Source organism: Ranitomeya variabilis, chromosome 1, assembly GCF_051348905.1.
Source record: "Ranitomeya variabilis isolate aRanVar5 chromosome 1, aRanVar5.hap1, whole genome shotgun sequence".
NCBI classification, from domain to species: domain Eukaryota; kingdom Metazoa; phylum Chordata; class Amphibia; order Anura; family Dendrobatidae; genus Ranitomeya; species Ranitomeya variabilis.
Window position 1 is genome coordinate 52,271,857 of NC_135232.1, and position 144,179 is coordinate 52,416,035.

At 46.7% G+C, this 144,179-nt stretch overlaps 1 protein-coding gene and 1 non-coding gene across 2 annotated transcripts; both read left to right on the plus strand.

The window, feature by feature from the left end:
- Nucleotides 1–21,964: 21,964 nt before the first annotated feature.
- On the plus strand, nt 21,965–22,075 carry LOC143797441 (U6 spliceosomal RNA). Its single transcript, XR_013220471.1, has one exon. It is a non-coding gene; the product is annotated as a U6 spliceosomal RNA (small nuclear RNA).
- Nucleotides 22,076–22,437: 362 nt separating this feature from the next.
- Nucleotides 22,438–119,534, plus strand: EPG5 (ectopic P-granules 5 autophagy tethering factor). Its single transcript, XM_077283722.1, has 44 exons — nt 22,438–22,621; nt 32,624–33,484; nt 35,670–35,913; nt 36,256–36,392; nt 38,203–38,310; nt 38,422–38,495; nt 38,716–38,821; nt 39,205–39,319; nt 40,098–40,248; nt 40,922–41,077; nt 41,332–41,489; nt 42,421–42,575; nt 43,857–43,997; nt 47,113–47,277; nt 49,550–49,669; nt 50,304–50,542; nt 50,619–50,759; nt 56,819–56,963; nt 57,528–57,725; nt 59,736–59,846; nt 62,212–62,334; nt 62,418–62,584; nt 63,071–63,298; nt 86,538–86,661; nt 86,963–87,107; nt 93,643–93,817; nt 95,509–95,671; nt 95,759–95,901; nt 97,278–97,434; nt 97,773–97,967; nt 99,181–99,394; nt 99,615–99,775; nt 100,365–100,572; nt 101,455–101,530; nt 102,590–102,693; nt 103,599–103,774; nt 104,508–104,693; nt 104,772–104,981; nt 109,777–109,921; nt 111,716–111,958; nt 112,866–113,085; nt 114,088–114,303; nt 114,763–114,877; nt 118,352–119,534. Exons 1-44 carry the CDS (start codon nt 22,568–22,570, stop codon nt 118,532–118,534), a joined length of 7,656 nt encoding a protein of 2,551 aa, XP_077139837.1. The 5' UTR covers nt 22,438–22,567; the 3' UTR covers nt 118,535–119,534.
- The last annotated feature ends 24,645 nt before the right edge of the window (nt 119,535–144,179 follow it).

Here is a 144,179-nt window from a genome sequence, read left to right on the forward strand (position 1 = left end):
AAGGTAGTAATTTTTGCAAATTTACTATAAAAGAAAAACTGAAATATCACATGGTCATAAATATTCAGACACTCATATTGAAATCACATGCTGTCCATTTCCTTGTGATTAGTGATGAGCGAGTATACTCGTTGCTCGTGTGATCTCCGAGTATTTGTGACTGCTCCGAGATTTAGTTTTTGTTGCCACAGCTACATGATTTGCGGCTACTAGACAGCTTGATTACATGTGGGAATTCTCTAGCAACCAGGCAACCCCCACATGTAATCAGGCTGGGTAGTAGCTGTAAATCATGCAGCTGCGTCAACAAAAACTAAATCTACGCGCAGTCAGAAATAATGGGAGACCACCCGAGCGTGCTCGGGAAAATCCGAGCAACGAGTATATTCACTCATCACTACTTGTGATCCTGCTTGCCATGGTTCTACTCCTTCATTGGAGTCCAGCTGTGTTTAATTAAACTGATAGGACTTGATTTGGAAAGGCACACACCAGTCTATATAAGACTTCACAGCTCACAGTGCATGTCAGACCAAATGAGAGTCATGAGGTCAAAGGAACTGGCCAAGGAGCTCAGAGACAGAATTGTGGCAAGGCACAGATCTGGCCAAGGCTACAACAGAATTTCTGCAGTACTCAAGGTTCCTAAGAGCACAGTGGCCTCCATAATCCTTAAAGGGAAGAAGTTTGGGACCACCAGAAGTCTTCCTAGACCTGGCTGTCCAGCCAAACTGAGCAATCGTGGGAGAAGAGCCTTGGTGAGAGGTAAAGAAGATCCCCAAGATCACTGTGGCTGAGCTCCAGAGATGCAATAGGGAGATGGGAGAAAGTTCCACAAAGTCAACTATCACTGCAGCCCTCCACCAGTCGGGCCTTTACGGCAGAGTGGCCCGACGGAAGCCTCTCCTCAGTGCACGACACATGAAAGCCAGCATAGAGTTTGCTAAAAAACACATGAATGACTCCCAGACTATAAGAAATAAGATTCTCTGGTCTGATGAGATGGAGATAGACCTTTTGGTGATAATTCTAAGCGGTATGTGGGGAGAAAACCAGGCACTGCTCATCACCTGCCCAATACAATGCCAACAGTGAAACATGGTGGTGGCAGCATCATGCTATGGGGGTGTTTTTCAGCTGCAGGGACAGAACGACTGGTTGCCATTGAAGGAAACATGAATGCGGCTAAGTACAGAGATATCCTGGATGAAAACCTCTTCCAGAGTGCTCTGGACCTCAGACTTGGCCGAAGGTTCACCTTCCAACAAGACAATGACCCTAAGCACACAGCTAAAATAACAAAGGACTGGCTTCAGAACAACTCTGTGACCATTCATGACTGGCCCAGCCAGAGCCCTGACCTAAACCCAATTGAGCATCTCTGGAGAGACCTGAAAATGGCTGTCCACCAACGTTCACCATCCAACCTGACGGAACTGGAGAGGATCTGCAAGGAAGAATGGCAGAGGATCCCCAAATCCAGGTGTGAAAAACTTGTTGCATCGTTCCCAAAAAGTCTCATGGCTTTACTAGCTCACAAGGTGCTTCTACTCAATACTGAGCAAAGGGTCTGAAGACTTATGACCAGGTGATATTTCAGTTTTTTATTTTTTAATAAATTTGCAAAAATTACAATTTTTTTTTCCAGTCAAGATGGGGTGCAGAGTGTACATTAATGAGAAAAAAAAGAACGTTTTTTAATTTACCAAATGGCTGCAATGAAACAGAGTGAAAAATTTAAAGGGGTCTGAATACTTTTCGTACCCACTATACATTCTTGTATTCCCAATAGCAGTATTATAGTAGTTATATTCTTGTACATAGGGGCAGTATTATCTACTATATAATTGTCTAAGGGTCACTTCCGTCTTTCTGTCCTTCTGTCACGGATATTCATTGGTGGCGGCCTCTGTCTGTCATGGAATCCAAGTCACTGATTGGTCTCGCCAGCTGCCTGTCATGGCTGCCACGACCAATAAGCGACGGTCACAGTCTGATTAGTCCCTCCCTACTCCCCTGCAGTCAGTGCCTGGCGTCCGCTCCATACTCCCCGCAGTCACCGCTCACACAGGGTTAATGCCAGCGGTAACGGACCGCGTTGTGCCGCGGGCAACTCACTCCGTTAACGCCGCTATTAACCCTGTGTGACCAAGTTTTTACTACTGATGCTGCCTATGCAGCGTCAATAGTAAAAACATCTAATGTTAAAAATGATAAAAAAAAAATAAAAATCATTAAATACACTCACCTTCCGCCGCCTTTCCCGATTCTCGCGACGCTCCGGTGACCGCTCCATGCAAGTGGCAGGTTCCGGTGGCAAGGATGTAATGCTGTAGCTAAGCCCCTGATGTATCCTGAAAGATAAGGAAAAGAGGTTAGATTATACTCACACAGGGGCGGTCCGATCTGATGGGCGTTGCGGTCCGGGGTCTCCCATCTTCATAGGATGACGTCCTCTTCTTGTCTTCACGCTACGGCTACGGCTCAAGCGCACTGATTTACCCTTTTGAGGGCAGAGCAAAGAACTGCAGTGCGCAGGCGCCGGGCCTCTCTGACCTTTCCCGCTGCCTGTGCACTGCAGTACTTTGCTCTGCCCTCAACAGTGCAAAGTACGCCTGCGCCGGAGCCTGAAGACAAGAAGAGGACGTCATCGTAAGAAGATGGGAGGCCCCGAACCGCGACGCCCATCGGACCAGAACAGAACCAGGACCGCCCCTGGGTGAGTATAATCTAACCTCTATCCTCCCACCTGGCTTGATTGACATCTATCATTGCACCTAGCCTGTTTGGTAGCTCCTCAGTGTTCTGTCTTCGTACTGCAAAATCTCCACCCGCCTAGTCCTATTAAAGGGAACCTGTCACCCCTAAAATCGAAGTTGAGCTAAGCCCACCAGCATCAGGGGCTTATCTACAGCATTCTGTAATGCTGTAGATAAGCCCCTGATGTATCCTGAAAGAGGAGAAAAAGAGGTTAGATTATACTCACCCAGGGGCGGTCCCGGTCCGGTCCGATGGGCGTCGTGGTCTGGTCCGGCGCCTCCTATCTTCTTACGATGACGTCCTCTTCTTGTAGTCACGCTACGGCTCCAGCGCAGGCGTACTTTGTCTTCCCTGTTGAGGGCAGAGCAAAGTACTGCAGTGCGCAGGCACCGGGACAGTTCAGAGAGGCCCGGCGCCTGCGCACTGCAGTACTTTGCTCTGCCCTCAACAGGGCAGTCAAAGTACGCCTGCGCCGCAGCCTGAAGACAAGAAGAGGACGTCATCCTATGAAGAAAGGAGGCCCCGGACCGCGACGCCCATCGGATCCGGACCGCAGCGGGCCCAGACCGCCCCTGGGTGAGTATAATCTAACCTCTTTTTCTCATCTTTCAGGATACATCGGGGGCTTATCTACAGCATTCCGGAATGCTGTAGATAAGCCCCTGATGCCGGTGGGCTTAGCTCACCTTCGATTTTGGGGGTGACAGGTTCCCTTTAAGATTATTCTTTCCTGACAATATTTTGACAATGCCTTCAGATATTTGCATGCTTCCTCATTCTTGAAATTCAGGATAGACTAGATTTTCTTTCTGCCCAAACTGCATTTCATTCAAGTCAGGTGTCAAAGTTCCCTTACCTGTCCAAGATCATATCCTCGCCCATGTGTATAAGTATTATACTAGATATATCCATGCGTACAGGAGACAGTATAAATGTCTCTTTTAGGCTATGCGCACACGTCAGGATTTCTTGCAGAAATTTCCTGAACAAAACCGGACATTTTCTGCAAGAAATCCGCATGCGGTTTTTTTTTTTATACGTTTTTCTTGCGTTTTTTCCCTGGAGATTTCCCAATGCAATAATATAGTGGGAAATCTGCAAAAAATCAGCAAAATTAATGATCATGCTGTGTTTTTTCCTGCACAAAAATTGCAGAATGCATTATAAATTATAGGGTGCATATGTATGCATTTTTAAAGCGTTTTTATAGCGGGGAAAAAACGCGAAAAATCCTGAACGTGTGCACACAGCCTAACAAGTAAAGAAAAATCAACAAACAAAAAACACACCTACATAGGTGCAGTGCTACAATAGCTCTGTTCTTGTACAATGCAGGCAGCATTATAGTAGTTGTATTCTTGTACACAGCAGGAAATATTGGTCGATTATTTTAATGAACCGCATAGTGAGACATGACAAGGAATCAACAAACCGCATTCTACAGCGAGATCACAGACGAGTCATTCAGAAATGTCTAAACCTTCATAAGTGTAATTTATAAAAACAAGGAAGAAGAAAAAGGCTGGAGAGTGAGAGAACGACACAAACAGAAAAATGGGGAAAAAAATGAAGTGGTAAAAGAAGAGTGTTCGTCCGTCCGGAATGAATTTTTTTTTTTGGTATTTAGCCTAGACAGGAATTCATTAGATTTCTTAAAGCGTGATTTTTATTTTTGCCATGAATAATTATATAATACATTTTTTATACAAAATTAAAACTAGTTTAATAGTATTATTATTTTTTCTTTTCAGCCACTGGGGGCTGCAATTTTCATTTGCTAGTGCGTAAGTGTCTGAGCACAACACGACACCTCAAACACGGCAGCCCCTGTACATAGGAGACTGTGGTCAGAGCATTGTGGCGGCCTCCAGCTGTGGCCTGGGTACCCACCCTGTGCTGTGCAGGTCACAGCTGTGGGAGAAAATGGGAGTTTTTTTTTAAATTTGCAGCTACAGTGACATGTAAAATTTTGCAGCACTTTAACCCCCTAAATGCTGCAATCGAACTCTATTGCAGCATTCCGGGAGCAGGCAGAGGGAAGACAGCCCCTCTTTCCTTGGATTGGAAACCCAGTGGTGTCATCGCAGGGTCCTGATCGTTGCCAAGGTGACCCAATGTTGTCATGATGACATCCAGGTCACCAGAGCTAGAAAAGTTGCTAGATCATGCTCAGAGCATGATCAGCAACGTTATCTGTCAGTGCAGAGCTGACAGTTTGCATAGGATAAGGATGTCCCATGTGAGACTATTACTGTAGGGGCTAATTAAGGGATATTACTGCTGTGATGCATTTTCTTTTTGAGGATACCGTTTTCAGTAAGGGGGGGGGGGGAGGGGGTCCTGTTACTGTGCAGGGCGGCACTGTCACTTTTTTTCCTTCATCTGGCGTAGTGTAGAATTTGGGTAAAAATTGGGGAATGTGCTCTAGATAACTTAGTTTCTGCTGAGATGAGTCCTGGCTGAATAAAGTGATGATGGTCTGTGCTGGATGAAGAAGAAAAGGGAATATGAAGGAGTTCAACTAGAGACATCACTGGTGAGTCAATGTGTTACCTGTACATTGACGCTATACACTATGTACAGAGCTATAATGTCACTGGTGATCACTTATCTGAACACTATACAGAGCTCCTGTGTATGTAACCGGTGATCACCGTATTACCTGTACACTGACACTGTATACAGAGCTCCTGTGTATAATGTCACTTACAGTAATATTAGTATTTTTTTAAATTAAGGATTGGTATTGTAGTAGTCACTCACTATGTGGTAGTGATATGTGGTCTGGTCATGGTGTGGCAGCATTTCTTCTTTGTACATGGTATTATTTCAGTCACTATGTGGTGGTCATATATGGTCTGGTCATGGTGTGGCAGTATTTTTCCCCTGTATGTGGTATTATTTGGTCACTATGTGGAGGTAATATGTGGTCCGGCCATGGTGTGACGTATTTGTCCCTTGTTTATGATCTTATTGTTCATTTTAAAAAAATGTATGCGACTCATTCTCTTAAAGAAAAATATACCTAAAAAGAATATGGGATATTTTAAGAAATGTTTAATAGAATAGAGCCCTGCCAAAAGAGTCTACTATACCGTGATGGCAGGTTAAACATTTTTTTTTTTCCTTTGGGGGGGGGGGGGGGGCAAAACAAAAGCTGATGGCTATGTATGTGATGTGGTGTTTGATGGGAACTGTTAATGTGTGATTGGTGAGGACATGCAGAAGTGGAGTTTTTCCACAGAGGGGCGGTGGAACTGTGGAAGATTTGGGGAGGGGGAGGCTGCGGTCACTGCTGCAGCCTCTGTCTGGAAGAACCACCACTAGCGATGTCCTTTCCAGGGGCTGGGCCAGTCCCTGCTCTGAGAATGCATTGGTTGTCAATTCCAACATACGCTCAGCATGAGCTTCCTTATGACTGTGCAATATCCTTTTCAATGCATAGTGGCAGTGCGCTCCCTTTCCAAATCTGATGAGAAGTGACAAGCTGGCAAGGGAGTGCACTGTCACAGGACATTGAAAAGGATATTGCATAATCACAAGAAAGCTCATACTAAGCATACTTCGGAACGGACAACAGATGCATGCTCAGTAGAGCAGAGATTAGCCTATCCCCTAAAACGAATGTCACTGATGACTTGTTGATCCTGTCTTGGTCTAGGGTGATAAGTGTCTCCATCTTAGGTCTGTCAGAGAAGATGTAAAATAAACCCCTCAGAATGGCATCGGATAAGTAAGCAAGCTGCTTGTATGAAGTAAAACGATAAAAGCGCACACAAAGCAAAATACCAGTTTTGTAGTTGATCAAAAGAATATAAAATCAGTTATAACTGCAATAAATGCACAAAAAAGGCAATGGGTATGGTTAGAAGAAACCCCAACCTTTTGCTTGTAAATCAATATATAAAAAATAAGAAATAATCTAGAGAGTAAATACAAGCAAGTACTGCACAGCATCTGAAGCCAGAAAAAATAATCACACTGAAAAGGCTTCTCAGAGAAAGGCACACATAAAAATTCTACTCAAAATAGGGGATAAATGATTAATAAAAAAGGTCCAGTGCCAACACTAAAGGAAAGAAAGGACCACAACCACATATGGAGGGCCAGACTGTTCGATAGCCAGTGGATTGCCACAATAGTTCAGAGTGGATAAAGAAAACCCCAGAATAGGTGGACAATAAATGAACCAACTAAAAGTAGGCGGAAAAAAAAGAAAGAATATGGACTACGTAAAACTGAGCAGCAAGAGTAATAAATAGCCCCATGCGTATCACCAACAGATGGCTCCATCAGGTGCAGAATGGCCATGTAATGTAATTATATATTACAATACATCTAGTCACACTCCTCAAAAAATAAAAGGGAACACTTAAACAACACGATGTAACTCCAAGTCAGTCACACTTCTGTGAAATCAACCTGTCCAGTTATGAAGCAACACAGATTGCAAATTTCTCCTGTTGTGCAAATGTAACAGACAATAGGTAGAAGTGATAGGCAATTAGCAAGAGAACCTCTATATAAAAAGAAGTGGTTCTGCAAGGAGTGACCACAGACCATTTCCCTGGTCTCATACTTTTTGGCTGTTTTGGTCATTTTTGCATTTTGCTTTCCCCTCTAGGAGGTACAGCAGCATGAGGCGGTGTCTACAACCCACAGAAGTTGCTCAGGTAGTGCAGCTCATCCAGGATGGCACAACAATGCGAGCTGTGGCAAGAAGGGTTGTGTCAGCATAGTGACCAGAGTATGGGGCAGATATCAGGAGACAGACCAGTATACCAGGAGACATGGAGGTGGCCGTAGGAGGGCAACAACTCAGAAGCAGGGTCGCTACCTCCTTCTTTGACCAAGGAGGAACAGGACGAGCACTGCCAGAGCCCTGCAAAATGACCTCCTCCAGCAGGCCACAAATGTGCATGTGTCTGCACAAATGGTTAGAAACTGACTCCATGAGGTTGCTATGAGAGCACGTCATCCAGACGTGGGGGTTGTGCTTATAGCCCAACACCGTGCAGGGTGATTGGCATTTCCTAGAGAACTCCAAGATTGGCAGATCCAACATTGATGCCTTGTATTCTTCATGGATGAGAGCAGGTTCACACTGAGCACATGTAACAGAATCTGGGGATGCTGTGGAGAAGGTTATGCTGCCTGCAACATCCTCCAGCAGTAGGTCAAAAATGGTGTGGGGAGGAATTTCTTTGGAGGACCGCACAACCCTCCATGTGCTCGCCAGACATACCCTGATCGCCATTAGGTACCGGGATGAGACCAATTGTGAGACCATATGCAGGTGCTGTAGGCACTGGGTTCCTTCTGATGTGTGACAATGCTAGGCCTCATGCGGCTGTAGTGTCAGCAGTTCCTGCATGGTGTAGGCATAGATGCTATGAACTGGCCAGCCCGTTCCCCAGACCTGAATCCAAATGAGCACATCCGTGACATCAGGTCTCATTCCATCCACCAATGCCAAGCTGCATCACAGACTGTCCAGGAGTTGACTGCTGCTTTAATCCTGGTCTGGTCTCATCAGGAGCATGCCCAGGCATTGTAGGAAGGTCATACAGGCACATGGAGGCCACACACACTACTGAGCATCATTTCCTTGTCTTGAGGAATTTCCACTGAAGTTGGATCAGCCTGTAATTTGATTTTCCACTTTGATTCCAAATACAGACCTCCATGGGATATTAATTTTGATTTACATTGAATCAGTATCTCAATTCGCAGACACGGTGTTTCGGGCTGTTGGCCCTCGTCAGTGCGAAGCATGAGAACTGATTTGGCTAGGTGAGAGGCTCTGGACATGGGGTCTAAGGGGTATCGTTTCTCCTTATGGAGAGTGACATACCATCTCTGGCTTGTCAAGGTAAGGAGGCTTATTTGCCGTACAATGCTCCTCTGGGAATTTAAATATGCAAATTGCCTCTTCTGAGAAAAAGAGGACTTAAACTCTACAGCGCCACCTATTGACAAGCCAGAGATGGTATGTCACTCTCCATAAGGAGAAACGATACCCCTTAGACCCCATGTCCAGAGCCTCTCACCTAGCCAAATCAGTTCTCATGCTTCGCACTGACGAGGGCCAACAGCCCGAAACACCGTGTCTGCGAATTGAGATACTGATTTGGCTTTTATCCTAAGTCATATTGTACGACTCGTTAAAGGGTTGATTGTGACTTGTAGGATCGCTACTTCCAATAGGTGGCGCTGTAGAGTTTAAGTCCTCTTTTTCTCAGAAGAGGCAATTTGCATATTTAAATTCCCAGAGGAGCATTGTACGGCAAATAAGCCTCCTTACCTTGACAAGCCAGAGATGGTATGTCACTCTCCATAAGGAGAAACGATACCCCTTAGACCCCATGTCCAGAGCCTCTCACCTAGCCAAATCAGTTCTCATGCTTCGCACTGACGAGGGCCAACAGCCCGAAACACCGTGTCTGCGAATTGAGATACTGATTTGGCTTTTATCCTAAGTCATATTGTACGACTCGTTAAAGGGTTGATTGTGACTTGTAGGATCGCTACTTCCAATAGGTGGCGCTGTAGAGTTTAAGTCCTCTTTTTCTCAGAAGAGGCAATTTGCAGATTTACATTGATCATTTTTATGTTTTATTGTTCTTAAGATTCCACTATGTAATGAATAAAGATTTGCAACTGGAATATTTCAGTGATATCCAAGCTGTGGCATTTTACTGCCTTTTATTTTTAGAGCAAAAATACAAAAAGAAAAATTTAATAAAAACACACACAAACAGAATTGAAAAGTATCCATAGGCTGTGAACTTTTCCACATTCGTTTCACGTAATACCCACAAACTTACATGTACTTTATTGGGATTTTATGTGATACCAACACAAAGTACCAAGTGTTTATGAAGCATAAAGTAAATGCTACACAGTTTTCTATATATTTTAAAAATTTAAGTCTGAAAATTGTGAGATGCATGCATGTCAGAGAAAAATTTCAAAAATTTATAAAACATTTCACCCTCACATTGAACATATGAGATAAATTATAACTGGGGAAGTCAGAAAGAGCTGACACCTCAACCTCCATTGAAGTAGGGCCTTCAGCCATGAACAGGTAATTACAACAGATTTGCTGAGAACCCGCTACCAAGTCTAGGATTCGTACAGGGGATTCCTCTGTTCAAAAGGAATCATCTCAGGCAATCTGGTGCCAGTGGCTAGTGATGAATATTGGGGTTTGCATCGATCCAATATTTATGTGAGATATATTTTTAATGTTGCAGCAAAGGGACGACATAACGCATTAACTACTGAAATGTATGTTCAGTAAATGCACTCAATACTTGGTTGGGGCTCTTTTGGCATCAATTACTGCATCAACGCTGCGTGGCATGGAGGCGATCAGCCTGTGGTGCTGCTGAGGTGTTATAGAGCTACTCCGTGCTGGTCCCAAAATACTGTGAGCATGACTTTGCCTGCCGAGGGTTGGGCACGTGCCTTCTTTGGAGGCAGTGAGTCATGATGCTTCCATTGCATCGACTGGACTTTAGTCTAAGGACAATAGTGATGGACCCGGCTTTCATCCTGTGTGATCGATCTGTAGAAAAAGTCCTCCTGGTTTCCATAGCACATAGTCAATAGAGCCTGACAACATTTGACTCGTTCCTGCTTCTGGAAAGCAGCCGGGGAACCAGGGATTGGACACCTTATCCATGTGAAGATGGTTTTGGATGATTTTTTCCATGGACCCCACACTAATCTTGACATTTTGGGCTAGGTGGCTAATGGCTATGTGGTGATTTTCCAAAATGGCAACCTCCCCATCCTGGATGGTGTGTTCATCAATAGCAGAGTGTGGTCGCCCTGGAATTGGAGCTGTTTGCACAGAAGCCCGACCACATTTGAATTGACGATGCCAGTTCATGACTACATCATATGATGGGGAATCATCACCATAAACCGCTTTCATCTCATTGAACGTCTCCTTTGGTGTGCGGCCTTTCAAGTGAAGAAACTTGATGACTGCTCTGTATTCCACTGGGTCCATTATCAAACCGCACAGCTCGTCCGCACCTGTAACATCAAGAAAGTTATCAGTTCCCAGTTGCAAATTGGCATGAAACCTATAGAGACTTATATCATTACACATGTGCAGTGTCAGCGTCCTGTGCTAAATAGAAGAGGGTCAGGGGAAGTCTTTAATGAACGCCGCTCATAAAACATCATGTTTTACATGCTGTTAGAGAGGAAAGTAAGCAAAATAAGTAATGGAGTATTTTAGAAAGATTCATAACTTTACAACAGCAGATTATTAGCTTTAGTTATTCTAAGTTTTTAATTTACTTACGTCATAACATGCCTGATGATAAAATCAATAGACAATGGTATGAGCAAGAGTATGAAGGCAGAATGGCACTAGGTGGCAGCTTTATAACGATCAGTCTAACGTTGAGGCGTTGAAATCCAGACTTTCTTAACGAAGGAACCGAGGGATATAGGATTCTGTGAAAGACCTCTTTGGCACGCAGTATTTATCAGCATACGGGTGGTGCTCAACAATAGTGGAGATATAGATCCAAACAAGAGAAGAAAAAAGAAGTGGCACTCACCCTGGTCTTGCTGTGCAATGATGTCCTTTATTCAAAATACAAAGGCACAAACATAATGTGGAGAGGCGGCTGGTGAGAGAGAGGGTACAAGAGGAGACGAAAGGACGACGGCCGTTTCGCGCCGGTGCGCTTCCACGGGTCCAGGTGCATTAATTAAAAACGTCATGTCCTATATAGGAAACTAGACAGCTTTGTGAACAGGTGAAACAATTAAAAACATATTCGAATATGAACACCAAATCATGCTGATAAGTACAATAGATCAATGTCTTTACTTTATACATGTTCTTAATCTGGCTTATTATAAGAAAATAGACATATCGAGTTTGTCATTTAGTCCGGTGGCTCCCTGCGCTTTAGTTTCCATAATCCACCTCGCTTCGCGTTGTAAAAGTATCTTACCCCGATCTCCTCCATTCTGGGGATTTTTTTACAACCTCTATTCCTGCAAAGCGCAATACATTCGGATTTGCGTTATGTACGTCCTGCATATGTTTTATAAAGCGAGGACATCCTTTGCCAGTGGAGATGGAATTACAATGCTCCCTAAACCTGTGGAACATTGGGCGAATGGTCTTACCAATATAATAGTACTGGCATGGACATACTATTAAATAGACTACATACTGAGTTTTGCATGTGATCAACTGTCGGACTGTGTGACAAACGGGACCAATATGAATGGGATTATCCAAAAGCCTAAGATGGCAAAAACTACAATTTCCACACTTGTGGTTACCTGTCGGTTGTAGTTTTTTGAGCCAATTAGTACCTTCATTCGTTACTAAACGATTTTTTACAAGGATATCACCTAAATTTTTTGACCGTTTGTAAGCAAAGATTGGATGGCTTATTGTTAAAGATGATAATTCTCTATCAGTTTGCAGTAAGTGCCAATTTTTGTTAATAGCTGCATAAATTGCTTTATCCATCGGGCTATGTGTAAAAGTAAACACAAATTTCTTATTGGCTTTGTCGTTAGGGGCATATGCAGACTTCTTGCGATTCTTTAATAGATCAGTCTGTGTTAGTTGCCTTACTCTATTTTCAGCTGATGACAAGATTTTTTGAGGGTAATCCCTACTCAGGAAATTAGCTTTAAGTTCAGAAATCTGTCTATTAAATGTTATTTCGTTATTGTTAATTTTTCTATACCTAATCATCTGGCTGTAAGGAATGCTATTTTTTGTGTGAAATGGATGAGCGCTCTTAAAGTGTAATAGGCTATTTGTTGCAGTGGATTTTTTGTGTACAGACGTATTAATTCTATTCTCTACTATTTCAATTTTAACGTCCAAAAACTCGAGTGACATACCGCCAAAACATGCAGTAAATTGCATATTGTCGTCATTAACATTATTGAGATAAGAAACAAATTTGTTAAATTCATTTTCAGAATTATCCCACACGATAAAGACATCATCAGCAAATCTATGATAGGAACGTATGAACCGCAAAAACGGATTAGTAATAGAGGTGATGTACTTTTCCTCAAATACTGCCAAAAATAAATTAGCAAAAACGCATGCGACGGGTGTCCCCATCGCAGTTCCAGTGCGTTGAAGGAACCATTTATTGATAAATTTAAATGCGTTATGCGATAAAATAAAGTCCAAGCTATCAGTGATGAAATCAATGAAGTCTTGGTCCTTATTGCAGTTTTGCAAAATAATGCGAATAGCTTCGATGCCTTTATCTTGGGGGATACGTGTATACAAGTTTACAATATCTATTGAGACCAAAGAAAAAGTGGGTTGCCAATCTAATGCCCGTAGGACTGATAAAAAGTCACCAGAGTCCTTCACGAAGGATGGAATTTTTTTAAGAAGTGGTTTGAGTAACCAATCCAGGAAATTGGACAAGGGTTCCTTTAAAGAGCCAATGCCGGATATTATAGGCCGTCCAGGTGGTTTCGTGGCATGTTTGTGAATTTTAGGAAGACTATACCAATTGGGAATGGTAGGGTGTTCAGGAAGAAGTTTCTCTGCTCTGTATAGTCTTCCTAAAATTCACAAACATGCCACGAAACAATTTCCTGGATTGGTTACTCAAACCACTTCTTAAAAAAATTCCATCCTTCGTGAAGGACTCTGGTGACTTTTTATCAGTCCTACGGGCATTAGATTGGCAACCCACTTTTTCTTTGGTCTCAATAGATATTGTAAACTTGTATACACGTATCCCCCAAGATAAAGGCATCGAAGCTATTCGCATTATTTTGCAAAACTGCAATAAGGACCAAGACTTCATTGATTTCATCACTGATAGCTTGGACTTTATTTTATCGCATAACGCATTTAAATTTATCAATAAATGGTTCCTTCAACGCACTGGAACTGCGATGGGGACACCCGTCGCATGCGTTTTTGCTAATTTATTTTTGGCAGTATTTGAGGAAAAGTACATCACCTCTATTACTAATCCGTTTTTGCGGTTCATACGTTCCTATCATAGATTTGCTGATGATGTCTTTATCGTGTGGGATAATTCTGAAAATGAATTTAACAAATTTGTTTCTTATCTCAATAATGTTAATGACGACAATATGCAATTTACTGCATGTTTTGGCGGTATGTCACTCGAGTTTTTGGACGTTAAAATTGAAATAGTAGAGAATAGAATTAATACGTCTGTACACAAAAAATCCACTGCAACAAATAGCCTATTACACTTTAAGAGCGCTCATCCATTTCACACAAAAAATAGCATTCCTTACAGCCAGATGATTAGGTATAGAAAAATTAACAATAACGAAATAACATTTAATAGACAGATTTCTGAACTTAAAGCTAATTTCCTGAGTAGGGATTACCCTCAAAAAATCTTGTCATCAGCTGAAAATAGAGTAAGGCAACTAACACAGACTGATCTATTAAAGAATCGCAAGAAGTCTGCATATGCCCCTAACGACAAAGCCAATAAGAAATTTGTGTTTACTTTTACACATAGCCCGATGGATAAAGCAATTTATGCAGCTATTAACAAAAATTGGCACTTACTGCAAACTGATAGAGAATTATCATCTTTAACAATAAGCCATCCAATCTTTGCTTACAAACGGTCAAAAAATTTAGGTGATATCCTTGTAAAAAATCGTTTAGTAACGAATGAAGGTACTAATTGGCTCAAAAAACTACAACCGACAGGTAACCACAAGTGTGGAAATTGTAGTTTTTGCCATCTTAGGCTTTTGGATAATCCCATTCATATTGGTCCCGTTTGTCACACAGTCCGACAGTTGATCACATGCAAAACTCAGTATGTAGTCTATTTAATAGTATGTCCATGCCAGTACTATTATATTGGTAAGACCATTCGCCCAATGTTCCACAGGTTTAGGGAGCATTGTAATTCCATCTCCACTGGCAAAGGATGTCCTCGCTTTATAAAACATATGCAGGACGTACATAACGCAAATCCGAATGTATTGCGCTTTGCAGGAATAGAGGTTGTAAAAAATCCCCAGAATGGAGGAGATCGGGGTAAGATACTTTTACAACGCGAAGCGAGGTGGATTATGGAAACTAAAGCGCAGGGAGCCACCGGACTAAATGACAAACTCGATATGTCTATTTTCTTATAATAAGCCAGATTAAGAACATGTATAAAGTAAAGACATTGATCTATTGTACTTATCAGCATGATTTGGTGTTCATATTCGAATATGTTTTTAATTGTTTCACCTGTTCACAAAGCTGTCTAGTTTCCTATATAGGACATGACGTTTTTAATTAATGCACCTGGACCCGTGGAAGCGCACCGGCGCGAAACGGCCGTCGTCCTTTCGTCTCCTCTTGTACCCTCTCTCTCACCAGCCGCCTCTCCACATTATGTTTGTGCCTTTGTATTTTGAATAAAGGACATCATTGCACAGCAAGACCAGGGTGAGTGCCACTTCTTTTTTCTTCTCTTGTTTGGATCAAAATCAATAGACAGTTTAGGGGTATTCCCAGAGAAAGGCAAGCCAAACTGGACTTTAGTCACCCTCCCCAGGTCCAGTGCAGAGTCTGCCACTGCAGCGCTGACATGTTAACAGACCATAAAGCCAATAAATGAACTCCGAGCGGATCACACCAACGACATTGGCAGATGTGCTGAACTCACCTACTGTTTGCAGCTCTTAACATAATGGTAATGCTGTAGACAGACATTGATTGGGAGCAGTGGCTGAGAGTATTTTTTTTTTTAACTTTTAAAAAAGGACAACCCCTTTAAAGGGCACCTGTCACTTCGTTTTTTCAGTATGAGATAAAAATACTGTTAAATAGGGCCTGAGCTGTGCATTACAACAGTGTAGTTTGTGGACCCCGATTCCCCACCTATGCTGCCAAAATACGTTACCAAAGTAGCCGTTTTCGCCTGTCAATCAGGCTGGTCTGGTCAAAAGGGCGTGGTGTCTTCCCCCAGATCTTGCTTAGTTTTCCGTTGGTGGCGTAGTGGTTTGCGCATGTCCAAGGTCCCGAATCCACTGCACAGGGGAGTTAAAAGAGCGCGATGTGCACCATTTCATTGGTGTTCGGTGGGGGCGGCCATCTTCCTTTGGCCGCGCGTGCGCAGAAGCGGCGCTCTGCTGGCCGCGGCTTCAGGAAAATGGCCGCGGGATGCCGCGCGTGCGCAGATGGAGATCGTGGTGGCCATTTTCCTGAAGCAGAGTTCGCATCTCGGCTTCAGGAAAATGGCCGCCGCGATCTCCATCTGCGCACGCGCAGCATCCCGCGGCCATTTTCCTGAAGCTGCGGCCAGCAGAGCGCCGCTTCTGCGCACGCGCGGCCAAAGGAAGATGGCCGCCCCCACCGATCACCAATGAAATAGCGCACATCGTGCTGTTTTCACTCCCCTGTGCAGTGGATTCGGGACCTTGGGCATGCGCAAACCACTACGCCACCAACGGAAAACTAAGCAAGATCTGGGGGAAGACACCACGCCCTTTTGACCAGACCAGCCTGATTGACAGGCGAAAACGGCTACTTTGGTAACGTATTTTGGCAGCATAGGTGGGGAATCGGGGTCCACAAACTACACTGTTGTAATGCACAGCTCAGGCCCTATTTAACAGTATTTTTATCTCATACTGAAAAAACGAGGTGACAGGTGCCCTTTAAGAGATGGGTAACAAACGTTTTTCCAAACTGATATGATCTTAAGATCTAAAACCATTTAAAGATTGTACTCTTATTAAATCAGCACCAGGGGGCAGCATAATACTGCGGACAATGTAGGCATGTACACAATTCAGGTTTTTCAATCAGTCCCATTACCTCTGGTCTGTAACAGTCGGCATCTTGCCCCCGATATATCGCCTCTAGCCTCATTTCCCCAGGTATATAACTCCTGGACCCACCACCATGCAGTCTGCCATTACTATATGTGACACAATGAATGGCTACCCGGTGGTGCAGATTTGGCTGATACCAGTGCAGTCCTACAATTGGAGCCACCGGGGTAACAAGTCAGTTCCTGACATTTCTCCTCCTAAGGACGGAGTCACACTTGGGTGCGCAATGCGAAAGACTCGCGCTAGTCTCTCGCCTCAATACTCGGCACTGCTGCCGGAACTCCGGACCGGAGCGTTCAACTGCATAGAAATACATGTAGCCGCACGCTGCGGTCCCGAGTGCCGGCAACAGAGCCAGTTATTGAGGCGAGAGACTAGCGAGAGTTTATCACATTGCACTCACAAGTGTGACCCCAGCCTTAATCTTCTCCCATCACCTGTGAGTGATATTACTGAGAAGTGGAAGGAACTGCAGCAACTCAGTCACAAAGTGGAGACCCCTTAACATTACAGAATGGGGGCCCGAGGGCTGAGACAGAGCAGAAAAGTCACCACTGCTCTACTGACCCCACAACTGCAGAGTCCAGACCTCCTCTGGTATAACACCAGCAAAAACACTGCGCCCTGCCGGGGGCTTCATGGCCAAGCAGCCGTACATCACCAAGCACAATGCTGAGTGTCGATGGAGTGGTGTAAAGCTGCCACCATCACTGGAGTCTGGAGGAGATGTGTTCTGTGCAGTGATGGATCACACTTCTCTGTCTGGCGTCTGATGGAGGGGTCTGGGTTTGGCGATTCCAGGAGAACGTTACCCCGACTGCATTGTGCACGCTGTACAGATGGTGGAGGAGGATGATACTATGGGCCGTTATAAGGGGGCGGCCGAGGCCTCTTAGCTCCAGTGAAGGGGAATCTTAATTCTTCAGCACAAGACATTGTGGACAACCGTAGCTTCCACCTTCCCCATGACTATGCCCAGTGCACAAGCTCCATAGACATGGAGGGGGAAGAACATGAGCAATCGCACAGAGCCCGGACCTCAGCTCCATCCAACACCTATAATGGAGATTGTGAGCCTGTACCTCTCCTTCTACACCAGTGCCATTACCTCTTCGTCAGAGGCCTGGTTCGCTTCTTCCAATATGTGGCATTAGATTTTTAGTCCTCTTACTCCTTGAAGAGGCAGCTGCATAGTTTATTTCCCAGAGAATCATTGCGTGGCCTATAAGCCTCCTTACACTGGCATGTTACTCTCCATAAGGAGAGGCGTTAGGTCTTTGACCATGCAAAAACATTGTGTGAACACACATCGCCTGGGCAGGGGAGGAAACAAAACATTACAGCCGGGGATCACAACGGATTCTCTCTATTCGGTATAATGTAAAACAAGCAGCTAAAGCTTTACCCATCCGTATAGTCTTTAGCTTCCTCCCCTGCCCAGGAGCTGTGGTACGATCAGACCATGTTCCTGCACGGTCAGACACAGCCATTACACAGCAGGAGCACAGTTAAAGATCTCACCAAAATGTGGAACCTATTAATCTGGGATCTATTAATTAAAATGTATTTTGTTTGTGCCAAAAACTCTTGAAATCCGAACATAGGAAATCTACAGGTGCGACCAAACTTCTTGTTCCTCTTGTGTATTTTACAAAGGGATTTCCAGCTGAAAACCAAGGCAGACGCTGGCAAGCGACACAGGGATTGGCGTCATTGACACAGCTTTTTTGGACGGCATACAGTCATAAATCCATATAATAAAAAAAAAAAGTATTACTAAAAAAAGTGAAAAATTATACATAATTATTGAAAAACAATTAACACTAACACAGAACATCATAACATGCAATAGAATGTATTATGTATGGCCACAATGAGTCACTAACTGGCCTTGGGATTATTGTTGGAGTAAACTTTATATTTACTGTAGTCACTTATATGGCGCCATTAATTCCACAGCACTTTACAGACATTATCATCACTGCGCACATTGGGGCTCACAATCTAGATTCCCGATCTCTGTGTCTTTGGAGTGTGGGAGGAAACTGGAGAACCCAGAGGAAACCCACGCAAACTCGGGGAGAACATACTAACTCCTTCCAGATGTTGTCCTTGGTGGGATTTGAACCCAGAGCTGTAAGGTTGCAGTGCTAACCACTGAGCCACCATACAGTGCTAACCACTGAGCCACCATATATAATGCTCACCACTGGGCCACCATACAGTGCTAACCACTGAGCCACCGCGCTGCCCCATATACGGCAGATTTATTATTTGGTTCTGGTTGCTCATTTATTGATTTGGGTTTCATTTTTGGTAAACTGGTTCTGGAATATAAATCATGTGGCGAATTCCATGTAGATTTTTGTCCACCGCTTTCTTAGGATATAACCCAGTCGGCCTGTGTGTCCTCTATACGGACAGGTAAGAATTCTGGGCTGCGGTGATTGCAGCACACACAGGTAAGGTGTCATTTACACACTGGATTAGTAGACACGTCATTAACATACATAGGAGACCGGTCAGCATCAAGACGGAGTCACTCATCTGTATAAAATCACTGGAGGAGGAAATAGACGTCATTACTAATCCATAACTAAAGGAGCAATAATCCAGAGTGACTCGTTGGGTAGCACAGATCCCCTTCCCACCATTTCTTTAATACAACCAGATCAGTAAAAATACACAGAGGTGCCCACACTGTAGTACTATGGACACCCCGGTCACACACCAGTAGAACCAGAAACACATGGGCTACTTGCACATTGAACAAGTCTGTAGGAACATGTTCACACCACCAAGAAACTTGAAGACACAAAAGAGCAGTGAGGTCAAAAATACTCTGTTAAAAAAAAAAAAAAAAAAAAAAAAAAAAAAAAAAAATCACAGTAGTAAGCAAGTGCTAGTCAAAAAGATGGAAAAAACAAACAAAAAAAAACAGGGTATTTAGTTGATATGTTTTTTTGCAAAAAAAAATGTATACTAAGCTGCTCCACCAATCATCAAGATATACCCATAATAGAGCAGTCCTAACTAATGTATATAATCCCTATCTGATGTATTTAAAAACCTGATCATCTGTATAGTACCTGTATATAGGGTTGAGCGACCTTGACTTTTTTAGGGTCGAGTCATGTTTCGCGAAACCCGACTGTTGGAAAAGTCGAGGATCGGCCGGAACACGAAACCCTATGCACGTCAATGGGGGGTCCTCCTCCTCCTATTCCTCCTCCATAAAATGATGATAGGCGTGCACGCCCTAACCCCTATGTCATCACTCTGCCCACGCTCCTTCATTGGCTGAAAAAATGGCGCTAAACGCGTCATACGAAACGCGACTTTAGCGCCAAGATCGCGTACCGCATGGCCGACCCCACACAGGGATCGGGTCGGGTTTCATGAGACGCCGACTTTACCAAAAGTCGACGGCTTATGAAAATGGACGATCCGTTTCGCTCAACCCTACCTGTATAAGCAGGGTTCAGAGAGGGAATATCCATGTGGACCTGCTAGATGGAACAGCTTTAGTGCAAAGGATTTGTGTAGGATTAGAAAATCAAGACAGTCATCGCTCTAAAACAGCGCCACCCCATCTACAGGTCACATGTGGTACTGCAGCTCAGGTCCACTTGCTGTAATGCAATATTAGATAGAACCTGTATCAGCTGAATAATGCCACCTCTCCTGTTTTACTAAATGACTATATACCTCACAAAATAAGTTTTCATGGAGCATCTTTCTTAGCTCTGTGTGTCAATCCTCTGCTATACTTTTTTGGAAGTGTATGAATAAATCGACAAATGGGTGTTACAATTTGACAAATACCGTTACACAATTGGGCACTCTCAACACTGGACAGTGCAATATTATGTAGGTACAAACCCCTTTGACAGGGGGAATGGGAACACCCAATTGTCAATTATAAATATTTTGTAGGAATCATCAGAAGAGCGGCACAATACAAAGGCCTGTGTGGGATTGTTTGTTTTTTTTTTTAAATAAATTGATGAACAAGGAACAGCATCTTGTTTTTATTCCGCTTTATGTTTTTCAGGTTTCCATGTCTGGACTACATCGAACCCGCGCAAGATTTGTTTTTTTTTTATAAATTGGTGAACCAGGAATAATAAAGTCTTTTTTGTGTAGGATTTAATTTTGATTCCTGGGTTCTGATAACCTCAGGGCTTGTTGGCAGCTATGTTTTTGGACACTACACAGCTGACATCAACCCCAACTGCCATTACCCTGATTGCAAACGCATCGAGGCAAATCAGGAAGAGCGAAGGCGAAATGGCACATCTAATGTAATGCTCCAATTCTGGGGCGGCTGTGAGCTGGCATTATAGGCTGGGAAGGGCCCAATAACCATGGACCTTCCCAGCCTGATAATATCAGCTCTCAGCTGTCTGCTTTACCTTTGCTGGTTATCAAAACTAGAGGGGAGCCCACGTCATTATTTATCAGCTTAATACGTGTACAGTGAACCACACACACAAAGCACTAAAATAGACATCTCACGGATATTGATTAACCCCATATCTGACTATTCTCTCTCTTTGCACATCTTTTATACCACAAGTATGATAACACCGGTACTATGAGAATGTGTGAATGAGGCCTAACCTGCATGGTCGAGCACAAACTGAAAAAGCAACTGAGCAGGGAAGAGCGGCACCTGCGAGTCGCGGCAAGTAACTGTATTGCAGTCACCGGTCTGTTGTTCAGGAATGGCATCTACCACCAGTGGTGGATTGGGATGCCAAGGGCCCACCAGAAACCAACTTCAGGGCCCCACTTTGAACTTCATGTAAAACTCCTCAATCACAAATGTATAGAACAATGAGCTGGGGAGATTGATAAATGAATAAGATGCCGCCGCTGTCTGTACATAGTGATGCCAGTATATACTGCTCATGTATATATGAGCGGGCGTCGTATATGGACGCCCACCGGAGGATTCTCCTCTTCTATGGGGCAGTCCAAGCCCATCTACCACTATATGGTCACAGCATGGCGGCACTATCGGTCTCTATATAGTACCAGTATATAGTGCTCATATAAGAGGGTGGCCACCCACCAGAGGATTCCCCTGTTCTCCTATGGGCCAGTCCAAGCCAGTCTACCACTATATGGTCACAGCATGGCAGCACTATCGGTCTCTATACAGTACCAGTATTAGGTGCTCACTAGGGTTGGTGTGAAGCGATATGCAGGACCCGCTCCTGTGGCGGCATCAGTGGTCTGTGGGCGCTGGACTTTTCCGGCCCCCGCCAGACCTGGCTGTTCTTCTGATTAGCCGACGTGAGGGGACATATGTGCCATCGATCAAAAAGAAGAGCCAAGTGTGCTTGCTTCGGCAGCACATATACTAAAATTGGAACGATACAGACAGAGAAGATTAGCATGGCCCCTGCGCAAGGATGACACGCAAATTCGTGAAGCGTTCCATATTTTTTTTTTTAAAAAAAAAGAAGAGCCAAGTATGACAGGAGGGAGGAGGCAGCGCTCAGGACTCCAGCCCAGCGACCAAAGGGTCCAGCTAATCAACTCTAGTGCCCCCCTATCATTGTGCAATACCCATTTAATTATAAAAATAAAAAAAATTATTTAAAAGAAACCCCAAGACACTATAATAAACAGAAGTCCCTGCCCCTAGGAGCTGATACTGTGTGATCGGCCCATCCTTCTCCCCACCGTGCACACAACACCCGGGAGCCGATCCTCCCCCTGACGGCCAACAAGCAGCGCGGATCAAGGACACTTGTCCCTCGCCGCGGCCCGTACTCACAGAAGACGTCATCCCGCAGCGTGTGATTGGTCCTCGTTCTGGATCACGTGATCACCTCCTTCCCCCAGCGCACAAGATTATGTCCGTGTTTACGGGCTCTCCCACAGATAACGTCCTCAGCCCCGGCGCTCGTAACCAAGCTGAGCGGCCACCACCGGAATGGCTGAGGCGGTGAGACCCCGTAAGCCCAAGAGCAAGACGAAACATGACAAGGTATGGTGTCCGAGAAGTGACCGCAGACTGTCAGGACCCCCTCCTGTCACCTGACCGCACCTAAGAGACCGCTACCTGCATAGGGGCGGGGTTTTACTACTGACCAATCAGCTCTCTTATCTCCCCCCTCTCAAGCGTACCTACTAATTAACCAATCACCTTGGGGGTATTTAACCTAGTGGTTACCCATAGCAACCAATCATATGCTTGGTATCATTTCTATAATGCTCATTGGAAAATGAAAGCAGTGATCTGATTGGTTGCTATGGGAGATGGGGCCATTTTGTATTTGGGCTGATTTTGGCGGATTCTGAGAATTTCTTCGGCGTCATTGTGCAGTAGAAATCACCAGGTTACCTGATTCTCCAGGTCAGAGAGATTACGGCAATGCTGAACTTGTATACGGTTTCTTTTTACATTATTTTGGTGCCAAAATGGCCGACCTTTGTACAGTTAATTGGTTTGTGTCCCTATTTTCAGAAAACCATAATCTGTTTTTTTACCTTTCTGTCCATAGAGCCATGTGAGTGTGAGGGCTTATTTTTTGTGTGTAGTGAGCTCACGTTTCTATTGGTATCCTTTTGGGTGTGACTTTTTTTATTGTATTTTTTATGGAGGTTGCTGCAACCCAAAAGAAGAAGAAAAAAGCCTCCATTATAATGAATGATGCAGTAGTGCGCCTGACTGACCTCTCATCCGTCCGGCAGGGAGTTCCCGGGATGGCTGAAGGCCATGGCGGTCAGAAAGTGGCGTATAAGTGGTTAAACAGCAGTGATCGAGGCCGACGCCTGACCCGTATAGAGCAGGCATAGCTTGTACGCTGCTCCATACACACGATAGATGCCGCCGAGCAGGAAGGGGTTAACTAACTCCAACGCTAACAGAAAGATCTGATGGAGTGAAAGGATAAGCGTCTGTCAGATCCAGATGGCACCGCTTATCCCAGGCAGAGAGACTTCTTCCTGTTGAATAGTCCTAGCGATGGTTATTCTCCATAGAAGTAAATAAAACAGTGGTCGCCGGTGCTCTACCACTTCAGTTACATGGGTCTTTGGCTCCCTTTTTCTTGAGATACGTGAGATGGACTTTCCCCACCCAACTTGCATTTATCAAGACTATCCTTGAAGGGCATTGTCCGCTACTCGGACAAATCACATCCAGTTGGATTAACTGAGAGCTGTTGCTCCTCCCTCTGCTGCTGCTCCTCCTGCTCCTCCTTCTGCTGCTCCTCCTGCTCCTGCTTCCCTTTCCGCTTCCTCTGGATGTACATGATCCGACTGAGGCTACTCTCACACTAGCGTCGTATGACGCACGACGAATTGCGTCGTTGCAATGTACCGACGCAAGCAGTGAAAGCGCCGCGCTGTTTTTCAACGCATCCGCTGCCCCATTGTGAGGTGCGGGGAGGAGGGGGCGAAAAGACGGTCTCGACGCACCAAAAAATGTTACATGCAACGTTTTTTGGTGGCGACGGACCGACGCAACACGACGCAACCGTCGCACAACGTGTTTCAATGCGTCGCACTGCGTCGCTAATGCAAGTCTATGGAGAAAAAACGCATCCTGCAAGCACTTTTTCAGGATGGGTTTTTTTCTACAAAACGACGCATAGCGACGTGCAGTGCACGACGCTAGTGTGAAAGTAGCTTAAAGCCGGCGTCACACTCAGCGTATGAAAATACGGTCCGTTTTTTACAGCCGTAATACGCAGAAATGTTCCCAAAATAGTGATCCGTAGGCAGGGTGTGGCAGCGTATTTTTCTTTCTCCTTCACAAACCCGACAGGATATGAGACATGGTTTACATACAGTAAACCATCTCATATCCCTTTTTTTTTTTGCATATTCCACACTACTAATGTTAGTAGTGTGTATGTGCAAAATTTGGGCACTGTAGCTTGTAAAATAAAGGGTTAAATCGCGGAAAAAATTGGCGTGGGCTCCCGCGCAATTTTCTCCGCCAGAGTGGTAAAGCCAGTGACTGAGGGCAGATATTAATAGCCTAGAGAGGGACCATGGTTATTGCCCCCCCCAGCTAAAAACATCTGCCCCCAGCAACCACAGAAAAGGCACATGTGTAAGATGCGCCTATTCTGGCACTTGGCCACTCTCTTCCCACTCCTGTGTAGCGGTGGGATATGGGGTAATAAAGGGTTAATGTCACCTTGCTATTGTAAGGTGACATTAAGCCAGATTAATAATGGAGAGGCATCAATTATGACACCTATCCATTATTAATCCAATAGTACAAAATGGTTAATAAAACACACACACATTATTACAAAGTATTTTAATGAAATAAACACACAGGGTGTTTTAATATTTTATTAGACTCTTAATCCACCTGAAGACCCTCGTTCTGTAAAAAAGTAAAAATAAAAAAAACAACAATATCCCATACCTTCCGTCGTTCTGGTCACGTCCCACGATGTAAATCCATCTGAAGGGGTTAAAGCATTTTACACCCAGGAGCTCTGCTAAAGCAGTTGTGCTCGTGGATGTAAAACCCCGGGGAATGAATGGAAAGCAGGGGAATGTCCTGTAGTTACCTAGAGTCGCAGTGATGCGCCCTCTGCTGGATGTCCTCATATGAACTCGAGCGTGGGAACTTTTCCCAGGCTAGAGTTTATATGAGGACATCCAGCAGAGGGCGCATCACCGCGACTCAAGGTAACTACAGGACATTCCTCTGCTTTCCATTCATTCCCCGTCTTTTTACAACCACGAGCACTGCTTTAGCAGAGCTAAAGATGGATTTACATCGTGGGACGTGACCAGAACGACGGAAGGTATGGGATATTGTTGATTTTTTATGTTACCTTTTTTACAGAACGAGGGTCTTCAGGTGGATTATCAGTATATAATAATAATAAAATATTACAACTGTGTCTTTATTTCATTAAAGTACTTTGTAATAATGTGTGTGTTTTATTAACCATTTCGTACTATTGGATTAATAATGGATAGGTGTCTTATTGACGCCTCTCCATTATTAATCTGGCTTAATGTCACCTTACAATAGCAAGGTGACATTAACCCTTCATTACCCCATATCCCACCGCTACACGGGAGTGGGAAGAGAGTGGCCAAGTGCCAGAATAGGCGCATCTTCCAGATGTGCCTTTTCTGGGGTGGCTGGGGGCAGATGTTTGTAGCCAGGGGGGGGCCAATAACCATGGACCCTCTCTAGGCTATTAATATCTGCCCTCAGTCACTGGCTTTACCACTCTGGCGGAGAAAATTGCGCGGGAGCCCACGCCAATTTTTTCCCGCGATTTAACCCTTTGTTTTACAAGCTACAGCGCCCAAATTTTGCACATATACACTACTAACATTAGTAGTGTGGAATATGCAAAAAAAAAAAGGGATATGAGATGGTTTACTGTATGTAAACCATGTCTCATGTCGGGTTTGGGAAGGAGAGAGGAAAAGCCGGCAATTGAATTACCGGCTTTTCTATAGAACACGCTGCGTATTTCTCGCAAGTCACACTGCTGGTCCGTGTGTAATCCATATTTTTCTCGCCCCCATAGACTTTCATTGGCGATTTTTTTTTTGCGCAATACGGTGACAAACGCAGCATGCTGCGATTTTCTACGGCCGTACAAGACCGTATAATACGGATCAGTAAAATACGGCAGATAGGAGCTGGGCCATAGAGAATCATTGTACCGTATGCAATCCGTATTTTCTGCACCTCTCATACGTCCGTAAAACTCGCTAGTGTGACGCCGGCCTAAATGCGTGAGAGTCAAGCAGCCGCTGATTGGCCACATGGATCGCCGGGAGAGCCAGTGCCAACACTGCTGGGGCGGCGCCGACACTGGAGATTAGTATAAGTGTTATTATTTTCCAAGGGGGGAAACATGAGGATTGTGAAGGGATTATCGACAAACTTTTTTAAATGGTTGATAAATGTTATTTGTGGGAATGCACCTTCAGATTGTTTTTTGTGTTTTTTTTTTTTTCAACGTCTTTTCCTGGTGGGAGAACGCACCGGGTCTTTCAAAATGAAGGCGGTCCTGGAAAACCCAGTGTTTTTTTTTTCCCTCTGTTTTATTAATGTTTTTATTTGTTGGTCATTTCCTGATCTTCTAATTTTCTGCTGTTTTTCGTTAGGTTTTTTCATTTTTGTCATTTACCTGGGCTTTCATCCCCTACGCATAGGCTTTACATATGGTTATTAGGCCCCCCATCCCCTATGGCATTGTATTTATATATTTCCAGTAGGAATAACAGGATCAGCACAGTGCAGGAGTCGAATAAGAAATACAAACTTCCTGCAGCATGCAATATGGGAGCCGGACATGTCTGGGGGGATATTGTCTGTGGGGGTCTCATGGTCTGGTCCCTTTGTTGGGGTGACTATGCCCCGGTGGAGCAGTGACTACTCAGTGACCTCATGTTCCCGGCACACAGACACCTGTGTCATCGCCCATTAACGGGAGAGACTCGCCCCAAACATCCCAGTGATTGTGGATGATTCACCCGCACGCTGCACGCTCACGATGATAAACACAGGCTGCACTCTCGTTCTCATGTCATTGGCATTTATCGGGCACGTTTTCCAATATGGCCAATGCTATCACAAGGCTACAAGACCAGGAGATCAACGGTCATATAGCCAGGCACATCGGCCACATCCGGCTGACAACCACTTGGAATAAAGTCTTAAAGGGTTATACCTAGCATTAAAAGTTCTCTCTCCAATGGATAGGTGATCACTTGCAAATCAGCGGCTGATCTGAAGAATGCGGCTCTAAAATGCCCCCGTTGTAATAAAGTGGTGGTCATTCTCCGCCAGCTCCATAGACGACGTCCTCATTCTGATGACGCATGTCAGACCTACATTCCTGGGATGGTTAAACCCTCCACTAATTCACAAATTATCCTTTAGATCGGTGAAAGCTTTTAAATAACAGGAATAACCCTTAAAGGGAACCTGTCAGCAGTATTGTTCACAGTAACCTACACACAGTGTCAGGTCGGTCCCGTTATACTGATTACAGTGATACCGGGTGATGAAATCTGTCTTGTGGTTCTTGTTTAATCATTATTTTCAGTTTTGAGTTAATGATATGCTTGTGCTCCAGGGCAGCCTGTGGGGGTCTTCATGTGGTGCTCTGATTAGGTATTCATGTGTATGGCTTCTGATAGGTCACTGATCCCTCACTAACCTGCCCCCTACTTTACATAATGAATATTATATATACATACTTTTTTTTTTTTTTAGTATGTACAGATATTCATTATGTAAACTAGGGGGCAGATCAGAGAGGGATTAGTGACCTATCAGAAGCCCATTCACATGAATACCTAATCAGAGCACCACATGAAGACCCCCCACAGGCCGCCCTGGAGCACGAGCCTATCACTAACTGAAAACTGAAAATAAAGATTAAACAACAACCACAAGACGGATTTCATCACCAGGTATCATTGTAATCAGCATAACGGTGCCGACCTGACACTGTCTGTAGGTTACTGTGCGCAGTCCTGCTGACAGGGGCACTTTAAGGCCGTGTTCTCACCATTAGTTTTTGATGCTCCATATTTTCCCTGCATGAATAACACCATGTAATGCTGTTCTGGCAAAGCAGATGGGAATTATAGAAATCTCACAGCCACTGTGCTTTTTCTTACTGAGTGTAAACTGACGTGCGCTGCGCGTTTCAGATCCACAACATGTCGATTGCTCTTGTGGGTACGCTGAGTTTTCTGTGCAGACTTTCCCCCATAGGATTGCATTAGATGGGAAAAATCAGCAAGTAAAAAAAAATGAAATGCATGTAATCCGCACATGACCGTATCAATAAAGTTATGTCAAAGCTAAATACCAGGATGTATAAAAAAAACTATTCAAAATTTCAAACATGAAATCCCCAAAAAAGACAAAAAGCAAAAGAAAACACAATGAAAAATAAAATGCATGTGCAGAAAATCTGCAACATCAAAAACTCATGGTGGGAACGGAGCCTTAAAGGGAAGCTGTCACCCCCAAAAATCGTATATGAGCTAAGCCCTCCGGTATCAGGGGCTTATCTACAGCATTCTGGAATACTGTAGATAAGCCCTCGATGTATCCTGAAAGATGAGAAAAAGAGATTAGATTATACTCACCCAGGGGCGGTCCCGCTGCGGTCCGGGTCCGGTGGGTGTCTCCAGTCCGGTTCGGGGCCTCCTATCTTCATAGGATGACGTTCTCTTCTGGTCTTCGGCGTACTTTGTCTGCCCTGTTGAGGGCTGAGCAAAGTACTGCAGTGCGCAGGTGCCGGGAAAGGTCAGATGTCAACGATCACATGACTGTCACTTTCTTCTGGGGAACTGCAATTCCCAGAAGTACCCTGTTTCTGTCGTAGGCTCCACGCACCACCCACCACTCTACAGGAAGAGGAGATGGGAACATCGGGACTTTTTATTTATAGGCAGGAAGGGACACTAACAAGAGCACGTTTACATGAGGGATGATGGGAAAACTGCAATTCCCATAATCCTCTGGGCTCCATTCATTTCAGCTCAGAAGCTTGCAGAATTGTGAATGCAGCTCTGAAGTATAGCACATGCGATAGTAGAAGGTACCAACTGACCCATCTTTACACTTGGGACAGCTTGTATACATAAAGCTGCTGTCCACTGCCTGACATTAAAAGTAAATGCTATAGGAAGGGGGGACGGTCTTTGTCGCTTCACATGAAGATTGTGGGAGGGGGTTCTCCCTCTGCTCCTGGTTTCCTGTCTGCCAAATTGCACGCAGACATAACTTTCAGGAGCAGTGAGGAGTAGGAAGTTCTCGCACCTATAGTGCTGGCAGAATGCCGATGAAGACGAATCTCCTACTGAAAAAGAGTGGATGGCAAGTTACAGAGCAGCAGAATGAAGATATTTACTCTACATATTAGATTCATTTTATCTTGTGGGGCATGAAGACAGGTAGAGGTCTGCTCCCAAGAAATATCAGACATCTACAGTAGACAGCGCTGAGACTTCTAGTTCCCCAGCACACACGAGATGTGTCTGCTGTGTGTTTCCTGTGCCTGGAGGCTGCAGGTCACGAGTCGGCGCTGGCCGGGATCTGATCATCTGCAGGGTCACACGCTCCTCATCCAGGATACAGAACCTCTGCATGGTACAGTATGTGTATCCTGCGGAACATGGCAACTGATAACCTTCCTGGGCATGCTGGGAGTTATAGTTAGTATTGGAGCAGAATATTAGTGCTGCGTACAGCATTACAGAGGTTACACTATTCCACATACTTTTAGTTTACTGGTACATGGAATGCTGGGTGATTTCAGCTCTGAAACCCGCAGATAAGTGATGTCCTGTGGCTCAGCCTTAATTTGGTTAATTACGTTCAAAGGTGAAGCTGCGCTCTGCTGTCGCTGTGTCCGCACTCCTTAGTGCTGTTTCTCTCTGGCGATGCTGCGCATGTGCTCTCCAGTGACGATCTGCACTTTATCTCAACACTATGTCCGCGCTATGTACCTGCACTCTGCCCATGCTCCCCATCGATGCTGTGTCTACTCTAGTGCTCCGCAGTGGTGTGTTATCTGCTTTCTGCGCTCCGCAGTGGATCTTTGACCACCCTCCTCAGTGGCGCTCCGTCCGTCCTCCGCAGTAGCCCTCTGTCCACCCTCCGCAGTGGATCTCTGTCCACCCTCCGCAGTGGATCTCTGTCCACACTCCGTAGTAGCCCTCTGTCCTCACCCCTCAGTGGATCTCTGTCCTCCCTCCTCAGTGGCCTTCTGTCCGTCCTCCGCACAAGCCCTCTGTACGCCCTCCGCAGTGGCGCTCTGTACGCCCTCCGCAGTGGCGCTCTGTCCGTCCTCCGCAGTAGCCCTCTGTACGCCCTCCGCAGTGGCGCTCTGTCCGTCCTCCGCAGTGGCCCTCTGTACGCCCTCCGCAGTGGCGCTCTGTCCGTCCTCTGCAGTGGCGCTCTGTCCGTCCTCTGCAGTGGCGCTCTGTCCGTCCTCCGCAGTGGCGCTCTATCCGTCCTCCGCAGTGGCGCTCTGTCCGTCCTCCGCAGTGGCGCTCTGTCCGTCCTCCGCAGTGGCGCTCTGTCCGTCCTCCGCAGTGGCGCTCTGTCCGTCCTCCGCAGTGGCGCTCTGTCCGTCCTCCGCAGTGGCGCTCTGTCCGTCCTCCGCAGTGGCGCTCTGTCCGTCCTCCGCAGTGGCGCTCTGTCCGTCCTCCGCAGTGGCGCCCTGTCTGCACTTCCTATAGCCGCTCTCTCCGCTCTCCCTAGAGCTCCCCAGCTGCATTCTGTCCATTCTCCCGCGTCTCCCGACCCCGGCGGGCTGTAATTACCGCACTCTCAGCGTTACTATGGGAACTTCTTATAGAAAAGCCTGAACGCTGTGCTCCCATGATGCTTCAGTGCGGAGCCTGCTGTGCGCTGATCAACACTTTATCTGCAGCGCAATTAATGTGCAGATGCTTTATATACACAGAGTCCATCACCCGGACCCCCGGTATAAGCATTGCAGTATCCTGGGGTCCTTGTCACGTGTGCACCCCCCATACCGCAGTGCACAGATAGGCAGCACACATCCATCAGGTCTCAACTCACCAGAGCTTTCTCTCCAGTCACTGCCAGAGCTGCATTCAGAATCTCCCTCGCTTGGCTGCACATGAGATCAAAGCCAAAAGAGCAGAATCTGGATTGCAGCTCCAGATGGGACTGTAGCACGCGACATGCAGAGTTATAAACGCAGCTATCAGACGTGATTAGAGGATATTGTGTGAAAGGAGAAAGAAACCAGCAGATTTCTGGAGAATGTGATGTGAGAGCAGTAGAATTAGGAATGCAGCTCTGGAGTGTAGGATCTGCAAAGCCAGCAGAATTATCACTGCATTTTTGGTTGTGACTGTGGAGTATATGATGTGATATGTGAATCCTGCAGAATTATTACTGCAGCTCTGGATGTGACTGTAGTGTATGATGCAATATGCTACACCAGCAGAATAATAATTGCAGCTCTGGAAGTGACTGGAGTGTATGATACAATATGCTTTGCCAACAGAATAATAAATGCAGCTCTGGATGTGACTGGAGTAAAAGGTATGATATTCGATAAGAGTAGAACTATAAATGAAGCTCTGGAAGTGACTGGAGTATATGATACAATATGCTTTGCCAGCAGAATAATAATTGCAGCTTTGGATGTGAATGGAGTATAAGATATGATATTTGATAGCAGCAGAATAATAAATGCAGCTCTGGATGTGACTGGAGTATAGGATATGATATTTGATACCAGCAGAATAATAAATGCAGCTTTGAATGTGACTGGAGTATAGGATATGATATTTGATAGCAGCAGAATATTAAATGCAGCTCTTGATGTGACTGGAGTATAGGATATGATATTTGAGCATGTGATCTATGAAACCAGGAGAATTCTAAATGCAGCTTTGAATATGGCAGGAGTATAGGATATGATATTTGATACCTGCAGAATAATAAATGCAGCTCTGGATGTGATTGGAGTATAGGGTATGATATTCGATACCTGCGGAATAATAAATGCAGTTCTGGATGTGACTGGAGTATAGGATATGATATTCGATACCTGCGGAATAATAAATGCAGTTCTGGATGTGACTGGAGTATAGGGTATGATATTCGATACCTGCGGAATAATAAATGCAGCTCTGGATGTGACTGGAGTATAGGATATTATATCCGATACCTGCGGAATAATAAATACAGCTCTGGATGTGACTGGAGTATAGGGTATGATATTTGATACCTGCAGGATAATAAATGCAGCATTGGATGTGACTGGAGTATAGGATATGATATTTGATAGCAGCAGAATTATAAAGGCAGCTTTGGATGTGACTGGAGTATAGGATATGATATTTGATAGCAGCAGAATTCTAAATGCAGCTTTGGATGTGACTGGAGTATAGGATATGATATTTGATAGCAGCAGAATAGTAAATGCAGCTTTGGATGTGACTGGAGTACTTTCTCTCACATTGTGTTATTCCCTGTTTTCAGGCCAAGAAGAAGCAGCAGAGTCTTGTGGAGGTGCGAGCGGAGAAGCCTCTGGTGCTGGAGGAGGAGAGCGATGCCCCTCAGGTGCCGGACGCCGGCCCCTCGCCTCAGAAGCAGACGGCGGACAGGGAGCTCCCGGACAACTTTATAGAAATCCAGCTGAACGATGAGGCCTGCGGAGCGACCAGTAAACGCCTCAGCAGCTTGTCCGTGGCCGACGTGGCCATTGTAAGTCCAGACACCTTGGAGGACAAGAAGGAGCCGGAGTCCGGGGCAGCGGAGGCCGACACGAGCGTTCCCCCCGCTTCTCCAAGTTGTGTCTCGCTGTCCAATAAGACTACAGGTAGTGAAGTAGCGAGCCCTTCCGTGGACGGCCCGCACCCTGCGGAGGCTCCTCACCTCCATCCTGCTGTCCTGACTCTGAAGGAAATAGATGTCGGGAACACTCAGCATTTCGTGGAAGCCAAAGAGATCCTGCATCTGTCCACGGTGAAATCCATCTACCCGGAGCTGCCGGTGGAGGTCGTCGACCACACCAGGGATGTGGCCACCATCAAGCCTCTGGTTCCTACCGAGAAGCTGTATCCCGAGCTCCCGCAACAGCACAGGCTCACCCCCTTCACTAGGGAGCAACTTAAGATATTTGAGCCATGTTCCTGGATAGAGAACGTGGACTCCTTCACCGAAGAGTTCGAGAGGATCGCCCACCAGGACCGGCACGAGTTCCACGAGCTCCTCATGAACTACGGACGGTGCAGGAAGCAGCTCCTTCTGGCCGAGGCCAAGCTGCAGATCATGGTCTCTGACTGGAAGAATATCAAGAGCAAAGTCTGGGACTTTAAGGAGGAGCACATGACTGTACAGGTGATTAACCGGCCATTATGATAAACCTCTTCCACACCGCACAGGAGGTTTCGGTCTTGTAGAAATCTAGCAGAGATCTTCATTTTCTGATTCTCCCCTGCTTTTGGCTGAGAGGTTTGACTTAGCCTTGGTGGTGGGACTTAACAATAGCGTAGGGAGAGGCTCCTGCGCAGCCAGTTAGCTACTGCTGTGCTGGGAACTGTACCAACTTCATTCACTTGGCAGAGAACGCCCCTGATTCTCAGCACTGGTGGAGGTCCCGGAGGTCTGAAGCTCAGCGGTCCTTAGAAGGGTGGCTGAGCTCCATACTTCTAGTCTGACATGTCCAGTCCTGGAGGTCTGAAGCTCAGCGGTCCTTAGAGGGGTCGCTGAACTTCATACTTCTAGTCTGACATGTCCAGTCCCGGAGGTCTGAAGCTCAGCGGTCCTTAGTGGGGTCGCTGAACTTCATACTTCTAGTTTGACATGTCCAGTCCTGGAGGTCTGAAGCGCAGCGGTCCTTAGAGGGGTCGCTGAACTTCATACTTCTAGTCTGATATGGCCAGTCCCGGAGGTCTGAAGCTCAGCGGTCCTTTGAGGGGGTCGCTGAAATTCTTACTTCTAGCCTGACATGTCCAGTCCCGGAGGTCTGAAGCTCAGCGGTCCTTAGAGGGGTCGCTGAGCTTCATACTTCTAGTCTGAGATGTCCAATCCCAGAGGTCTGAAGCTCAGCGGTCCTTAGAAGGGTGGCTGAGCTTCATACTTCTAGTCTGACATGTCCAGTCCCGGAGATCTGAAGCTCAGTCGTCCTTAGATGGGTCGCTGAACTTCATACTTCTAGTCTGACATGTCCAGTCCCGGAGATCTGAAGCTCAGTCGTCCTTAGAGGGGTCGCTGAGCTTCATACTTCTAGTCTGAGATGTCCAGTCCTGGAGGTCTGAAGCTTAGTGGTCCTTAGAAGGGTGGCTGAACTTCATTCTTCTAGTCTGACATGTCCAGTCCCGGAGATCTGAAGCTCAGTCGTCCTTAGAGGGATGGCTGAACTTCATACTTCTAGTCTGACATGTCCAGTCCCGGAGGTCTGAAGCTCAGTCTTCCTTAGAGGGGTCGCTGACCTTCTGACTTCTAGCCTGACATGTCCATCTGTCTGACTATCAGACGTCTTTGAGGCTTTGTGTTCGGATGCGTCCTCTGCGTGCGCAGCACATTCCTCCACGTCATGCTTTCTGGGCATTGATCATGGCTGGCATCGAATCCATCCCATTGAATAACATCTGATAGAGGCGATGCCAGGGCACCGATCCAAGGCTGTTATACCCGACTGTGAGAAAGGAAAAGCTGCCCGTGATTTATCCGACCGAGCGTAACACCCAATACTAGTGTAAATACACACGCTCGCAGTGCCATCCTTCACATGCCAAATATCGGAACGCCAGGCTTCATCCTTCTATGGTTAACCTAATCAACGGGCCGTAAAAGTAAAAACAGCCATTTTTAAGGGATCAAACACTGATCCTGAGCCATACGCACCGGTAAGTGCTGTGGTCGGCGCTAGCTGGGTTCACAGTGGTTACCCGCCTAGGTGGGTGACATCTAAGTGGTTACATGTCAACCTCCTTTGAACCCCCTCAATCGCTCCAAATCGGTCGTTCGCTTTGGGTCCCTGGATTTTATGTATGTTTTAAAGGTGGACTTGGATTTTACTATCTGGTCCCCCACTGATCGGCTGCACGGCTCAGGGCTTCTTCTTCAGTTCTGTCTTCTTTATAGATAGTAATGTTGACTTGCGGCATTGGGGTGCGGGGTTCGAATCCCCTGAGGGCCAAGAACTACATGGACTTTGCCTTTTTTCTGTTTACTTGAGGCCTGACACTTTCAGATTTATAGTTCATGCTCTCCCTCTGCCCACTGACTCCTAAGAGGTTAATCTGGTTCTGCTAATGGGTTAACAAGGTTGTTTTCTCTGGATTTTTCTCATTGTAATGAAGCGGCCTGGCTCGATCATCAGCTGATCACTGGTGGTCAGAAGCTCCGACTGGTCCTATGTTTCCCTGCAGTGGCCTCTGCTGGTAAAGTGTAGTATTACATGGTCTGACAAAACGAGAGGCAGTGTGCATCCCTCCCCTCTAATGAATAGATAAATGGGGGTCTTAGAGAGGGGAAAAAATAACTACTAAGGCAAGGTAATATTTTTTTTCTGCTACAGGGACTGTGCGAAGATCAGGCCAAAGTAGTGGGATACCACCACTACCAGACTGCTGAAGTCAACGCCTCGGCCTTAGGAGACCTGAAGAGGCTCTTCGAGCTGAAGTCGGACCACTTGCACCAGACGTTCGCTCTGCACTCGTACACGTCGGTCCTGTCCCGCCTGCAGGTCGAGTCTTATATCTATGGGCTGGTAAACAACTCCCCTTTCCTGAAATCGGTAGCCGTGTACCATCCGGACCACGGTGAGTCCAAACGTGAAGCAAACGTACCCACGTACGATGAAACATTTCCATCAATCTTTACTTTTCAATTTTTTTTTTCACCATTTTTAAGATCTCCGTTTCCTGTCAGTGCATAGGTGTAAAAACGTTTAGACCTGATACTTCTCACTTATAACATGACGTATAATGGGGGTCCTCATCTGCCGTGTGCCATTTGTATTACTTCTTATATGGCAGTGGTGGCCCATGGGCACCAGGGTCGGGGTGCTGCCACCCTAGGGGTGCAGTGCAGACTATGGATGGCGTATTTATTTTAACTACTTATTGTACATCTGATATTTTTTTTATTATTATTTTCTACAGCCCCTCAGAAGCTGGAAGGGACTCACTCGGATCTGATCCTGCTGAAGGAGTGCATCAGCGTCCTGTTCAGCTTTACAAGGAGACTCATAGAAGACACTCAGTTCCAGAACGACATCTTGCTGTGGCTTCAGAAGCTGGTGAGTCCCGTCCCCCCATACACCACGGCTACAAGGAGTGACGGCCATGTCGCTTCTTGTTTGTCTATTCGTATCTATATTTATGGTTTTATCCCCATTAAAGGGAACCTGTCACCCCCAAAATCGACGATGAGCTAAGCCCACCAGCATCAGGGGCTTATCTACAGCATTCTGTAATGCTGTAGATAAGCCCCCGATGTAACCTGAAAAATGAGAAAAAGAGGTTAGATTATACTCACCCAGGGGTGGTCCCGGTCCGATGGGCGACGTGGTCCGGTCCGGGGCCTCCCATCTTCTTACGATGACGTCCTCTTCTTGTATTCACGCTGCGGCTGCAGTGCACAGGCGCCGGGAAAGGTCAGAGAGACCCAGCGCCTGCGCACTGCAGTACTTTGCTCTGCCCTCAACAGGGCAGACAAAGTACACCTGCACCGGAGCCGCAGTGTGAAGACAAGAAGAGGACATCATCTAATGAAGATAGGAGGCGCCGGACCGGACCGTGACGCCCATCGGATCAGACCGCAGCGGAAACGCCTCTGGGTGAGTATAATATAACCTCTTTTTCTCATCTTTTAGGATACATCGGGGGCTTATCTACAGCATTCCAGAATGCTGTAGATAAGCCCCTGATGCCGGTGGGCTTAGCTCACCTTCGATTTTAGGGGTGACAGGTTCCAATTAAAGAGTGAAGACCCCAATACACATTAGATGACAGTCAGCCAAACCTGACAATCGTGCCCGATCTAATCTGTAGGGGGCATCCTGACGGTGTTCTGCAATGAACGCTCCCCACACACTTTCATCTCCTCTTGAGTGGGACCACTCAAAAACAGATGGGAGACACAGATCCCCCCATCTCCACCTATCAGTAGTCCCTAATTTAAACAGTGTATGGAGCGGGACAGCACTCTGTACTCTGTAGGGGCCGCTGCCGGATATGGCTGTTCTGTAATGGGGGGCAATGTTTGTGGTCACCTTGCAGCTTTAATGATGGCTACTACAAATATACTTGGCGCTGGCTACTCCGTTTTCCAGATCCCATGGGTTGCCCTGGTCTTCATCCTTTATCCCCTATACAGGACTACTAGGCTGGGGGCCACGGAGCAAGCTGCTGTTCGGTGGTGTGAGCTGTAAAGAAGAATGGCCCAGTAGCCAGGTCAGAACCAGGAGGTCATTGCAAGCTGATTCCAAAAATCAAGAAAGTCTATTGAGAATTCCAGCAGGCTAGTCAAATTATAACTAGTAGTGGACAGCAGGCGCTCAGGAGCTTAAATAGCCTGCAGCTGCACCCAGGCCTCACAGGAGAAAGCAAACACTGATAAGAGTTAACTCTTGAACTCCTAGAGGACACAGAACTAGAGTTGTAGTCTTGAATTACCTTGAATAACAGAGCGGCACCACCTGGCGACAGGAAGGTCAGGCAGCGATACAAATGTCACATATTCACTTAAACAAAGCTGCGGGCCAGCCATTGCTGCTTTCTTGGAGTGGTGAACAAACATGCACAAGTGTCTTGTCATGTGCAAGTTTACACCACCTGCCGGGCTCCCGAGAGTGAGCGTGCGAGCTAGCTCCTGATCCGGCCACCTATGCCCAGCCGTATGCTTCTGGTCATGCAGAGCGGCTTAGTGTTGTCCACTTTGCCTGCATGGTCAAACTAGTGGCACTTCATTGCCTCTATCCCGTGAATCCATCAGTAACATCCGGCCTCCCACCAACCAGGAAGCCGGGCGGTCGGGGGAGCCGCGTGCTCCTGAAGATAAAACCATCCTTTCATATAGCTCTGTCTTAGGAACATCTTGTCTTCTAGGTTTCTGTGTTGCTGAAAGTGGGATGCCTCGGAGACCACCTGTTCCTCTTGAATCATATCCTGCGCTGTCCAGCCGGTATCAATAAATGGGCCGTCCCATTCATTCAGGTGAGTAGTAAATTAATTTGCAGACCTCCGGAAATCACAATCCTCTCGGTGTATGTGAACATATCTACAGATATAATATATGGAGCACATATTGCTTTTTGGATATTTCAGGTCCGTGTCTTGCACAACCCGGCCGGCGTGTTTCACTTCATGCAGCAGCTGGCGGTCCTCATGTGTCCTGTAAGGTGAGACCTCACATATACGTGCTGTCCTATAGTAACGGCCACATGACTTATCTATGGGGGTCCTGGTGGCCCCTGATTATAGTCCTATTTCGTCCTTGCACCGCTGGTTGCAGGCTACCTCTCCGATCAGGACTTGTGAAAGCTGCTGTCTTCTGGTGGTATAAAATGACTTCACCTGATTACAAATTGCAGATATAAATCGAATCCTTTTTTTCCATAGAAATCGCGCTGACTTCCTGTGCCACATGAAACCCAATGAAAGAAAAGGTTCATCTTCAGGGAAGGAGTCCGGGAACTGGACTTTGGTGGATGAAGGTGGTGAGGAGGTCAGTGCCTTAGAGCGTAGAATATTGGTTTCCATATTTCTAATCTTATTTTCATCCTCTATCCGTAGGGTAGGTGATCACTTACTGATTGGTGAGGGTCTGTAAAAACAGCAAATGGCTGACGTAGGGGATTGTATTGTGTTTTTTGGAATAGATCCTTATACTTTCCCACTGAAAAACCTCTCACCCATATTAGAACCGGGAGGTTAAATATTCTACTGTCGTCACCAAAGTTCCAGCCGCGGCTTCGCTCATTTGCAGCTCTCTCCGTTGAGGCGTATGGAAGCGAAGGAAGGAGTTGAGAAAAGCAGAGAACAAATAACCTCCGTACAAAACACACATCTATTTCTTTTCCTTTACTCCATTCCTAACATCTTTTGCAGGACGAGGATCCAGAGACAAGTTGGATTCTGTTGTCAGAGGACGACCTCATTTCTATTTTGGGGCAATTTCCTTTTCATGAACTTTTTAAGAACGTTCTCGGATTTAACTCTAGAGGTGAGCTGAGCATCCATTTTTTTTGTTGTTGTCGCTATTTATGGCATTAAAAGTTTATGGAAATAAAAAAAATAAATTCTGCATCTGTACTGAGCGTCAGATATTACATTGACTGCCTGTTCACCCCCTTCCCCTTTGCATATTAGGTTTATTAGCAAAATGTACAAACTTTCTGATATTTGTAAAAACACAAAATGCCACTTTTAATGACTCCTGCGGGCTCTAAATGATTCCCTCTATTCGAGACAGGCTTCTTTGATACTAAGTAGAACCCCTCTGGCTGTTAATGACCTGCTGTAAGGGGGAGGTATTGCCAGGCACCAGCTTCTGGCAGCGTTTCTGAGCCAATTCCTGGCTTTTAATTCACTAATATGGCAATGTATGTATTTTCTGAAGGCCCCCCCTTTTGCACATTGGATATAAGTCCGAAGGACCCGTTGATTTTGGCAGGATCGGACATCCGTCTAGTATATATGGGGGCTTCCCAACCGGCCCTGAACACCAAGCCAGCACTCACTGCTATGTATTCTCTATCCCATCTTCAGAGATACATTATCAGAGAATATATAGTGATGCAAAATATCCCACGGCCACAAAAAAAGAGTAACATCCATAGCAATGGGAGTGACGACATTGCTGGGGATGATAAGGCTGTGTGGAAGGGAAATGACTAAACCAGTTGCCATGAGAGAGGATAGGAGAAGACAGAAGCAGCCGACGGCCATCAGGGTACGGGCAATAATCGGAAAACTTATTGAAACTATTTTAATTCCAACAGGTGAATATTTTCCTGATAAAACTACCCCCCAGGAAATGATGAAGATTTTTGCCTTTGCCAATTCTTTACTTGAGCTCTTGGCTCTCGGATTGGAGACCTTCAACAGGGCGCGATACCGTCAGTTCGTGAAGCGGATAGGCTGCATCATTCGGTAATCTTGGGCTTTTCTACTTTACGTCATTTATGTTGTGTTGTGTGTCGGACCGGAGCGTCGTCCTGCACTCGGATTCATGGTGTACATGGCTGACGTGTGGATATGGCCGCCGCAGGCGAGTGGGGATATCTGAAATGGTGAAATCGCAGAATTCAAGTGAATGGGGCTTCTGCAGAGGCGATAACCAGGGCACCACTCTGCAGGGAACATGTACATGCAACACCTGTCTACACCTGCGCTGTGTCTCTTTAATTCTCAGGATTGGTAAGGGCCAAATGTATCGGACCCCCATTGATTTATGCAATATTCACCAGCAAAACACCATTACTTCATAAGTAGGGAATCCTCCAATAAATGTATGGTGCAATAACCGATAGTTCCTGCCGAAGGAATTAAAGGGGTGCATTTGTAGCACATCCACAGCCTATTCCATGAATGTACAACAGATGTAGGTCTCACCAATAGGGACCCCCCAGCTCAACACCTTGCCCTCGTCACGTTTGGTCGCTGCACACACGTGTCTTTCTCCATCCATTTACACGGGAGAAAGGCACATGAAGTGGCACCATCAGCGAGACTCATCCGTTATACGTTTGTGGCATACTCCGCCATAAAGGGGCATGATTGAAAATACACCTGTGACGCTAAACCAGTGATTTTTACCTTGCAGGATGACCCTGTGTTACGTCAGCGATCACTGGGCTCTGTACCTGAGCAGTAACCGTGGTCAGGAGCAAAGCTCGGAGCTGTACTCGCTGGGGAAGCTACAAGCCATTTATGATGAGCTCTTCCTGACCGCCGTCCTCCATGTCCTCAAAGCCAAGAGGTGAGGTCATCTGCGGGGATCACGTCCCATCTCTGGTCTTGTCGTTTTTATGCCATGATTGGGTTATAAGTTCCCACTGCAAAAAATAACTGTATCCATGGACCATACCTGACGTAGGCCAAAAGGGCCCTCCTGGGGTCTCTTGTTTTTTGGGGAAAAGCTGGATTGGGCATGTTTATATTCCACCTCTATTGGTTCAAGCTGCAAACCATGTCCGATCCAATGTGTACGTGTTTCCTTCTTACACCCTACAGGTTGGGAATTTGGCTCTTCATGTCTGAGATGCCTTATGGGACCCTGTCGAACGCCATGCTGTGGAAGCTGCTGTATCTCATGCACTACGCCGAGAGCGAGAATGCCGACAACCTCTATTCTAGGATAGATGTGGCCATCTGTCAATCTACATTAAACGGTAGTGAACCTCTCTTTCCCCTTCCACAAAACCTGGGGTCAATCTGTACATAGCCCTGTTTAGTGTATTAGGAGCTGTATACAGATCGTCACCCCTCGTGGCAGCAACTGGAAGGCAAGAACTTTATTACGTAAAGTAGGAAAACGTTCGGTTATGATAGTGTAGCAACTTACTCGGAAGAATAGGTAAAGCTATAAACTGCAACTGACCCTGCCGGATCCTGTACGGACTAAATATCCTGACTCTGCAGTTCCTAGTGGTTCCTGCGTGAGCTGAGAGAGCCCTAATCATAGACTAGACTATGGCAACTCAGACCTATGCTATATGAAAGGCCGTCGATGGCTACACGTTCCTTCTAAGGAGCCCTTGGGCAGAGCAGAGTGTAAATTACCTACAAAAGGGAAATTGTGCTGAAATAGAAGAGTAACACAAATCACGAAATGTAAAATAAAGGATTAAGTGCATACTGTTAGAAAATAGGTCACCTACTTCCTAAAAAGAAGATAGGTGCAGAGTAAAGAACATAAACAGCAGAGATCAACCCTAGCTGGTCTTTCACTGACTGGCTTCAACTACAGCAGAATGGCTGGAAATGCAAATGAGACTATCACAAGCAGGAAATACCAGCAGGGGAAAGTATATCAAGCCGCACCCGATAGAGCAGACAAGTGAGTATCTTTTTAACTCTCAAAAGACTGAAGTAAGGATAGCAGAAACTAAATACGCGGAGAAAAGGTGTATCTGCTGTGGCTCGGTGGGCAGAGAAGCGACCACAAATTCAAGGCTCAAGGGTTCAAACTCAGAAGCATGACTTGTAAAAAATAAATAGGGAAACCAGTAGATACGGCTCAGTGTCCATAGTTAGGATTTCTGCCTCGGCTGAATTGAATGATGTTTCACTCTGATTTTTTTAATTTTTACTTTGGCATAGATCCCGTAAATCGAGAGAAGTTTGAAGAATATTTTTCTACAATGAACAGCTCTGAAGGAATCTGCCTTCTCACCACGTTTGCTCAGATGGCACAAACGAAGCGAAGCGATGTCGATGAGGAGCTGGTGAAGACCATCGCTTTAGAGATTTATGAAGTAAGTCTACCAAGTATGCCCCAGCAGGTGTATGATACAGTATATATATGTAGATACACACCAAGGAGGAAAAGTCGTGCTGTTTTGGAAATTGCAGCATAGTTAGACATGTTAAAGATAAGCAAATGGTGAAAAAATGTACACGAAATTTTCAAAACATCTCGATTCATTCAGTATGAAGTATGAGCACCCCGCCATGAAGAGTCTATCACGAGAGAGAACGTCACAGCAGTCTTGTTCACGGGATTATGGTGGGGGGTGGCATTATGTAGCCACTAGCCTTTATTCCAAGTACACCAACAGCTCAGTGTTACATTGACACGGTGAAGTACAGCCATTTCTCCAAAGTGTCCCAGGAGCCGTTTTTCAATACGACCTTATGTCGTATGTTGCTCGTATTACTGTGAGCAGCCTGCATGGCCTAAATGGGCTTCTATAGCTGCAGCATCTCCAGACTTGTCTCCCAAAAAGCACATCTGGGACGTCATTGGTCGGTGATTACACAGGAGCTGCCAGATGTGGATTTTGATGATTTCCCCAAGTACTTTCAGTTTTGATCATTTTGTTTCCATTTTTTCATCATTTGCAGATCATTATCATGTCTCCATCCTGTGATCTCCATCATTCCAGCAATTTTCATTCTTGGGGTTGTAATTTAAATGTTGAGGAGTGTAGATACTGTTTGGCTGGCCAATCGGACGGCTTGTTCAATACTGCTAAATAAACCTACCTCAAAATATAGAAGAAGAAGAAAAGGAGAGCAGACTGAAGAAAAATATATATTTTACAGGGAGACTACAAATGGTGTAAAGTTGCGTTTTAAATGGTCGCTGTTGAAAAAAATATAAGAAACGTAATATATATAAGAGAAATCTGCTTCTTTCTCCACCCATGAGCTTCTTCATCTCCTCCCTACTTTCTGAACTCCTCATTCCCTCTAAAAATCTGCTAAAACTCATTGTGGAGATGTGTGTTTGCCAGCACCATGAGGGGTCAGGTTACATCTCTTAGTAGCGACTCTCCACCCACTAGCTCAGAGACAACTGAAAATTGGAGATAGAGCCTCCAGAAAGGAAAATTAGTTAAAAATATAGAATATAAGTCATCTATTGACCAGAAATAGAGTTATTCCAGTTCCTCCCCAGCCACAATTTTGCATTTACTTGTCACCTCTGCACCTATTGACATTAAATACTGAACTTTGGATCACTTCTAATCGAGTTCAGTGTGTTTTGACTGGATTAAAGTGTATGAAGTGACGCCTTGCTTTGTTTTTTTTAGGTCTCCTATGTCAGTATGTCTACAAGAGAAGCCTTCTCTAAAGTAGGCCGCGAGCTCCTCGCCACGATTACTAGTGCACACTGCAGTATCATATCTGTCCTACTGCAGCGAGTCCGGGAAACCATCGATAAAGTGGGCATGGTGAGATATATTTTCAATACTAATGATGTCTGTATATATGAAAATATCGGCAAAAAATATTAAAGGGTTATTCCTATCGTAACCATTAAAGGGGTTGCTGTTCTGGTGGAGTGAACCGAAACTCCCTGGCAGGGCTGCTTGTCCTTGACCGTATATGCTTCCAAAATGGTAGAATAAATCCATTGAGCAATGGCTGCCTTTAAAGGAAGAGAGACCTCGACCAGGTCCTTTAGGAATGACAGAGACTACTGACAAGTAGTGACAAACAATCCTGATCAGGTACAGATTGTGTAAGGAGCGCTCCATGGGAGGAAAGGGAGAAGAACAGAATGAAGGGAAGACGATCTTCTCACTAAGGTGGAAAGAAGAAACCACTTAGTAAGGAAACAGGGTACCAGACACAAAACTAGTTGTCCTAGTGAAGGTCAAGTAATGGAGAGCGACAAGACAGAGCTGCAAGTTTTGATATTCACCTGAAGGAAATGATCACAACTAGGAACGCCACCCTCCAGGAAAGCCAGGGCTGAGAAACATTCCATATTGGTCTAAATGGAGGACATTGTAAGGCATTAAGCACCAAGTTAAAATCTCAGGGATCCAAAGGATCAGAGTTAGCCACTCCATGAAGAAAAGTCTTGACTTAAGTCTTGAAAACCAGGTTCCTCCTACAGACAGGGCCAAGACCTGGCTCTTGAGTGCCCCAGTTGTCAAAAAGACCTAGAGCAGAGAGAGAAAAAAACATACGTTAGATTCACAACAACGGAATGCAGCCTTCCAAGTACGATGGTAGATATGAGACGCCGATGGCTTCAGTGTCTTGATTATGGTCTGCACTACCTGGTCAGAGAAGACTCAGGATTTTAGAGCTGAAACTTAGACAGCCATGCCGTTAAATTGAGCGCTCAAGAATAAGAGTGAAAGTGATGAACCTTGGAAAGTTCAATTGGTGTAACCAGGGTGTAACCAGAAGTCTCCACTGGATGTCTTCAAGGAGGTTGACCACTTCCATGATCTTCTGGGTAGGACAGACCACGAGGATGACAATGATTACTTCCAACTTGATCTTATTGATCAACTTGGGTAGCTGAGGTAGATTGGAAACTGATCAGTGAGGGATAATTGGGACCATGAGATCGCCAGAGCATCGGAGACTACCGCTAACAGGTTGTGAGATCGGAACGCGAACCCAGAAATTTGTCATTGTGTCTGGATGCCGTCACATCGACATCTTCAATGCCCCACCATAGACAGATCTGGTCAAAGATGGTCGGATGCAGAAACCACTCTCCCGGGGGTTAGTCGCTCGCAGATTAGAAAATCCACAGCCAATATGTCCTCTCCTGGTTTGTGAATTGCTGAAATTGGCGAAATACTTTATTCCACCTAGGTGAGAATCTGTGAGACTTATAGCATGGTAAAAACAACTCTGAGTCCCGCCTTGATGGTTAATGTAAGCCACGGCGGCGGTGTTATCTCACTGAATAGGAGACCTGACAGTCGGTCCTGCCAATAGCTAAGGGACAGATGAATGGCTGTGAGTTCCAGGACGTCAATTAAAAGTAGGACTTTGTAACTTCTCCACGACCGTGCACAATAAGCTTCTGAAAGACTACTCCCCAACCGAGAAGGCTGGCGTGACAATTTGCCAATGAATCTGAAGGATTCTCCAAGAAGAATTAGGGGAAAGTTCCACCACCAGATCACGGACAGCTTGATGCGGGGGGGAAGAAGGATTGGGCGATCTGGGGAGAAAACATTCTTGCCCCAATGAGATAGAGGGTCGGTATGAAACTGAGCAAGTGGGAATCACCTCGATGGCAGCCACCATGATGCACAGGATGCTCATTCAGAAGCGGAGGGGAAAAAGCGAGGGGCAGCTCAGAGATTGGATGCTGGTCTGAAGAGTCGATAAGAAAAACTTTCACTTGACCAATGTCGAACAGTATTCCCAGAAAGATGAGGCGCTGAGCTCGATTCAGACACTACATTGATTAGGTGACAATCCATCCAAATCGAGAAAGTTTCTAGTGTTATTTGCAGACTCTGGAGGTTCTCTGAGTAAGAAGGAACCTTGGTAGGGGATGGCTACTATTCCCCTGACACAAAAGGACTGTGGTTTTCATAAACACCCTGGGGGACCGTGGCCAGCCCAAAAGGGATGGTAACAAATTGGAAGTGGGACTAATGGACTGTAAAACGGAGAAACTTTTGGTATGCTGGAAAAATGCGGATGTGGAGATGGGTTTCTTGAATGTCCTCTTAGCAAAGAAATTCCTTGAATTCCATCAAGGCTACAAAAGAAGAACGAGACTCCATTTTTGAAGTGGCGTAGCTTCATCCACTTGTTTAGCAGTGTCAAGTTCAGGATTGGGCAAACCAAGCCATTCTTGGGCATGACAAAAAGGTTACAGTAAAATCCATTGAAATGTTCTTGAGAAGAAACTGGAACAATAAAACCTGACTGAAGAAGGGAGGAAATTACTTGGAATAAATGGGAATGCCAAGAAGGAGTCTGAGGGGAGTGGGGTAGAAGAAACAATTTCACGGAAGAACAGTGAATTTTATCTTGTATCTGGAGGAGATAATTTCTTTGGCTTGAGCGTCTTTAACTGTTTAGAGCCTTGTGTCCCAGAAATCCCAGAGGGTTCATGGGTTGGAGTGCCCCGCCTTGCAGAGGAAAACTAGGTTCTTCTGGTTCTGGAGGCCTTAACAGGCCAAGAAGGAGCCAACTTGAACTATGGTCTCTTCTTTTTTGAGGGGCGGCAGGCATCTCTTGGCACTTAGTTAAAAAAGCAAAACATAGGTAGAAACAAGTCTGGGTCTCGAGCCTATGTCTGCCTCCTACGTGACACTAAGCTAAGCTGAGTAGTTTGGTTACCAGTAGCGGGGTGTAGCCTGCTGTGGAGTAGACAACTTAGATTGTATTTATTAGTGTCAGCTTTCTGTTGGGAGCAGTGTACACCCATAGTTTCCTGTGTCCCCCAATGAAGCGCACAAGAAAACTTTTTCACTGGAGAAACCTCTGTAATGGCTGCGATGGGAATAGTATTAAAGTGCTATGCTTCTTTTTTTTTGCATTTATTAATGATTTTTTTTATTGTTTTTCCATTATAAGGTTTCCTTATACTTATTTAAAGAATTGCCCCTCCATCAATGGAGACCCAGCGCCTCCGAAATAGGCATCATCAGGGACTGGCTCATCAGTCACAGCCTGTGTGAAGTGGAGAACAAGCTGTCCTGCATCATCCTCGAGGGTCTGAATTGGGGCATCACTGACACGGTACGGACCAATAACTGCGATGTAAAGCTGGAAAATCAGGCTGACGGTGGATTAACCCCTTTAGGACTGTGTAGTTCTCAGTGTTTTGCATTTTTGTTTTTCTCCCATCCCTCTTGCAAGGGGCCATAGCTTTTTTCATTTTTCCATTGACCTAGCCGTATGAGGGAATATTTTTTTGTGCCAGAAGTTGTATCTTTGAATGACACCATTTGCTTTAAAACATAATGTGCTGAAAAATGCGAAAAACATGTCAAGTGTGATGAAATGGTAAAAAATATATCACATAGTTTTGAGTAGTGTTATTTTGGAGTATATGTGATGTTTTGATAACTTTTTATTTCATATCTTGCTTGGGGGGACAAAAGAGCAATTGTGGTGTTAAGATTTCTGGAGAAAACTGACTTTTATGAACTTTCTTCATTTTTCACTTCTTTATTTTTAAACTGAGAAAAGGGGAAATATATACTTATACTTTTCTTTATTTTTTAAGTCGTTCCTAAGGGCCCCGAAGCTGATCACTTATGTTATATTCTGCAGTACTACAGTATTCCACTTTATAGGGTAATTTTATGGTCTCCTATGAAGCCCAACCAGAGGTGGAGGTGGAATAAGATGTCAGCCATGGGGGTGTACAGCGGGCCCCTATCTGCCAGGGTAACCCATCGTTTCTCCACAATCACAATGGCAAATTGTACATTTACATGCCTCTGTTGGTGAATGAGAGCGACATTTACATGGTTAAACGGCAGTGATCAGAGATAAAACTGGTGGCTGCTGTTAGAGGCAAGTGCTGGCTGTATGACACTGCCGGCATCTGCCCAGTATGGAGGGAGCTCAGCTCTTGAGCCCGCTCCATACATCCCGCATGCAACCTGTGTCGAAAATGTACATCACAGATTTTTAAGAGACTAAAGGGGTCTCCTCATCTGGGACATTTATAGAACATGTCCAGTATATGCTATAAACGTCTAATCGAGCGCTCTGACGCTCGACTAATAGATCCCTCTGCCGCTTGTCTGATAGATCCCTCTGCTGCTCGTCTAATAGATCCCTCTGCTGCTCATCTGATAGATCCCTCTGCTGCTCGTCTGATAGATCCCTCTGCTGCTCGACTGATCGATCCCTCTGCTGCTCTTCTGATAGGTCCCTCTGCTGCTCGTCTGATAGATCCCTCTGCTGCTTGTCTGATAGATCCCTCTGCTGCTCGTCTGATAGATCCCTCTGCTGCACGTCTGATAGATCGCTCGTCTGCTAGATCGTTCTGCCGCTTGGCTGATAGATCCCTCTGCGGCTCGTCTGATAGATCCCTCTGCTGCTCGTCTGATAGATCCCTCTGCCGCTTGTCTGTTAGATCGCTCTGCCGCTCAGCTGATAGATCCCTCTGCAGCTTGTCTGATACATCCTTTTTCTGCTTGTCTGATAGATCCTGCTGTGGCTGTTCTGATAGATCCTCCTTCTGCTTGTCTGATAGATTCTGCTGTGGCTGGTCTGATAGAATCTTCTGCTGCTCGTCTGCTAGATCCCTCTGCCGCTCGTCTGCTAGATCCCTCTGCCGCTCTTCTGCTAGATCCCTCTGCCGCTCGTCTGATAGATCCCTCTGCCGCTCGTCTGATAGATCCCTCTGTTGCTCGTCTGATATATCCCTCAGGCGGCTCGTCTAATAGATCCTTCTGCGGCTCGTCTGCTAGATCCTTCTGCTATTTGTCTGATAGATCCCTCTGCTGCTCGTCTGATATATCCCTCAGGCGGCTCGTCTAATAGATCCTTCTGCGGCTCGTCTGCTAGATCCTTCTGCGGCTCGTCTGATAGATCCCTCTGCTGCTCGTCTGCTAGATCCCTCTGCCGCTCATCTTGATAGATCCCTCTGCCGCTCGTCTGATAGATCCCTCTGCCGCTTGTTTGATAGATCCTTCTGCGACTCATCTGATAGATCCTTCTGCAGCTCGTCTGGTAGATTGCTCTGCTGTTCGGCTGTTGATCTCCTGAAGAAGTCAACGAAGAGAGCCTGCTATTTCTCCATGTACAGGATCACTGACAATAGGCAGAATTGAGGGCAGAGAACACCCCCCCCCCCCCCCCCCCCGAGATTTGCTCCTTATAAGATGACTACTAAAAGTGACCTTGTGATCTTAATCTTCATGTACTGATTTCCTTCACAGTTTCTTGTGGCTTTTGCCAACACACAGACGCTAATCTGAACAAGCTGAGCTTGAAAACTTGGCCGAATGCTCAGTTTTTTTTATTGAATGAAACCCTATTTTTCTGTTAACAGAAAACCCTGCACTTGGATCATCCTGTGCACGTGGAGGTGGCGCTCATGGTCCTGGAGGCCTATCAGAAATTCATCTCTGACAAACCCTACACCGGGATCATCTCTGAGAGCATCAAGCAGGTGATTGATGGGGGAATCCGAGGTCACCAGGTGGTCAGCCACAACACCTCGGACCTAACACCGTCCGCTCCTGAGCTACCTACTGGTTAAGGGGATGACGTGTCTCCTAATAAACAGTGAGACCACTGTCAGACGAGCGCATTTACCACTCCGTATACCGACCACAATGAGGTTTTATTTTTTTAAGGACACCTGCATATAAAAACTTCTAACATAAACCATTAGACGTTAGAAGACTTGATCAGTGGTTGCTCAGATCCCCACACTTATATACATCTCTCATGATGTAAAAGTTGAGTTAAAGGGGTTCTCTCACTAACCCCTTTCAATTTGCAGGCCACTATTCCCCGGCGCCTGATGTTTACAGGAAAAGTTGCAGCTAGCCAGATATCTGGTTATCAGGTGGCCACACGGATCAATGGTCGACCACGTAATCCAAGGATGGCCTGAGTGTGCCAGAACTGGAGCTCTTCATATAGCTTAGCCATTGTTTCTCGCTCACAGATGGAGTCCAGAGGTCCCCAGGGGTTGTGGACAGGGGTTGTTTTTATAAGAAAAAAAATAAAACGCCAGCTACATTAAATGGCCAACATCTTCTTGTACCGATGTGATAACAGTTCGGTGTGATCTTCAGGTGTCTTACTTGGCCAACATAGTCCGGACTGGGCAGACTCCAGAAGCCTCCTTTAACCAGTGGTCTTGGGATTTGGTTTTGAGACTTAAGTTGCACAGAAACGATCGTCCGGAGCAGATCTGCGACGCCGTCCCTGATTTGACAGAGGCCAATGTCCTACACCCGGTATTGAAGGCCGTGAAAAACGGGGTGCCGATAGGCTGCTACATCGCCCTGGCCACTGCTTCAGTGGGACACAGGTACTTCACTGCCATATGTGTGTATATATTACATAGATATGTTCTTCGCTGACTTCTGTGCCTTGTGTTTCTGCAGTGCCGATAAGTTTTGTGTAGAGGGAGTGACCATGCTGGGCGACCTGATACAAGCAAAGCATCTGCGCGCCGCGGTTCACATTTTGGATAAAGTTTTACCCATGTTTTATCCATGTCCGAGCTATCTCCTGAAGAATGAGCCGTAAGTTTACTTTATCTTCTATGACAATCTTCTTCATTCAATCCCTTAAGAACTTAGGATTTTTTCATTTTTACACTTTTTGTTTCCTATTTTTGTTTCAAGAGCTATAACTTTTTTTTTCAGATGACATATAAGGTTTTTTCACTGCGGGACTAGTTGTAGCTTTGAATGTTGACATTCACTTTATCCTATAATGTTTTGGAAAATGGGAGAAAAGAAATTCCAAGCAGAGTGTAATTGCAAATTAAAATGCAATTCCTCTATTATTATTTTTTTTATTTATTTTTTAGCCATTCATTGTATGGTAAAAATGGCCCCACAACATAATTCTCCAGGTCAGTATGATTACATCAATACCAAATTTGTTTGTATTTTTTTAAAAAATATTTTAGTTAATTTGTCCCCCAAAAAATTGCCGCCAATTGCTGAGACCTGTAGCTATTTTTATGTCAATGGAATTGTGTAAGGGCTTGTTTTTTTTGTTCTTATTGATACCATTTTGCAAATCATGTCGCTTTTATGTTTTTTTAATTGGAATTTTTTTTCTTTTTGCTGGTTAACTTATGAATTATATAACTTTTATATTTTGGAAGATCATAGTTTCTTGTACACGATGATACCAAATATGTCTATTTTTCAAATTGTTTTAAATTTGTATTTTTCAAGTGAGAAAATGTAAGATTTTGGGTACCTACCGTGAAATCTTTCTTGTTTGCAGCCTTCATTGGGGGTCACAGGAAACCGTGGGTGTATGCTGCTGCCACTAGTAGGCTGCCACTATGCAAAACAAGTTAGCTTCTCCCCAGCAGTATATACCCACCAACTGGCACCAAGTTAATCAGTTAGTGAGAAAGGGGTAGGAGAAGTGAGTCGCCCACCAGGGCCGTAGGGTACTCGGTACCAGGTCCGGTACTTAAAGGGGACTGACCCAGTCCGTGGCCCTGAGCGCCCAAGTAAAAGGGGAAAGGTCTTTAATTTAGTTTAATGAGTTTAAGAATAAAGTTTGTTTGTGACGCCACCTGTGGTATTCGGTCAGTGGGGATCGACGCTGCTTAAAGGGGTCCTCTGGGGTGAAGTTATGGCAGCTAGATGGTATAACTTCCCACAGGTGAACTAGGTCCCCAGGGCTCCTGGTGTAGGTGAAGATGGTGAATGGTGCAATAAGAAACGGAGGACACAGGTGTGCAGTCTATTTACCTGGTTTATTGTGGGCTTCAGGCAACAGCAGTCCGGGGCACCAGATCACAGGTACAGGCAGGGTCCGGCTGGCTTGGAAGCAAGTTGGGAGTCCCCTTTACCAGGTGGAGTTAGAAGCCTTCCTCTTAGCACGGTGATGTTGTAGTCCCTTACTGCCTGTGGCTTCTGGTAAGGTCCTCACAGTTCTCTCTGTCCTCCATGAAGGTTATGGACACAAACCCGTATGACAGGTGGCTTGAGCCTTTTTATAGGGTCTCTATCACGACCCGGGCTCTATATGCCACTGTGTCTCCTGGGTGTTAAGGCGGACAGGTGATGTACAATCCAGCTGTCCTGCCGGTTTCTGCTGTGCCTCCTGAAGTCGGACACAGCCTCGGTTTTCCGACCACCGGAATCTGCTCTCAGCCAAGGAGACAGTCCAAACGCTGCTGTGCTCCCCTGGTATCACTCTCCTGCGCTTCGTCCTCCTGCATGCTCACTCAACAGTGTTCTTTCCTTCCTTACGTCTGTTTCCAGGAGCTGCAGCACCTCTGGCTTCATGGCCCCTCACACTGCTCTCTGCCTCAGACTGCTCCTATCTGCTGTCTAGCACTATATCTGACTCACTTTCCCTCCAAGCCAGAATTTATGTACAGGGAAGTTCCCCCTAAACCAGGTTTAGAGCTCCCCTTTCTGGCCTGGAGTGCGAACGTGTTGTGTGCTTTGTAGTTACCTGGTGAAAGATATCCTTCCTTGGTTCCAAGCATGACATCACTCTCCCCGGGAGGAAAGCAATGCCACTGTGACGACCAGGACCCTGGGGCGTCACAGAAGCAACAGGTATACAACAATTATAACATAACCAGAGCCAACAATAAACAACGGCGGGTACTGTGTTCCCCAATAAAAGCACAGAGAAAGAGATTTTACATTAGGTAAACACAATCTTCATTTCTCTAATGTTTATTGGGGGACACAGGAAACAGTCGGACATCCAAAAGCAGTCTCTAGGGTGGGTAAAAGAGTGGTATCCTGAAGTCAGAGCTCAGGCTACTGCAGCTTGCATCACCTATCTACCAAGATTCGCATCCAACGAGGTGTAGCTATGAGCCTTATAGAAGTTGGCTCATTGAAGCCTTGCAAATCTTTGAGGTCGAAGCGTGGTGGCGGACAGCCCAGGAGGCCCCCACTGAGTGAGTGGAGTTCTTGGTGACCCTAAGTTTATGCGTTCTGTCCCTTAGTCGGTAGGCTTCCAGAATGGCAAAATGAACCCAGCAGGCAATGGTAGACTTGGAAGGAGCCAAGCCTTTCTGAGGACCTTCGTGAATTACGAATAGCAAATCCGCACATCTGATGGGTGCTGTCGTGGAAAGGTAGAGACCGAGGGCTCTTACCAGATACAGTTTGTTTAGGGACCACTCTTCAGGATGAGAAGGGGACGAATAAAAGGAAGGAAGAACAATATCCTCATTGAGGTGAAATGCAGAAACAACCTTAGGGAGAAAGGATGGTATCGGGCGTAACACTACCTTGACCTGCTGGAACAGTAGATAAGGGGAACGACAAGAGAGAGCTGAGACTTTGGAAACTCGCCTGATAGAAGTGATGGCGACTAGGAAGGCAATTTTCCAGGAAAGGAGTGAAAGAGAAATTTCTCATACAGGTTCGAATGGTGACTCTTTAAGAACATCTAGCACTAAATTGAGGTCCCAAGGTTCTACCAGAGGGGAAGGGGGACCCCGCAAGAGAAGATCTGGGAGGTCCGGGAGTTTCCATGGAGTGGACTTCTGACAATACTGATCGACTTCGGGTTCCTTCTTGGTGGTATATATATGCCACCGCCGTGGCATTGTCGGATTGGACCCGAATCAGATGGTTGAGGAGAAGATCCTGCCAGTGAAGTAGAGCAAGGAAGATTGCCCTGACTTCCAGAATGCTGATGGGAACAGACGATTTCTGGGCAGTCTAACGGCCCTGGACTGTTTAGTTCTGAAAAACTGCTCCCCAGCTAAGAAGACTGGCATCTGTTGTAACGATCTTCCAATGAGGTGGCAGAAAAATATCCTGCAATGGACTAGGGGAGATTGAGTCCACCATTCCATGGACTGCTTTATTCGGGGAGGGAGCGTGATTAGTCGATTCCTGGAGTGAGTCGACCTGTCCCATCTTGATAGTAGAAAAAGTTGAAGGGGACAGGTATGGAACAGAGTGATGTGGATGTCTAGAGTGATCTGTAGACTCTCATGGCATGCTGAGGAAGACGTAGCCTTGATGAGAATGTTGTCTAAATAAGGGGTGACAAGGATGCCTCTGCTCTGAAGAATGGCCATTATTGAAGTCTCTGGGCGCTGTGGTTAGACTGGACGGCAGCGCCGTGAATTGAAAATGGGATAGCTGTACCGCAAACCTAAAAAATATCTGGTGAGGAGGAAAAATGGTAATGTGTAGGACGGCATCTTGAATGTCCACGGAGCATAGGAATTCCTCAAGTTCCATGGAGGCTATCACCGCGCAAAGGGACTCCATTCTGAAATGGCATAGTCGAACATGTTTGCTCAATAGTTTGAAATCCAAAATGGACAAACAGAGCCAGCCTTCTTTGGAACCACGAACATGTTTGAATCGAAAAGTGATCTGGTGAAGGAACAGGGATGATGACCCCTGCCTCGGAGAGCAGGCTGTTACCCTTGAAAACCCAGGAATGAGGTAAAGGTACTTTGGGGGGAAAGGTCTCACAAAAGTGAAAACGAGGGAACGTAGAAAATTTTATCTTGTAACTTTGGGAGACTACGTCTCCGAGCCAGGCGTCGATGATCACTGAGAGACACTCGTTCCGGAAATAAAAGAAGATGTCCGACCACCCTGAGAGGCTTCTCATGTGAAAGTGTCCTGTCATGCTGAGGAAAAGCTTACTTAGACCCTGGATTCCTGATTCCAGCTGTACTGAGTTGGTGTTATGTGGAGGGGATTGTGATTCTGTGCTGTGGTGACCGGAGCTGCGACATATGATGCTGTGCAGAGGAGAGCGTTGCTGCGACACTAGAGCCAGTAGCTCGGGATAACGACAGGTAGAAGAGGAGGAGCCAGTAAAACGCTCGCTGGAGGAGAGGATGAGGTGGAGCTGGGAAAAAAGCACACCGAGATCCCTTGAGAGTGGGAAGTAGGATCGTCCTGATAGGTCTGGAGTGGTGAGTATGGCTTCTCAATGAGCTGACGCTCAATATTGGCCAGGCTGACGGGGCGTGGCCTGGCCTCTGGAGAAGTCCTGGAATGGAGCCGGGGACTAAATTTTAGGTGATGGTTGCAGAAGGGAGGGGGGAGCAAAGTAGGTGCAATATTTCAAGTTATTTGCCCTCTATGAAAGGAGTTTGCTTATTAAATGGGAAGGGACCTGTAGTAGTTCTTTCATGTCTAGGGATTAGATATAAATCTATTAAAAGGAGCCCCCTTACTGCCTGGACACAGATACCTATCCTGAAGATCCAGAATCCTTCATTGCAGACTTGATACAGGAGACGGACAGCAAGGACCTGGGAGCAAACCCTGGAGCAGCTGGACGCAGATCTTTAGGCTGTCATCTGAAGGCCTGTGGCCGACAACGGGTCTGTTTTCCCATCGTGCACGTCTGGCTCTGGGGGGTAAGCGGGCTGGGTGGTGATGGCGAGGACCGGTCTGCCAGTTCCTCAGTGTAGATGCCGTGAACACACTTGATGTGTTGGGAAAGGTTCCTGCTGGATGGACCATGGAGACCACAGTAGTGACACAATCCCATATTGTGCTCTCGGTCTTTAGGGGAGAATAGAGTGACACAATTCCACTCTGTCGCCCGAATCACAAGCTGAACCTGCAAAATGGGAATCATTACTAAAAAAACAACAAACCTAAGGTAGAAACGGGGCTGAGTGTAGCTGTCTGCCTCCTACTGACACTAAGCTAACACTGATTCGCTCGGTGCCAGTTGGTGGGTATATAATGCCCCCAATGAAGCGATGGAAAAACTGTTTTCGAGCCCTTTATTCTTGAAAAGTCTCAGGACGGCAAAACATAATAAATTATATTCGCTCTCACCAATTCCTGAGCTAATCTGCGCCCCTGTGATGCCAACGTGAGGCACAGATGGATTTCTATGGCAGCCGGGGGTCCGTGATTTTTACTATCTACATCAATACTGTGATCGAAAAAGCAGAGGATGTTCCAGCGTCAGGATTTTCCTAAAATCGTCAAATTTATTAGGTAAATACAAAAATATAACAAGCAAGTCACAACCCGGCAGGGACACTTTGTCATAGCAAATGCGTTTCAGACTTAGCGTCTTTAATCATGCAAAAATACTCCGCAAAAAAATAAGCTCTCGCACGGCTCCATCACACTAAAAATGAAAACGTTACTTGTCTTAAAAATTGGTAACACAATTAAAAAAATGTTTATTTTTTGGGGGGGACAAATTTCCGATTTTTTGACCACAAATATAATAAAAAAACAGGCCAAGTTTGGAATCCCAGTAATCGTACGGACGAGGTGAATCCTATTGTTAGGTCCTCTTTACCACACAGAATACACTGTAAAACAAATAAAAAAAATAAAAACAATTCCCAAAAAACTATTCTAGAATTGAGCCTTTTTTTTTGGGCAATTTCACCGCACTTGGATTTTTTTCTCCATTTTCCAATACATTAAGTAGTGAAAATAAGTACAACTCGTCCCTCAAAAAAAACAAGCCCTCGTACATCTACTGTATGCAGGAAAAAAAATTAAAACAAATTATGGCTCTTGGAAGAAGGGAAGAAAGAAATGAAAAAAAATGGCTAAATCGAAAGTTGGCCCTGTCAGGAAGGGTAATGCAAAGCTGTAAAGTCACATCGCAGGGTCTAATACTATTGCAGGTTTCTGTCCTACATTCAGCTCTTCCTCCAGCTGGACAGCGGGATCCCGCAGGGAATGACCATGCAGATGACCCACAAGGTCACCCAACACCTCACCTCCATCAACTACGGGGAAAATGTGAAGCTGCTCACAAACATGATCCAGGTAACGGAATTGTCCAGAGGGGGGTGGTATAATGAAAGACAGGATATGAGATTGGGTTGTCCACTTTTGGGGGAATTTTTTTTTTAAACTTAAATATATGTCTTTGGGGTTAAAAATAATTTTTGCAATAGGGTTTCATTAAAAATATTGCACCGTTTTGGCCTTCGCAGGCTCTTTGTTTCTTCTTCTGGTCATAAGTCAACTGAGGGAAGCGTAGAAAAAGAGCTACAGACTCTCCTGTTGGACCATCACAGTGGGCTCACTGATGAATTCTCAGTTTACTCATTCTGCAGCCAGTGCAAACATACAGGCTATGGAAGGTAAACCGTGCAAAATTTTTAATGATCCACTATTGAAAAAAATAATTTTTTTAGCTTCAAACACGTGAATTTTATTTTTTTTAAAATAACCGCAAAGATGGGCGACCCTTTTTAAGTTATTAAATGTATTTAGGAGGCAATACATAAAGCAATCCTCAATATTAAAATGGCATCTTGAGATGTACAAGACAGTGTAAGCTTGATTTGACAAGACTGATATAGATCTCATACGTTTCTTCTTTAGTCACATATCTCTGCCAGTCTTAGACCCAATGAAGTGGGCCCAGTGGCGGTTCTGGAGTTCTGGACTCAGGTTCTCATAAGCCAGCAACTGTGGCACCGGGACAAAGGCAGCCTGCACCTCATGGACCAGCTGTGCAAAGTGGCATTCAGGCACCTCCAGGAGGACTGTCTGCAGAAGCTGCTCTACCAGCAGCACAAGGTGACCCCGGGCGCGGCGTATGGGAGCACAGGTCAAGGCCCAGCATAGTACGGGAGTAAAATTAAAGGGGTTTTCTGGAACTTTTATAATGATGGCTTATCTTTACGATAGGTCATCAATACCAGATCGGTTGGGGTGAAACAACAAGCAGCCCCGCCGATCAGCTCTTTCCAGAGCTAGCCGGATGTGCTTAGGTATGGAGCGGAAAACCACAGATCTGTCACTTGCACAGTGGCCGCAGTGGGGTACTGGAGATCCACCTCATGTATAGTGAACGCAGCAGGGTACTGGAGATCCACCACCTGCACAATGGCCACAGCGGGGTACTTGAGATCCACCCCCAGCGTAGTGGATGCAGCGGGGTACTTGAGATCCACCCCCTGTATAGTGGCCACAGCGGGGTACTGGAGATCCACCCCCTGCACAGTGGCCATAGCAGGATACTGGAGATACAATCCCTGCACAGTGGCCACAGCAGGGTACTGAAATCCACTTCCTGCACAGTGGCCACAGCAAGGTACTGGAGATACACTCCCTGCATAGTGGCCACAGCAGGATACTGGAGATCCATTCCCTGCACAGTGTCCACAGCAGAATACTGGAGATCCACTCCCTGCACAGTGTCCACAGCAGAATACTGGAGATACAATCCCTGCACAGTGGCCACAGCGGGGTACTGGAGATACACTCCCTACACGGTGGCCACAGCAGGGTACTGGAGATCCACTTCCTGCACAGTGGCCACAGCAGGGTACTGGAGATCCACTCCCTGCACAATGGCCACAGTGGGGTACTGGAGATCCACTCCTTGCACAATGGCCACAGCGGGGTACTGGAGATCCACTCCCTGCACAATGGCCACAGCGGGGTACTGGAGATCCACTCCCTGCACAATGGCCACAGCGGGGTACTGGAGATCCACTCCGTGCACAATAGCCACAGTGGGGTACTGGAGATCCACTCCGTGCACAATAGCCACAGTGGGGTACTGGAGATCCTCCCCTTAGTCATTTATATAGGGGCGGATGTGCAGGACCCGGCCAAGCCCTCTATGCAGACGAAGCAGCTGATCGGCGGCGGTGCCGGGTATTGCAAGACTACTGATGTGGTATTGACCTATCCTGAGGATAGATATATGTAAGTACAGGACAACTGTTTTAAATGCGCTGTCTAGGATTACAATAACATGGCTGCTTTCCATTAAAAACAGCTATACAGGTTGTGTCTGTTATTACAGCTCAACACCGAATCGTAAGAGTGTGGAATGTGTGCACTGTCACGATTCCCCTGCGTGCCCTGTCGAGTGGGCAGTCACGTGCCAACTAAACTCCTGCACTGCTTTCTTCTATTGAGAGAAGCTGGATGAGACTAATCAGCACATGACAACAAGTATGCAAATCGCATACACGACTGTCCATTCACACAGGGAACACAGCGAAATCGTGACCGTGGGCGCATCTCACATCATCACAGTTTGTCATTGTGCAGTCACATAAATCAGCTGCAGAGTTTTCTTCTGAGACCTGACAACCCCTTTTAAAGTGAATGGAACTGGACTTGTGGACAAGGATGATGTAGTTTTCTGCAGAAAAGAAGCCGCATTTAATCCTGTACAATTTCAGTAAATGGCTTTCAACTTCTAATGAATGGGCGATTCATTCATTGGGTCCTGGCAGCTGGAAACAAAGATTTGGGGGTGCTCAGTGATTTTGTTTCTATAGCGAGTATATCAAAACTGCTGACAATAAAGACTTGATCCTAGAGGTGTAGCGGGAAGCTACAGGGCCCCAATACATAATCTGTAGCTGTATTCTACTCATACCATGTGTTTGTATGGGCACCAGGCCTCGAGTAGGACTGCTACCCCTTAATGCCTTACAGCTGTGCCCCTGCCTGATCCCTTTGCTTTTGGATTGGGGAGGAATTCCAAGATAAAATTCTCAAATCTACATAGTAATTAATACCGTACTCTATAGATTATGCTTACTGATATAATGCTTGTGTTACCAGGATGCGCTGGGTTTTCACTGTGACCGGGGAATACTCTCCTCATTTGTGGGATGGATCGTCGCAGGCAATGTGACTCCTTCTTTCATAGATTCCAACTACAACCCCTCACAGGTAAGTATACAACAACCATTTATGGATCAAAGCCGCCATGTTGTTCAAATTCTGGACAAGCCCTTTACGAAGCAAATTGGGTTTAAAAATATTTATTTATAGATGGACATTTGTTTTAACCTTTTAAGAGGATCTTTCACTAAGTTTGCATGTGGAACTCTATACACAATGTAATAGTGGCTGCTGAGTGGAATAAAATATTTTGTTTTCTTAATTTCCCCTTCTCTGTCGCCGAGATTTTAACAATCAAAGTATTTGGCACCTAATGAGTTAACTTTTGTTAAGTTCAGGAGGGTGTTATGACACAGTTTTCACTGGGGGCGTGTACTTCTTCTCCTTGTATGATGCTGACCAATCATAAGTAAGCATCATCAGCAGGAGAAAAAGAACACGCCCCCCACCACAAATTAGAGCAGGCTTCTCATTGTATGAGATGCAATTATACAGCTTTGATCTACTGGTCTAACTACCTTGAGCCCGTAGTATGACTCTTCAGGACACTGCAATTATGGCAATACCAATATTAATCAGGATTTTTTACAAATATTTTAGAAATTAAAAAACTTCAGAACTTTATAAAAAAATAAGTTTACCACCATTTTCTTTTTTTTTTTCTTTGATGTATCTCAGTGAGAGTACATACAACTTTTTGATCAATTATAATTGCATTTTTGTTTTTTTATTTTTTTTCCGGATCCATATGGGATACCGTATATACTCGAGTATAAGCCGACCCGAGTATAATACGACCCCCCTTATTTTGCCACAAAAAACTGGGAAAACTTAATGACTCGAGTATAAGCCTAGGGTGGGAAATGCAGCAGCTACCGGTAAATGTCAAAAGTAAAAATAGATACCAATAAAAGTAAAATTAATTGAGACATCAGTAGGTTAAGTGTTTTTGAATATCCACATTGAATCAGGAACCCCATGTAATGCTCCATACAGTTTATGATTGGCCCCATAAGATGCTCCATATTAAAATATGCCCCATATAATCTTGCATAAAGGTTAATAATGGCCCCATAAGATGCTCCATAGACACATTTGCCCCATATAGTGCTGCACAAACGTTGATTATGGCCCTATAAAGACACTTGCCCCATATAATGCTGCACAAACGTTATGGCCCCATAAGATGCTCCATACAGACACTTGCCCCATTATAGTGCTGCACAAACGTTATGGCTCCATAAGATGCCCCATACAGACACTTGCCCCATTTGCTGTTGCTGCGATAAGAAAAAAAATCACATACTCACCTCTCCGTTGCTCAGGCCCCCGGCACTTTCAATATTCACCTGCTCCTCGTTCCGGCACCGCTCCATCTTCAGTATCTTCTGCACTGACGTTCAGGCAGAGGGCGCGCACTATCCACGTCATCTTGCCCTCTGACCTGAGCGTCACTGCAGAAGACGCTGAAGATGGAGCGGCGCCGGAACGAGGAGCAGGTGAATATCGCGTAGCGCTCCCCTCCCCGTTATACTCACCTGCTCCTGGCGCTGTGCAGTCCCTGCTTCCCCGGCGCTGCTGCTTCTTCAGAACTCTACTGAGCGGTCACCGTTACAGCTCATTACAGTAATGAATATGCGGATCCACCCCTATCGGAGGTGGAGCCGCATATTCATTACTGTAATGAGCGGTACCTTGTGACCGCTCAGTACAGGAAGAAGCTGCCGGCGCCGAGGAAAAGACATGCAGGGACCGCGCCAGGAGCAGGTGAGTATAATTAGACAGCCCCCGCTTCCCCTCCCCTGCCGACCCCTGGGTATGACTCGAGTATAAGCCGAGAGGGGGACTTTCAGCCCGAAAAAATGGGCTGAAAATCTCAGCTTATACTCGAGTATATACGGTAAATATTTTTATATATTATTAGTTTGTCAGCTATGCCATATCAAATACATTACTTTTGTTTTTATTATTATTGATTTTTGATTCAAACATTTTTTGGGGAGGGGTTTGTTTAATATAATTTTAGTTTTTTAAATTTTTATTGATCCCAAAAAGGTGAAGTGAACTTGTGGTCTCTTGATCGCCCCTACAATGTGCTGCAGTATTGTAGTAGGGCATGGTGTATGGAGCCTAGTCCCAGGGGTGGCGACCCATCAGCCCCCGAAAACTGCGTCACGCCGGGCTGATGGGAACTAGATTGACTTATATAACCTATGGCGGAACTCACACTGCAGTGAGCAGGCTCAACTCCTGAGCCTGCTCCATGTAGTGATGGCACCTGGCCGACATACATGTATGTAAGGCAGTCTACCAGAGACAACGTGGCCCCCGGTGCCTGCCAGTAGTGTTTCTGTGGGTGCTGTCTGGATGTTTGGAGCACGGCTGACTCTCCTGTGATCATTCTCATCTTTAGATCTGGTTTTCATGGACTGTGCTTAATACGGAGTCTTTATTCGAAGAGGATTCGCAGTTGCGTCGAATCTTGGAATATGAACTGCTCAGCCATCCGTCTATGAGTCCAGACCAGGCTCTGAAGGTATTTCATCATCCCTTTAAGTTCCAGATCACCGGCTCGCTCCATACCTACGTTCTCCTTCTTCTTTTGCTTTTCTATTTCAGAAAGCCCAGCAGCAGTTGAAGTTGCCCATTGTGCCTTCCGTACAGAGGTTGATGATTTACCGCTGGGCTCACCAAGCGATGGCCACACCGGCAGATCACCCCCTCTTACCTCTATTTTGGCAGAAGTTTTTCCTTCTATATCTCAATCGTCCAGGACCACAATACGGGTACGATCGCTCTGCGGATATTTATGTTAAGGGGTTTAAGGAATTTCAGTATCCTCTCTTGTTGGCCTATCACTAAAAATACTGTCGCTTTATGATCGGTGAAGGTTCCTGAGGCCGCCAATCCCCACCGATCTTAAGATCAAAGAGGCCCCAAACCTACATCTCTTCTAAGTTTTCTCTTTATGGTGGTGTTCCTGCTTACCCTAGCCCTGTGTATTGAATTTGGTCATTTTGCCATACCCTCTTGAATGGGATGCAGGACACCATTGTGCAGGAAAAACAGCAAAGTGGACATAGCAGTACCACCACCATTGCGGGTCTATTGAAATATGGGAATGCCCCTGATTATTAGGTATGCTTTATTCCAATCAGTGTGGTTACCATATGTCAGGTTACCAGCTCATGTTTCTTTACATTTAGGATCTCTGCAAAGTGCCAGAAAATAATAAAATTAAATACCTTTTTTTTTCTATCCTTATAATATAGATTGGCAGTAGAAGGCTGTATCGGAAAGAGGTTCTTCAACAGCTCAGCCCACCATCACCTCCTTAAACAGATGAAACGTCGTCTGATGGAAGTGGCCGATTTCCACCACTCAGCCAGCAAAGCGCTCCGAGTCCTTGTCCCGATCGATGGGTCCCCAGTTTTCTCAGATTCAGGGAGCTGCACCCAAGACTGTTTGTCTTCTCCACATCTGCACAGGGAGCTGGTGAAGTAAGTAATGCCAGACTGATGGGTGCTAAATGAGAGAAGGTTGGGGGTAGTATCTGTGGATTATGAAGGAAGTATTATAGGGAGGCTCATGACCAACTTTGTTACCTCTCGCCATACCACTAAAGGCCGATTCAGACATCCATGCAAATCGGTCCCAGCATGGACTTACCGACCCGAGTGTCACAGCCTCATAGACCTACACGGAGCTGTCATGTTCTAGTGGAGAAATCTGCAGCTAGTCGAGGTTCGGACTGGTTCGCAAGGGGTCTGAATCAGCCCTAACACTCGCTTCTCACTCGCCAGAATCTCCATAGATACCGTATATACCCGAGTATAAGCTGATCCGAGTATAAGCCGAGACCCCTAATTTTGCCACAAAAAACTGATAAAACTTAATGACTCGAGTATAAGCCTAGGGTGGAAAATACAGCAGCTACCGGTAAATGTCAAAAATTTAAAATAGGTACCAATAAAAGTAAAATTAATTGAGACATCAGTAGGTTAAGTGTTTTTGAATATCCATATTGAATCAGGAGCCCCATATAATGCTCCATACAGTTCATGATGGGCCCCATAAGATGCTCCATAAAGTTTATGATGGGCCCCATAAGATGCTCCATATTAAAGTATGCCCAATATAATGCTGCACAAATGTTGATTATGACCCCATAAGATGCTCCATACAGACATTTGCCCCATACAATGCTGCACTTATGCTGATTATGGCCCCATAAGATGCTCCATAGAGATATTTGCCCCATAAAATGCTGCACATGGCCCCATAAGATGCTCCATAAAGACATTTGCCCCATATGCTGTTGCTGCGATAAAAAAAAAAAATCACATACACACCTCTCGTCGCCCGGGCCCCCGGCACTTGCTATACTCACCTTCCCCGTTCCACCGCCGGGCGCCGCTGTGTCTTCCGCGTCCTCCACACTGACGCTCAGGCAGAGATCGGCACGCATACTAATCGCGTCATCGCACCCTCTGACCTGAGCGTCACTGCAGAGGACGCAGAAGACGGAGCCCGGAGGTGGAACGGGGGACAGGTGAATATGCCCCCGTTATACTCACCTGCTCCTGGCGCGGTCCCTGCAGGTCCCTGGTTCTTCGGGCGCTGACAGCTTCTTCCTGTATTGAGCATGCGGCTCCACCCCTATGGGAGTGGAGTCTGGTCCATATTCATTACTGTAATGAGCGGTGCCATGTGACCGCTCAACGCTGGAAGAAGCAAGCTGCCGGCGCCCAGAGAACCAGGCACCTGCAAGGACCGCGCCAGGAGCAGGTGAGTATTATTACACAGCTGCCGCTCCCCCTCTCCTGCCGACCCCTGGGAATGACTCGAGTATAAGCCGAGAGGGGCAATTTCATCCTAAAAAAATGGGCTGAAATTCTCAGCTTATACTCGAGTATATACGGTAATTCTTCATAAATTCTTCATCTTTCATACAAAAATTTGGTCCTGCTGTGTCTTGGGAATCGGTATCCTGACTTTGGTCTCTACATGAGTGCAGGTTTTGCAGCTCTTCACATTGCAAGGACAGGTTGCTCTCGGTGTATCTGAGGGCTTTGAACTTCTTGGAGGTTGCCTGTAGCAAGACAAGAAAAGGGCTTTTGAATATTGTTTTTGGGCGGCCATCCTTGTGTAGGATGTGGTGAAATTTTATAGCACACTCTGACAGGCACCAGGCAACTCAGTTGGTGCAAAAGCAGTAGTAGGAACAGGTAATATAAAACTCAACCTATGTACCAACCCACAACAACGGCCAATTGGCCAACACGGTACAACTTCAAGGGAGGGTGCTGTGTCCCCCAATGAAGGCTCCAAGAAAGATTTTACGGTAAGAACCAAAAATCCCTCTTTCTTTCTCGCTTCATTTGGGGACACATGTAACCATGGGACGTCCAAAAGCAGTCCCTAGGGTGGGATATTCTGCAGAAAAAGAGGAGTTAGGTCAGCCGGTCAGAAACCGCCGCCTGCAGTATCCTCCTACCCAGGCTCGCATCCGCAGAAGCCTGAGTATGCACCTTGTAGAATTTGACAAAGGTGTGAATGGAAGACCACGTTGCGGCCTTGCAAACCTGCGAGGCTGAAGCTTGTTGATGAACTGCCCAGGAAGCTCCCACAGCCCGGGTAGAGTGAGCCCTCACTCCCGACAGAGGCCGTTTGTCTTGAACACGGTATGCCTCCAGAACCGCCGAACGGATCCAACGAGCAATTGTGGACTTGGTGGCGGGGAGCCCCTTTCGCCGCTCTTCCGAGACGATGAACAGAGAATCAGCCTGACGAAAAGAGGCAGTTCTGGCGAGATAAATTCGGATAGCCCTGACCACATCCAACTTGTGAAGAGATTTCTCCAAGGGATGAACTGGGGAAGGGCACAAGGAAGGGAGGACAATGTCCTCATTGATGTGAAAAGCCGAAACCACCTTTGGTAGAAAGGAAGGAACCGGACGAAGAACCACTTTGTCCTGATGCAGGACTAGAAAAGGAGAACGACAGGATAAGGCCACCAGCTCCGACACTCTTCTAATGGAGGTGATGGCGACCAAAAAGGCCACCTTCCAGGATAGAAACGAGAAGGAAATGTCCTGAATCGGTTCAAAGGGCGCACGCTGGAGGGCGTCCAAAACGAGGTTGAGGTCCCAAGGCTCGACAGGAGGACGATAAGGGGGAGCTATATGAGCGACCCCCTGGATGAAGGTTCGCACCTGAGGCAGGGAGGCCAGGTCTCTTTGAAAAAGAATGGACAGAGCGGAAATCTGACCCTTCAGGGTGCTAAGGGAAAGACCTGAATCTAGACCCGCTTGAAGGAAACTGAGAAGAGATGGAAGGGAAAAGGTCGTAGGAAACAGATTGTTGTCCTGACACCACCGGAAAAAGACCTTCCAACACCTGTGATAAATACGCGATGAAGCCGGTTTTCTCGCCCTTATCATAGTCTGGATGACGCTATGAGAAAAACCCGCGTCTTTCAGGACCGCGGCCTCAACGGCCATACCGTTAAATTCAGAGACCGAGAATTCGGGTGGAAGAGGGGCCCCTGCGAAAGAAGGTCCGGACGATTCGGAAGCCTCCACGGAACGTCTGATAGCATGTTCACCAGTTCCGCATACCAGGCCCTGCGAGGCCAATCTGGAGCTACTAAGAGTGCGGGGACCCCTTCTGTCTTGATCTTTTTTATGACCCTTGGGATCAAGGGGAGGGGTGGGAACAGATAGGGCATCTGGAACTGAGTCCACGGGATCGCGAGTGTGTCGCATCCGACGGCCATCAGATCCCGAGATCTGGAGACGTACTGGGGAACCTTATGGTTTGCCCGGGAGGCCATCAAATCGACATCTGGGACACCCCACCACTGGCAAATCTGGCTGAAGATTGCGGGAAGAAGAGACCACTCGCCCGCCACGATGCCCTGGCGACTGAGAAAGTCGGCTTCCCAATTGTCCACCCCTGGGATGTGGACGGCTGACCGAGAGGGAACGTGATCCTCCGCCCAATGCAGAATTTTTGCCACTTCCGCCATGACTTGTGTGCTGCGAGTCCCTCCCTGATGGTTTATGTAAGCCATGGCCGTGGTTTTGTCTGACTGAATGCGGACCGGTTGCCCTGAAAGGAGAGACTCCCAGCGGATGAGGGCTAGGAAGATGGCTCTGATTTCCAAGAGGTTGATAGGGAGGTGCGCCTCCTGAGCAGTCCAGCGGCCCTGGGCTGTGAGGTGGAGAAAAACTGCTCCACAACCTTGGAGACTGGCGTCGATGGTGATCACCTGCCAGCGGGGAGGGAGAAATGACCTCCCGCGCAGAATGGAGGTGGACAGCGTCCACCAAGAGAGAGACTGTTTCACTCTGGGGGAGAGGCGAAACGGGCGATCCAGGGAAAGTGGATTCCTGTCCCAGGCCGACAGAAGGGCCAGCTGGAGGGGACGAGAGTGGAACTGGGCATAGGGGACCGCTTCCATGGAGGCGACCATTTTTCCCAGAACCCTCATGGCAAGGTGGAGAGATGGAGGATTCGGGCTCTTTAGTGCCCTGACCCCCCAACGAAGAGAAAGGAACTTCTCTTTGGGAAGAAAGACCTGAGCCTGAGAGGTGTCGAATTCCATGCCCAGGAACTCCAGCCGCTGAGATGGAATCAGGGAAGACTTCTGGTAATTGATTATGCAGCCGAGGCGAAGAAGCATGTCCAGAGTAAGCTGGAGGCTCTGGCTGCAATCCCGACGGGACGAACCCTTGATCAAGATGTCGTCGAGGTATGGGATTACCAGAATCCCCTTTGAACGTAGGATGGCCATGACAGCTGCCATGACCTTCGTAAAGACCCTGGGCGCAGACGCCAGACCGAAAGGGAGGGCCGTGAACTGATAGTGATTACCCTGGATCGCGAACCGGAGGAATCTCTGATGTCGTACGCAAATAGGCACGTGAAGGTACGCATCTCGGATATCCACGGAACAGAGAAACTCTCCCGGTTCCATGGACGCGATCACCAAGCGTAGAGATTCCATCCTGAAACGCCGAATCCGGAGATGGCGGTTCAGCCGCTTGAGATCCAAAATTGGATGGAGAGAACTGTCCTTTTTTGGAACCACGAACAGGTTTGAGTAAAAACCCAAAAACCTCTCGCGATGAGGCACCGGAACTACGACTCCTGAGGCGAGGAGCGACTCGACGGCCTGGAGAAGTCCTGAGAGGTGGGAGGGCTGTTTGGGAGGACGAGAGAGCAGGAAATGTCTTCCTGTGGGCGAAGAAAATTCTATCTTGTAGCCCGAAGTGACGATCTCCCTGACCCAGGCGTCGTCGACTGCCGATAGCCACACCTCTGAGAACAGGAGAAGTCGGCCTCCCACCCTGGAGGGATTTCCAGGTGGGGGTGACCCTTCATTTATTAGAGAACCTGTGGCCCCGAGATCCAGATGGTCTTGCGGGGTGGCTGTTAGCTCTCCAGCGCGGTGGAGGCCTGAAAGAAGGTTTCCTTTGGTCCCCTTGCGAGGAAGAACGGTCCTGGTTGGGGTTTCCTGAGGATGCGAAGGACCGAAAGGGATGAAAGGACTGGGGGCCCCTCCTGTTGAAGGGACGTTTAGGCTTGGACTGGGGTAAGGAGGTACTCTTACCACCCGTAGTGTCCGAGATCATTTGATCCAGCTGTGTGCCGAAGAGTCTAGAACCCTGGAAGGGCAGAGCAGTGAGGGATTTTTTAGAAGCGGGATCTGCGTTCCACGCTTTTAGCCAGAGAATCCGGCGAATGGCCACAATGTTGCTGTTAGCCCTGGTGGAGCAGGCCGCTGCATCAAGGGAGACATTCATGAGGTATTTTCCTGCAAGAGAAATCTGATCCGCCAAATCAGACAGTTCCTCAGCAGGAGCAGAGGCCAAAATGCCCCTGCGCAGGGTTTTGGCCCAGGCTGACACAGCCTTCGCTACCCAGGACGAGGCGAAACTAGGGCAAAGGGAGGCTCCGGAAGCCTCAAATGCCGATTTTGCTAATGCCTCGATTTGCCTGTCCGTGGGGTCCTTAAGGGAAGCCGCATCTGGGATAGACAGAACCGTCTGCGAGGATAGCCTGGAGACGGGCGGGTCAACCTTAGGAGACTCGGACCATTTGGAGACAAGGTCGGAGTGAAAAGGTTATAACACGTCAAGCCGTTTCCTGCCAGGGAAGCGCTTGCCAGGGTTTTCCCAGTGTGTAGAGGTAGTGTTGTCGAACTCCCTATGATTGATTAGGAAAAAACCTAGAAGGACGTTTAATCCGTTTAAACGCAACGGAGACGTCCTGAGAGCTCACTTCATCCTCCTTAAGATCAAGCGTCTGAATGATAGCCGAAATAAGGCTATCAACCATCTCCTGTGTTTCGGAAGTCTGATCTGCATCAGAGTCAGACCCGACGTCCGCCTGCGAGGAGGGGGAACGGGCAGATAGGGGAATCCCGTCCTGGATGAGGATCTAGATAAGGTCCGTTTTCTGTCTCTTTTGTCCGGTCTGCCTCTGTGAGGGTCTAGGACAGGTGCGAGCGAATTGCCGTGTGAGGCGTTCGTGGCACTGGTGGCATTAGAGAGAAGCGGGATACGTTCAAGTGCCTGGACCAGGGACTGAGAAACCTTAGTCAGGTCGGACACTGATTGAGACATTGCAACAGCCCACTCCGGGGGAAGGGGGGTGCACTCATCCCGGGACCTAGGAGCTTTTTGAGGGGGCTGACATGATGGGAGGAACGCAGGATGAGGAAGGGGGGCGGGGGGGGGCTTTGTTGATTGAAGATCCCTTACCTGAACATGAGGAACCATAAGGATCCCATGTAGACTAGAGGGTCCTCGAAGAAGTCCTCCTTCCCGCGCCACAAACTCTCCGGCACAGAAGACGGCGTCGACCCCTAACCAGGGGGAGAGGTGTTGTGAATTTGGATTCTGGGCTCCCCCGGTGGCTACTGGTGGAATTGAACTGGTGTCTTCATCTTCTCTGTTCACCTGTTCCCATCAAGATGTGGGAGTCGCTATATAACCTTGCTGCTCTGTTAGTTGCTTGCCGGTCAACAATGTTATCAGAAGCCTCTCTGTGCTTGTTCCTGCTCCTAGACAACTACTAGATAAGTTGGACTCTTGTCCATGTTTGTTTTTGCATTTTTGTTCCAGTTCACAGCTGTAGTTTCGTTACTGTGTCTGGAAAGCTCTTGTGAACAGGAATTGCCACTCTGGTGTTATGAGTTAATGCCAGAGTTTTAAAGTAATTTCTGGATGGTGTTTTGATAGAGTTTTTTAGCTGACCATGAAAGTGTCCTTTCTGTCTTCTGCTATGTAGTAAGTGGACCTCAAATTTGCTAAACCTATTTTCATACTACGTTTGTTATTTCATCTTGATTCACCGCCAATACATGTGGGGGGCCTCTGTCTCATTTCGGGGTATTTCTCTAGAGGTGAGCTAGGACTAATATTTTCCTCTGCTAGCTTTATTTAGTCCTCCGGCTGGTGCTGGGCATCTAGAATCAACGTAGGCATGCTACCCGGCCACTGCTAGTTGTGCGTTAGGTTTAGTTCATGGTCAGCTCAGTTTCCATCTTCCAAGAGCTAGTTCCTATATATGCTGATGCTATGATCTCTTGCCATTGAGATCATGACAGTTTGACCGGCCCACTTAAGGGTTAAAATCCTTGGCTGAGAAAGGAGAGAAATAAGTAGTCTGCTGAAATTTTTTTTTTTTTTTTTTTTTTTCTCTCTCCTTTGAATGGTTCTGTGTTCACCTGTTTGCAATGGATCTTCAGAGTGTAACTGCAGGTTTGAATAATCTCGCCACGAAGGTACAAAATTTGCAAGATTTTGTTTGTCATGCACCTGTATCTGAGCCGAGAATTCCTTTGCCGGAATTTTTCTCGGGGAATAGATCTGGGTTTCAGAATTTTCGAAATAATTGCAAATTATTTTTGTCCCTGAAATCTCGCTCTGCCGGAGATCCTGCACAGCAGGTCAGGATTGTGATTTCCTTGCTCCGGGGCGACCCTCAAGACTGGGCTTTTTCATTGACACCAGGGGATCCTGCGTTGCTCAATGTGGATGCGTTTTTTCTGGCCTTGGGGTTGCTTTATGACGAACCTCATTTGGAGCTTCAGGCAGAAAAAACTTTGATGTCCCTATCTCAGGGGCAAGATGAAGCGGAAATTTACTGCCAAAGATTCCGTAAATGGTCTGTGCTTACTCAGTGGAATGAGTGCGCCCTGGCGGCGACTTTCAGAGAGGGTCTCTCTGATGCCATTAAGGATGTTATGGTGGGGTTCCCTGTGCCTGCGGGTCTGAATGAGTCCATGACAATGGCTATTCAGATCGATAGGCGTTTGCGGGAGCGCAAACCAGTGCACCATCTGGCGGTGTCCACTGAGAAATCGCCAGAGAGTATGCAGTGTGATAGAATTCTGTCCCGAAGCGAGCGGCAGAATTTTAGACGGAAAAATGGGTTGTGTTTCTATTGTGGTGATTCTACTCATGTTATATCAGCATGCTCTAAGCGCACTAAAAAGCTTGGTAAATCTGTTTCCATTTGCACCTTACCGTCTAAGTTTATTCTATCTGTGACCCTGATTTGCTCTTTGTCATCTATTACCACGGACGCCTATGTCGACTCTGGCGCCGCTTTGAGTCTTATGGATTGGTCCTTTGCCAAACGCTGTGGGTATGATTTAGAGCCTTTGGAGACTCCTATTCCTCTGAAGGGGATTGACTCCACCCCATTGGCTAATAATAAACCACAATACTGGACACAAGTAACTATGCGTATTAATCCGGATCACCAGGAGATCATTCGCTTTCTGGTGCTGTATAATCTACATGATGATTTGGTGCTAGGATTGCCTTGGCTGCAATCTCACAACCCAGTCCTCGACTGGAAAGCTATGTCTGTGTTGAGCTGGGGATGTAAGGGGGCTCATGGGGATGTACCTGTGGTTTCCATTTCATCATCTATTCCCTCTGAAATTCCTGAGTTCCTGTCTGACTATCGTGACGTCTTTGAAGAATCCAAGCTTGGTTCGTTACCTCCGCACCGAGAGTGCGATTGTGCCATAGATTTAATCCCGGGTAGTAAATACCCAAAGGGTCGTTTATTTAATCTGTCTGTACCTGAACATGCTGCTATGCGTGAATATATAAAGGAGTCCTTGGAAAAGGGACATATTCGTCCATCGTCATCTCCCTTAGGAGCCGGTTTTTTCTTTGTGTCAAAAAAAGACGGCTCTTTGAGACCATGTATTGATTATCGGCTTTTGAATAAAATCACTGTTAAATATCAATACCCATTGCCGTTGCTGACTGATTTGTTTGCTCGCATAAAGGGGGCCAAGTGGTTCTCTAAGATTGACCTTCGTGGGGCGTATAATTTGGTGCGAATCAGGCAGGGGGATGAGTGGAAAACCGCATTTAATACGCCCGAGGGCCACTTTGAGTATTTAGTGATGCCTTTTGGTCTTTCAAATGCTCCGTCAGTTTTCCAGTCCTTTATGCATGATATTTTTCGCGATTATTTGGATAAATTTATGATTGTGTATCTGGATGATATTCTGATTTTTTCGGATGACTGGGACTCTCATGTCCAGCAAGTCAGGAGGGTTTTTCAGGTTTTGCGGTCTAATTCTTTGTGTGTGAAGGGTTCTAAGTGTGTTTTTGGGGTACAGAGGATTTCCTTTTTGGGATATATTTTTTCCCCCTCTTCCATTGAAATGGATCCTGTCAAGGTTCAAGCTATTTGTGATTGGACGCAGCCCTCTTCTCTTAAGAGTCTTCAGAAATTTTTGGGCTTTGCTAACTTTTATCGTCGATTTATTGCTGGTTTTTCGGATATTGCTAAGCCATTGACCGATTTGACTAAGAAGGGTGCTGATGTTGCTGATTGGTCCCCTGATGCTGTGGAGGCCTTTCGGGAGCTTAAGCGCCGTTTTTCCTCTGCCCCTGTGTTGCGTCAGCCTGATGTTGCTCTACCTTTTCAGGTTGAGGTCGACGCTTCTGAGATCGGAGCTGGGGCAGTGTTGTCGCAGAAGAGTTCTGACTGCTCCGTGATGAGGCCTTGTGCCTTCTTTTCCCGTAAATTTTCGCCCGCTGAGCGGAATTATGATGTTGGGAATCGGGAGCTTTTGGCCATGAAGTGGGCTTTTGAGGAGTGGCGCCATTGGCTTGAGGGGGCCAGACATCAGGTGGTGGTATTGACTGACCACAAAAATTTGGTTTATCTTGAGACCGCCAGGCGCCTGAATCCTAGACAGGCGCGCTGGTCATTATTTTTCTCTCGGTTTAATTTTGTGGTGTCATACCTACCGGGTTCTAAGAATGTTAAGGCGGATGCCCTTTCTAGGAGTTTTGAGCCTGACTCGCCTGGTAACTCTGAGCCCACAGGTATCCTTAAGGATGGAGTGGTATTGTCAGCCGTTTCTCCAGACCTGCGGCGGGCCTTGCAGGAGTTTCAGGCGGATAGACCTGATCGTTGCCCACCTGATAAACTGTTTGTTCCTGATGATTGGACCAGTAGAGTCATCTCTGAGGTTCATTCTTCTGCGTTGGCGGGTCATCCTGGCATTTTTGGTACCAGGGATTTGGTGGCAAGGTCCTTCTGGTGGCCTTCCCTGTCACGAGATGTGCGAGGCTTTGTGCAGTCTTGTGACGTTTGTGCTCGGGCCAAGCCTTGTTGTTCTCGGGCTAGTGGATTGTTGTTGCCCTTGCCTATTCCTAAGAGGCCTTGGACGCACATCTCGATGGATTTTATTTCAGATCTGCCTGTTTCTCAGAAGATGTCTGTCATCTGGGTGGTGTGTGACCGTTTCTCTAAGATGGTCCATTTGGTTCCTCTGCCCAAGTTGCCTTCTTCTTCCGAGTTGGTTCCTCTGTTTTTTCAAAATGTTGTTCGTTTGCATGGTATTCCTGAGAATATCGTTTCTGACAGAGGGACCCAATTCGTGTCTAGATTTTGGCGGGCATTCTGTGCTAGGATGGGCATAGATTTATCTTTTTCGTCCGCTTTCCATCCTCAGACTAATGGCCAGACTGAGCGGATTAATCAGACCCTGGAGACATATCTGAGGTGTTTTGTGTCTGCTGACCAGGATGATTGGGTTGCTTTTTTGCCATTGGCGGAGTTCGCTCTCAATAATCGGGCCAGCTCTGCCACTTTGGTGTCCCCGTTTTTCTGTAATTCGGGGTTTCATCCTCGATTTTCCTCTGGTCAGGTGGAATCTTCGGATTGTCCTGGAGTGGATGCTGTGGTGGAGAGATTGCATCAGATCTGGAGGCAGGTGGTGGACAATTTGAGGTTGTCCCAGGAGAAGACTCAGCTTTTTGCTAACCGCCGTCGTCGTGTTGGTCCTCGTCTTCGTGTTGGGGACTTGGTGTGGTTGTCTTCTCGTTTTGTCCCTATGAGGGTCTCTTCTCCTAAGTTTAAGCCTCGGTTCATCGGCCCGTATAAGATATTGGAGATTCTTAACCCTGTTTCCTTCCGTTTGGACCTCCCTGCATCCTTTTCTATTCATAACGTTTTTCATCGGTCATTATTGCGCAGGTATGAGGTACCGGTTGTGCCTTCCGTTGAGCCTCCTGCTCCGGTGTTGGTTGAGGGTGAGTTGGAGTACGTTGTGGAGAAAATCTTAGACTCTCGTGTTTCCAGACGGAGACTCCAGTATCTGGTCAAGTGGAAGGGATACGGCCAGGAGGATAATTCTTGGGTGAATGCATCTGATGTTCATGCCTCTGATCTGGTTCGTGCCTTTCATAGGGCCCATCCTGATCGCCCTGGTGGTTCGGGTGAGGGTTCGGTGCCCCCTCCTTGAGGGGGGGGTACTGTTGTGAATTTGGATTCTGGGCTCCCCCGGTGGCTACTGGTGGAATTGAACTGGTGTCTTCATCTTCTCTGTTCACCTGTTCCCATCAAGATGTGGGAGTCGCTATATAACCTTGCTGCTCTGTTAGTTGCTTGCCGGTCAACAATGTTATCAGAAGCCTCTCTGTGCTTGTTCCTGCTCCTAGACAACTACTAGATAAGTTGGACTCTTGTCCATGTTTGTTTTTGCATTTTTGTTCCAGTTCACAGCTGTAGTTTCGTTACTGTGTCTGGAAAGCTCTTGTGAACAGGAATTGCCACTCTGGTGTTATGAGTTAATGCCAGAGTCTTAAAGTAATTTCTGGATGGTGTTTTGATAGAGTTTTTTAGCTGACCATGAAAGTGTCCTTTCTGTCTTCTGCTATGTAGTAAGTGGACCTCAAATTTGCTAAACCTATTTTCATACTACGTTTGTTATTTCATCTTGATTCACCGCCAATACATGTGGGGGGCCTCTGTCTCCTTTCGGGGTATTTCTCTAGAGGTGAGCTAGGACTAATATTTTCCTCTGCTAGCTTTATTTAGTCCTCCGGCTGGTGCTGGGCATCTAGAATCAACGTAGGCATGCTACCCGGCCACTGCTAGTTGTGCGTTAGGTTTAGTTCATGGTCAGCTCAGTTTCCATCTTCCAAGAGCTAGTTCCTATATATGCTGATGCTATGATCTCTTGCCATTGAGATCATGACAGAGAGGGTCACTGGAAGTGACCGCCGTCTTCCTCTCAGCCCTCTCCGAGGAGAGGGATGAGGAGGGGTAACGGGCAGGACTAGCCACCGAAAAAGGGTCACCCTGAACACCCGAAAGGGTGACAAGGGACAAAGTCCTGCCCAGCGGATCCGAGAGGGTGCGATGTGGGTGATACCACACTGCTCTCTCGGCCGCTCAAAGTGGGGAAAACAGGGTGAGAAAACTGCACCCTGTTACCCTGAAGAGAGAATCTGAAAAAGAAAGGGGAAATGATTAATACACACAACAAATCCCTGTAAAAGAAATACGGATCTGGGGTTAGATCCAGGTCCGCTTCCTACAGACACTAAGCAAAAATTGAGTTGCCTGGTGCCTGTCGGAGGGTGTATACTGCCGGGGAGGAGTTACTTTTCTTTATTTGCATAGTGTCAGCCTCCTAGTGACAGCAGCATACACCCATGGTTACCTCTGTCCCCCAATGAAGCGAGAAAGAAATGTATTTTCTTTTTCACTTCATTGGGGGACACAGATAACCATGGGTGTATGCTGCTGTCACTAGGAGGCTGACACTATGCAAATAAAGAAAAGTAACTCCTCCCCGGCAGTATACACCCTCCGACAGGCACCAGGCAATTCAGTTTTTTGTTTCTAGTGTCTGTAGGAGGCGGACCTGGATCTAACAGCAGATCCGCTTTATCTTTCCTTTACAGGGTTTTGTGTGTTTACTAATCTTTTTCCCTTTATTTTTCAGACTTCTTCTCTGGGTAACAGGGTGCAGTTTTTCTCACTCTGTTTTCCCTACATTATGCGGCTGAGAGAGCAATGTGGTATCACTCGCATCGCAACCTCTCGGACCCGCTGGGCCGGACTTCGTCCCCTGTCACCCCTATGGGTGTTCAGGGTGACCTTTTCGGTGGCCAGTCCTTGCCCGTTTCCCCTCCTCATCCCTCTCCTCGGAGTGGGCTGAGAGGAAGACGGTGTCACCTGCGGTGACCTCCCCCTTTTAAGGGGTTGACGCCGTCTTCTGCGCCGCGCAGTGGCGTGGGAAGGAGGATCCCCCTCTTCCAGGACCCTGCGTACCCTCCAAGGGCTCCTGACGTGATCCTCGGCTACAGGGACGGCTCTTCATTCAGGTACAAGATTTTCTTTCCTCTCTGCCCCCGCCCGCCAACCAGCCAGCCAGCCGCAGCATTCCCCCTTCTGCAGCACTTGCCGCCGGTACCTTTTACCCTTCGGACGCCATTTATTCAAATTTTGCGCCTGTTTACCGCAGCACATGCTTTTCTCTGCCTCACTCCTCAGCAGACATCGTTCCAGTAAGCCACGCCCCCTCCTCGGCTTTCCCAGTCCGTCTCTCTTCAGCGCTGTGCACGCCTCCTCCAGAGCCCAGCGCTGACATTGGTTGCGTACGGGCGGGCCACGCCTCCCTTCTATACTAACCATCAGGCTGTCGCTTTCACTTGCGGCCGTCCACGCCCCCTTTTTTCCAGCGCGCTCTATTCACGCGCCTGTTTACAACACCGCGCTTCTCTGGTGGGATATCTCCGTCGCGTCGCGTGGCCAAAAGGACCTCTACTAAGTGGGGGACACAGGTTCCTGCATTGCCGCTGCGCCTGGTGTCTGGTAGGCTTTACTGTTCTCCTCCCCCAGCCAGTACTCCCCTAAGCAGCATCGCCTGCTGGCAACCTGCTTCAGGTATCATTCACTCTCTACCTATGCCCAACCCTGCAGGGGCCTCCGGCTATATCCCCACGGTGATTCACTACGCATGTGCCCGCTGTAAGAAAAAGTGGGCTTCAGGCCAGCCGTCCCCTTTCTGTCCGTCCTGCAGTCTTTCCACCATGTCCGTACCTCAGGAAGTCCCTAATACTCGGGATGAGTGCACTCCTCCTCCCCCGGAGTGGGCTGTTGCTATGTCTCAGTCAGTGTCTGACTTGACTAAAGTGTCCCAGTCCCTGGTTCAGGTCCTGGAACGTATTCCTCTTCTAACTACTGCCACCAGTGCCACGAACGCCTCTAGCGGCGATTTGCTCGCACCTGACCAAGACCCTCACAGGGGCAGACTTGAGAAAAGATCCAGGAAGAGGTCTCTGTCTAGATCCTCATCAAGTTCATCGGATCACACTGCGTCAGCCGGAATACCCCTCCCTACCCATTCCCCCTCCTCGCAGGCGGACGTCGGGTCAGAGTTAGCTTCTCAGTCGGAGTCTGACAGATCAGACCTCCGGGACGCAGGATATGGTAGATACCCTTATTTCAGCTATTATTCAAACACTTGAGCTTAAGGAGGAAGAGGCAACCTCTCAGGACATCTCCGTTTCATTCAAACGGATGAAACGTCCCACTAGAGTTTTTCCCAACCACAAAGAGTTTGAGAACACCACCTCTAGACACTGGGAACATCCCGGTAAGCACTTTCCGGGAAGGAAGCATCTGGACATTTTACACCCTTTTGATTCAGACCTTGTCAACAAATGGTCCGAATCTCCTAAAGTAGATCCGCCTGTGTCTAGATTATCCTCGCAGACTGTGTTGTCCATCCCTGATGCGGCGTCTCTAAAGGACCCCACGGACAGGCAAATTGAGACCTTAACCAAGTCAGCATTTGAAGCTTTTGGCACCTCTCTCTGTCCTAATTTCGCCTCTTCTTGGGTGGCGAAGGCTGTTTCGGCCTGGGCCAAGATCCTGCGTTGAGGCATTGTAGCTTCGGCTTCTGCAGAGGAGCTAGCAGATTTAGCGGATCAGATTGCCCACGCAGGAAAATATCTCTTAAATGCCTCTCTGGATGCTGCCGCTTGCTCCGCAAGGGCTAACAGCAACATCATTGCCATTCGCCGAATTCTTTGGCTGAAGCCGTGGAACGCAGACCCTGCTTCTAAATTCCTCACTAGTCTGCCTTTCCAAGGCTCCAGGCTCTTTGGCACATAGCTGGACCAAATGATCTCTGATGCCACTGGTGGTAAGAGTACTTCTCTACCTCAATCTAAGCCTAGGCGTCCCTTCAATAGGAAGGGACCCCAGTCCTTTCACCCCTTTCGGTCCTTCACCTCTGGTGGTGCCTCTCAACAGGACCGGTCTACCACCCAAGGGGAACGTAAGAAACCTGTCTTCAGGCCTACCCCTCATTGGAGAGCTAAAAGCCGCTCCTCTAAGCCCTCCGGATCTTACGGCCAAAGATTTTCTTAAAAATGATGGGTCACCCCCACCTGGAAATCTTTCCAGGGTGGGAGGCAGACTTCTTCTGTTCACAAAGACCTGGTTATTGGTGGTTGACGATGCCTGGGTCAGGGAGATCGTCACTTCGAGCTACAAAATAGAATTTTCTTTGCCCCCAGGAAGATGTTTCGTCCTCTCTCGTCCACCCAAAGGGCCCTCCCATGTCCCAGGGCTTCTCCATGCCGTCGCTTCACTCCTCGCCTCAGGGGTAATCGTCCCAGTTCCTTACCACAAGCGGTTTTCAGGTTTTTACTCGAATCTGTTCGTAGTTCCAAAGAAAGACGGCTCTCTCTGCCCAATTTTAGACCTCAAGCAGCTGAACCGTCACCTCCGGATTCGACACTTCAAGATGGAGTCTCTGCGCTCGGTGATCGCATCCATGGAACCGGGAGAATTTCTATGCTCTGTGTACATCCAGGATGCGTACCTACACATTCCTGTTTGTATTCATCATCAGAGGTTCCTTTGTTTTGCGATCCTAGAGCAATATTATCATTTCACAGCTCTCCCATTCGGCCTGGCGTCTGCCCCCAGGGTCTTTACGAAGGTAATGGCGGCGGTCATGGCCATCCTTCGATCGAAGGGGATTCTTATAATCCCCTATCTCGACGACCTACTGGTCAAGGGTCCGTCTCACCGGGACTGCGCCCAGAGTCTCCAGATCGCTCTGGACACGCTAGTCCATCTAGGTTGGATAATTAACAAGCAGAAGTCCTCCTTGATTCCAACCCAACGCCTAGAATTTCTGGGCATGGAATTCGACACCATTCAAGCCAGGGTCTTCCTCCCTTAGGAGAAGTTCATGTCCCTTCGGCAGGTCATCAGGGCTCTGAAGTGCTCTGCCCCTAGGAAAGATGCTAACAAAAGGAGAAACATAGGAGTTTTATGGTAGAAACTCCTATGTTGTTAGTATATGGTAATTGAGTGGTATACAGGTAGCTAGGTGATGGCGCTTGGCTTACTGATTAATATGAGTCTGGGCATTTTTGTATTGCCCTAGGAAAGATGGTAGCTTCCATGGAAGCAGTACCTTATGCTCAATTTCACTCTTGCCCTCTCCAGCTGGCCCTTCTGTCCGCTTGGGACAGGAGCCTTCTTTCCTTAGGCTGGTTTCACACTTGCGTTTTGATCTGCAGCGTTTTTAAAAAAAACGCATGTGGTGAAAAAACGCATGTAAACGCGGCAAAACGCCGCGTTTTTTAGACGCATGCGTTTTTGCATGCAGAAAAAAAACGCGGCGTTTACATGCGTTTTTTCCTGCGTTTGCGTTTTTTAATTCATGCTGAGAAGTGTGTGACAGCTGCCAATCATCAAAATCAACTAGAAAACCCACTAAAAACAGAAATAGCTAGGGTTAGGGTTAGGATCCCTAGTATCCCTAGGGATCCTAACCCTAACCCTTAGGGTTAGGGTTACGATCCTAACCCTTAGGGTTAGGGTTAGGATCCGTAGGGTTAGGGTTAGGATCCCTAGGGTTACTAGGGATCCTAACCTTAGGGTTAGGGTTAGGATCCCTAGTAACTCTAGGGTTAGGGTTAGGGTTTTCTTGTTTTTTCTTGTGGTTAGGGTTAGGGTTAGGGTTAGGGTTTTCTTGTTTTTTCTTGTGTTTAGGGTTAGGGTTTTCTTGTGTTTTCTTGTGTTTTTCTAAAAAAACGCATGCGTTTTTAACGCAAGCAAACGCATGTGCTTAAAAACGCATGCGTTTAAATAGACAGCAATGCATTTTTTTGCCGCGAATAATCGCATGCGTTTTTTGCGGCAAAAAAACGCCGCAAGAAATTACTACAGGTTGCATTTCTGCAAATGAACGCACGCGTAAAAAAACGCATGCGTTGCCGAAAACGTGTCAAAACGCATGCTAAAAAACGCATGCGTTTTTAATGTTAAGTATAGGAAAAAAACGCATGCGTTTTTTAGCGCTAAAACGCTGCAGATCAAAACGCAAGTGTGAAACCACCCTAAGGCTGGTTTCACACTTGCGTTTTGATCTGCAGCGTTTTAGCGCTAAAAAACGCATGCGTTTTTGTCTGCAGCGGTTTTTGCACAAAAAACACATGCGTTTTTCCCCTATATTTAACATTGAAAACGCATGCTTTTTTTGTACGCGTTTGGTCGCGTTTTCAAACGCATGTGTTTTTTTCTGCATGCGTTCATTTTCAGAAATGCTACCTGCAGTATTTTCTTGCGCGTTTTTTTTGCCGCGAAAAAAACGCATGCGTTTTTTCGCGGCAAAAAAATGCATTGCTGTCTATGTAAACGCATGCGTTTTTAAGCACATGCGTTTGTTTGCGTTAAAAACGCATGCGTTTTTATTGGAAAAAAACAGAAAACACACTGAAAAGTCACCCACCACCATCAAGGTGATAAAGGGATCCAAACCCTAACCCTAACCGTTTAATGAACATTTTCTGACAGTCATAGTGCCACGTATTTCAGTGCCACGTATTTCAGTGCCACGATATTTCAGTGCCACGATATTTCAGTGCCACGTATTTCAGTGCCACGATATTTCAGTGCCACGTATTTCAGTGCCACGTATTTCAGTGCCACGTATTTTAGTGCCACGATATTTCAGTGCCACGTATTTCAGTGCCACGATATTTCAGTGCCACGATATTTCAGTGCCACGTATTTCAGTGCCACGTATTTCAGTGCCACGTATTTCAGTGCCACGTATTTAGGGTAGGGTTAAGTGTAGGGTTAAATGCGTGGCACTGAAATATCGTGGCATTTACGTGAAATACGTGGCATTTAAATACGTGGCATTTAAATACGTGGCACTTAAATACGTGGCACTTAAATACGTGGCACTTATATACGTGGCACTTAAATACGTGGCACTTAAATACGTGGCCACTGAAATATTGTGGCACTTATATACGTATATACGTATATAAACGTATTTCAGTGCACGCATTTCAGGTTAGGGTTAGGGTTAGGGTTAGGGGTTTTTGTTTTTTTTCTTGTTTTCTTGTGGTTTTCTATAAAAACGCATGCGTCTAAAAAACGCATGCGTTTTACCGCGTTTACATGCGTTTTTTCACACATGCGTTTTTTAAAAAAACGCATGCAGATAAAAACGCAAGTGTGAAACCAGCCTTAGACTGTCCAGTTCGTCTCCCTCTCAATGTGAGGCAATCTCTCACTTGGAGGACGCTGTCCACCTCCATTCTTCGACGGAGGTAATTTCTCTCCCCTCCACTGGCAGGTCATCACCACCGACGCCAGTCTCCAGGGGTGGGGTGCGGTCTTTCTCCATCTCGCAGCTCACGGCCGCTGGAATGTTCGAGACGTGTCTCCTGATCAATCTCCTGGAGATCAGGGCAATCTTCCTGGCCCTTCTCCGCTGGCAGTCCCTCCTCACGGGAAAACCGGTCCGCATTCAGTCGGACAACGCCACAGCCGTGGCTTACATAAACCACCAGGGAGGGACTCGCAGCAAGCAGGTCATGAGGGAGGTGGCAAAGATTCTACGATGGGCGGAGAACCATGTTCCTTCCATATTGGCCATCCACATCTCAGGGGTGGACAATTGGGAAGCCGACTTCCTCAGCAGCCACGGGCTCGTGTCGGGTGAGTGGGCTCTTCTCCCCGCCGTTTTCGACCAAATCTGTCATCTGTCATCTGCATCCTGGATAGGACCTGTGCACAGTATATTCCGTATGGGAATAAACATACTAGAAATAGGAGGAAACCAATATGGCTAAATAAAGCTGTAAGGGGCGCAATAAGGGACAAAAAGAAAGCATTTAGAGGATTAAAGGAAGTAGGTAGTGAGGAGGCATTAAATAAATACAAAAAATTAAATAAATTATGTAAAAAGCAAATCAAGGCAGCAAAGATTGAGGCAGAGAGACTCATTGCCAGAGAGAGTAAAAATAATCCCAAAATATTCTTTAACTACATAAATAGTAAGAAACTAAAAAATGATAGTGTTGGCCCCCTTAAAAAAAGTCTGGGTGAAATGGTGGATGAGGATGAGGAAAAAGCCAATATGCTAGATGACTTTTTTCATCAGTATTTACACAAGAAAATCCCATGGCCGACAATATGATCAGTGATAACAAAAATTCCCCATTAAGTGTCACCTGCTTAACCCAGCAGGAAGTACGGCGGCGTCTAAAAATCGCTAAAATTGACAAATCTCCGGGCCCGGATGGGATACACCCCCAAGTACTGCAGGAATTAAGTACAGTCATTGATAGACCATTATTTTTAATCTTTAAAGAGTTCATAATAACAGGGTCTGTACCACAGGACTGGTGTATAGCAAATGTGGTGCCAATATTCAAAAAGGGGACAAAAACTGAACTCGGAAATTATAGTCCAGTAAGCTTAACCTCTACTGTGGGTAAATATATGAGGGGACAGTACAAAGACCTTTCTGATGATCTTTTTAATCATAAACCTGAGACAGGGACAAGGGGGCATCCTCTACGTATTGAGGAAAGAAGGTTTAAGCATAATAACAGATGCGGATTCTTTACTGTAAGAGCAGTGAGACTATGGAACTCTCTGCCGTATGATGTTGTATTGAGTGATTCACTGCTAAAATTTAAGAGGGGACTGGATGCCTTTCTTGAAAAGTATAATGTTACAGGGTATATACACTAGATTCCTTGATAGGGCGTTGATCCAGGGAACTAGTCTGATTGCCGTATGTGGAGTTGGGAAGGAATTTTTTCCCCCAATGTGGAGCTTACTCTTTGCCACATGGTTTTTTTTGCCTTCCTCTGGATCAACATGTTAGGGCATGTTAGGTTAGGCTATGGGTTGGACTAGATGGACTTAAAGTCTTCCTTCAACCTTAATAACTATAAAAAAGGTGGGGCGTTCCGGATGTCGACCTAATGGCCTCCCGAACAAACCACAAGGTTCCCCAATACGTCTCCAGATCTCTGGATCCGATGGCTGTCGGCTGCGACGCCCTCGTGATCTCGTGGGCCCAATTTCAGATGCCTTATCTGTTCCGCCTCTTCCCTTGATTCCAAGGATCGTAAAAAAGATAAAGTCAGAGGGGGTTCCCGTTCTCTTAGTAGCTCCAGATTGGCCTCGGAGGGCCTGGTATGCGGAGCTAGTGAACATGCTATCGGACGTCCCCTGGAGACTCCCAGACCGTCCTGATCTTCTATCGCAAGGGCCCCTCTTCAACCCGAATTCTCGGTCTCTGAATTTAATGGTATGGCCGTTGAGGCCGCGGTCCTGAAGGACCCAGGCTTTTCCCACAGCGTCATACAAACCATGATAAAAGCTAGGAAACCAGCATCTTCGCGTATCTACCATAGATGCTGGAAGGCCTTTTTCTGCTGGTGCGATGACAACAGTTTGTTCCTTTTTTTGTTTGGTCTTTTCCCCTCCTTCAGTGCTTGGTTTCCTCCAAGCGGGTCTCGATTCAGGCCTCTTCCTAAGTACCTTGAAGGGTCAGGTTTTCGCTTTGTCCATCCTCTTTCAAAGAGACCTGGCCTCCCTCCCCCAGGTGAGGACCTTCCTTCAAGGTGTCACCCATATAGCGCCTCCTTACCATCCTCCGGTTGAGCCTTGGGATCTCAACCTCGTACTCTGCACCCTCCAGAGTGCGCCCTTTGAACCTATTCAGGACATCTCCCTTTCTCTTCTTTCCTGGAAAGTGGCCTTCTTGGTCGCCATCACCTCAATTAGGAGAGTTTCCGAGCTGGCAGGGTTGTCCTGCCGTTCTCCCTTCCTGATTCTACACCAGAATAAAGTGGTCCTGCGGCCGGTTCCTTCCTTTCTACCAAAGGTAGTTTCGACTTTTCACATCAATGAGGACATCGTCCTTCCTTCCTTGTGCCCTTTCCCAGTTCACCCTTTGGAGAAGTCTCTTCACAAGCTGGATTTGGTCAGGGCTATCCGAATCTATCTTTCCAGAACTGCTTCTTTTAGCCAGTCTGATCCTCTGTTTGTCGTCTTGGAAGATCGTCGGAAGAGGCTCCCCGCCTCCAAATCCACAATTGCTCGTTAGATCTGTTCGGCGGTTCTGGAGGCATATCGTATCCATGACAAACAGCCTCCTCCGGGGATGAGGGCTTTCTCTACCCGGGGTGTGGGAGCTTCCTGGGCAGTTCTCCACCAAGCTTCGGTCTCGCAGGTCTGCAAGGCCGTGACGTGGTCATCCATTCACACCTTCGTAAAGTTCTACAAGGTGCACACTCAGGCTTCTGCGGACGCAGGCCTGGGTAGGAAGATTCTGCAGGCGGCAGTTTCTCATCGGCCAACCTGAGTCTCCTTCTCTCTGCATATTATCCCCTCCCTTAGGACTGCTTTTGGACGTCCCATGGTTACCTGTGTCCCCCAATGAAGCGAAAAAGAAAGAGGGATTTTTGGTTCTTACCGTAAAATCTCTTTCTTGGAGCCTTCATTGGGGAACACAGCACCCTCCCTTTATGTTGTACCGTGTTGGCCAATGTGCCGTTGTTTTGGGTTGGTACATAGGTTGAGTTTGTTTATACTTGCTCCTACTATTGCTTTTGCACAAACTGAGTTGCCTGGTGCCTGTCGGAGGGTGTATACTGCCGGGGAGGAGTTACGTTTCTTTATTTGCATAGTGTCAGCCTCCTAGCGACAGCATCATAGACCCATGGTTACCTGTGTCCCCCAATGAAGGCTCCAAGAAAGAGATAGTGAATCAGAAAAAACTATACTACATTTCTAATTGGAGGTACTTGCTAATATTATTATTCCGCCCACTTAATATTGGGATTGGATCTTGGAGATGGGAAGACCCCTTTAAGTGTTCATCCCTGTCCGTCGGGGCTTGAACAGATACGATTATATCTTAGGGCCTGACTGTAGACCATGGACTTGGTAATATGTTTCGGGTGGAAGCTTCCCCATCTGATGTATGTGGGACGGTCAGTTGGTTTCCGATACACCGATGTCTGGATTGAACCATGTTGAATTTTTTGGGTGGTATTCCGGAAGCTGATTTCCGTTTTTGAGTGCTCCAATGTCAGGTTTATGGTGGCATGAAATGTATTGAATTGGTCATTAGAGTTTCTTGTTCAGACACAATCCAGATTATTAAAATTTCATTGATGGAACGGAAATAGTCCAAGGGTTTGTTGGGGCAGGATGCTAAAATCTCATTTTGCAGTTTAGCCATGAAAATGTTGGCATACTGGGGTGCCCTTGTGTTGCCCATAGCAGTCCCTGTGAGTTGTTGTAGATATAGCTCCTCTCCGAAAGAGAAAAAGTTATGTGGGAGGATAAGTCTGGTGATTCTTAATACATACTCAGTAGGGATCCCATTAACTTCAAGAAACATATGACAGGCGGATAGTCCACCTTCAATGTGGGATGTTAGAATATAAGGATTCCACATCCATGGTGGCTGAGATGGCATTTTTGGGGAGAGGACCTATTGTAGACAGCCTTTTTAAGAGGTCCGTGGTGTCCTGTAAATAGCTGGCAGTCTTCCTTACCAGCGGTTTAAGGACATTTTCTACCCTCCCTGAGATGATTAGCCTCCTTGGGTTTCCTGGCTTATGGATCTTGGGAAGCATGGAGAACATTCCTATCCTGGGATTCTCAGGTCTAAAGTCCAGAAGGTTTGTGGAATCTGTCCCCAGACCTCTGATGACTCTTCTACTCCCTCATATTTTGGAGTTGGGTCCTCATCCAGTTTGGTGTAGTGTTGTATGTCCGTCAGCTGTCTGTGTCCTTCTTCAGTCAGTTGTATTTCGGACTATGGCACCACACTGATCCTGATCTTCCTGTTATTCTTCAGGCTGTGAATGACAGGTTTCCTTTCTTTTTTTATCCAATATCATGGACTGCACCAAATGTCCAAATGAGTCGATATATTGGTCCAAAATGATGTTGCAGCCGGAGACTGGCCCGTCTGGAAACTGTGGGATTTATAGAGAACTATTTTCCAAGGAGTCCCAGAAGGGTTACATGATTGACAATTATTAATGATTGAGCTCAGATTTCCAGACCATTTTTATTTTTAATTGTATTTTTTTTGTATAGGTTATTTAACGTATTCATCGTTTGGCTGGACGACGACAAGCTGCAGAAAGGAGAAGTGTATATTCCATCCCTCCCCAAGCAGTATGACCCGCACCGACTGGCAAAGATCTTGAGAAATGAGCAGGTGAGAAATGATTTAAAGAGAATCTTCTACAACCAGAGAGATCCATGGGATCTTCCAGAAGTTTGATATTGATGGCCTATCCTTAGGAAAAGTCATCAATATCGGATCAATATCAGATCATTGGGGTTCATGCGGCACTTTTCCCCAATGATCAGTCATTTGCAGCCACATACAATGTGCAGAGCTGGGATCGCGCCATTCACTTCAATGGGAGTTGAGCTGCAGCTCCCAAAATGGCAACCCAATAAAACCTGGTGTCTTGTTTATTTCTTTGTATCCCACTTTTGTTCCCTTTCCCTAGAATCTCTGGATGGAGTTCATTAACATGGAGCGGATCATATTTGAAATTCAGGAATGTGTAAATGACTGGAACCAAATCAAGGTAGAGATGGACACGAGTTTGCTGACTCCAGCCGTGACTTTGGACATACCGTCCCCATCAGCAGGTACCAGAACATACATTGTGCACCCGTCCTGCTCTTTCTGGGGCTGAGATTATCCAGTGTCCGGGGTGTCAAAGACCCCGTATGGACTAGAATCCCGCATGCAGTTATTAATAAGTCTTTCCTTTACATTTCTCGTTCCTGTAAGGGCTCGTGCACACTGCCGAATTTTCCGGACACATGCTATGTGTGGTTTTCACGGATGATATTTCATGGGGCCAATTTTTTCTTCTGACCTAGTCCGCGGGAAAAATCGGAGACACGTCCAATTTTCATCCGCGTGTCGGAGCAAAATCGGCAATGCCAGTCTTTGGCGCCGTGGAAAAATCAGACTGCACTCGGATGACATCCGAGTGCAGTCCGATTTTCACGGCCTGACAGAATGGAGTAGGTGGAGAAACTTTTTTTCTCCTACGCCTCATTGGGGGACACAGGACCATGGGTGTTATGCTGCTTGCCACTAGGAGGACACTAAGTAAACACAAAGAGTTAACTCCTCCTCTGCAGTATACACCCCTTGACTGGCCAGTAACGACTCAGTTCTTGCTTAGTGTCTGTAGGAGGCACTTAGGACTGTTTTCAGACCCCACCTTTTTTTGTTTTATTTTTATTTTCTGTAAATTTTTATTTTTTAATTAACGGAGTGAAGGGGGCGACGGATTCCTCTCTAGGGTCCGCTGTCCCCTGTTATGATCCTTAGTGGTTGAGGATCACAAATTACTCCAGCTAAGTAACAAACGTAGGACAAGCACTAGGGAGGTGGCAAACTGGCCTGACCGCAAATCTGAACCTATCCAAACACACTAGAAGTAGTCGGTGAACGTGCCTAAAAATCCTAGACGTCTCGAGCCAGCCTGAGGAACTAACTACCCCTAGAGAGAAAGAAAGACCTCTCTTGCCTCCAGAGAAATAATCCCCAAAGATATAGAAGCCCCCAACAGATAATAACGGTGAGGTAAGAGGAAGGCACATACACAGGGGTGAAAGCAGATTCAGCAAATGAGGCCCACTAATACTAGATAGCAGAAAATAGAAAAGGGAATCTATGCGGTCAGTAAAAAACCCTTACAAAATATCCACACTGAGATTTCAAGAACCCCCACACCAACTCACGGTGTGGGGGGTGAAACTCAGTCCCCTAGAGCAACCAGCAAGCGAAGAAATCACATTTTAGCGAGCTGGACTAAAAACATAATGAACACTGATAATCAAAAAATGATCAAACAAAAACTTAGCTTGTCTTGGAGAGACTGGGAGCAAGGTAGACACAAGGAATCTGAAGAGCACTGAATACATTGATAGCAGGCAAGGAACTGAGTATCCAGGTGAGCTAAATAAGAAACCAACCAAGGATAACGAACCAGCTGATGCTGCAACCTGCAGAAAGACAACACTACACAGTACCGCTTGTGACCACTACAGGGAGCCCAAAAATAGAGTTCACAACAGTCCCCCGAACCATCAACAGGCGAGCACGGCGAGTATACCTCCCCGTACCTCTCCTGCAACGACTGGGGCACGCCTAAGCTACACCAGGGCGACGGTTCTTATACGGTCCCGATCTCCCCCCTGTAAGAGGGCGAGCACATAGAGTATAACTCTTATGTGCATCTCCAGGGCGCATCCGAAATTAAGCCCTCACCTTGGCGTCATGTAGTCCCCACAGTGGCCGTAAGTCCCCTGCGGCAGGCATTTCCGTAAGTCCCCTGCGACAGGCACAGCCGTAAGTCCCATGCAGCAGACATATCTGAAGACGCAAATGCTCTCCATCCCCCGGCATAGGGAGGGTCGATTGAGCTGCAGGCACCTCTCCTTGGTGAGTACTACCCTTCCTCACGCTTTTGCGTGGGAAGGTGCGGTCCGGGTCCCTGGGAAGAGATACCGCTGGCTAGATGCCAGCGGCGGTCATCAGGTGCGGCGTTGCGGCCGCCGGTGCGTTCCCGCCAGCTGGCTCCATAAATTTAGTCCCCGGCTTCTACTGCCGGACTAGGCCGCAACTTAAAATTCCTGCCCACTGTCGAAGCCCCACCCACTATTCAAGCGCTTCTCGTTCTGAACGAGAAGTGCTCTGTAAATCTCGGGCGCCATCTTGGGACTCCACTTCTGCAGGGGAAATTCAGCCGAAAATGCTACCTTCCCTCTCTGCCTCCCCGGGGACACCAGCACAGGACCCGTGGGTAAGCTGCTCCACTCTATAGGGAAAAGCTTAACCCCTTCTCTGCTCCCATAGCCCTGCTATCGCAGTTTAATTGGAGTGTAGACATACACTATGTCTCAATCTAAGGAGGCTAAAAGGGGAAATAAAAAGCACACTGTGTTTTTTACTTCATGTGCCACTTGCAATTCTGCGTTGCCACGTGCCCACAGTACCCCTTTGTGCCAGAACTGCGACCCGGCCTGTGCGCAGCTGCCTCCTGCCGCCACCTCCAATGTCCCCACCGACCCCGCCGAGCCTAACCCTCCTGAGTGGGCCGCGTCCTTGTCACGTTCAATGGATTCCTTGGTCAGGTCATTGGACTCTTTCCGGGGGTCCTCCTTAAGCCAGAACTCTCCTCCGTCGGCTGCGACAGAATCTGGCAACGGTGCGGGGCCGTCCGACCACAGGGGGCGTCCCGTACTACGGGACTCTCAGGGTGCCAGAAAGAGAACCCTTCCCTCATCTCCCGTCTATGCTCGAGCTTCAGCATCTGTGAGCTCATCTTCTCGCTCCCCCTCCCCCGAGGGTCGCAGCGTGCATGACTCGGTATAGGAGTCGGAGGAATCTTTAACCCAAGACTCCTCTATCGGTCAGGAGACACTTTACTCCCTTATTGAGGCAGTCAACAAAACACTAATGGTGGACGAGGAATCGATATCCACTCAGAAACACGACGTTTCTTTTAAAAAGACTAAACGCGTTCAAAAGATATTTGCTAATCACCCTGAGTTTCAGGACATTGTCCAAAAACACAGGGAACACCCGGAGAAGCATTTTACGGCCCAAAAAGCCACGGAAGCTAAATATCCCTTCTCCAAGGATCTGGTGAAGGAGTTGCTTCTCTCTCCTTCTGTGGATACTGCCGTATCGCGACTCGCATCCAAAACGGTCTTATCCCTGTCAGACGGTTCATCAGTCAAAAATCCTTCTGACCGTCAAATTGACTACCTGGCTCGCTCAGTCTTCGAGGCCTCAGGAACAGCTCTCCTTCCATCCTTTGCCGCTACCTGGGTGGCTAAGGCAATGGTGGCCTGGGCAGAGGTGTTAACCTCTACCGTCCATGACGGTAATCTTCCCCCAGAGGCTGCCAAGCTAGCTAACCAGTTAGCTCAGGCCGGAGATTTCGTAGTTAACGCTTCCATAGATGCGGCTAATTGCGCAGCGCAAGCAGCTGCAAATGCAATTTCCATCAAGATGGCCTTGTGGCTCCGTGATTGGCGAGCAGATTCTGCTTCTAAGAATTCGCTGACTTCGTTACCCTACCAAGCGGGCCGTTTATTTGGGGAGAAACTAGACCAAATCATTTCTGACGCTACAGGAGGGAAGAGTAAATTTCTTCCCCAGCAGAAATCTGCCCGGTCTTTTCGAAATCAACAGCAGTTTCGATTCCGGTCCTTTCTTAACAACTCCAGTTGGTCCTCCTCTTCCCCTGGTTCGGGACGGCGGGAAAACAGAAATCCCCAGGTCTCATACAAACCAAACTGTTTTTGGAAACTCAGACCGAGACCTTCTGGCCCTAAGCCATCCGCATCCCTTAAACCTTCTACACCATCTCCGTCCCCTGCAACAGGTGCTGCTGTCAGCCTGGGACAGGAACCCGTTTTCCCTCGAACGTCGTTTTCGCCTGTCTCCACAGGTCAGGCAGACTCTCAGGTGGTGGACGCTACAGTCCTCCCTGAACCAAGGGAAGTCCTTTCTCCCAGTACGCATGTTAGTGGTGACCACCGATGCCAGCCTTTTGGGCTGGGGCGCAGTTTTCAATCACTACACTGCACAGGGTCTTTGGTCCAGAAGAGAGTCTCGTCTTCCAATCAATATCTTGGAGATCCGAGCAATCACTCTTGCCTTACGCAAATTTCATCACCTTCTCGCAGGCCATCCTATCAGAATCCAATCCGACAACGCCACAGCTGTGGCGTATATCAACCGACAAGGGGGAACCCGCAGCAGGGCAGCCATGCTCGAAGACTCCCACATCCTGCGCTGGGCCGAGACCAATCACTCGCTCATCTCGGCGATCCACATACCGGGTGTGGAGAATTGGGAAGCGGACTTCCTCAGTCACCAAGGTCTTGTCTCGGGCGAGTGGTCCCTTCGTCCGGAAGTCTTCCAGCAGATTTGACTTTGCTCAGGGACGCCGGATGTGGATCTCATGGCCTCGAGGCTCAACAACCAGGTTCCCCAGTTCATTGCGCGATCCCGTGATCCTTGCGCCATCGGGGCAGATGCTCTGGTCCTGTCGTGGCATCGGTTCCAGCTGCCATACATATTTCCGCCTCTTCCTCTGCTCCCGAGAGTCATCAAGAAGATCAGGGCAGAGGGGAGACCGGTGATCCTCGTCGCGCCGGACTGGCCGCGCCGTGCATGGTACGCGGAACTCGTCCAAATGGTCGCCGACGTCCCCTGGCGGCTTCCAGATTGCATGGATCTTCTCTCACAGGGCCCGATTTGCCACCAGAGTTCCGAGGCCCTGTCTTTGATGGCGTGCCCGTTGAATCCTGGATTTTAGCCCAAGCCGGATTCTCTCCAGGGGTTTCTTCTACCATGATTTGCGCTAGGAAACCCGTATTCATGCGCATCTATCATCGCACCTGGCGCATCTTCTTTTCATGGTGCAATGCCCACGGACGTTCTCCTCTGGTTTTTTCCATCCCGTCCATTCTGGAGTTTCTCCAATCAGGCTTAGAGTCAGGCCTTGCCCTAAGCTCACTCAAGGGACAAGTGTCCGCATTGTCTGTTCTATTCCAACGAAAGATCGCTTCTAGACTGCCGGTTAAGATGTTCATCCAAGGAGTCTCCCAGGTGGTCCCTCCCTATCGAATGCCTTTGGCTTCATGGGATCTTAACTTGGTTCTCAGAGTTCTTCAGGAGACCCCTTTCGAACCATTGCAGGACATCTCTCTCACCCTCCTTACTTGGAAGGTGGTCTTTCTCTTGGCGATTACGTCAATCAGGAGAGTTTCTGAGTTGGCGGCTCTCTTGCCGACCCCCTTTCCTAATTTTTCACCCAGACAAGGTAGTTTTGAGATCCTCTCCCTCTTTCCTACCTAAAGTCGTCTCCTCTTTTCATCTAAATGAGGACATTGTCTTGTCGTCATTCTGTCCGGCTCCAACCCATCGTATCGAGAAAGCTCTCCATACTCTGGATGTAGTTAGAGCTCTTCGGCAGTACATATCTCGCACGGCTCCCTTCCGTAAGTCGGATGTCCTGTTCGTGCTTCCGGAGGGGCATAGGAAAGGTCTACCCGCCTCAAAGGCCACGCTAGCCAAGTGGATTCGCTCCACTATCCAGGAATCCTACCGCGTCAGGAACACCCCTGTCCCAGCAGGGGTTAAGGCGCATTCGACTAGGTCGGTCGGTGCATCTTGGGCCATTCGGCACCAGGCGTCAGCACAACAGCTTTGCAAAGCTGCGACTTGGTCCAGTCTGCATACCTTCACGAAGCACTATCAGGTTCATACTCAGGCTTCGGCAGACGCTGCCCTTGGCAGGCGCATTGTGCAGACAGCGGTACCTCAGTAAGCCAGTGGTACATGGGGTTTTAGCAGTGCAATTGCTCCCCACCCAGGGACTGCTTTAGGACGTCCCATGGTCCTGTGTCCCCCAATGAGGAGTAGGAGAAAAGGAGATTTTTGTGTACTCACCGTAAAAACTTTTTCTCCGAAACAATCATTGGGGGACACAGCACCCACCCTGTTAGGCTAACGGCTGTTTGTTGTTGGATTTTGTTCCTCAGTTTTTTACATAGTTTACTTGTCTTGGTTTCTCTTATACTCCTACTGCATTACTACCGAACTGAGTCGTTACTGGCCAGTCAAGGGGTGTATACTGCAGAGGAGTAGTTAACTCTTTGTGTTTACTTAGTGTCCTCCTAGTGGCAAGCAGCATAACACCCATGGTCTTGTGTCCCCCAATGAGTGGCTCGGAGAAAAAGATTTTACGGTGAGTACAGAAAAATCTCCTTTTTTTGTCTTCTGTTCTCCACATCCGAGAAAAACTGATGCCACGCTGAAGAAAGTCTGATCAGGATAATCGGATGTGGAGAAAATGACCGTGTGACCCTACCATAAGACTAGGGCTATACGGCGACATCGCACTTAAGGATTTCCAATGGTGTCCCATGGCAACCTACCAAGTGATAATCTCCTGGTGATAAAACACTGATTTTATTGAAACTACAGCACACAGTGTAATAAGTGACACATCCTTGGAATCAGACTCTCTGTCCCTACCTCATGCTGCTGATTGCATAGCAGGAACTTGCTGATAGTTTCCCTTTATTTTATTTTTTTCTGATTCTAATCCCATCTGAGCCCAGATTATTACATTTATCGCTTTAGTTGCTAAAGAGAGAATCATTCTGAACTTGAAGAAGCACCCTGCACCCTGTCCCGGCATCACCCTGCAGCTTATGAAACCTCCCGTTTCCGTCATTCCAACCTCATGTTATCTCAACACCCAGGATGCCATGAAGCTTGTGCACAAAGATCTGACTGTCCTGCAGCAGCATGCCAAGTAAGGGCGACTATGTCATGTCTGTAGGGGTCTTTCAATGCTCACACTTTAAATGCCATTTTTTATGCAACTAGGTTTGTTTTAATAGTTTTATTGTGGTCAGCATGCTCTCATCTAGGCAAAGGTCATTGTGCAGGGAAGGAAGTAGGGAAGGTGAGCTGTGATCATCACCTGTTGTGAATAATGGGTCCTTTGTTAACTATTTTATATAGCGTTGTGATCACAGGACCCACCATTCACAATAAGTGATGTCTCCGCTCACATCCTCCTATTCCTCTACAGTGGCTGATAACACCGGATCCACTATTCACAATGGGTGATGTCACAGCTCACCTCCTCCTCCTGTACAATGACTGATAACTCCTCTATATACAGTAGGTAACACAAGATCCACTATTCACAATGGGTGATGTCACAGCTCACCTCCTCCTCCTGTACAATGACTGATAACTCCTCTATATACAGTAGATAACACAGGATCCACCATTCACAATAGATATCACAGCTCACCTCCTCCTTTAAAATGACTGATAACACCTCTATATACAGTAGATAACACAGGATACACTATGCATAATAGGTGATGTCACAGCTCACCTCCTCCTCCTGTACAATGACTGATAACACCTCTATATGCAGTAGATAACACAGGATACACTATGCATAATAGATAATGTCACAGCTCACCTCCTCCTTCTGTACAATGACTGATAACACCTCTATATACAGTAGATAACACAGGATCCACCATTCACAATAGATGATATCACAGCTCACCTCCTCCTCCTGTACAATGACTGACACCTCTATATACAGTAGGTAACACAAGATCCACCATTCACAATGGGTGATGTCACAGCTCACCTTTTCCTCCTGTACAATGACTGATAACTCCTCTATATACAGTAGATAACACAGGATCCACCATTCACAATAGATGATATCACAGCTCGCCTCCTCCTCCTCCTGTACAATGACTGATAACACCTCTATATACAGTAGATAACACAGGATCCACCATTCACAATAGATGATATCACAGCTCACCTCCTCCTTTAAAATGACTGATAACACCTCTATATACAGTAGATAAGAGGATCCACCATTCACAATAGGTGATATCACAGCTCACCTGTTCCTCCTGTACAATGACTGATAACCCCTATATACAGGAGATAACACAGGATCCACCATTCACAATAGGTGATGTCACAGCTCACCTTCTCCTCCTGTACAATGACTGATAACACCTCTATATACAGTAGACAAGCACGGTGGCGCAGTGGTTAGCACAGCAACCTTGCAGCGCTGGAGTCCTGGGTTCTAATCCCACTCAGGACAATATCTGCAAAGAGTTTGTATGTTCTCTCCATGTTTGCGTGGGTTTCCTCCGGGTACTCCGGTTTCCTCCCACATTCCAAAGACATACTGATAGGGAATTTAGATTGTGAGCCCCATCAGGGACAGCGATGATAATGTGTGCAAAATTGTAAAGCGCTGCGGAATATGTTAGCGCTATATAAAAATAAAGATTATTATTATTTAGACAACATAAGATAAATATGATGCATTGGCTACATGTTGCCACTAGGGGGCACCATAAGGATTTATCACACTGGTCTATGCAGTGCTCGCAGTGTCAGACATTGATGAAATGATCTAAGACCTGTGAACCGTCTCTTTCATGGCAGGACGGCTTCCATGCGGGAGTCCCAGCAGGTCGCCCTGGACAGCGAGATGCTCGATACCATCCCCAAACTTTATGTCAATCGGGAGGAGCAAATAGAGATGAAGATGGAGTGCCGGGGGAATCTGAATAAGACGTGCAGCGGGCCTGCGGTGGTGACCGTCAAGGTGAGGGGTTTTCAGAGACGGCCGGGTACAGCGGTATCTAGACCTGGTCCCCTAAATAATCTCTTCTGGAAATCCTGTCGTCTGTAGTTTGCAGGAATGCAGATGGAAGAAGCCATAAGCCAACAGCTCCATGTACTGCGGAGGGAAATGAAGCAACTGCAGGCTGAGGCCACCAAACCTACTCAGCTCAACATCATAGAAACCGCCGTTCATCTGGAGAACTTCATCACGTGAGTGGGTGCAGAGTGGGGGGTGTTTGGCGTTCATGCACACGGGTCGGCAGGTGTACGTCCAATACTCTGGCAGGTGTACGTCCAATACTTGGGCAGGTGGACGTCCAATACTTGGGCAGGTGGACGTCAAATACTTGGGCAGGTGGACGTCCAATACTCGGGCAGGTGGATGTCCAATACTCGGGCAGGTGTACGTCCAATACTCGGGCAGGTGTGCGTCCAATACTCGGGCAGGTGTGCGTCCAATACTCGGGCAGGTGGACGTCCAATACTCGGGCAGGTGTACGTCCAATACTCTGGCAGGTGTACGTCCAATACTCTGGCAGGTGGACGTCCAATACTTGGGCAGGTGGACGTCCAATACTTGGGCAGGTGGACGTCCAATACTTGGGCAGGTGGACGTCCAATACTCGGGCAGGTGGATGTCCAATACTCGGGCAGGTGTACGTCCAATACTCGGGCAGGTGTGCGTCCAATACTCGGGCAGGTGGACGTCCAATACTCGGGCAGGTGTACGTCCAGTACTCGGGCAGGTGTACGTCCAATACTCGGGCAGGTGGACGTCCAATACTCGGGCAGGTGGACGTCCAATACTTGGGCAGGTGGACGTCCAATACTGGGGCAGGTGGACGTCCAATACTCGGGCAGGTGGAGGTCCAATACTCGGGCAGGTGTACGTCCAATACTCGGGCAGGTGGACGTCCAATACTCGGGCAGGTGTACGTCCAGTACTCGGGCAGGTGTACGTCCAATACTCGGGTTCGTTGTGCGTCCAATACTCGGGCAGGTGTGCGTCCAATACTCTGGCAGGTGTATGTCCAATATTCGGGCAGGTGTACATCCACTCACACACAGAGATCAGCATGGGACCTCTCCAGCTCCTACATTCTGGTAGACTGCGAACCATTGAACTGTTCTTTATCTCACAAAGACCAAAGACTGCTCGGCTCCTCACTCACTACATTTAGAGAGAGACCCTCGGTTGTCTCTCTCCCAGCTACAGCTCACATCTTGGCTGGTCACTCACCAGCTCCAACGCACTCGCCCCTGCTTTATCCAGCAGACTCACTGGCTCACCAGCAGCACACTCTGAACCCTTCTCCTGGTTCTTAGGAAAACACTGCAGGTTTGTCCTAATCTGGACCGGCAGTGCTAGGACTCAACCCTCCCCTACCTGGCTTTGCTACAATATATACATATAATTTTCCCGTTTTCTTGCCCTGTGCTACATATGTGTGCAGGCATCATATGCCTGAGCTTGTCTTCCTCTGTCCCTCTTACGCCTGGAGCAGTGAGCAGATGACCATCTCTGGGTGGCCGGTGCCCCCATATCTTAGTCCTGTTCCTCATGAAACTTCCTTGTCCCCACATAGGGCTCTTGTAAATGCATACAAAGTGCAGTCTCCGCAGGAGATCCAGAAGATTGGAATCGGGACCTTCTTCGCTGTGGTTGAATTTGTGTGTGACGAGACTCAGCGCCATCCTCCATCTCGCCAGTTCTTCACCTCCTGCATTGAAATACTGGGACAGGTAGGTTTTCTCATACTTGGAAATGCTTCACAACATTCTCACGTCCGTGTGCCAGGTCTGTCCGACATTCAGCCATTTATCCACTATGTCCTCATAGCCAGCCGACTGACCGCAAATCCTGTTATGTCAATGGGGTCTAATGTTCATCTGGAAGTACAGAGCCTTGCAGTAGGGGGACGGTGGGGTACCCTTTTGACTTTTCTAGCACCATATGCTATAATACCTCATTTGTCAGCTCCTACAATGTTTGTCACTTCTGTCTCTTTAAATTGTGCGTTCTTGTAAATGGCCTATTAACATCCCAAACTTAAAGGCTTCTTGGTCCTTTCTCGTCGCAGGTGTTTATAAGCGGGACCCAGTCCGAATGTCGGCCAATACTGCAAACTATCCTGCAGAATCGGAGGCTGTGTAACCTGCTGTCTCCATATTTCACCCCCGCTGCCTCTCCCGGAGAGTTTGTGCATCTGTACGAGAAAGTGGTGGAGTCCATTTCTGAAGACAATAGCGATGTGATCTTTATGCTGCTAACTAAGGTAGGTCATGAAACACTTTTAAGAGATCAGGATCGTGTTTTATCAAAAACTAAGGGTAATGGAGATGTAGCAGAGCTGAGTTGCGAAGATAGCAGAGCTGAGTTGCGAAGATAGCAGAGCTGAGTTGCGGACATGGCAGAGCTGAGTTGGGGACGTGACAGAGCCGATTTGCCGACGTGGCAGAGCCGGGGTGGGGACGTGGCTGAGCTGAGTTGGGGATGTGGCTGAGATGAGTTGGGGATGTGGCAGAGCCGAGTTGGGGACGTGGCAGAGCCGAGTTGAAGACGTGGCTGAGATGAGTTGGGGACGTGGCCGAGATGAGTTGGGGAATTGACAGAGCCGAGTTGGGGACGTGGCAGAGCCGAGTTGGGGACGTGGCTGAGATGAGTTGGGGACGTGGCTGAGATGAGTTGGGGACGTGGCAGAGCCGAGTTGGAGACGTGGCCGAGATGAGTTGGGGATGTGGCAGAGCCGAGTTGAGGATGTGGCAGTGCCGAGTTGGGGACGTGGCAGAGCTGAGGTGGGGACGTGGCAGAGCCGAGTTGGGGACGTGGCAGAGCTGAGGTGGGGATGTGACAGAGCCGAGTTGAGGATGTGGCAGAGCCGAGTTGGGGACGTGGCAGAGCTGAGGTGGGGACGTGGCAGAGCTGAGTTGGGGACGTGGCAGAGCCGAGTTGGGGACGTGGCAAAGCCGAGTTGGGGACGTGGCAGAGCCGAGTTGGGGACGTGGCAGAGCTGAGGTGGGGATGTGGCAGAGCCGAGTTGGGGACATGGCAGAGATGAGTTGGGGACATAGCAGAGCCGAGTTGGGGACATGGCAGAGATGAGTTGGGGACATAGCAGAGCCGAATTGGGGATGTGGCAGAGCCGAATTGGGGACGTGGCAGAGCTGAGTTGGGGACGTGGCAGAGCTGAGGTGGGGGGACGTGGCAGAGCCGAGTTGGGGACGTGGCAGAGCCGAGTTGGGGACGTGGCAGAGCTGAATTGTAAATGCACCAGGGCCAATTTGTGGGCGCATCATGGTGAAACTTGAGAATTAGCAGAGCTGAGTTGCTTAGTTCACCTGCGGGTTTATGTAGTGATGCAGGGCTATGGTCGTTCTGAATGACAAGCTGCTGCCACATCTGTCCCGTCCCGCTGTTCCCTATTACCTGTACAGCTCATTGTTGCAGCCGCCGGCCCCATTCACAATTTTCTTGTCGTTATTTTGCAGTTTGATCTTAACCACTGGTTGAATTCTGCAAAACCTTCCATGTCTGAGCGGAGCAAACTGCTGGAGTCGGTGCACCTGGCTCTGACCCTGTGCGGCCTGACGCCGGAGGACGATCTGCTGATGCCTTTTAATATATTCTGCAAGCACTGGAACTCCATCCTGCGCTACCAGTTCCCGGACCATTACAGCGACTGCCTGAGGCTGCTCATGCAGAGTAAGCCGTCCTCTTGGCTCACATTGAACCCGCTCTTACCTGCACTTTCCCTGTAGGAGATTTAACTATAAGATGCATTATTGGCTCAGATACGGTAACCACAGCGCGGCCCCAAGAAGACGGAAACTTGCTGCACTTTTGCACAGTTTGGCACCGCAGAACAAGTTTTGTGAATTTATGGCCTTATGATATTTCTTCCTTTCCCGCTTATTTCTTCCAGGCTCCTCCGAGCAGCTGCTTAGTCCGGAGTGCTGGAAAACGTCTCTGAAAGCGGTGGGATGTTACACCCCAAGAGTTCTGCCAAGTACCGTCAAGCTGGACCCTAAAGATCCCCTCATCTTTCCAAATTGCACTAACAAAACGATGCTGTCGGCAGAGCAGGTTGGTCGGCTATCAGACTGTGGTGGGTATCGGCACATCCCCTCGCTCTCTGACGTTTTGCCTTACTCACTCTTCCCTGGTCCAGCACTGAGTTTCCCCAGCACTGCTGCCGTTGTCTGTTATTGTCTGAACTTAGCGGCTCTGCCCGAGTTGACAGCACAAGCAGCTAAGCTCACTGATCGGGCAGTGCTGTGACGTCAGCGCTGCAGACAATAACTGAAACCAGGAGCAGCGGCGGAAACTCAGTGCTGGACCAGGGGAGGGTGAATGCAAACAGTTTGTTTTCTGGAAGCACACAATCTTTTTAAGGTGTCCATTGTCACTGATGCTCTATAGCTATCCTGACCTTGCTATGTACATGTATGCACAGCGTAACTGAGCGTACATGTGTCTACACTGGGGAGAGAGGAATAATCTGCCACCAGACCAGATCCGGCAGCGTTCTAGATTTTGTAAAAAGGATTGTGGAAATCCAACAAGGCGCATTCGTCTTTCCTCCTGACATTGATCATCGAGTCGGGACTCCTCCGTAATCAGCCAGTGTGAAGTCATGAAGTTTTTTGTTGTTGTTTTCCCTGTTTCTTTCTAGGTCCTGGAGACGATTAAATGGCTTTCAGACTTTTTCAGCAAGTTGCGTCTTTCTAAACCCGACTTTCAGAGCTTCGGGTTGTTGTCCAAATGGAGTCCGTATGTCCCGGAGGTGAAGACCTTCCTGGAATATCTGGTAAAGAGTCACATCGACTACGAGGTTCTCCATATCAAGCAGGAAGCAATGGGGAATCCCACAGTACAGACAGGTAATGGGATGTGTGTATACCGGGGCTGGGGAGATGGCGCCACATATGTGATCATTTACACGCAAGCGATGCTGCCTGATAAAGGGGCAGAAACCGGTATCTGCAAAGGTCGGAAGTCATTTTCACCTGGAAAATATTTCCTATGTTAATAATAATAATAATAATAATAATAATAATAATATTCCGTATTCCATTTGTACTATTGCTTTTTTTTGGTTGCATTGTATATATGAAACACAGGCAGAAGTGCAATATTATGAGATTTCTTGTCCCCTAAGACAAACCCTTTTATAAATCAGCTCCTCACTATTAGGGAAATGGCTGCTGGGACCACCAGCAATCATCTAACATCCCCCATAAATATTATATGAAAGTTGGCCAAACTCGCAGATTACTACTCACCTGATGACTGGTGGGGGCAGAGTAAGAAATCTGTCTTGTATCGGTCTTAATAAATCCCCCCTTTCCTGTCACCAATGTCTTTTCACTGGAAGTTCCCATTCAAGAAGTTTTCAAGCATCAATGTATTGATAGCTTATCCTAAGGAGAGGCCAAAAAACACTGGGGGAGTCGGACTCTCAGCGTCCCCACCAATGTTGCAGCCTCTGCTCTGTTGACTGCTCCGTCTTCCCGCGCACCAGACGGGGTAATACGCAGCCCAGCCTAAGAAGAGGCCATTAATATCGCGGCCTCTATAATATGTACGATGAGCAGATAATGGCTCTCTAGTAAAGGATTTGCAATGTGCGGCATTTTTCTCCTTTTTTATGTTGTTTTTTTATTATTTTTAAATACACCTTCTTGCAGATTACTGCATTTGGATCCTTTTCTCACTGTTATAATGCAAATGAACAAAATTCTCCCCTTCTCCCCTGTATTTAGTGCTGAAATCTCTACATTCGGTCATCACTGAGCTCTTTAAGCCATGGATAATGGTCCTGGATAAAGATGATAATAGGTAAGATAACGTTGCATTTCTCAGGCCCAGCGTCTAATTCTATGCTCTGAGGCTTCTCACAATCATGACGTCACAAAGGCCGAGTATTTCCATTCAATTCTTCACCGATTTCCATATATTGGTTTGCGGTCTGATATACGGTCTTCAATGCATCTTACAGGTTCTATGATTTAGCAATGATGTTCGGTATTGAAGACCGTATTATGTGTCATATGTGCACATGGATTTCCGATAAAGTATTATCTGTTTATGGGATTTCCCCTTCTTAAATCCTATATTCCCCAGTGTAAAATAAAAACATCAGATACTCCTCTCCTGCACCGGCGCTGTTTCAGCGATGCCGCGTGAGCACTGCAGCCAATCAGCAGCTGTTCATGGGCTACTTCGCTCACACAAGCCTCAGACTTCCGCAGAGAAGTGCGCGTACTGCAGGCCATTACTGGACGCTCATTGGCTGCAGGAGACACGGCATAATAATGTCATACAAGTTCCAGGAGAACCGGCGCCAACATCGCTAGAACGGCGCCAGCACGGGAAGTGAGTATCTGGTATTTTTATTTTACACTGTGTAAGGAAATATAGCATTTAAAGGGGTTGTCTGGCCTTAGGCTACACGTCTGCAGTCACCCTATGTGACTGCAGACTTGTAAATCCTCACATCGCAGGCACTTCGTGCGTGTGACCGCAAGTATGTGATTTTCATACATGCGGTCACATACCAACTAGACGTGTGCCGCCTCGCTCACTGCAAGTGAATTGAGTGAGGCTGGACAAATCTAGTCGGAATGTGTCCAGTAGTATGCAAATTATAAACTTGCGGTCACATGACCACTCGGTGTTTGCACCAACAGTGGATGAAGAATCCTCAGTTTGCATAATGTGAGGATTCACAGGTCTGCAGTCACATAGAATGGAGTAGCCTAAGGCTGGACAGCCCGTTTAAGAAGGAGTTGTCTAAGTTGTGGACAACCCTTTTAAGGTATGCTAATGAAGGTGATTCTGCAAGAACACAGAGCACAAGTGATAGCGCCTGTTCTTTACACTCTGCCCCTTCCTCAGTAATCAGCGCTGCTACCCCTGGCTGGAAAGCGACTCTTGCACCGCGGTCGTCCTGGTCCAGCTCTTTTGTGACTGCATTTTGACTCTGCACCAGAAGTTTCAAGGTGAGTGCTGGAATCATTGTATACGAGATGACGTAACCCTCGTGACAACTCAATGGGGGAGACTTGTATATGTCGGACATCATTTCAAAAAAATTTTTTCGACAGCTTTAGTTTTCACCACCACAGTTAGCCATGTTCCGTTTTTTTCCCCAGCCAAGCTCACCACTTTATAGAAAGTGATGAGACCAAAACAGGAGGTCTCTGTATTATCAGGCGTGAAAGTCACAAGATTTCAGGAATTATTATTATTTTAATATTAAGTAAAAACACCCAAATTTAACATAAAAGCATAATTGAAGCATTAGTAGTCTTTGGCTTGTGAAGCATTATTCAGTGAAATGTCTGCTTCACCTTACCGTCCGGTATAAATCACCATGATTCATGCACAGCGGTGTTTAGTAACTGGCTTTAATACTAGCAAATCACTAATAGCACTGCTCATCGATTTAGATTTTGCATTTTTTTTGTTTTACTCTTTTTTTTTTTAACCATTTTCTATGATATAGCGCACATGGTTCATGAATTTTGTGCAAAATCAGACTGCTCTTTATATTTGTCCTTTGCTTTTTTTAATGCTTTTTCAGAGCAAAAAGTCCCTAGTATGTTGGTGAAGTTGCACAAATAAATCGGGACTGCAAAAAAAAAAAAAAACACCGGAGGAAGCAAAGGGAGATTGGAATACATTTATGCAAAAATTTTGAAGCTTTTTTTTTTAAAAAGAGGTGCAATTGATGAATCGGCAATATGCATCGGGAAAACAAAATAAAAAAAAACAAAACAGGAAACACATAAAATAGACTATAAAAAAGGTGCAAAATAAAAGAAGAATATGGAGGAAATGAAAAACAGGTGAAAACACCTAAAGTGTCCTGCATTTACAAGTCCATCTCCTCATCTTCTTGCAGATCATCTTCTGCCTGGCCAGCGGGGGGCGCTGTGGTTACACCTGATGCACTATTGTGAGACCTGCACTGCACCCATGCACCCCGAGTATATCCTGTATACCTATCACACAGAGTACAGCAGGCTGCCCTGGAAGGACATGTATCCGGACCAGACGCTGATGGAAGAGTTTTTCAAGGTGGGAACCATTATTATCTGTGTGTATTATGTCCTTGTTTTTGGGTCAGGATTTTATTTCCTAGATTATTTTTTTAATAGTCACATAGCAATGTGCAGCCTCGAGTGGACAGCACCCTCCAGGGCTGCATTCGTTAGAGCCAATTTTAAAGGGGTTTTCCATAGCGATAAATAGTTTATGGGGAGTTTTTGGGTTAAAAATAAATAAAAGAAGCAATACTTGCCCCACTGATCCCTGGCGCTCCTGTGTCCCTTCTTTCCGAGTCCCCCTCCTGCCTCTACTTTCTAGTTCCTACTGGCACACAGGAAATGACTACTCAGCCAATCGCTGTCTGCAGCTGTGACAGTTCTCAAGCAGTGATTGACTGCAGCAGTCACATGTCCTGGAAGCAGAGACTGGAGGGAACCGGTAGGATCCAAAAGGAGCAACATACGGCTGGTGAAGTCAGTTTTGCGTCCTTTTTTAAAAAAAGAATTTTAACCCTTTTTATTATTGTAAATGTTTTGAGAAGGTCCGATAATTCAGATTGTAGTAATACGGCGCTCAGTTATCAGGGTGCACAGTAACTAGCACACCCACAGCTGATCACCGGGGGTCCGGCTGATGCTGATATCTAGGGGTGTCTGATGACGCCCCCCGCACATTCCTCCTGGGGGCATGGATGAGGGTCGCACAGTGTGGTCCAGTATATGTCGGTCATGGATTTTCTGCGCTAATTGTCTTCATCCACTAGGTGGAGCGAGGAAGCCCCAAGAGCTGTTTCCTGTTTCTGGGGGGTGTATTATGTGACGTGAACTGGATGAACGTCCTGGCCGATGCCTGGGGTCCCATTCCGCGGCCAGAAACCCACCGCATGCTGGTTTGCCTCCTATACATGCTGGTATTTCTCACCAAAGAGGAGCAGCTGATAGAGGAGCCGGTACGCTGTCCTACCACGCTGCATAGCCTGAGACTTCCACTAGGATCAGATCTCTCATTGCTATTCTTCTTTTTGCAGGGGGCTCCTTTAATTAGCCTCTTGGGGCAGGCTGGCACTTTGTCCTGGCACTTGGTGGATGCCGTGTCTTACCAAAATGTCATAGGGTATTTCAGCAGCCATTACCCTCCCTCTGTCATCCTGAGCTCCCACCTGGCAGACGAGCTGCTCCTGAAGCTCCTCCGTGTCTCCGCTGGATTCTCCTCCTTTCCTGACTGCAGCATTTACTCCGTGAGTGCAGGACGCCATATGTACAGGGGCTCAGGGTCACCCTTACTGCTTTGGGGAAGGGGCTGGATTTCCCGGCACAGTGCAAACGTTACAGTTAACAGGGGAGTAATTATGGACGTTCCTAACTTTCATGATATATAACACTGACTCATGTGTAAGGGCTGGTTTCCTTTAAAATAACATTAGAGTTCAGCATCTTCCGACTCATCCAGTTCAGAACATGAAAAACTTCTGATTAGTTTGGTCTCCACTTTGTGTCACGTGCTTTTCCCTAATGAATCAGAGTAATAAACAGTGATGTTACAGTACAGAGATAATACACAGCGATGTCACAGTACAGGGATAACACACAGCGATGTCACAGTACAGAGATAATACACAGCGATGTCACAGTACAGAGATAATACACAGCGATGTCACAGTACAGGGATAATACACACAGTGATGTCACAGTACAGAGATAATACACAGCGATGTCACAGTACAGAGATAATACACAGCGATGTCACAGTACAGAGATAATACACAGCGATGTCACAGTACAGAGATAATACACAGCGATGTCACAGTACAGGGATAATACACAGCGATGTCACAGTACAGGGATAATACACACAGTGATGTCACAGTACAGGGATAATACACAGCGATGTCACAGTACAGAGATAATACACAGCGATGTCACAGTACAGAGATAATACACACAGTGATGTCACAGTACAGGGATAATACACACAGTGATGTCACAGTACAGAGATAATACACAGCGATGTCACAGTACAGAGATAATACACAGCGATGTCACAGTACAGAGATAATACACAGCGATGTCACAGTACAGAGATAATACACAGCGATGTCACAGTACAGAGATAATACACAGCGATGTCACAGTACAGGGATAATACACAGCGATGTCACAGTACAGAGATAATACACAGCGATGTCACAGTACAGGGATAATACACAGCGATGTCACAGTACAGAGATAATACACAGCGATGTCACAGTACAGGGATAATACACACAGTGATGTCACAGTACAGGGATAATACACAATGATGTCACAGTACAGGGATAATACACAGCGATGTCACAGTACAGAGATAATACACAGCGATGTCACAGTACAGGGATAATACACAGCGATGTCACAGTACAGGGATAATACACAGCGATGTCACAGTACAGAGATAATACACAGCGATGTCACAGTACAGGGATAATACACACAGTGATGTCACAGTACAGGGATAATACACAGCGATGTCACAGTACAGAGATAATACACAGCGATGTCACAGTACAGAGATAATACACACAGTGATGTCACAGTACAGGGATAATACACACAGTGATGTCACAGTACAGAGATAATACACAGCGATGTCACAGTACAGAGATAATACACAGCGATGTCACAGTACAGAGATAATACACAGCGATGTCACAGTACAGAGATAATACACAGCGATGTCACAGTACAGAGATAATACACAGCGATGTCACAGTACAGGGATAATACACAGCGATGTCACAGTACAGAGATAATACACAGCGATGTCACAGTACAGAGATAATACACAGAGATGTCACAGTACAGAGATAATACACAGCGATGTCACAGTACAGGGATAATACACAGCGATGTCACAGTACAGGGATAATACACAGCGATGTCACAGTACAGGGATAATACACAGCGATGTCACAGTACAGAGATAATACACAGCGATGTCACAGTACAGAGATAATACACAGCGATGTCACAGTACAGGGATAATACACAGAGATGTCACAGTACAGAGATAATACACAGCGATGTCACAGTACAGAGATAATACACAGCGATGTCACAGTACAGGGATAATACACAGCGATGTCACAGTACAGGGATAATACACAGCGATGTCACAGTACAGGGATAATACACAGCGATGTCACAGTACAGAGATAATACACAGCGATGTCACAGTACAGGGATAATACACACAGTGATGTCACAGTACAGGGATAATACACAGCGATGTCACAGTACAGAGATAATACACAGCGATGTCACAGTACAGAGATAATACACACAGTGATGTCACAGTACAGGGATAATACACACAGTGATGTCACAGTACAGAGATAATACACAGCGATGTCACAGTACAGAGATAATACACAGCGATGTCACAGTACAGAGATAATACACAGCGATGTCACAGTACAGAGATAATACACAGCGATGTCACAGTACAGAGATAATACACAGCGATGTCACAGTACAGGGATAATACACAGCGATGTCACAGTACAGAGATAATACACAGCGATGTCACAGTACAGAGATAATACACAGAGATGTCACAGTACAGAGATAATACACAGCGATGTCACAGTACAGGGATAATACACAGCGATGTCACAGTACAGGGATAATACACAGCGATGTCACAGTACAGGGATAATACACAGCGATGTCACAGTACAGAGATAATACACAGCGATGTCACAGTACAGAGATAATACACAGCGATGTCACAGTACAGAGATAATACACAGAGATGTCACAGTACAGAGATAATACACAGCGATGTCACAGTACAGGGATAATACACAGCGATGTCACAGTACAGGGATAATACACAGCGATGTCACAGTACAGGGATAATACACAGCGATGTCACAGTACAGAGATAATACACAGCGATGTCACAGTACAGGGATAATACACAGCGATGTCACAGTACAGGGATAATACACAGCGATGTCACAGTACAGAGATAATACACAGCGATGTCACAGTACAGAGATAATACACAGCGATGTCACAGTACAGGGATAATACACAGCGATGTCACAGTACAGGGATAATAAACAGCGATGTCACAGTACAGGGATAATACACAGCGATGTCACAGTACAGGGATAATACACACAGTGATGTCACAGTACAGGGATAATACACATAGTGATGTTACAGTACAGGGATAATACACAGCGATGTCACAGTACAGGGATAATAAACACAGTGATGTCACAGTACAGGGATAATACACACAGTGATGTCACAGTACAGGGATAATACACAGTGATGTCACAGTACAGAGATAATAAACACAGTGATGTCACAGTACAGGGATAATACACACAGTGATGTCACAGTACAGGGATAATACACACAGTGATGTCACAGTACAGGGATAATACACACAGTGATGTCACAGTACAGGGATAATACACATAGTGATGTTACAGTACAGGGATAATACACAGTGATGTCACAGTACAGGGATAATACACACACTGATGTCACAGTACAGGGATAATACACACAGTGATGTCACAGTACAGGGATAATACACAGTGATGTCACAGTACAGGGATAATACACACAGTGATGTTACAGTACAGGGATAATACACAGTGATGTCACAGTACAGAGATAATACACAGCGATGTCACAGTACAGGGATAATGCACACAGTGATGTCACAGTACAGGGATAATACACAGCGATGTCACAGTACAGAGATAATACACAGTGATGTCACAGTACAGGGATAATACACAGTGATGTCACAGTACAGGGATAATACACAGTGATGTCACAGTACAGGGATAATACACACAGTGATGTTACAGTACAGGGATAATACACAGTGATGTCACAGTACAGGGATAATACACACAGTGATGTCACAGTACAGGGATAATACACAGTGATGTCACAGTACAGGGATAATACACAGTGATGTCACAGTACAGGGATAATACACACAGTGATGTCACAGTACAGGGATAATACACAGTGATGTCACAGTACAGGGATAATACACAGTGATGTCACAGTACAGGGATAATACACAGTGATGTCACAGTACAGGGATAATACACAGTGATGTCACAGTACAGGGATAATACACAGTGATGTCACAGTACAGGGATAATGCACACAGTGATGTCACAGTACAGGGATAATACACACAGTGATGTCACAGTACAGGGATAATACACAGTGATGTCACAGTACAGGGATAATACACAGTGATGTCACAGTACAGGGATAATACACAGTGATGTCACAGTACAGGGATAATACACACAGTGATGTCACAGTACAGGGATAAAACACAGTGATGTCACAGTACAGGGATAATACACACAGTGATGTCACAGTACAGGGATAATACACACAGTGATGTCACAGTACAGGGGTAATACACAGTGATGTCACAGTACAGGGATAATACACACAGTGATGTCACAGTACAGGGGTAATACACAGTGATGTCACAGTACAGGGATAATACATAGTGATGTCACAGTACAGGGATAATACATAGTGATGTCACAGTACAGGGATAATACATAGTGATGTCACAGTACAGTAATGATATACTCAGTGATGTCACTGTATAGAGATAATAAATATATTGATGTCACAGAACCAATGTTATAAATAGGTTTTAGTTTGCAGGTACTGTATATATTTTTTAGGATTAATAATTGCTTTCTTTACTCCTTGGACGGCACACGCCATACTTGTACAGCTGTCACGCTCCTTCACTATATGTAGAAGGCCCAGGAGCTGACCGCACTATAAACCATGTATTGCACAGCCGACACAAAGCTAATTTTTTCAGTAGCAAAGAATCGCCAAAAACCACAGATGACCCGCTTTCTGTCACCTTAGTTTACATTGATTGCATGGATCCTAGGAGCGCACATGCTGGAGCATTGTAACTTTCACTTCCGCCGCTCCCTCCGCTCACACGTTCACCTTAAATTGCTGTTTGTTTCGCAGGACGTGACCCCTAAATGCCGGATCTACATTCAGCAGATGGTCCAGTTTATGGGCTCCTTGGAACAGAATGGGAAGATCAGTGTTTCTGCCCTAGAGCAGGAGATGTCCAAACTACTGGACGATATTGTCATCTTCAGCCCTCCAGGTGGGAGATCTGCTACCTCCGGGTGATGCTACACTATCTGATAGGAAAGCCTTACCGCCACTGATCTCAGCTCAGCTTCCGATTTCTGTAGCTATGTACACAGTGACTGCACCAGCAGAATAGTGAGTGCAGCTCTGGGGTATAATACAGGATGTAACTCAGGATCAGTAATGTAATGTATGTACACAGTGACTGCACCAGCAGAATAGTGAGTGCAGCTCTGGAGTATAATACAGGATGCAACTCAGGATCAGTACAGGATCAGTAATGTAATGTATGTACACAGTGACTGCACCAGCAGAATAGTGAGTGCAGCTCTGAAGTATAAAACAGGATGTAACTCAGGATCAGTAATGTAATGTATGTACACACTGACTGCACCAGCAGAATAGTGAGTGCAGCTCTGGGGTATAATACAGGATGTAACTCAGGATCAGTAATGTAATGTATGTACACAGTGACCGCACCAGCAGACTAGTGAGCGCAGCTCTGGGGTATAATACAGGATGTAACTCAGGATTAGTAATGTAATGTGTGTACACAGTGTTCCCACCAGCAGAATAGTGAGTGCAGCTCTGGAGTATAATAATACAGGCTGTAACTCAGGATCAGTAATGTTATGTATGTACACAGTGACTGCACCAGCAGAATAGTGAGTGCAGCTCTGGGGTATAATACAGGATGTAACTCAGGATCAGTAATGTAATGTATGTACACAGTGACTGCACCAGCAGAATAGTGAGTGCAGCTCTGGGGTATAATACAGGATGTAACTCAGGATTAGTAATGTAATGTGTGTACACAGTGACTGCACCAGCAGAATAGTGAGTGCAGCTCTGAGGTATAATACAGGATGTAACTCAGGATTAGTAATGTAATGTGTGTACACAGTGTTCCCACCAGCAGAATAGTGAGTGCAGCTCTGGGGTATAATACAGGATATAACTCAGGATCAGTAATGTAATGTATGTACACAGTGACTGCACCAGCAGAATAGTGAGTGCAGCTCTGGAGTATAATACAGGATGTAACTCAGGATCAGTAATGTAATGTATGTACACAGTGACTGCACCAGCAGAATAGTGAGTGCAGCTCTGGAGTATAATACAGGATGCAACTCAGGATCAGTACAGGATCAGTAATGTAATGTATGTACACAGTGACTGCACCAGCAGAATAGTGAGTGCAGCTCTGGAGTATAATACAGGATGTAACTCAGGATCAGTACAGGATCAGTAATGTAATGTATGTACACAGTGACTGCACCAGCAGAATAGTGAGTGCAGCTCTGGGGTATAATACAGGATGTAACTCAGGATCAGTAATGTAATGTATGTACACAGTGACTGCACCAGCAGAATAGTGAGTGCAGCTCTGGAGTATAATACAGGATGTAACTCAGGATCAGTACAGGATCAGTAATGTAATATATGTACACAGTGACTGCACCAGCAGAATAGTGAGTGCAGCTCCGGAGTATAATACAGGATGTAACTCAGGATCAGTAATGTAATGTATGCACACAGTGACTGCACCAGCAGAATAGTGAGTGCAGCTCTGGGGTATAATACAGGATGTAACTCAGGATCAGTACAGGATCAGTAATGTAATGTATGTACACAGTGACTGCACCAGCAGAATAGTGAGTGCAGCTCTGGGGTATAATACAGGATGTAACTCAGGATCAGTAATGTAATGTATGTACACAGTGACTGCACCAGCAGAATAGTGAGTGCAGCTCCGGAGTATAATACACATGTAACTCTGTCTATCCTGCTCTGTCCTATTTTCTAGATCTGGAGGTCCAGAAGCGTCACATGGCGTTAAGCAGTTTGTTCATGGAGCTCCTGATGGTGATGAATAACGCCAGTGTGACCACCGCTGAATCTCTGCGTGGAGCTCTGCTCAAGTGGATTGATAGCAAAGTACAAGGCATGATGGTGATGCCGCTCCTAACAGCAGCATGCCAGAGCTTGGCATCGATTAAACACATGGCGGAGGCGACTGAAGCCTGTATACTGGCGTACTTCAGAGACGGTAAGTAGCTCCTCTGCTCTCTGTATGACAATCGGTGCCGTCACATTGTTCTTCTTTTATAGGGGGACGACTGTTGTCTCCTCGCCACCATCCAGCGGTGATGTATGAAGCTTTTATTACATCTGCTTAGGTCACATAATCTGATCTCTGTTGTTTGCATTCATCACACTTAAAGGGGCTGTCCAGTTCGGATAACGCTTCTTATATGCACTTTACGGGAGGTAACAGAGGGGGCTTCCTCATATCTTGATGTAAGCATTTAGCTAGAGCTTTTCTCTGTCTGCGGAGGAGCTGCCCTGTCCTCTGTTATTGCTGCACCTCGCCCCCATAGATTACTCCTGATTGCTAGAGGGTCCCAGGGGAACACTGTACTTTTCTGTGAGGGTCTCGGAGGGTTGATTCCTTCCAGCACCGGCAATGCTAGTCTGTCAGAGGACCCCCTGAACACCTATAGCAACGTGTATCCTCAATGTTAATAATTGATAGGAGGGTGATAACTCGAGGAAAAGTTCCTGCTTCATCCTCCCCTGACAATGAAGCCCTGACAATGGAGGCAGCACAGGGTGGGATGACTGTGACAGACTGTGATCTGTAGTCCTGATGTCACTTACCGTTCCCCCATTCCTACTCCGCCACTTTCCTCTCTGTGTTATACTTCAGAGCTGCATTCACAATCTGCCAGCATCTCATCCGCTTCTGCACAGAGCTTGTTCTCTTGTATTCTGTCATCTCATACTGAACACCATGCAAAGGTGTGTCTGACGACAGGCAGAATTATGAATGCAGCTCTGGACTATTAACTTAAACACAACCCAGGACTCGTCCATCGTAAATATTACTACTTATAGTTATAATGAATATGTAGAATGGCGTTTAAAGTCGTCCCCTCTGTTTGTTTCATTCCCAGAGACCCTGCACAACCAGAACCCAGGCTGGGGCCCGATCCTGGCGTCCTTGCAGGTGCCCGAACTTACTACTGAGGAGTTTCTCCAAGAATGCCTCACCCTGGGCAGTTACCTAACGCTTCACGTGTACGTTCTGCAATGTCTGAATCGAGAACAGACCCTCGCCAACGAGCTGCGGATCCTGGTGAAAATCTCCAAGTGGATAGAGCAGGCGCAGCCGAGGTAAAAACCCCATATAAAGCCTCTCATAAAACATCCCGTAGACTGTAAGTGGGCTGCAAGGGGATTTACCCCCACTTAGCTTCCTTTTCCAGGATTTGGAGGCCTCTTCCTGCAAGCGCCAATTGGTGCGGTTCCTTAATTACTGACGTTTTTTTTGTTTTTGGCCCCTTTATTTTTTTTTCTCCTACCCATAATGCAGGAATCGTACTTGGTTTTTTTTTATTCTTCTTCTATCAACTTAACTGTAAGAGGGCTTGTTTTCTGCAGAAAATGTTGTAGCTTTTGAATGACACCATTCATTTTACCATATAATGCAATTAAAAAAAAAAAAATGGGAAAAAAATACCAAATTTAAAAGAAAAAAAAATTACATTCCGCCATTTTTTTTTAGTTTGTTTTTATCACGTTGTCTTTGCAGTAAAAAAGAAAAAGAACCGGGGACATGTTTCATCGCGCCAGTATAGTTACGGTGGTGGCAAAAAAAGTATGATGTGTTGGCATCTTCTCAGACCCGTAATATTTCACTTCTTAATAGCATTGGGGGCACAAGATATAAACCCTGCCACTAGGAGGCGTAACATTAGGTATAAAAAAAAAAGAGTGTTGGCTCTGCCGGGTAGGCTATCCCCATTTCTCAGAGATGAGGCAGTTTTAGCATAGTGTCATTCGGAGGCAGACACAACCTGGATCAGGTCTTTATTATCTTTCCGGTGGTGTGGTTGTCCTCCACCTTTAGGTTGTTATCCACGAAGGACACACCGTACAATCCACAGTGTTATTTCGGCCTGTGACACGTCCCTCATGGCTGCTGCGAGCATCACTTTCTCTCCGCCTTTATTGGGGGGCACAGTTCTCACTCCTACGGACCCTCAGGCATGGTTTTCTTCCTCCTGGTGATAGCAATATACACTCATGGCTTCCGGTGTCCCCCATGAAGGGTATGGAAAACGCGGATTTTACAGTAAGTACCAAAAATCCTGTTTGTTTTTTCTCCATTTTTAGCTCCGTCAATGAAGAACCCAAACTCTTCCTGTGGATCCATAAGATTCTGCAGTTGTCTCTGATTCAGGTGGAACAGAACGACATTGAAGTGACCGAGCATGTCCTCCGGACCCTGGTCTCAGTCCAGGCTCGCCTCTGCCTCCTCAGTGAGGAAAGAATGTCTACTGGTATCCTGGGGGCGATCGGCCTTGGAAGAAAGTCTCCTCTCTCAGCCAGGTAAGGCCTCGTGTCGTAAGTGACATCTTCGTTACAAGTCAGCAACAGTTAGATCCTTACCTGAAGACATCTGTAAATGTTCAGAAACCTAAAAAGTCCCACAAAAATCTGTCTAGCAATTTCCAGGAAATAAGAGAGGGAGGAGGGGGATGCAGCTGCAGTTTATTTCTGTGTCTACAATTGCATGCTGTGAGAGGGGAGGAGGAGCAGAGGTAGAAAGACACCTGATTATGTGAGAGTGCAGCAGTAGCATCCCCACAAGCAAGAGACCGCTCAATACACCATGTATAGTGATAAGGATGGAAAAGACCCCCTAACACACAGAGTATTGCTTGCAGTATTGCATATAGATTTACAGCTTCCTACCCTTTGTATATAGCCGTAGTTTTCTAAGTGAGCTGAGCTTGTAAGGTCTCTTTAGAGCGTGCCGTATAATCTCTTGTTTTATGCTTATTTCAGATTTAGGATTATCGCTCGCAGTCTGGCAGCCTTTGTTTTAGCCCAAATTCCTGCTGAAAATCAAGTGCGCCTTAAGGCAGGGACTGGGCCTCATCTGTCGCCAAAAGCTCAGCAGGTACCTGTATAACTTTATTATATTCAGATCAGACGTGGAAGTGCGGTCTTCTCTTGCACAGATCCTGAGGTCCTTATTGTTTTATTGCTCAGGGCAGTATTCACTATTCTGCAGGCTTCAGAGCTGAAATATCCCAGCATTGCCTGCTTTATTAGGGTCTGTAACCCTAATGTGCACACTCCAGTAATTACATGTTCCCCTGCATTCAGTGCCAGACAAATGCCAAATGGGCCGGTACTGGCAGTGGGCTGCATACAATCCACATAACCTTCAGTGATCTGTTTACATAGGTGACGCGACTACTGTTAAAGTCTGTAGAAAGCCATCCGATCCCTGCTCCGTTACTCACCTTGGCATTCTGCAAGCTGTGTCATACTGCTGCATTATTACTAAAGGGGACATTATTACTATCTGGAGACATAACAGGGGTATTATTACTATGTGGAGGAACAAAGGGGGCTTTATTACTATATGGAGACATAACAGGGGTATTATTACTATGTGGAGGAGCAAAGGGAACATTATTACTATGTAGAGACATAAAGGGGGCATTATTACTATGTGTAGGAACAAAGGGGGCATTATTACTATGTAGAGAGCTAAAGGGGGCATTATTAGTATGTAGAGGAACAATGGGAGCATTATTAGTATGCAGAGACATAAAGGGGGCACTATTAGTATGTAGAGACATAAAGGGGCATTATTAGTATGTCGAGATATAAAGGGGGCACTATTACTATGTAGAGACACAAAGGGGGCACTATTAGTATGTAGAGACACAAAGGGGGCATTATTAGTATGCAGAGACATAAAGGGGGCATTATTAGTATGTAGACATAAAGGGGGCATTATTAGTATGCAGAGACACAAAGGGGGCATTATTAGTATGCAGAGACATAAAGGGGGCATTATTAGTATGTAGAGACATAAAGGGGGCATTGTTACTATGTAGAGACATAAAGGGGGCATTATTAGTATGTAGAGACATAAAGGGGGCATTATTAGTATGCAGAGACACAAAGGGGGCATTATTAGTATGTAGAGACATAAAGGGGGCATTATTACTATGTAGAGACATAAAGGGAGCATTATTACTATGTAGAGACATAAAGGGAGCATTATTACTATCTGGAGACATAACAGGGGTATTATTACTATGTGTAGGAACAAAGGGGGCATTATTAGTATGCAGAGGAACAATGGGAGCATTATTAGTATGCAGAGACATAAAGGGGGCATTATTAGTATGCAGAGACACAAAGGGGGCATTATTAGTATGCAGAGACATAAAGGGGGCATTATTAGTATGCAGAGACATAAAGGGGGTATTATTAGTATGCAGAGACACAAAGGGGGCATAATTAGTATGCAGAGACACAAAGGGGGCATTATTAGTATGCAGAGACACAAAGGGGGCATTATTACTATGTACAGACATAAAGGGGGCATTATTACTATGTAGAGACATAAAGGGGGCATTATTACTATGTAGAGACATAAAGGGGGCATTATTACTATGTACAGACATAAAGGGGGCATTATTACTATGTACAGACATAAAGGGGGCATTATTAGTATGTGCAGACATAAAGGGGGCATTATTACTATGTACAGACATAAAGGGGGCATTATTACTATGTAGAGACATAAAGGGGGCATTATTACTATGTACAGACATAAAGGGGGCATTATTACTATGTACAGACATAAAGGGGGCATTATTAGTATGCAGAGACACAAAGGGGGCATTATTACTATGTACAGACATAAAGGGGGCATTATTACTATGTAGAGACATAAAGGGGGCATTATTACTATGTACAGACATAAAGGGGGCATTATTACTATGTAGAGACATAAAGGGGGCATTATTACTATGTACAGACATAAAGGGGGCATTATTACTATGTAGAGACATAAAGGGGGCATTATTACTATGTAGAGACATAAAGGGGGCATTATTACTATGTACAGACATAAAGGGGGCATTATTACTATGTAGAGACATAAAGGGGGCATTATTACTATGTACAGACATAAAGGGGGCATTATTACTATGTAGAGACATAAAGGGGGCATTATTACTATGTAGAGACATAAAGGGGGCATTATTAGTATGTGCAGATATAGCGGCGTCATTATTACTTCAGAGGAACTATGCTAAGGACTGTTGTTGCCGGCTGCAGCTGGATGCACTGGATCCCCAGTTATAATTAATCCCATATGTTCAATATGAGGGTGATATGTCCGGATTTTTTATTTTTGTCTATCACACCTAGACCCATAACATAAAGTAAAAAGTTATCAAAATTTCGCATAGAAACCAAATGGTATCACTGAAAGTCATCTTGTCCCACAAGGAAAGCGGCGTGTCAACTTCAAATTTGTCTGTGTGTGGCCCATTTACCTGGCCGGGATTGAGACCCCTGCCGTAGACACTGTGTCACTCCAGTACATAGCTGGCTGTCCTGCTTTTGATAAACTATGCATCTGACAGCACACTGATCCTCTATTCTGTCCATACTCTTTCCTTCTTTTTTCTTAAAGCACCACTCTAGTGTTTTTTTTTATTTCACCTCTGCAGTGGTGCTTTAAATGTAAGCCCCCTGTCTCATACTCACCTTCTGTCATTTTCATATGTTTTCACCGCTGCTCCCGTCGTTCTGCGGCGAAAAGCGACCTGTCTGCAGCTCCAGTGTTTCACAGAGCGGCGCGGAGGTCACTTTTCAATACAAGTCTATGACAGCCTCGTTCTGGCCTCATAGACTTGTATTGAGAGCTTGTGACATCGCCTCTGGCTTCTGGCCAGTCAGAAGATACTGTCACAAGATGACGCCGCAGGACAGGAGCGGAACTGGAGAACGGTGATGACGCCGGAGGGTGAGTGTACGACTGGGGCAGGAGGCTTAGATTTAAAGCACCACTCCAGTGCTGAAAAAAAACCCGCTGGAGTGGTGCTTTAATGTTACCAGCAGGGTAAAGGTACTGGAGGTTGTATATTGCACATCAGAGACTGCAGTAAGTAGTAATGTAACTAAGTGTTCATGGAGGGCAGATCACAGAGCCCGAAAATAGAGAGGAAAGCACAGTGGAGGCCGATTATGGAGAGACGAGGGGCATCAAACACTGTAAGCATGAGTGTCAGTTCCAGTTAGAAAAGATCGGTGATGGTCAGTAGAAGGAGGAATCAGTCCAGGAATGAAGCTGTGCTGATACAAGAGGCCTAGTGAAGACAGCAGCACCCTGGACACACAGGCCGCACATCCAGCCTATATTACTGGGGGGACGGAGAGGAAAACATTAAAACTCAGAGCACCCTGTATATAAGGGGGAAATTAATGAATAAATGAAGCAATGGAGATGCTTTAACAATCGACTTCAGGATTTCCACTCACTGAGAGCCAAATGAGGGGACCTTGACATAATGTTAGTGATGTCCTCACCCATAAGGTAATCTGTATTTCTATACTCCAGGCATTGAATACGGTGGAGTCCCTGAGCTCGGGGAAACAGTATGCGGAGTACCAGGAGCAGATCTCGCAGGCCGTTCAGTTTATCCAGTACCCGGGCCACTGTCTTCAGGACGGGAACACGCTGCTAGCCCTCCTCATCAACTCCCTGTACCCAGAAGTGCATTATCTGAACATCATCCGATAACCGGGGAACATCCCGCATCTGGGACTCTTTTTTTTTTTTTTTTAATGTTTTTTTTCTTTCCCTCCATGTTTTGGTGACTACTTTATTTCCCCACGCGTTTCATGTTTTTAGAACAAAAAATGATGTATTGATGTTTATGTGTGTGCAATAGTCAAAGGAAGAAAAGTTATCCACGTGTCGAGTCTGGTGGAGCGGCAGGAAAGAGATATATTGTGTATAAGAGTCATCCGTAAAGGACAGAGATGGGAACGGAAATTGCGAATACGATTCAGGCATGTGCCGCCTTAAAGGGGCTCTCCACTCAAACTTTTTTTTTTCTTTTTAATCTGATTACTAATGCAGGCTAAAAATGGGATGACATGTCGTGATTGCCGTCAGGCTGCTTTTCTTCTGTTTTGCCAAAGGCACAATTCATTTTTCCAAATTACAGCCATTTTTTTTGTGTAGTTATATCTGTGTCCACAAGAGGGCAGTATTATATTAAATTTTTGTGAAGAAGAGGGAGAAGTAGAAATATTCCTCTGATGGGCGACAGCGGGCGCAGGGAAAAGTGTATAAAGTCTGCGCTCCTTCCCGAGACATGATGGCAGAGACATATAGAATATAAAAGTGTATTTAGCAAATGTTAATTATTTTATCACCATTGGAGGAATGTTTCCTGCACCAGTAATGTGAATATCCGTTGCAGTCGGAGTTGCCCTTTAATTGTTCCTATACAGTTGTTTATTACTACTTGATGGCAATTTACACAATCCCCTGAATATAGAGTGACAGTGCCAAAAAAAAAAAAGACGCCATGATCCGCTGTGCCTGAAGGACATACGTGGGATGTAGTGAGGTTATTGGATAGTTTGGAAGACGGAGTAAAAGGGTCAGCAGCTAAAGGGTTAATTGCCAAACCAGAAATGTATATGTGTATTATGTGTCTGTAGTTACTAGTGGAAGTGATGTATGATGTATATGTGATTTATTTATAAAAAGGGCTTTCATCATTATGTAACTGGCTTCTTGTCAGCCATTTGTTGGGGACTAATCAATCCACGTACCTGTTCTGTACAGAAGCCGAACACTGAAAGGGTACGTTCCCCCTAATAACAAGCTGATCCACTGTGTGTATACATTACTGATCCTGAGTTACATCCTGTATTATACCCCAGAGCTGCACTCACTATTCTGCTGGTGCAGTCACTGTGTACATACATTACATTACTGATCCTGAGTTACATCCTGTATTATACCCCAGAGCTGCACTCACTATTCTGCTGGTGCAGTCACTGTGTACATACATTACATTACTGATCCGGAGTTACATCCTGTATTATACCCCAGAGCTGCACTCACTATTCTGCTGGTGCAGTCACTGTGTACATACATTACATTACTGATCCTGAGTTATATCCTGTATTATACCCCAGAGCTGCACTCACTATTCTGCTGGTGCAGTCACTGTGTACATACATTACATTACTGATCCTGAGTTACATCCTGTATTACACTCCAGAGCTGCGCTCACTATTCTGCTGGTGCAGTCACTGTGTACATACATTACATTACTGATCCTGAGTTACATCCTGTATTATACCCCAGAGCTGCACTCACTATTCTGCTGGTGCAGTCACTGTGTACATACATTACATTACTGATCCTGAGTTACATCCTGTATTATACTCCAGAGCTGCACTCACTATTCTGCTGGTGCAGTCACTGTGTACATACATTACATTACTGATCCTGAGTTACATCCTGTATTATACTCCAGAGCTGCACTCACTATTCTGCTGGTGCAGTCACTGTGTACATACATTACATTACTGATCCTGTACTGATCCTGATTACATCCTGTATTACACTCCAGAGCTGCGCTCACTATTCTGCTGGTGCAGTCACTGTGTACATACATTACATTACTGATCCTGAGTTACATCCTGTATTATACCCCAGAGCTGCACTCACTATTCTGCTGGTGCAGTCACTGTGTACATACATTACATTACTGATCCTGAGTTACATCCTGTATTATACTCCAGAGCTGCACTCACTATTCTGCTGGTGCAGTCACTGTGTACATACATTACATTACTGATCCTGTACTGATCCTGATTACATCCTGTATTATACTCCAGGGCTGCACTCACTATTCTGCTGGTGCAGTCAGTGTGTACATACATTACATTACTGATCCTGAGTTACATCCTGTATGATACCCCAGAGCTGCACTCACTATTCTGCTGGTGCAGTCACTGTGTACATACATTACTGATCCTGTACTGATCCTGATTACATCCTGTATTATACTCCAGAGCCGCACTCAATATTCTGCTGGTGCAGTCACTGTGTACATACATTACATTACTGATCCTGAGTTACATTCTGTATTATACTCTAGAGCTGCACTCACTATTCTGCTGGTGCAGTCATTGTGTACATACATTACATTACTGATCATGTACTGATCCTGTATTATACCCCAGAGCTGCACTCACTATTCTGCTGGTGCAGTCACTGTGTACATACATTACATTACTGATCCTGTACTGATCCTGAGTTACATCCTGTATTATACCCCAGAGCTGCACTCACTATTCTGCTGGTGCAGTCACTGTGTACATACATTACATTACTGATCCTGAGTTACATCCTGTATTATACCCCAGAGCTGCACTCACTATTCTGCTGGTGCAGTCACTGTGTACATACATTAGGCCGGTTCACATTAGCGTTTTAAGGAGCTGTGGAGGACTGCGGACTTCCTCCGTGAAGCCCCGCCCTCGGCCGCTAGCTCCGCCTACTTCTGCATGTGGCCTGCGTACCTATCTTTAACATTAGGTATGCAGGTCGTGCGGCTGTATGCGGATGCTTCCGCATGCGTCGTTTTGGCGATGCGACGACCAGTGTAGGACGCAGCTGGTAGCAATTTCTTTTTTCTCCGCATCGTCAAAACGACGCATGCGGAAGCATCCGCATACAGCCGCACGACCTGCGTACCTAATGTTAAAGATAGGTACGCAGGCCACATGCAGAAGTAGGCGGAGCTAGCGGCCGAGGGCGGGGCTTCACGGAGGAAGTCCGCAGCTCCTCAAAACGCTAGTGTGAAATTAGCCTTACTGATCCTGAGTTACGTCCTGTATAAGGGTATGTGTCCACGGTCAGGAAACGCTGCATGTTTGACGCTGTGTAGAGCCGCAGCGTCAAACCCGCAGCGTCCAGATGTTACAGCATAGTGGAGGGGATTTCCTGAAATCCCGTCGCCACTATTCGTTAAAACACACATGCGGCAGACCCGCGTAAACGGACATGCGGCGCGTCTTTCCAGAACGCAGCATGTCAGTTTACAATGCGGCGTAAATTTACCATAGATAATCATTAGATACGGTAAAACCACATCTAATGATTAGTCACATGCGTAATAAGTGCGTAAATGCAGCTTACTACGCATGTCTCCTAATTTACATGCCGGCTCACCTGTCCCACCGCCGGAGGTCCGCGTCCACTGCAGTTCTTGCGATAACTCACTGCGAGAACTGCCGTGCACATGACATGGGGGGTTATCACTAGTCTGGTTCTCATGGTCAGCTGATTGTGAGAACGCTGCAGTGTAGGTGATCGCTGGCGAGTTATCTCCGGTGGTCATCTACAAGCTCTGCTATGTCTGGATGTCAGGCATCCCGATGTAGCAGAGCCGGACTCGTCGTGGGACACTCGTTATTAAGGACTACGTCAGACACAGCGAGCAAATTGTTGGTTTATTATTTTTTCTCCTTTGCCTCATTGGGGGACACAGACCGTGGGTGTATGCTGCTGCTGCCACTAGGAGGCTGACACTAAGGCTGTGTGCACACATTGCTGATTTTTCGCTATAAAAACGCTATAAAACCGCAAAAAAAGCATACATTATGCATCCCATCAGTTAGAATGCTGCGTTTTTAACCGCGATGCGTTTTTTCCACGGAAAAAAAGCATCATGTGCACAAAAATTGCGGAATTCATTCTAAATGATGGGATGCATAATGTATGATTTTTTTTTGCGGTTTTATAGCATTTTTATGGCGAAAAATCAGCAATGTGTACACACAGCCTAATTTTGCGGATTTCCCACTATGTAATGCATTGGGAAATGTGTATTGGCGGACAACTCGCCCTGTCCACCCTGGTGCTGAACTCCATGGCTGTACAGAGGCCCCTCTCTATGTCCGAGCAGCCCCCACTGTCCCACCACTGTTAAAGCGGATGGCACAAGGAGGCGGACGGTTCCTCTCCTCCCTAACAAAGGGATGGTGAATTGAGGTTTATCCCTCTATCATACCTCCCAACTTTCGAGGAAGGGAAAGAGGGACAAAGTCAGCGGCCGCGGCAAATTTTAGGCCACACCTCTGACCACACCCATTTCACAACTAGTCACGCCCCAACCACACCCATTTAGCACTTCTGATCACAATGTTTCGTAAACAATAATTATAAACAAAAAAAAATATGGCCACACAGTGTTCCATGCTGTATAATGGCCACACATGACGCTCCATACTGTATAATGGCCACACATGACGCTCCATACTGTATAATGGCCACACATGACGCTCCATACTGTATAATGGCCACACATGACGCTCCATACTATATAATGGCCTCAAATGATGCTATGTACAGTGTACTGGCCCCACGTGATGCTCCATACAGTATAATGGGCCCACATGATGCTGCATACTGTATAATGGCCACACATGATGCTCCATACTGTATAATGGCTCCACATGATGCTCCATACAGTATATTGGCCATACAGTGCTCCATACTGTATAATGGCCACACAGTACTCCATACTGTATAATGGCCACACAGTGCTCCATACTGTATAATGGCCACACATGATGCTCCATACTGTATAATGGTCACATGATGCTCCATGCTGTATAATGGCCACACATGATGCTCCATACTGTATAATAACCCCACATGATGCTTCGTACTGTATAATGGCCACACATGATGCTGCGTACTGAATAATGGCCACACATGATGCTCCATACTGTATAATGGCCACACATGATGCTCCTTACTGTATAATGGCTCCACATGATGCTCCATAATGTATAATGGCCACACATGATGCTCCATACTGTATAATGGCCACACAGTGCCCCATACTGTATAATGGCCACACATAATGCTCCATACTGTATAATTGCCACATTATGCTCCATGCTGTATAATGGCCCCACATGATGCTGCGTACAGTATACTTGCCCCACGTGATGGTCCATACAGTATAATGGCCCCTCACGATGCTCCATACAGTATAATGGCCCCACACAATGCTGGGTGCAGTATAATGGCAACACATGGTTACTCCACCCCCATCATTGCCTTCTCCATCACTACACACACACACACCTTTCACCGTGCTCCCTCGCAGCAGCCGGCAGCTTCCACTCCCACGGCACTGAATGGTGTCATCCAGCTGCGCCGCTGACTGCTCACGTCGCTGCAGCTGTGATTCGCCACTGATAAAGACCTCCGTGTCTCCTGTGCCAGTCAGTGTCAGAGCGAGGAGCAATATCTGCTCCGATCCGACACAGCCAGCGTCCGCTCCGTACACCTCGTACACATGCGACTCCGCTCCATACACCTCGTACACACTCGACTCTGCTCCACACACCTTGCACATGCGGCTCCACTCCGTACACCTCGTACACACACGGCTCCGCTCCGTACACCTCACACACACGGCTCCTCCCCATACACCTCGTACACACATGGCTCCGCTCCATACACCTCATACACACGTGGCTCCTCCATACATCTCGTACACACACGGCTCCACTCCATACAGCTCGTACACACATGGCTCCGCTCCATACACCTCGTACACACACGACTGCGCTCCATACACCTTGCACATGCGGCTCCGCTCCGTACACCTCGTACACACACAGCTCCGCACACCTCATACACACACGGCTCCACTCCGTACACCTCATACACACATGGCTCCACTCCGTACACCTCGCACACACACGGCTCCACTCTGTACACTTCGTACACACACGGCTCCGCTCCGTACACATTGCACACGCTGCTCCGCTCCGTATACCTTGCACACACGGCTCCACTCCATACACCTCATACACACATGGCTCTGCTCCATACATCTCGTACACACAAGGCACTACTCCGTACACCTCGTACACTCACGGCTCCGCTCCATACACATTGCACATGCTGCTCCGCTCCGTATACCTTCCACACACACAGCTCTGCTCCCTACACCTCATACACACACGGCTCCTCTCCATACATCTCGTACACACACTGTTCCACTCTGTACACCTCGTACACACACGGCTCCACTCCGTACACATTGCACACGCTGCTCCGCTCCGTATACCTTGCACACACGGCTCCGCTCCGTACACCTCATACACACATTGCTCCGCTCCATACATCTCGTACACACACGGCACCACTCCGTACACCTCGTACACTCACGGCTCCGCTCCATACACATTGCACATGCTGCTCCGCTCCGTATACCTTGCACACACACGGCTCTGCTCCGTACACCTCATACACACACGGCTCCTCTCCATACATCTCGTACACACACTGCTCCACTCCGTACACCTCGTACACACACAGCTCCGCTCCGTACACTTTGCAGACGCTGCTCCACTCCGTATACCTTGCACACACATGGCTCCGCTCCGTACACCTCATACACATACGGCTCCTCTCAATACATCTCGTACACACATGGCTCCTCCCCATACACCTCGTACACACACGGCTCCGCTCCATACACCTCGTACACACACTGCTCCGCTCCATACACCTCGTACACACAAGGCTCCACTTCGTACACACACGGCTCCGCTCCATACACCTTATACACACACGGCTCCACTCTGTACACCTCATACACCTTGTACACACACGGCTCCGCTCCATACACCTCGGACACACACGGCTTCGCTCCATACACCTCGTACACACACGGCTCCGCTCCATACACCTCGGACACACACAGCTCCACTCCGTATACCTTGTACACACATGGCTCTGCTCCACACACCTTGTACACATGTGGCTCTGCTCTGTACACCTCGTTCACACGTGGCTCCGCTCCGTACACGTCTTACACACACGACTCTGCTCCATACACCTTTCACGCGCTGCACCGCTCCGTACACACGTGGCTGTGCTCCGTACACCTCTTACACACACGACTCCGTTCCATACACCTCTCACACGCTGCTCCGCTCCATACAACTCGTACACACATGGCTCTGCTACATCCACACTGTAAACACCTGACCTCACACATACGCTTACCCTCCTCCAGCACCATGACAACCAGCAGAGTCCTGTATACGGAGGTCCTCCTGATCATGTGACTCCCTGACTCCTCCCATCCTGTGACTTCATCACAGGTCCTGTGCGCACAGAGCAGCCAATATGCTGCTCTGCGGGTGCAGGGGCTCAGGGAGCTGACCGGGTGATATACACACCTCCCAACCAGTACGGGACAACTAATGTCCCGACCGGGATCGCGGGGCTGACTGTCAAAATCGGGACAGTCCCGCTGGATCCGGGATGGTTGGGAGGTATGCCTCTATCCCTGCACCATTCATGCTGCAATACCTGACCTGCAGCAGAACAGTAGAGTGCGCGCGCTTTCGTCGGCGCTGAAACCCAGTCATCGCAGCGGCTCCATGCCGGGACGCGCACCCATGGTGAGTGGATCCAGTCAGCGGTGGGCTTCTGCAGTGGGATATTCACATGCTGACAGGCAGCCTCAGCTTCCCTGTGGCCCACCTCCCTGAGGTAACGCTCCGGCCAGCTGCAAAAATTCAGCTCCCGGCTTCGGCCGATGTGTAGGCCGTATCCTGGTAGCTGCGCCCACACTATGGTGCGCTAAGGCGGCTCCGTCCACTTTTCTGGTGCTTCTCACCTGGCACGGGAGCGCTCAGTTTTTCCCGGCCACTACAACGCCCCTCACTTCCACCCTTGGTATTGCTCCCGCCGGCTGCAGAAATTTAGGCCCCAGCTTGGGCCTATTCATGGAAGAGACTTTACCACCTCTGCAACTCCCGGTGGCCATCTTGGTCCACCCGTCCGGCTCACACAGGGGCGACGGTTTTGCATTAAAGGGGCACAATGACTGGCAACATCAGTACCCGGTTAAGGAAGTACTGCTCTCTCCCCCCTGTACTTAAAGGCGCATGACCAGTATTTCCTGGTCTTAAAGGCACATGACCAGTATTTCCTGGTCTTAAAGGCACATGACCAGCATCCCCTGGTCTTAAAGGCACATGACCAGTATTCCCTGGTCTTAAAGGCACATGACCAACATTCCCTGGTCTTAACGGCACATGACCTGTATTTCCTGGTCTTAAAGGCACATGACCAGTATAAGGCACATGACCAGTCCATGGCCGGTCACCCTAAATGAGCTCAGGAACCTTCCGCCGCTGATCCCAGCTTATCCCAGAGTACCTAGTTCCCCTGAGTGGGCTTCGTCACTGACCGCAATCCGTGACTTCACTGACCAAGAGATTGAATCACTCCGTGAACCCTCTGTGGCTCGGAATGCTTGCAGGACCGATATAGATGGTCCCTTTCCTACATGGGAGCCGTTGGCTAGCAGGGGCCGCAAGTTGTCTAGAAACGTACAGGCGTCTAGCAAACGGAAGATTCATTTCCTGATCCCTCACCAATGATTTGCTGAGAACAAGACTCTGAATATGGATCGCATATTGCCTTGGATCTGGACACGCCAGAGCTTCAGAAAAGGATGGATTCGACTATATCATCAACCAATCTCTGTAGATTGACTAGGACTCCGGTTCTGCTCTAGATCACGCAGTGTCCCTCATAAGGAGACTAAACTCCCTCGCAGAGCATTTGCCATTCACCCGGACAGGGAGCGTCCGGATAAGCAATTCACTGGACAGAAGCCTCTTCAAGTGCGGTATCCTTTTTCAGCCAATATGCAAACACGTGGGGTGTCCCCTCCACGTATACCCTCTACGACGTGGGATGCCATGCCTAGTCTGATTTTTAGGGGCGATGGGTCCTTTAAAGGGCACCGATCTCTCCACACCATCAACAGACGAGGACATGGAGTGTCGCCTCCATGTATCCTATTCTGCAGCCAGGCCTAACGGCGGACAACCAGCCCTGTCCACCCAGTGACCTGAACTCCGTGGATGTACAGAGGCACCCTTTTTGGCATCCGAGCACCCCCCTCTGCATCACCACTATTTAGCAGTGCAGGTCTAATAGATGCTCTCCTCCAGCGCCCGACGCGCATTTCGCCCTCTGCGCCGGAGGAGAGCATCCGTTAGACCTGCATGGTTTGGGTAAGGTGTTGGGTTGATGATTATGCATTTGTATGGACGGGCTCTTTCCAGGGTATTACCTTGGCTCTCACACTAGGACGGATCGGTTTATGGTCATTGGTATGCTGCTTGGCACTTTCTATACCTTCTAATGATATGTGTCCTGTGGTTGTGATTAGTGCTATAGGTTTAATATGGTTGGGCTTCGTCTGCTTTAAAATGTTCCCTTTTTTGCCCACTATTAGTGGTATTGTCTATATTTATTGATTTATTTATCTATACGTGCAGGGTTTTGTTGGATGTTCTCTGATTTGGGGTATCTGTTCGTGTTTTAATATTTGAGTGGTCTTTTGGATCTTTTATATGATATTAATAAATGTTATATTTTAAATGATCCCGTGATTGGTGAGCTTCATTGAGCTAGCAACTTAATTGTTGCTGCTTTGGTTGTATACTTTGATTCTCAACAGTATCCTTTTCCTGTAGACAGTACAGCTGGCCAATCAAATCTCTTGAGCGGGAGACTATGTGGTTCACGTTTCTTGGATGCGGCTAGTTGCGTGGCGCTGTGAGCAGCAAATGCCATTACACTCAGTAGGGCATTATAGCTCAGAGAATAGAAGCTTACTCTGCGTTCAAAAAGCCTCTGACATCACTCCCTTACCGGAGTGGTCGGTTCTTCGGTGAGAAGTTGGGAGCGTTCCCCACGCAGGAACAAAGGATCGCATGTTTCCTATAGACTCAACCAGCAGTGGAAGGGTTGTCCAGGACAGTCTAGATCTAAGGGATCTTGGTTCCAAAAAGGGGACCGAAAAGTAAGACCGATCCTGGACCTCAAACTTCTAACAAGCTTGGCAAGGTTCTCCTTCGGATGGAGTTCCTCCGCTGAGCAACTACTTCAACGGAAAAAGGTGGAGTTTCTGGCATCCATTAACATTCGGGATGCTTACCTTCACATTCCTATTTTTCCCCTCTTCAAAAATTCCTTCGCTTTTCCATTCGCGAACAGCATTTTCAAGTCACGACCTTGCCCTTCGGCCTTGCTACCACACCCAGAGTGTTCGCAAGGGTCATGGTGGCTGTCATGTTCCTCTTGCACCCTAGAGGCGTGGTTGTCCTGCCCTATCTGGTCGACTTTCTAGCCGCTCTTCCAGGACTGCGCTGAGTCATCTATATCTTTTGCGATACCCTCTCTCTCCTGGGCTGGCAGCTAAACTTACACAAGTTTTGTCCTCATTTCCAGCCCAGCAGATATCCTTTTTGAGGATGATCCTGGATACTTCCAGAAGGTTGGTAATTCTCCCTTGAGACAAGGCCGTGGCCCTTCAAAAGGAGGCTCGCGCACTTGATCACTCATCCCCTCATTCCATTCGATTTGCTAGGAGGGTTCTAAGGAAAAATGGCCACGGCAATGGAAGCGGTTTCCTTCGCTCCTCTCGTTTTCTGCAGGTCAAACAGGCTTTCAGAGGGTAGTCTCTGATCTCATTTTTCATCCAGGGGAGATCCTTACTCCCAGTTCAATGGTTATTAGTGACTTCCAATGCCAATTTTCTTCCCCCGATCATTGTTCTGGGGATCCGAACGGTACGACTAGTCCTACAGCAGGTCCACTGCCTTCTGGTGGGTCACCCCATCCGAATTCAATTGGATAATGCCACGGCTGTGCCATACGCCAATCATCTAGCAGGTACCCACGGTCATGCGCCATGGCCGAGGTACCTCACATTCTCTGATGGGCCGAGATCTATCGTTCGGTGATCTCGGCACTACACATCCCAGGAGTAGAACTCTGGGCGGCAGACACCGTCAGGGTCCCGCTTCAAGTGAATGGGAACTTCACCCGGAAGTCTTCCATCAGATCTGCCTTCACTCGAGCATTCCAGATGTAGATCGGATGGTGTCCAGACTGAACGCCAATGAACTCTAGTTCATGGTTCGGCCTTGAGTTCCAAAAGCCATCACAGTGCATGCTCTGGTTCTTCTGTGGTACCAGCTTCCATAACCCCTCTTCCACTACTTACGAGAGCGTTTCGGAAGCAGGAAGGGCCCAAGTGATCCTGGGAGATCCGCACTGGCCACGTCAGGTTTTTCGTGTACAGAACTAGTATTTTTCCATCCTGTTGCAGCAAAACTGCAAGTAGGGACTTCCTCACAGGGAGTTTTCACATGTGGTTCTTCCCTATCGCATACCGTTAGATCTTTGGGACCTTAATGGTCCTAGGAGTCTTACAGTAGACTCCTTTTGATCCGGACAGACTTTACTATCAGGGAAGGTCACCCTTTTTTCTCTGCGATCTCGTCATTCTGACGAGTCTTCGGAGCTAGCCACTCTGTTCTTTCAGACTTTTTTCCTTATTACCATCAAGGCAAGGTTGTCCTCAGGCCATCCTCGTCCTTTGTTACCAAGGTGGTATTGTATTCCCACTGTTGTGAGGGCATCGTTCTTCCCTCATCTCTTTCGGCACAAGTCCACAAAATGGAATGTGTTCCCCATATTCTGGACGAGGGGAGTTCTCTGAGTAGGTACGTATCGAGGACGGCGTCCTTCCGAAGGTTGGACACTTTATTTAGGCTTCCTGACAGTAAGAGGACGGCTTCCTGATGGTTACAGGAAGGGTTTCGCCGTTTCATCGGCCATGTTAGCCTGGTGGATTCTTTCCACCATCCAGGAGTCCTTACGGGTTAGATATCAGCCTATCTCCCTGTGTATCGAGGTTTCTTGGGTACTAGGCACCAGGCGTCGGCAAAGCACACCTGCAAGCTTGCGGGTTCGTCCAGTCCGCATGCATTCTTGAAGCACTATAATTCCCAGACTTCCACAGATGTGAGTCTGGGCAGGCGGACTCTGCAGGCCGCGGTGGCGCACTTCTAAGTAGCGGTTACCCTGGTGCCTGATCTGATGTTGTCCCCACCCAGGGACTGCTTTGGGAAGTCCCACGGTCTGTGTACCCCAATGAGGCGAAGGAGAAATAGGGATTTTTGTGTACTCACCTTAAAATCCTTTTCTCTGAGCCATTCATTGGGGGACACAGCTCCCACCCTGTTATTAGCTTGTACTTGTTTTATAATTTGACATGCTATACTCTCATATGTTGTTATTGATCTCCTACTGCTTTTTCACTGAACTGGCTTTCTGAGAGCCAGCAGGAGGTGTATACTGCAGAGGAGGAGCTAACTTTCTTTGTATCACTTAGTGTCAGCCTCATACACCCATGTCTGTGTCCCCCAATGAATGGCTCAGAGAGAAGGATTTTACAGTGAGTACAAAAAAATCCCTATTTTAGGGCTTCGCTTGGATTACCAGTACAATAAAAAGATTGCAAAACTGTGTGGTGTTTTATTTCATTAAAATACTTTATTCTGCCTGTGTGTGTTTTATTAACCCTTTCACAACTATAGGATTAGTAATGGTAGGTATCTTATTGACACCTCTCCATTACTAAGCCAGCTTAATGACACCTTACAAAGGTGACATTAACCCCTTATTACCCCATATGCCACTGCTACAGGGCAGTGGGAAGAGAGAGGCTAAGCGCCGTAATTGGTGCATCTTACAGATGTGCCATTTCTGGGGTGGCTGGGAGCTGGTATTTGTAGCCAGTGGGGCCAATATCCATGCTCCCTTCCTAGGCTATGAATATCAGCCCACAGCTGTCTGCATAGCCTTTCTGGCTATAAATTATAGGGGGACCCCATGTCATTTTTTTTTGGGGGGGGGGCGTCCTCCTATTTTAATAGCCAGTGAAGGCTAAATATACAGCTGCGGGCTGAGATTCATAGCCTGGGAAGATCCATGGGTATTAACCCCTTCCCAGGCTACAAATATTGGTCCCCCAGTCGCTGGCTTTCCCTCTCTGGCGCAGAAAATTGCGCGGGAGCCCACGCCATTTTTTTTTCAATATATATATATATATTTTTTAATTAAACATATTGCATTTGAGGCTGGGGTCACACTTGCGAGAAAGTCGCACGAGTCTCTCACATCAATACCCGGCACTGCCGCTGGCACTCGGACCGGAGCGTTCAGCTACATAAAAATACATGCAGCCGCGAGCTCCGGTCCCGAGTGCCGGCGACAGTGCCGGTATTGAGCTGCGAGACTCGTGCAAGTTTCTTGCAAGGGTGACTCCGGCCTAACGCAGATTTCGTGTGTGTGTCTTTATTTAAGGCCGGGATCACATATGCGAGAAACTCGGACGAGTCTCGCATCTTAATACCCGGCACTGCCGCCGGCACTTGGGAGCGGAGCATGCGGCTGCATAGAAATACATGTAGCCGCACGCTCGAGACTCGTCCCAGTTTCTCGCATGTGTGGTCCCGGCTTAACTCTTTATTACCATTTTATTATGTTTATTACTAAACATCGGGCTTGGTATTATCTATAGATGTATCTATTTCTATCTATTATCTAGCATCTTTTATCTATTATCCATCTATTAATCTATTAACTATCTATGTATTATCTATCGTATATCGATATATCTATCTATTATCTATATCGATATATCTATCTATAGATATATCTATAGATAGATATATCTATAGATAGATACATAGATAATAGATACATTGATCGATAGATGGATCTATCTATGTTTCTATCTGTGAGTAAACATTCTTCAATGGAGTATGTAAAAGAAGAGGTTGGACAAGAAATTATATCACAGTTCTTTTTTTTGTATATCTTTATTTGGCTTACAAAAACACACACAAATCCACATGAAAAAAATGCATCAAAAACGCAGGTGATCTGCCAGTGACCTCAGGTGCAGATTTGGTGCAGATTTTACCTGCGTCAAATCGTGAGCAATTCCTGATGCAATTCTGACCGTGGAAACATACCCTTATACTCCAGAGCTGCACTCACTATTCTGCTGGTGCAGTCACTGTGTACATACATTACTGATCCTGTACTGATCCTGAGTTAAATCCTGTATTATACTCCAGAGCTGCACTCACTATTCTGCTGGTGCAGTCACTGTGTACATACATTACAGTACTGATCCTGAGTTACATCCTGTATTATACTCCAGAGCTGCACTCACTATTCTGCTGGTGCAGTCACTGTGTACATACATTACTGATCCTGAGTTACATCCTGTATTATACCCCAGAGCTGCACTCACTATTCTGCTGGTGCAGTCACTGTGTACATACATTACATTACTGATACTGTACTGATCCTGAGTTACATCCTGTATTATACTCCAGAGCTGCACTCACTATTCTGCTGGTGCAGTCACTGTGTACATACATTACATTACTGATCCTGAGTTACACCCTGTATTATACCCCAGAGCTGCACTCACTATTCTGCTGGTGCAGTCACTGTGTACATACATTACATTACTGATACTGTACTGATCCTGAGTTACATCCTGTATTATACTCCAGAGCTGCACTCAGTATTCTGCTGGTGCAGTCACTGTGTACATACATTACCATAATTATCCAGCAGAGTAGTGAGTGCAGCTCTGGAGTGTAAAACAGGACATACGGTAATTATAAATCAAAATCCAAACCCAAGAATGAAATGCTTAGCTCAGAAAGGAGGGGTACGTGCCTCTTTACACATAATAATTTCTAATTATTTTGTACAAAGTGATTTATTTACAAATTATAATCTTTATGTAGATTTTATTGTAAATGATCCATAATTCTGCATAGCGAATTAATGTGTGGTTATAAGTGGAAACGTTTCTTTTATTTTTACTCTCAGGAATAGTGACTGATGTTAGATATATTGTATGAACAGATAACAGCGTCATCAAATAAATGTGGAGCAGAGAAGTAGAATTCCGACACTTTGCTAGGAGTCGCAAAAGTTTAACAACTTCAAATTGCACACGCCATTGTATAGAGAAACGCAGCGTGTGTGTGACCTGACAATAATTACTCCCTTTGCTGACAATTTTTCCCCTTTCCATACTGATAGGTTATTAAGTAAGAATTAAGTAATGTATTTACAGTGTGACAACTTATCTTGGACACCAGAGCTGCATTCACAATTCTGCAGACTTCACAGCTGAAATCTTCCAATATCTTTTATCAATCAACTGCAGATGGGTAGATGGTCAATTTGCAAACACTGGACTTTACGCTCACAGAGAGCTGAAACTAATAAAAGTTTACCCAGATGGCTGCATATTCCACTTCTCTTCCCTAGCTCTCCAAATCAGCAGCTTGAAATAGATGACAAGATGAAAAGTAGCAGTTTTTGCTCTTACTTTATTCCTTCCGCTTCCCTGAGTATTCAGTTTTTATCTTTTAAAGATCTGCCATACAGTTCCAGAGACATGGGACTATTTATTTAGAGCAAACTTTTATGGTCTTTCCTAGGGGGCATGGCTCACAGGGTTCCTCGGGGGCGTGTTGCTGTGCAAAATTACCCAATGAGCAACACCTCCTTGTAAACACCATAAAAGTCAGCACTAAATAAAAAGGCCCATATCTCAGGAACCGTATGGCGGATTTAAAAAAAGATAAAAACAAAATTCTTTGGAAAGCAGCAGGAAAAAGATAAAGAGGACATGTCACCCAGTGAAAAGTAGCTATTTTTTACTTTATTTTAGATATCATCTTAGATTTTGTTCTACAGATCTCAGCTGTTATGCTTATGTCTGTGAATAATCTTAAATCCACGAGGGCACAAAAACTGAACCCCATAACTGTCCTAGAGAGCAAAAAGATCCCTTGGGGTTATTTTACATTTCTGATCCTCATGTTGTAAAAATCTGGCAAAGGTGCATGGTAGTCCCTTATCTTACCTGCTCACTAGTCATCTTTATTAACATGGATCCAGGTGGTACTGGGGAACGGAAGAGTCTGCAGGTATGAAAGCCTCACATCGAAGGAAAAGGAATGGTGTGAGCCGGCAGAGATCAGTGCTGGGGAGATAAATACCAACTACCTGCCTGTAGGTTCTTAGTCCCATAAGAGAAAATATATAAAAGTCCTGGATAACCTCTTTATTGGTCTTCTGAGGAACCTTGTACCACACTGGATGTTCTCGGACAAATCATCAAGATCCGCTGCTGTCAGCTTCCTGCGCAATTTCCGAACAATGACTTCTCAGCTGTGCGTGGATGTTGCAGCCATAAGAGCACGTTTAGGCCACGCATGATGCTCACAGTAACATGAGCAACATGCAATCGGTTGGTATTGTGTTGGTGTAGACTCTTTGGAGAAATCGCTGCACCACTGGTTCCACCAACAAATCAACGTAACACCAAGCTATTAGTGCACCTGGACTAAAGTCTAGAGGAGTCCATCTACCGTAGATTATGCGGCCCACCCAGAAGAAGGATCGGTGTCATGTTCTCTCATTAAGGCCTCTTCATGGTGTTACCCCACGTGGTCTCCAAATGGAGACCAGAAGCAGGAATGGAGGTCTGTCCTCTTCAGCAATGAGTCCCACTTTTATTTTAGATGCTATAATTACTGGAGATTGGTCAGGAGACCACGTGGGCAATGCCAGGAAGACACCGTCACACCGGTCCTACTCTCGGGAAATGTTTTGATAAATGTTTCCATTTTTTTATATTATTAACATGTCTGTCCTTCCTGTGTTTTCCATAATTTCAATGTCATCATGAGTTTTCATAGCTATAATGTCATTAAAATGACCTTGTGTATTCACATGAAGAGCGAGGGGCACCGAGCGGTTATCTTGTTGGGATCAGCAGGATGGAGGCAAATAATAGACTCATGTTAAGGCACATTTCTCATACCATCCATGTTTCTTAGTAATGTTAGGAATGCATAATGATACACTCTATTAATTCAATATTAAATGGGTATGCAGTGAGCTCCCCCTAGTGGTGGCCCAGGCAATTAACACTGTATCACATAAAAGGGTTGTCCGCCATCTAAGGCAATTTTCTTCTTTCTTTTAAGGTAAACACATATATTTGGGGTTAAAACATTTTTTTGCAATTTGGTTTCATTAAAATGTTTTCCAAGCTCTTTTCTTCCCTGCACATTTAACTTTCATGTGATCTGTGGTGATAAATCAGCTGAGAGGAGCTCCGAAAAACACAGATAAAATAATTCCAAACTCAGCGTCATTATATGTGAACTAGATAATGGCCCGATTCTAACGCATCGGGTATTCTAGAATATGTATGTATGTATGTATGTATATAGCAGCCACATAGTATATAGCACAGGCCACGTAGTATATAGGAGCCATGTAGTATATAGCAGACAAATACTACGTGGCTGTGCTATATACTATGTGGCTGCTATATACATACATACATACATATTGTAGAATACCCGATGCGTTAATACAGGCCACGCAGTATATAACACAGCCCACGTACTATATAACAGCCCATGCAGTATATAGCAGCCACGCAGTATATAACACAAGCGACGTAGTATAACACAGGCCACGCAGTATATAACACAGGACACATAGTATATAGCACAGCCCAAGTAGTATATAGCACAGCCCACGCAGTATATAGCAGCCACGCAGTATATAACACAGGCACACAGGCGACATAGTATATACCACAGGCCACGCAGTATATAACACTGCCCATGTAGTATATAGCAGCCACGCAGTATGCAACACAGCCCACGCAGTATTTAGCAGTGTGGGCACCATATCCCTGTTAAAAAAAAAAAATTAAAATAAAAAAATAGTTATATACTCACCTGCCGGGATCCAGCGAAGCTCTGGTGATGCGCACGCAGCTGCCTCCATCTTCCGTTCCCAGGATGCATTGCAAAATTACCCAGAAGACTTAGCGGTCTCGCAAGTCCGCTAAGTCTTCTGGGTAAATTCGCACTGCATCTCTGGGAACGGAAGATGGCGGCAGGCGCGAACGCATTGTCGAACGACAGAAGGTGAGAATAGCAGGTTTTTTGATTTTTAATTATTTTTAACATTAGACCTTTTTACTATTGATGCTGCATAGGCAGCATCAATAGTAAAAAGTTGGGGACACACAGGGTTAATAGCAGCGGTAACGGAGTGCGTTACCCGCTGCATAACGTGGTCCATTACCGCTGACATTAACCCTGTATGAGCGGTGACCGGTGGGGAGTATGGAGCGGGCGCCGGGCACTGACTGCGGGGAGTATGGAGCGGGCGCCGGGCACTGACTGCAGGGGAGTAGGGAGGGACTAATGGACTGTGCCCGTCAGTGATTGGTCGCGGCAGCCATGACAGGCAGCTGGCGAGACCAATCAGCGACGCGGGATTTCCATGACAGAAGTTGCCGACAGAAAGACGGAAGTACCCCTTAGACAATTATATATATAGATGAGCTCACTTATGGGTTCTCCGTTAACTCATTCTATGGCCAGCAATAGAAAGTGCAACACAGAGGCTGGAAAAGGTAAATGGAGCAAAATTTGTATTGAAATCCAATTACTAAAATGATTATTTTTTAGCTCTAAGTGCATGGATAGATATAATCATTATGAGAATGGAGGAGGTCCAACATCCAGCACCCTCACCAATCAACTAAAAACCCTCCAGCCGCAGAGTAAAAAGGAGATAAAGTGCAGTGCTCAACAATGGCCACTGAACAATGTACGGGGCTTCATTTTCAGCTGAACCGTGTGTGGTGCCGGTTGTCGGACCCCCACTCATCTCATATTGATGCCCTATCCTACACTTAGGCCAGTAACAGGGCTGGACTGGCCAGCTGGCAATTCTGGAAAATGCCAGATGGGCTGGTCCAGCCGTGGGCTGCATTTTCTGCTATGCTGTTAACAGTATCAGTGTCCCCAGGGTGCATTGAGACAGAGCATCAGGGAAGAGGAACAACAGGGGTCTATGTGCTTTTAAAGGCCAGGGCTGAATTTCACTCCCAGTCCGTCCCTGGCCAGCAATATTCCCTTTAAACAATCACAGGATATATTACAAACTCAATGAGACTCTTAAGTTCTGTAGAACTGTTATACGACAGCCATGTAAAGAACTCACCCAACATTCAGAAACACTTCTAAGGGAAGGCCTTCATACATTTCAGGTTCTGACGGTCTATTTCTTGGATCCACCCACAATTCTTTTAATGGTACAATCTCTGCTTCCTGTCAACTGCTGCATATCATCCTGCAACAATTCTTTTAATGTGCCTGCTGAATGTTTGCTAAATTGATTTGCTGCATTGTGTTAAATACTTACTGCTGTACATCCATGCTGGGGTCACAGGAGATATTATCTGGTGCAAGGTGTTAGGGTACCGTCACACATTGAAATTTTCATCGCTGCGACGGCACGATTCGTGACGTCGCAGCGTCGTATAATCATCGCTCCAGCGTCGTAGACTGCGGTCACACGTTGCAATCACGGCGCTGGAGCGATGCCGAAGTCCCCGGGTAACCAGGGTAAACATCGGGTAACTAAGCGCAGGGCCGCGCTTAGTAACCCGATGTTTACCCCGGTTACCAGCGTAAACGTAAAAAAACAAACAGTACATACTCACCCGTCGGTGTCCTTCAGGTCCCTTGCCGTCTGCTTCCTGCTCTGAGTGCAGCCGTACAGTGAGAGCAGAGCGCAGCACCGCTGTGATCTGCTCTCACTTTCCGGCCGGCACTCAGAGCAGGAAGCAGACGGCAAGGGACCTGAAGGACACCGACGGGTGAGTATGTACGGTTTGTTTTTTTACGTTTACGCTTGTAACCAGGGTAAACATCGGGTTACTAAGCGCGGCCCTGCGCTTAGTTACCCGATGTTTACCCTGGTTACAAGCGAAGACATCGCTGGATCGCTGTCACACACAACGATCCAGCGATGTCAGCGGGTGATCAAGCGACGAAAGAAAGTTCCAAACGATCTGCTACGACGTACGATTCTCAGCAGGATCCCTGATCGCTGCTGCGTGTCAGACACTGCGATATCGTAACGATATCGCTAGAACGTCACGAATCGTAACGTCGTAGCGATGGAAATTTCAATGTGTGACGGTACCCTTACAGCATATGGTTGTAGCCAGGCCCAGTGCCTTTGATCATGTAACCTCCCCCCCCTACCTCGGTGGGTTGGCCAATTGCTAATGTATCCCCAATCAGGTCCCACAATCCCTCTCACCTGATCCATTACTCAGTCCTATAAATTTAGAAGCATCTTAAGGGGTGCACGCGTGTGGGGTAAGGCACTCGCATCCCTGCAGCAAGGCGTCACACAGCTAAGTACAGAGACGCCGCAGTTATTTCAACGGCAGTTAGTCACGGCAGAAGTCAGGACCCCACACTATGTGTCTGTCTCTTTTGGGTATGTCTGCTGAGTAAGCACTTCTTCTTACTTGGACCTAACTTTTCTATTAACCCATCTTAAGGTACCGTCACATTAAGCGACGCTGCAGCGATAGCGACAACGATGCCGATCGCTGCAGCGTCGCTGTTTGATCGCTGGAGAGCTGTCACACAGACCGCTCTCCAGCGACCAACGATGCCGAGGTCCCCGGGTAACCAGGGTAAACATCGGGTTGCTAAGCGCAGGGCCGCGCTTAGTAACCCGATGTTTACCCTGGTTACCAGCATAAAAGTAAAAAAAACAAACAGTACATGCTCACCTGCGCGTCTCCCAGCGTCTGCTTCCTGACACTGACTGAGCTCCGGCCCTAACAGCACAGCGGTGACGTCACCGCTGTGCTTTCACTTTCACTTTAGGGCCGGATCTCAGTCAGAGCAGGGAGCAGACGCTGGGAGACGCGCAGGTGAGCATGTACTGTTTGTTTTTTTTACTTTTACGCTGGTAACCAGGGTAAACATCGGGTTACTAAGCGCGGCCCTGCGCTTAGTAACCCGATGTTTACCCTGGTTACCAGTGTAAAACATCGCTGGTATCGTTGCTTTTGGTGTCAAACACAACGATACACGGCGATCGGACGACCAAATAAAGTTCTGGACTTTATTCAGCGACCAGCGACATCACAGCAGGATCCTGATCGCTGCTGCGTGTCAAACTAAACGATATCGCTAGCGAGGACGCTGCAACGTCACGGATCGCTAGCGATATCGTTTAGTGTGACGGTACCTTTACTCCTTCACCATGTTTACATATGCCTTTACAGTGTTTGCTCCAGTAATCCTCACTCTTCTTCGCTATCCACAAACCCCAGCACCTTCTACCAAATAATCATCTCCCCTTCCCTCTTTCCTCCCCACCTGTCCTCCTCTGCTGAGCTGCTCCTCAACCTCAAATCTGTCCTAATAAAACATAAAACAAGCCGGCCACTCTCCTTCTCCCACCTGCTCTCCCTCTCTCTGCTTCTCCTCACTGCTGGCGACATATCTCCCAATCCTGGACCGCGCAGCTCATGCCTCCCATTACTACCCCCTCCCTATCTAATATGAACTACCGCAATCTTTCCAACATAAAACCCGTGCCCCTGACGCCCACCCCCCTGCTCCCTCTCTCTGGAGCACTCTGGAATGCCCGCTCAATCTGCAATAAGCTTCACGTGATTCACGACCTTTTTCTCTCTCGCAGTCTTGCCTTCCTCGGCCTCACAGAAACATGGCTATCACCCTCTGCAACAGCCTCCCCTGCTGCGCTGTTACGGCGGCCTCCACTTCACCCACACCCCTCGCCCCGGCAACAGACATGTTGGAGGAGTGGGTCTTCTCCTCTCTTCAAACTGCACCTTTAACCCAATCCCACCTCTACCCTCCCTTATCCTCCCCTCTTTTGAAGTCCACTCTGTCCGCATCTACTCTCCCTCCAACCTCCAAGTGGCCCTCATATACTGACCTCCAGGCCCGGCCACTGCCTTTATTGACCAATTCTCCAACTGACTTCTTCACTTTCTCTCTGATGACATTCCCACCACCATCATGGGTGACTTCAACATTCCCACTGATACCCTTCAGTCAACAGCCTCCAAACTTCTGTCCCTTACTTCATCTTTTGTACTTACTCAGTGATCCTCCGCAGCCACCCACAGACGAACATACACTAGACCTGGTCTTCACCTGTCTCTGCTCTCTATCTAACTTCACCATCTCCCCTCTCCCTCTATCCGACCACCATCTGCTCACCTTCTCATCCCTGTCCTCCTTGCCGGTCACCCATGTCCAGCAACATGCGCACCCCCGCAGAAACCTTGCACACTTAGACACCCACACACTCTCTGACACTTTATCCTACCACTGGCATCCATGTCCTCACTCCACGACACAGGCAGTGCTACTGCTTTCTACAATGCCACTCTTGCATCAGCTATTGACATGGTTGCCCCTCTCATTCATGGCAGAGTGCGACGTATCAATAGACAACCCTGGCACAATAACACCACTAGAAATCTCCAACTGTCCAGGGTGGCGGAGCGGCGTTGGAAGAAAACACACTCGCAAGATGACTTCACTGTATTCAAACAAGCAACACTCGCTTTTAAATCTGCTCTCACCTCGGCTAAACAGGCCTACTTCACAACCCTCGTACCTTCCCTATCCTACAACCCCAAACAGTTATTCCAACCTCCCTCATCTCTGCTGAGGACTTTGCCACACACTTTAAAAATAAGATCGACCAAGCAAGGCAAGTCTTCATTGTTCAACCACCACAACCCCTTTGTATACCAGACCAATGCCCAAACCCCATAACCTCCCTATCCAACATCACTGAAGGAGGGCATAATTGTCTCCTCTCCAAATCGCACCTCACCACCTGTGCGCTCGACCCCATCCCACCTCCTCCCCAACCTCACCACCACTCTTATCCCATCCCTAACCCACCTCTTCAACCTATCACTAACTTCTGGCACCTTTCATTTTGCTTTCAAACATGCCACAATCACGCCTATCCTTAAAAAGCCAACCCTCGATCTAACAGCTATGTCCAGCTATCGCCAAATATTGCTGCTCCCATTCGCTTCCAAACTCCTGGAGCAGCACGTCCACGCTGAACTTTCCTCCCACCTCTCATCTAACTTGCTCTTTGACAATCTACAATCCGCCCCCATCACTCAACTGAGACAGCCCTGACCAAAATCACTAACGACCTACTTACCGCCAAAGCTAATGGACAATACTCTGTACTCCTCCTTCTAGACCTGTCCTCTGCTTTCGACACAGTTGACCACTGCCTCCTACTACAGATCCTCTCCTCCTTTGGCATCAAAGACCTCGCCCTATCCTGGATCTCCTCGTACCTTTCTAACCGCACATTCAGCGTCTCCCACTCCCACACTACCTCCTCATCCCACCCTCTCTCTGTTGGGAGTCCCCCAAGGCTCTGTTCTAGGACTCCTACTCTTCTCAATCTATACACTCGGCCTGGTACAACTCAAAGTCTCATGGATTCCAGTACCACCTTTATGCTGATGACACTCAGATCTACCTCTCTGGCCCAGACGTCACCTCCCTGCTGCTGCTCTTTCTTCTATTTTTATTTTTTTGTCACCTCCCTGCTGTCCAGAATCCCGAAGTGTCTATCAGCCATATCTTCCTTCTTCTCCTCTTGCTTCCTCAAACTCAGTGTGGACAAATCTGAACTCATCATCTTTCCTCCATCTAATAAATCTTCCTTACCTGACCTATCTATCGCATTAAAGGACATCACGCTTTCCCCCATACCGGAAGTCCGTTGCCTCGCAGTAACCCTCGACTCTGCCCTGTCCTTCAAACCACACATCCAAGCTCTTTCCACCTCGTTGCCTTCAGCTCAAAAATATCTCCAGAATCCGTCCTTTCCTCAACCGTCAATCTACTAAAATGCTTGTGCATGCCCTCATCAACATCCTTTTCTGTGGCCTCCCTGCTAACACCCTTGCACCTCTCCAGTTCATCCTTAACTCTGCTGCCCAACTAATTCCTCCCTCTCCTCGCTACTCCTCCGCTTCTCCCCTCTGCAAATCTCTTCACTGGCTCCCATTCCCTCAGCGTATCCAGTTCAAATTACTAATACTGACCTACAAAGCCATCCATAACCTGTCTCCTCCATATATCTCTGAACTAATCTCCCGATATCTTCCCTCACGTAATCTCTGGTCCTCCCAAGACCTCCTTCTCTCCTCCACACTTATTTGCTCCTCACAAAACCACCTCCAAGACTTCTCCCGAATATCCCTCATCTTCTGGAATTCTTTGCCCCAACACATCCGACTATCAACCACATTCGGATCCTTCAGACGGAACCTGAAAACCCACCTCTTCAGGAAAGCCTACAGCCTGTACTGACCCCGCTGCCTCCTCACCACTATCGAAGCTACTGCCTCCCCAACACCGGAGCTGCTGCAACCCTCAACCTATTGTCTCCATCCCCACCATCCTGTAGAATGTAAGCCCGCAAGGCCAGGGTACTCGCCCCTCTGTATCAGTCTGTAATTGTTAGTTTGCTTACTGTAAGCAATATCTGTAATTTGTATGTAACCCCTTCTCATGTACAGCACCATGGTGCTATATAAATAAATAATAATTATAATATGGCTACCATAGGGGTGTGATGGTGACCGAAAGGGTAGTGTTTGTGTAAAAGCTTAAACCAGAAATATTGGCACCTATGTACTATATCTCCTATATATCAAAGAACACAGCTCTTCCTTCCCTCTCACAGCATGCAGCCTCATAAAGGAACAGCAGCTGCATCCCCCTCCTCACTTTAGACAGATTTCAGTGCTGAGTTTTGAAGTTTCTAAACATTTATAGAAAGTCTGCAGGCAGGAAAACATGCAAAAAAAAAACGTAATAACACATAACCTTTTTATATCCTACTGCCCGATTCATTGTTGCTGTTGCATCTTTTTTGTCTACTTTTGTGTTTTTCTCCATATTCATCTTGTGATTGCATCATTTTAAAAGCCACTTTTTCATGTGTCCATCTGTTTTTTTTTCTATTAGTTTGTCAATTTAGGCTTCCAAGATGTTTTCGAAAAAAGGGTATTTCTGTCCTACCCTGGAGTGATTTTGATGCCAAATCACCGTGAGAAATTTTCAGGGTGATCTGTGAAGACACTGAGCTTGAACTGCGGTGACCTCATCACTGGCATTTTCCCACGGTCCAGAGGTCATCGCAGTTCAGCACGGCTGGGAGCGCAGCCTCAGCGACGTCACTGAAGCTCCGCTCCCATCAGCTCGTTCACCAGTGGTTTTCAGCCAGGGTGGTCACATCTTGGCACCGTCCTGGTTGAAAACTAATTATCCCCCAGACATGGTTTAGGGCGTGGGACAGAACAACCGACAGGTATGGTATATTGTTGCTTTTTTATTTTACTTTTGTTGCAGGATATCGAGGGCTTCAGTGGAATTAGGCGAGGTCATAAGTATGGTTTAATTAAGATTATTAAAGGAGTCTGTGTCTTTCTTTCAATTAAAGGACTTTTTTCTGGGTATCTGTACTTTCTTACAAT

What these genes read in the sequence shown, in the direction of transcription:
- EPG5 (XM_077283722.1), top strand. Translation starts at nt 22,568, where the DNA reads ATGGCTGAGGCGGTGAGACCCCGTAAGCCCAAGAGCAAGACGAAACAT. An exon ending in CGGATAGGCTGCATCATTCG is followed by an intron (nt 40,249 to 40,921) that starts GTAATCTTGGGC and finishes TTTACCTTGCAG; the next exon opens with GATGACCCTGTGTTACGTCA. An exon ending in GAATCCCACAGTACAGACAG is followed by an intron (nt 100,573 to 101,454) that starts GTAATGGGATGT and finishes CCCTGTATTTAG; the next exon opens with TGCTGAAATCTCTACATTCG.